The 144,179-nt window shown below is 35.3% G+C and overlaps 4 protein-coding genes, 1 long non-coding RNA gene, 1 other non-coding gene and 1 pseudogene across 18 annotated transcripts; 2 read left to right on the top strand and 5 right to left on the bottom strand.

The window, feature by feature from the left end:
• Nucleotides 1-1,134: 1,134 nt before the first annotated feature.
• Nucleotides 1,135-7,434, bottom strand: LOC108338896 (uncharacterized). 2 transcript variants are annotated; one of them, XR_001833080.2, is made up of 7 exons: nt 6,538-7,434; nt 5,671-5,816; nt 5,046-5,214; nt 4,303-4,401; nt 3,949-4,031; nt 3,197-3,541; nt 1,135-2,422 (listed from the first exon to the last, which is right to left on the bottom strand). XR_001833080.2 is itself a non-coding variant. In XM_017575962.2 (6 exons), exons 1-6 carry the CDS (start codon nt 6,862-6,864, stop codon nt 3,415-3,417), a joined length of 951 nt encoding a protein of 316 aa, XP_017431451.1. In that variant the 5' UTR covers nt 6,865-7,434; the 3' UTR covers nt 3,133-3,414. The 2 variants fall into 2 exon arrangements, 1 of the variants encoding a protein (XP_017431451.1); XM_017575962.2 differs by lacking the exon at nt 1,135-2,422 and having other exon boundaries at nt 3,133-3,541.
• A 12,835-nt stretch (nt 7,435-20,269) lies between these two features.
• LOC108339599 (acidic endochitinase) lies at nt 20,270-21,355 on the bottom strand. Its single transcript, NM_001329829.1, is given in 1 exon segment — nt 20,270-21,355. A coding segment is annotated over 1 exon segment (885 nt). The 5' UTR covers nt 21,333-21,355; the 3' UTR covers nt 20,270-20,447.
• An 11,924-nt stretch (nt 21,356-33,279) lies between these two features.
• Nucleotides 33,280-33,382, bottom strand: LOC128196838 (small nucleolar RNA R71). Its single transcript, XR_008249244.1, has one exon. It is a non-coding gene; the product is annotated as a small nucleolar RNA R71 (small nucleolar RNA).
• Nucleotides 33,383-44,604: 11,222 nt separating this feature from the next.
• On the top strand, nt 44,605-46,651 carry LOC128196603 (uncharacterized; annotated as a pseudogene).
• Nucleotides 46,652-48,745: 2,094 nt separating this feature from the next.
• Nucleotides 48,746-51,802, top strand: LOC128196547 (uncharacterized). 2 transcript variants are annotated; one of them, XR_008248969.1, is made up of 6 exons: nt 48,746-48,983; nt 49,143-49,274; nt 49,381-49,488; nt 49,623-49,824; nt 50,566-50,641; nt 51,388-51,802. It is a non-coding gene; the product is annotated as an uncharacterized LOC128196547 (long non-coding RNA). The 2 variants fall into 2 exon arrangements; XR_008248970.1 differs by having other exon boundaries at nt 48,747-48,983; nt 49,443-49,488.
• A 3,577-nt stretch (nt 51,803-55,379) lies between these two features.
• LOC108338905 (uncharacterized) lies at nt 55,380-60,003 on the bottom strand. Of its 2 annotated transcripts, XM_052878382.1 has the most exons (4): nt 57,862-60,003; nt 57,555-57,743; nt 56,559-57,073; nt 55,380-55,503 (listed from the first exon to the last, which is right to left on the bottom strand). In XM_052878382.1, the coding sequence occupies exons 1-3, from the start codon at nt 59,916-59,918 to the stop codon at nt 56,560-56,562; spliced, it is 2,760 nt and encodes a 919-aa protein (XP_052734342.1). In that variant the 5' UTR covers nt 59,919-60,003; the 3' UTR covers nt 55,380-55,503; nt 56,559. The 2 variants fall into 2 exon arrangements, with proteins under 2 accessions (XP_052734342.1, XP_017431463.1); XM_017575974.2 differs by lacking the exon at nt 55,380-55,503 and having other exon boundaries at nt 56,205-57,073.
• Nucleotides 60,004-77,636: 17,633 nt separating this feature from the next.
• Nucleotides 77,637-137,922, bottom strand: LOC108340207 (uncharacterized). Of its 10 annotated transcripts, XM_017577418.2 has the most exons (28): nt 137,540-137,922; nt 137,235-137,330; nt 136,967-137,148; nt 135,921-136,009; nt 135,742-135,848; nt 135,597-135,664; nt 135,406-135,475; nt 134,953-135,318; nt 130,600-130,679; nt 130,442-130,493; nt 122,128-122,281; nt 121,891-121,978; nt 113,950-114,052; nt 113,793-113,883; nt 112,859-112,956; nt 109,314-109,496; nt 105,227-105,478; nt 97,804-97,899; nt 97,603-97,697; nt 97,441-97,504; nt 97,269-97,356; nt 97,089-97,162; nt 89,413-89,649; nt 89,241-89,314; nt 87,471-87,577; nt 85,935-86,053; nt 84,622-84,699; nt 77,637-78,112 (listed from the first exon to the last, which is right to left on the bottom strand). In XM_017577418.2, exons 1-28 carry the CDS (start codon nt 137,729-137,731, stop codon nt 77,915-77,917), a joined length of 3,501 nt encoding a protein of 1,166 aa, XP_017432907.1. In that variant the 5' UTR covers nt 137,732-137,922; the 3' UTR covers nt 77,637-77,914. The 10 variants fall into 10 exon arrangements, with proteins under 10 accessions (XP_017432907.1, XP_017432906.1, XP_052734574.1 ...); XM_017577417.2 differs by having other exon boundaries at nt 135,742-136,009; XM_052878614.1 differs by lacking the exons at nt 136,967-137,148; nt 137,235-137,330; nt 137,540-137,922 and adding an exon at nt 136,366-136,563.
• Between the last annotated feature and the right edge of the window lie 6,257 nt (nt 137,923-144,179).

Genomic DNA, 144,179 nt, shown 5'->3' with positions numbered 1-144,179 from the left:
TCATTAGTCCAACCGAGATATATCAGCAATTAGTTGATAATAATAAATCATTACAACAAAAGCACGGATTAGCATAAAACACACGCGAAATGAGACTAAAAATGCTACTGGGTCGGCTGTTTGCATAAACAATCCATTCTCTCTTTTGGAATGAATTACTTTTGAAGGAGAATAGAGAGCGATGACTTGAAGGATTTTTTTTGTGCTCTTTTTTAAAAGATGAAAGAGAGGATTTGCTAGATTAATGTGAATTTCGTATCTGTTGCAAAGAAGAGATTTGAAAGTGATTATTGTGTTTTTACGCAATTGTTTTTGGTTTGTTTTCTTTTCACGTATCTATGATCACAACAATTTTTTATATGCACTGTTATTTTTCACATGTAGCAGAGAAATTCCTAAAGTATGCATGAAAGATTTCTGACTTCAAACATGACTATATAACTTTGAATTGTTGACCATACACAAGTGAGTCTTGAATTCATGCCTTCAATGCCCCTTTAAATAGTTGGTTGGTGTATTGGTGTATATCATTAGTTAAACAGTGGTGGTGAGGAGTTACATTTTGGTGTTTCCTCATAGATAGGTTGGTGTCACTCTGTGTTGTGGTGTTTACTCGAAACTTTGGAGATAGTTTGGTGTTTGCTCAAAGAAGATGATTTCCAGAATGTGTGTGGCAAGTGTGTGTATGATTCATGTTCGCGGTTGGCAAACATTGTTAAGAAGTGGAGTCAAGTTTAGTAACAGAGAAGGTACAAAAAGCTTGGCAAGCAAACTCAACAAGCTCGGCAATAAAGGTCAGTATGCTCGGAAAGCGAGCTCAGTTTTAGCTTGGAAGGCTTGGTTTCAAGAATCCATACTAGGAGTTAGCCAAATCAGCCTACGAGAAAGAGTTTATGACAACAACTTTGGCTATTCAACACTTGCTACCATACCTTATTATAAGGAAATTTAAAGTACACACGAACCAAAAAGTTTAAAACAACTCCTGCATTTGTGGATATTGAGTGGTAGCAAGCAAAATCGATTGGCCAAGTTGTTGGGATATAGTTTCGAAATTATCTATAAACCGGAAAAGGAAAATAAAGGAGTTGACGCTTTATCGAGGCAGGATGAAGAAGGAATAGAGCTACAGATTATGATTTATTTTCCAGTATGGGTGGATTGTCAAGCGATAATAGTTGAAGTTCATACAAACAAGAAATGGCAACAAGTTATAGAAGCGTTGCAGCAAGGATCAGATAAGTATCCTAAGTTCACATCTAAGCAAGGAGTGTTGCTCTATGGAAACAGATTGGTGGTGAATGAGGATTCCTCTTGGATTCCCCTACTACTCATAATTTCATTTGACCCCTCAAGGAGGACACTCAGGCATTTACCGTACATATAGACGAATAGCCTCAAATGTGTATTGGAAAGGTATGAAAAAAGTTGTACAAGACTATGTTCAGAGTTGTGGCACTTGTCAATGCCAGAAATACATCATTGCTGCACCGAGAGGTCTTTTGCAACCTCTTCCTATTCCGAAAAAGGTGTGGGAAGATATCTCCTTAGACTTTATCACAAGGCTGCCATGATCAAAAGGGTACGAGGCTATTCTGGTGATAGTTATAGATTGACTAAATATAGTCATATTGTTCCTCTGAAACACCCTTATACTGCAAAGAGCATTGCAGAAATATTTGTGAAAGAAGTGGTTCAGCTTCATGGTGTTCCTAGTTCAGTGGTGAGTGATCATGATCCTCTATTATTGAGCTTCTTTTGGAAAGAGTTTTTTCGATTACAAGGCACATTGTTAAAAATGAGCACGTCATATCATCAACAAACCGACCAACAAACGGAGGTAGTGAATAGGTGCTTAGAGACCTATTTGTGTTGCTTCATTACAGACCAACCAAAGGGATGGGTTCAATGGGCTGAATATTGGTATAACACCACTTATCATGAGTCCACAACCACAACCCCCTTTGAAGCTATGTATGCTTGCAAGCCCCCATTATGGTGAGATGGGTTCAAGGTGAAGTCAGAGTACAGGTTGTCCAAAGGGAATTGTTAGACAGAGATAAAGCACTTAGATAATAGAAGATCCACCTTGCTTGTGCCCAATATAGGATAAAAACCCAAGCAGATAAGCATCGTCAAGAACGCTGCTTCCAAGTGGGAGAATGGTTTTTCTTGAAATTGAAACCACACCGGCAGCCTTCAGTATTAGTCTGTATCAATTTGAAGTTGTCCGCTCGATATTATGGACCTTTCGATGTGCTAGAGCATGTAGGAATGGTGGCTTATCCATTGAAACTTCCTGCTACCTCTAAGATACCTTCAATGTTCCATGTGTCACTTCTTAAGAAAACGATTGGAGACTATAAGTCTTAAGTGGAATTGCCAGCAGATTTAGAAATAGTTGAGCCGCTAGCTGTTTTCGCTGCAACATCATGAAACAAGGAGAAAGAGTAAATCAATGGTTAATATAGTGGGCTGGAAAGTCTGCAGAAGATTCCACCTAGGAGGATGAAATTGTGCTTAGGAATCAATTTCCGAATCTCAGTTATGAGGACAAGCCTATTGTTGAAGGGAGAGACATAGTTGGTGCCCAACAAGTGTATGGGATGAAAGAGCCATTGGTCTATGAGGGGCATATGATACCTAAGGTATGGAAGGTTTATGTGCGCAAAAGAAAGAAGGGAAATGGGGAAGCTGAGGTAGCATGAGTAAGTGGAGAGGTTGTTAGAGGTGAGAGAGTAGTTTCTGTTACTTAGTCTGATGAGGCAAAAGGGGAGAGGCATTATGCGATTCTCTGAATTTCTGTTATAGGAGCTATGCTATAGGCAATTGGAGGTTTCCTCCTATTGTAGTTTTCTTTGCATTGCAAATAACTTACAAATCACAGTGCCCTCATTTTCTCTGTTCTTTTTTATCACTATATTGTTTGGTTTGTAACATAATTACTAGTTATTTAAATATACAATACAGTAATCATTTATAATATAGTAATTGATTTAAAAGATAATTAATTGAGTATGTCATATGCGGGAAAATATAACTATGGATATAGTCATACTAACTTCATTGACACCACAATTAGCAACAATCATTTGTAGACACGGAATGAAATAAAAAAAAAAAAAAAAGATAAAAAAAAAGAGTGCTGAAATAATCAATTTGGAGGACCTTAAAATGGAATTTTTCCTTGAGTTACCTGAGTACAAAGATTATGATTGGCTAAGTGATGTCACAAAGACAATAATGCTCTTTCTTTGAAATTGGATCCCATCTAATAATAAAAATGTAGGAAATGTAAGTTTGTTGTGGACTGTGTAGAATGAAATTATCTTCTTGAACCAAACTTGAAACCAAATCAAGTTTTGTTGCATAGAACGTGTGCACTTGTATTATTGGCAGTCATCACATGTAATTTCACTTTGGTTCAACAGGAGTTTGCGAAATGGCCACTGCTGATAATGATGGCCGCAGGAGAAGGTATAAACCAGGCCCTAAATATGGTATCAATGATATGGGAAGAAGCCAAGAACCTTTGTCAAACCTGCAAATTGGATTAGCGTTAAAATATGTGCTACATTGTCTTTTATTCCCTCCGTTCCACAATAACTAAAACATCATTGTGTCGACTCTAATCTCAACTAGGTTAACACTTCTCACACAGATTAAGAATAATAAGTGTAACACTTTTTAAAATAACTTAACTAGAATAGTCTCACTTTTTCAATAAATAAATTGCTCTGAATGGGAAAAAAAGCGTAATTAATTTGAGGATAAACTAGGAAGAGAAAGAATTAATACTTCATTGGAATGTGAGAGCATCAGTCAATTTGGAATTTTTTTTTTTACATGACTAAAACCGCAGTTATCATGGAACGGAGGAAATAAATAACTAGGACTAGGAACTGAATGTAAAAATTGAACAAAGAACTTATATGGCATGTAAATTACCATTTTCGTGCTGTCATGTCATTGTAAACCCAGAATGGTGCAAATGTGGAAAGTACAATAAAATCAATGGAGGTAATATGAATCTGCAATAAGAAAACTCAACCTTAGCTCCTAACATTTCCAATTTTATGAAAAATGGACAGTGTAAATTATGAACATGAAGTCTAAGAACTGCATTCTAATGTAGTCATGAACTTGGCCTAGTAGACCAGCAATGGTTGAATTTACATTAGCATTTCATTTAGCAAAGATCACGATAACAAGATTGAAAAAGTCTATGACATTTCTAATGCTTATATAATGAATACAATGAATAGTCATGCCAACTTGTTAAAATGCTTATTATGAACTTACAAATTTGCTTTCCCTGAAATACTGGTAAAATTCTGTCCACACATCTTGTCCAGCTAAACCAGCATAAATTATGATGGCTACCCCTGCAACAAGTGATATCTGATGTGCAAGTACGATAAGTTACATCCTTCAATAAAATAAATCAAAAAGAAGAGACTACTGAGATTATGCTATACATTTGTCCATAGGGCTATTCCCATGGATCTTTCATAATAGGGGCATGCTGACAAGCATGCCTAGGGAGAAAGTTTTTCAATGAGGATTAACACCTTTTGAAAACTATTCCAACCCATCATAGTTGTTCAGTTTCATCATGATCATATGCTGCTTTTATTGATAAGGTAAGTTTAAGAATGAAAAGAATGGGAAGAGGAATCCAAAAAGTAAAAAATAGATTAATTCCATCAAACATAAGAGTAAAAGCAGTTGAATATGAAAACCTTCCAAATATTTTTCTTTCACTGCACCAATGTATACAGCAGGTTGTGTGTTTGTTAATGACATACAACTATGATGTTTTTATATAAAACACTATGAGGCAACCTCTGCAATGGAATTTTTTAATCATTTTATAACTCAAATGTACACTGCATTTTAAGTGTTTCACCAAAGATAAACATGAGATTGCAAATGGGGTGTTTTTTCTTATGATCATGTAAAATCACCTAACTATGGAATCATTGTTCAGAATACTATAATTTCACTTGAACAACTTTGAAAGATGAGGTTGAGATGAGCATTACCAATGCAGTTACTTTTGATTCCAGAAAATTCAAGGGCCATGTTTTAAGCTGAGTTTCTTCAACAGGAGGTGCTGGCGGTTTCCAAAGTACAAAATAAGGAAGAAGTACATATGCACCTCCAAAACATGAAAGTATGAGGAAGGGCCATACAGGAATACTGTTTTTTGAGCTGTAGAACAACAAATGGAAGATATGAAATCAGCTTCAGGAATTGTCAAATAGGACATATACATAAGAAAACACAAAATTATTGTATTTATGCTGGCACAAGGGGGCCGGCAGGGCTTAATAAAATATGTATTTGCAAATTAATTCAATGTTTATGGTTCACAATTTTTGTAGTACGATTCAAGTAGGCAGCAATTTGTATCATCTATTGAATTAGGCTTAAAATTCGTGTTCAAGGTCAAAGGACACTGAATAGTATGATACATGAATGATTTAGTACTACGTGGTGCTTACTAATAGTAATCACATAATTAGTACAACGTCATACTCAATTCCTAGAACTATAAATTTTCATAACACAACTCAACTAAAAGGTAGAGGTTTATGAGTGGCTTGAAATCTGATAAAAGAAACATATTATTTATGTTGGACAAATATATAGATCAAAGGGAAGTACCTTCTTCCTGTAGGAAGCAAGAGCATGCTATATACCAATGGCCACAAGCCCATTATATACCACAATGATACTAACACTTCATTCATTCTGAAACCATCATCCCCTTTCAGATTCAGGAGCTTTTTCAGGAAATATGTATCCCTTGACTGAATGAAAGTAAAATCTCACAGGTTAAGACAAAAGGAAAGGAAAAAATAAAAGCATAGGAAGATAAAAACTGCAAAGGCTAATTTCTGTGATGAATCCAAGACCCTGGACCAATGGAGGGCATAAAGTATAATCACATACTCTTACATCAATATATGAGTCTCTCACTCAAATGCAGGGTCAATACATAAATTTAAGGCGGTAAAAGAATAAAAGTTTAATACAGTAATTATAATTTCAAAAAAATGATGAGGTGAAACTATCTACCATAAAGTGACTCTAGGTTCGCCATTGACTACTTTTGTGCTCTTATAAGAGGACCAAAGAGTATATTGAATCTTTAAAGATCTTACACAGTATATTGATTTCATATTTTAGTCCACGAGGGACTCTGACATTGTTGAATCTCTTTAGACCTGCCAATAGTTTCCCTCAGCTCAATGAGCCTTATTTTTGCAACGATTCTAGCAAAAATCATTTTGTGGATAATAACTATAATTCTGATTCTCAAATAATATTAGAAGGTTTTGTTGTTGTGGTGGAGATTATATTTCCTCTACAATTATTTTTTATTCTCAAATGAACTGATATAAACAAATCACAAGTAATACACATTCGAATATCCAATCGTATCCCATCCATACGAAAATCATGGTTCGAAAATACAGCATATATGATGATTAGCATATTTCAAATTGGAAAGAACAGTAAAGAACATACCGGGGTCTGGTTTGGGGAGAGAAAGAAGACATAGTAGATAAGTGCTGCCCACAGGAGAAAGAGCAAAAAGGAGGTTGTCCAGTCTCTCCCATCATTCCCACCAACTTCGCTCTCTTTCTTCAAGCTATGGCAGATTTGGACAGCACTCTTTTTCTGAAACGGAACCGACAGGGTTTTGATTCTTGCTCTCACACCAAGTGGTTTTGGCATTGGTGAAACTCTGAGAGGAGGAAAATTGTTGTGGGGCTGAAGTGAAGCTCTGAAACTTGTCTTCTTGGTGAGAGTGGGAAAGTTGGGAGAGAAATAAATGGGTTGAGCCAACAGCATGTTGTCTTATGGCTACGGCTAATCCGATGACCATGTATATTTTAGGAGAAATGCTACGTTAACACCAATGGCGTGGATATTAATTTTGTAATTGTTGGATGAAGTGGCACAAAACGACAAATTGTTGATGAAATTGTTGGTCTCTTTTTCTTCGTAATTGTTCGTTGATAGGATTTAGGTTGGTGGCTAGGATTTTTGTCTGCTGCGCGAAAAAGATGGAGTCTCTTGGGATTGTGGGTGGTGTGGTGCTCAGACCAGTGGTATAGAACGACGTTACGAGTGCTGCTTTGGGGCCCCTTTCGTGGTTTGGGTTTACGATGTCGGTGGCTTCGCTGTTTAAAAGCGTTTATTCGTTTATTCGTTTTAAACTTGTACTGTATGCCTATATAGCGAGTTATCGAAAGGCCAAGTTCATCCAAGTTAAGCTTTTGAAGCCCGTGTTCATTCAAGTTGAGCTCTCTCAAAGGTTGTATAATAGAGCTCTAGGCCAATCTCTTCATGATCGGCTTCCTCCGGGTTGACATTCTCCAAACTGACCTCCTTGTCTCCAAGGCTATATTCCTCCCGACCCAAGCTCTTTTGGTTGTCTACTCTACATTGATAGATTAAACACGGCCAACCAATCATAGCATGGTTGACCAATCACAAAATGACTTACCCGATCATAGTGATGTCAGATTAATAATGATAATAACAAATCGATTTCTTAATGGAAATAAAGTATGATTAGACTCTAATTAGGTCAATAAAATAAATAAAGATTCATCATAACTATTGTATATAAAGGTAGAAGGTATGACTTTGACATAATGTGCATTCATTTCTAACTGTCATTTGCATAAAATGTGTGTTATGTTAAAGTCATATATAAGACATTTATATATAGTAATTATGATGAGCTTTTATCTTTTTGTCAGCCTAATCACATCGTAGTCTATATTAAGATGTTGATTTCTTATTATCATTGTTAATCTGACCATGCTCTGATTGATCCGCCATGTTTGATTATGATTGTGCTAAGACTAGTTGACCATTATGCTTTAACCATATTGTAATCCTGCTCAGCCATGTTGTTCTAGCCATGCTATGATCAGTCCGTTATGAGAGCTCGTTGAAGGAGCTCTACCTTGTAAGACCCTAGGTGAAGGAGTTCGGCCTAAAAAGATCAATTGAAGGAGCTCATCCTGATGGAGGTCAGCCTATGTAGGCATTCAGTATAATCACCATTGCATTGAAAAATTATATCATAAATCTTTCTTTTATTCTTAGTTATTTTAAAAAATTTAGCTTTATGATTTGTTAGTGGTTTTTAAGTTAGAATTACGTTGAATATAATAACTTTGTTTTCATATTCTCAAAGCAATAAATATATATATATATATATATATATATATAGATAGATAGATAGATTTCTACTTAATTTCAATTTCATTTTACTCTCATTCTCTAGTGTTTTCTTCTTTCTTCTATACTTATCTATGCTACATTTTTCGGTTGTCCACCATTCCTTTCTTGTTCTTTGTAGGTAGCTTTCTAGATGGACTTCAATTTATGATGTGCTTTGTGATAACAATTATTACAGTTTGATTTAGGTGAAAATTGTTTAAATCCCTTAATAATAATTATTGAGTCAATGTCTTAGAAGAATATGAGTGTGGAATCTTCCATTGAACCTGAACAAGTACTTCTTACACCACTTTCATCAAGCTCAGCAGCCCAACCAAAAAGAGGGGCCGAGACTACCTCTTCAACCCAACATCCCAACACAACTTGTCTCATCCAGCCCAAAATTACCCAAAAGTCATTTACATTCAGTCCTTCTCCAATCTCTGACCCCTAAAGATGATGAACAAAGGAATGAAGAACTTCGCCTAGCCCTAAAGAAATCTTTAGAATAAGTATCCATAGTCAAACTCCTCGAACCGGGTAATGTTAAATTTTATGGACCCTAGTCCATTATCTCACCAATATGTGTAACTCACCCTCGATTGCACCTTCCTCCTTATTTCTTCAAGAAAATGTTCTTAGCAGTGATGAAGAGTATGAATCACTTCAAGAAGATAAAAAGAGTACTTGTTATGCTTGACAACATAGCAATAATATTGTTTATTATTGATAAAAGACCTCTAAAAATTGCAAAAATTGAAAGAATCAAGAATGTGGGCATCTAGTCCTGGCTAATCCTAGGAAGACCTTGGCTAATCCTAGGAAGACCTAGAATTCTGATGACGAGGTAATCTATAATGAGTCAAACACCTATCTCTTCTGGCAACAAGTTGTCTTCTCCTGGTCAGATGCGTCTAGACCAAATCATGCTTCATCTAGTAACAACTCGTCTGAACATCTTAGTGATAACACCACTCTTCTTGGAAAGTGCAGTCTCAAACCAAGTAGAACTCATCATTTTGATGATTCTAATGCTACCTTCATGGTAGATCTTAATGTTATTGGACAACATCTCTTCAACATATTACCAAAAAGGGTAAATGTATCCTCATATCTGCCTTAAATAATGACTTTCAATACCAATGTATCATTAGAAGAAGTTATGTGTCATGTAGTAGCACAATTATTTACAACCTTTGTGATGATTGCTCTATATGAAAAGTTATCCAAGGGTGAACCACCTGTTATACTTTGTCTTCCACCACCAGGCCTATCTACCATACCTGAGGAATCCTCTATGGAAGAAGCTCTTACTTCTTCAACTCCAAATACCTTCATCCTCACCCTTGAAAATGTTGGTTCAATCACTCAAACATCCTTTTCACCTCCACGAATCTCTATTCATACCAATATTGAATCTGTCCATAAAATTTCTAGCCCTCACATCAAGTCACAATCTCAACCTCTCAACAAAACCTAAATCCTCAACAAATAACTTCTTAGTCACAAACCTTGATCGCTCTTCAAGCTAACACCTCCTCAAGCCTTCCTACCGACTAATCCAACTCCTCAAGACATCCTTATCCAAGTTCATCAATTGATTACTGAAAACAATGTGTAACAAGAAGAAAAAATGGTTGCAATGTATCATGCAGATAGAAAAGAACAACAGGTCAACTTCTAAACACTCCTGACTACTACAAGCATGATAAAAATAAACAATAAATAAATAAATTAAAAAGAAGTACAAACAATCAAATGTGTATCTTAAAAACAATTTAGTATACCACTAAATGAAACCGTAGAAAGGAAAGTACCTTAGAGATCTAATTAGAGATCTAAGAAAACTTTTCTTACATAAAACTAGCCAAATTTTTGAGATATAATGAAAAACAAATTAATAAACAAAAAGATTTTTCAAATGAAAAAAAAATAAGAATAAGAGAATAAAGAAGCTAATTTTTTTTTTATATTACCTAGTAAAGGAAGGGTTTATACTATTAAACACTTAAATAGAGAGTTAAACATTCACATACGAAAAAAAAAATACTTGGACATGGTGAATTTTTATATACTCATCCCCACTCTTATACCCAATTGGAAAAAAAAAATTGGATATTACCCATACCTAGTAAATGTGAGGATTCCCGTTAAAACGAGGATAAGTTCGAACAATACTCATAGGTACATATTTATTTATCATGACTAACTGTAATGACTTAAAAAGAAAAAATATAAACTAATGACATTATTTTGGGTTAAAAGATTCCAAAAGAATAATAATGTTAACTTAAATATTAATATTATGGATATTGTTTTCTTAAAGTATACTCTTTCTCATAGGTAACTTAATAGTATATGTTTACTACATTGAAGACTAACTATTTAATGAAATTGATATGGGAAAATTTCACTTATTTCATAAGCACGTTTGTGATATGGAGATTAGTTTATGGAACAACAATAGTGCCAAGTTTTAAGAGAAATGAAAATATGAATGATAAATCATAGGATTTACTACCACATGTTATTTTGGATAAAATTAATTTTGAGTTCTTATAATTAAAAACTTAGAAAGATTCTTACAAAGATAAATCTCATCTTTTGTGAAAGTTTGAGTTCTTACCTAATACTACAATGTTTTACTACGAGAAGCGACTTAGGGTTTGGAAAACACAAAACAAACTTAAAAATCATGTTCTTTTATTTTTATTAATAAAACAATTTGTTAACTTGTATAATAATTTTACAATTAATATAATAAAAATATGTTGACACTAAAAAATAATTTAAGTTTTTTTTAGACCTAAAGCTAAAGCGAATGGTACTAAAGAAGTTTTGTCAGTCGTTATTGGGCCTTTAGCTGACCCTCATTAGGATTTTATAAATATAGGAGAGTAATAGTAGTATTACATCATAAACTGCATCTTTGTAAAATCATTAAGTAATGAATATGTATAGCCGTTGATCATAATGATATTAAAGCCCACCACAATGGTGTTTTCAAATTTCTTTTTTCAACCACATGATCTTCATCTAATAGAATTCTTTAATTTTTATTGGGGTCATTTGTTTACTGTTGTTTCATCTACACTTTCAAACATTTCATCCTGGTATCTCAAATTTTCCAAAAATAGTTTTAGAAACTACATTTTTCTTTGTTGAATTTTGAAATTTAATGAAGAATTTTTCAAAGACTTAACTGAATTTCGAAATATGATAAAAAATAAAAAAATAAAAAAAAATCATCTAATTTCAAAATTCAATGAAGAAAAAAAATATTTCGTTAAATTTTAAAATTCGATAAAACATAAAATGTGGGTATAAATTTTTTTGAATTATAGAGAGTAATTTTGGATTTTTAAAAATTTTTGGAAATACAGGAGGAAGATAATTGCTCCCTCTATCATTCCAAATACTCCTTGCACCTCCTTATTATTTTTTTAATTCCAAAAATATCTTACGATAATTTAACTTTTACATTCTACGTTAATTTAACTTTTACTAAAATCTAGCACTCAATATTGTTGAGAAAGACTTTCCCATTTCTGTTTATAATCAAATAACATCCAAGGTTGATTATGAGACTGCAGAACGAGAAAAAGTGGAAGGAAATCTTCCATGAATGGTATGAGAACACTGAAAGAAGAGAGAAAGTAGTGGCAATTGGGTTTGCTTTACCTTGGGATGAGAGTTTCTAGTGATGAGGGAGGTGCTCGTAATGGCCATTCTTTGACGCCTGGTGGTTCGTTTAAAGCTTTCAAATACATAGAAGATATTCTTCTCAAGGTGGCAGCTCATGTCCCAAATAGTGGTCCTTACGTGACATATATTGGTAAAGGTGGTTCTGGTAATTTTGTGAAGATGATTCACAGAATGGAACAGAGGTGAACATTCCTTCGTTGACGACACCCTTCATCCGGAATACCATGATTATCATGCGTTCTAACTTCATCCCTCTTCTCCTTTCTCTCTTTCTTTCTTCCTTCACCAAACCTGTAACATGCTTAAAAGAACAGGGGCAGAAAGGGGAATGCACAAATAAAATAAACACGGGGCAAGAGATGGCAGAGAATGCATGCAGCAAAACCGTTAGGAGAAGCACACGTCACAGGAAGAGAAATCAGTATTTGGAGAATTTCGTTTGACGGAGGACACATGTTTCTGGTATGAATCTTTCTCTCATCTTCTAGACTATCTGAACATTCCCTCTGCTATTCTCTGCTCACTCTAAAATAATTCTCTGCATCAGGTTGGATCATTATGCTTCCAAATCAGCCATCACCGACTCATTCCATTATTCTATTACTATTGCATTGTTGCTGTTTGGTTGTAATAGAATAGAAACTTCACTGTTATATATATACACTCTGCTATACAGTTTTACAATAAAAAGAATTACATACGTTTCATTGGTGCTTTCATTGCTCTTCATGGCTGAAGCTACACGGTTGAAGGATCTTCAAGCTGAAATAAAAAACCCAAGGTAGTGAGATTCAAAGGTTGTTGGACCGATTTGAGATGCGAGATCGTCAACAACGCGAATACAATACACAGAAAGAGGCGGAAAATCAGCATCGATTTGATCAAATACAAGCAACATTGGAACGCTTGTTGCTGGAAAAATCAACCCATCAACAGCATGAAGAGTCGACAACGAACGCTTCACCAGGCCCGTTGAATGTTGCGCTTCCTATGAGGAATATTTCTCTGGAGTTTCCTCACTTTGATGGAACGTCATCCGTGCTTAGTTGGATTTTCAAGGCGGAGAAATTTTTCAACTATCATAATACTCCGGATTTGGCTAGGGTGGAGATAGCGGCTATGCATTTTGAGGGTGAAGTGGTGCCATGGTTTCAGATGTTACAAAGGTTAGCTGCTGTGAAGACGTGGGTAGATTTAACCCGTGCTCTTGAGTCGCAATTTGGACCTTCGCCCTTCGATTGTCCAATGGCGGAACTATTCAAACTGCAACAAATAGGTTCGGTATCTGAATATTATTTGCAATTTATGTCTCTGGCAAATAGATCAGCAGGTTTAAGTGATGAGGTGCTGTTAAATTGTTTTTTGAGTGGGTTAAATGTTGATATCAAGCGAGATGTGATGGCCCTATCCCCAATTTCATTGTTGAGAGCGGTGGCTTTGGCAAAGCTATATGAAGATAAATACAACCCTACAACCAAACCATCTTTCCTTAAACCTATGGTTTCCACATCTGCCATGAAACCTCTGTTTCAACCTCTGCAACAAAATTCTCAGAATCAGAGAAGTCCTCTGAAAACAACCCTTCCACCTTTGTTACCCACTCCGAGTATTCCTCAACTAAAAAATAGCAATGTGAAGAGAATTAGCCCGGCGGAAATGCAATTGAGAAGAGATAAAGGCCTTTGTTATTTTTGTGATGAAAAATTCACTTTTAATCACAAATGTAGCAATAGACAACATCTTTTCTTGCAATTAGAAGAGGAGGATGTGACTGGGCATGGGCAAGATACTGTAAAGGATCCAGAAAAAGTGGATATTCCAAATCTTTCAGTGGAGGAGCATCATCTATCACTAAATGCTTTGAAACACTACAAAAAAGTAGGGCATTACCGAAGGCCAAAAGCCCTCGGAAAATGCCATAAGCCGTCGATAAAGGGTGTTTACCGAAGGCTTATCGACGACCAAAAATCCTTCGGTAAATCTCTTGTCGCTAAATATTACCGAGGGCTTTTGCCCTTCGGTAATTACCGAGGGCCAAAAGCCTTCGGTAATTACCGAGGGCCACTAACCTTCGGTAATTACCGTTCGAAGGGCGAAAGAAGGGAGTAAGCAGTGAGTGAACTCAATTGTAGCAGATTCCATTCTGAATTTTTACTTCAGTGCAGCAATGAAAGCAATGAAATCAGAAGTTACTGTCAAATTCCTAATTCTAACTAAACCAAACAAAGTTCCAAAGATGATATTCTCAACGCTGCATTGAATCGATTTTTCATTATCCAAACGCATAACAAATTCCCAATTCCCAATTCCCAAACCCCAAACTCATTCTCACGCCATGGATCCCAACCCTCGAACCTTTCCGACTCCGACCACTTCAACCTCGAGCAGCCGCGAGCCCCGGAGATCGTGGGCCAAATGCCGCACCTCGCCGACCTAGACATCATGGCCTCCATGGGCCGGGTCGTATCTCAGGTGGCCTAGGCCGGAACGGTCCTGAACCTGATCGGGGAGCTGCCCACGCACGAGGAAGTTGACAGCGCCAGGGCCAGGCTGGCGGAGATCGAGGCCCGCGGAGATGGAGATTCACGAGTGGCGGGCCCACCAGGCCAAGAAGGAGAAGGAGGGCTGGGAGCGGGCGGAGACGGAGAAGCGGATCTGGAAGTCGGTGCTGCAGTTGGACGAGATGCACGAGGCGTACGAGAAGCTTCTGAAGGACACAGAGAAGCGGTTGGTGAAAATGTACGAGTCTAAGGAAGATGGTGATGGCGATGTTGTTGGCGACGAAGTGAATGAAGAGGTTGTGGGAATTCTGCAAGAGGCCTATGGCAAGGGAATGGAACGCGTCAATCTTTCTGCACACCACCAACAACCACAACTCCGCGAGAGAACGGCTTGGGGTTTTCGTAGCGGTGGAGGAATTTCGGAAATTTGGCAGAGGAGAAGGGGAATTTCTGAAATTTGGCCAGAGGAGAGCAAGATTAGGGCTTGGTAACGTTGAAGGAGCAAAGGAAAAGGTTTTGGGCGACGAGAGCATTAGGGCCGGTGGGAAAATGAATTGCAGAGAGAGGGAACAATTTAAAATTTTTCGAAGACATTACCGAAGGCCTCTCAGCCGTCTGTAATTGAACTCAGGAATGACTTACCGAAGGCTCATAGGCCGTCGGTAAAAAGCCGCCGGAAATAAACGCATTTCTTGTAGTGAAAGGGGGAATCAGTGTGGGCACTATTCGATTTTTAGCTCACGTTAATCAACTTCCTGTGCAAGTCTTAATTGATGGTGGTAGTTCGGATAACTTTTTGCAGCCAAGGATTGCAAAATTTCTAAAACTTCCAGTAGAACCGGCTTCCTTATTTAAAGTGATGGTGGGGAATGGGAATTACATGACAGCTGAAGGAAAAATTGACCAACTTAAGGTGCAGGCACAGGGTCATTCCTTTATTTTGCCTGTTTTCTTACTACCAATCTCGGGTGCAGATTTAATTCTTGGAGCTAGTTGGTTAAAAACAATTGGTCCTCATATTGCAGATTATGATGCTTTACAATTGAAATTACTTCATGAGGACATGTTTATTACATTACAAGGAGACAAGGAATTGGTGCCAGCTCAAGCCCAATTAAATCACATCAGAAGAATGGTGCAGACTGATGCTATAGCAGAAATTTACAATCTGCAGTTATTGGATGAAAATCTCAACTCTAGTACCTTAATGGCAGCACAGACAGATATGGAACCTGAGTTAGCTCTTTTGTTGCAGACTTATGGTACAATTTTTGATACTCCTCATACATTACCTCCTCCCAGATCACATGATCATGCTATACCCTTGTTGGAAGGCTCTAATCCAGTGAAGGTTAAGCCTTATAGGTATCCTCACAGTCAAAAAGAAGAGATTGAAAAGCTGGTAGAAGGAATGCTTAAGGATGGTATTATACAGCATAGTAAAAGTCCTTTTTCTTCTCCTATTATTTTGGTCAAGAAGAAGGATGGCTCATGGAGAGTTTGTACAGACTATAGGGCTCTTAATGCTATAACGGTCAAAGACAGTTTTCCCATTCCAACAGTAGACGAACTGATAGATGAACTTTTTGGTGCTTGCTACTTCTCTAAGTTTGATCTTAGATCTGGATATCATCAGATATTATTGAGGCCAGAGGACCGACACAAGACAGCTTTTAGAACCCATCATGGCCATTATGAATGGCTAGTTATGCCATTTGGATTGACTAATGCGCCAGCTTCTCCTTATTTACTCACTACGCACCTGCACCCCCAATCTCACAGATGTCTCTTCCCATCTCCGTTTCACTTCCTCTCCATTGTTCTTCACGAGCTTCACTCCCATTTTCGTTCCTTATTTTTTTTTTCCTTTATTTTTTTCTTCCTCATTTTCCTTTTGGTTTCATTACTCAGTATTCACTGTATCATCACCATCAATAGATAAAAATGGCACCAATGCAGTCAGCAGAGATACTCCTGCAAACTAGCCCAGTCCACATATGTTGATTCTTGTGAGTGAAATTCATCAATCACTCCAAAAGCATCTTATTTTAAAAAACTATTATTCATCACGGAAATGCCTTGCAGGTCCACGTACACACTTTAAAAACACTGTCATGCAAAATTTTGAGTTTGTCAAATATCAGACACAAAACTTTGTTTGTAGCGTAAGAGAAACAAATATGAATTCATGAACTTCGAAGGTCGAAAAGGATTAAAAGAACCATAGTCAAAATGATAATACAAGTTAGTGTGGCACAATTGGAGCTGCTATCAACTAGAAAATGGGGCAAATGATTTTTGGAGTACAAGAAATAAGTACAAGTCTCAATCTTGCAGGTGTTTTCTTCCAAGGTTGTAAAAAGAATTGAAACAGACAAAAAATTGGCTTCACGAGGTTCCATAATGTTGGAGCTTAATTTATGTCATGGCCAAACTACGTAGGTAAACTAATTAGCGTGAAGAATAAAATTAATAGCAGAAGCACATGGGTGACGGGTTGTGATAAGAGGCCGTGGTCCCGTGACTAGTGTCTGGTGCACTCTTTCCATAATAAATTTGCCTTCGAGGAACGGACATTGACATCCCGGATGCTGAGATCCGTTTAACGGTTAATATTTTAAATTTTACTAGAGGGCAAAACAAGAATGAGGAGGTGTCAGGAGCAGTCTGTGGTGGTATAGAAAGCAACACTCATAGGTTATTAGTGAAAGAGGTTACGAAAGGGTAAAATTAAAAAATAATAACCAAAAAATAAAATTTTACTGAAGGGTAAAATAATAAAAAGGAGGTGGAGGGAGAAAGGTGTAGTGGTGGAGGGAGCAACACTCTGTTTAAAATGCCGTCCGAAAACCGAAAACGCTTGAAAATCACTTAACTGAACCGTTTTGTTTCATGCGTTGTTCAGGACATTAAATAATATAATCACAGTCATCACCTTTGATTTAATAAATTATAATACAATTGTACACTATATATGCAAATAAAATGAAATATAACTTTATGGAGTCAGTGTTAGCATCATATATAAAACCAAACAATTGTCCTTAATTAATAAATTAAAACTTATTCATACACTATTAACAATGCATAATGAATTTAATTTAAATTTGTTCAATAACAATATTAACAATGTTAAATAATTCAATGCATTCAGATACCAATTAATGAAAAATTATAGAGCTTCATTTGAAAAAATTATCAACTGTTGTGAAGGGTGTCAACAAAATCAAGTAACCAAAGCCACCAACTGCAAAAAAAGGACATAGATATATGGCTCAACATTATAGCCTCTCCGTAGGGGATCACTTGCAGAACAAAAGCATAACGTTCAAAACACACTAGAGGCAATTCCACTACTTTTACAATACGCATCCAGATACCCAATTATAAAAGACAATTTTATATTTATTTAACAGACAATACAAACATAAAATAATTATAAAAGTATAAATTTTTATATATTTTTAAAAAGTAAAAAAAAAATGTTAAATGAGAGTAAAAATTTTATTATATCAAAAGTATTTTTTTTTAAATAAAACACTATCAAATTTCACACAATTATTTAAATTTCTAAATCAAAACAACGAATTAAATAACCCTTCATATATTCATCACCTCAACACACTAAATCAAACTGTATTTGTAACCAACAACATACCTTTTTCTATGATATGGTTTAAGGCGCCAAACTCTTTGAAAAGTCTTCTCCAACTATCTTCTTCACTTTTAACTAGAAAAACAGGCGACACTGGTTACTAAGACACCTCCAACAACACTGCTTATCAGTCTAAATAAAATAAATGATACTTTTGAGACTCAAGTTTTTACATTCGTTGGATTACTAATGGAAGTTTGCAATCCATCCGTAAATCATATTTATTGCAGCCTATCACGTCATCATTTGATTGGAACGTATTTAGCGTAGTATTTAACTCTCTCTAGACTCAGTCATTTACATTTTCCACGTTGCCAGGCATCTAAACCCCTTAAAATTAAGGGGCACCATAGTCGTAGCCCTGATGGAAAGATATGAATGAGGATTTCTTTACCAGAATACGCAAATCTCACTCAGAGATAAATTTGAAAAATAATTATGAAAACAGGCAAGTTGTTGTGTAATCCCGACATAATTTTAATAATGAGATCAACTAGTTTGGTTTGAAACAATTTAACCAAGACTTAATTAGTACAGTTGAGGTAACGTATGATATGATTCGTTAAAGTCTAAAATAGTTTGATTAAGGTATGCAATATTTGGTCAAGGTTTGACATAGTCCACCAAGGTTTAAAATTGTTCGATTAAAGTCTGCCTTAGTTAAGGTTTGAAACAATTCATTTAAGATCTAATATACTTCAGTAAAGGTTTAAAATAGCTCGATCAAAACACAGTTGGATTAAGATTTGATACAATCTAAAAGTTTGTCATCAGTTTTTCATGTAAAATAAGTGTACCAGCAGGACCGGACGCCGTACGGAAAGACATCACCAGGTCACAATCGAGACCGAGCGTCCAAACTAGCGGACGTCCAAGGTTCCCCAGGTCACAATCGAGACCGAGCGTCCAAACTAGCGGACGTCCAAGACCGCTCGTCCAGGTCACAATCATAGACCGCACGTCCGTCCAAGGCCACCCCCCAGTCACAAGCAGGACCGAACGTCCACCCGTGCCGACCACCAAGACTGAACGTCCACCCGTGCCGAGCGTCAGGACCGAACGTCCACCCGTGTCGAGCACCAGGACCGACCGTCCGTGCCGAGCGCCAAGACCGACCGTCCACCCAGGTGCGCCAACAGGACCGAGCGTCTAGTATGACCGGCCAGCATAACCAGATGGCCGCCCTTCCAGGCTGGCATCCCTGGCCGACCATCCTTCCCAACCGACCCGCGCTTGGTTGACTACACGGTTAAACGTCAGTGACTCACTAAGGTGTGACTGGACCATTATCAAGCCCACTAGAGGCAAAAGGGCCGTTATCAGGCCCACTAAAGGTAAAAGCCCATTACAATCAGTATAAATAAAGGTCTCAGGTATGAGTTCTGGACCAACTTTTCCTTACGATGCATACATGCATCACAAACTGCTCTGTCATATTACTGACTTAAGCGTCAGAGTGCCTTTAGCAGGTACCCAACCCCCCGGCTTGGAGTATGGAGCAGCGCCAAGAGTAGGAGGACGACCGCCCGGCTTGGAGTGGGGAGCAGTGCTTGGTATACGAGGACGACCGTCCGCTAGCTGGAGAGAAAGTGTCCGCTCGGTCCGTAGTAGTTTCGCCGTTCGCCCGCCCATCCGTCTTCGACAAGTAAGTTTGTATTTTAACAGGATCCTCACGGAAAATGTGGAAACAATAAGTAAAAAAAAAATCATTCTATTTCTACGTGATAGTAGACATTTAGATCTTGTCTGAATTGTTTCATTGATCGAATTATTTCAGACCTTAGATCGAATGGTTTCAAATACTAAATTGTGTCAGACTTTTATCGAGTTATGCCAAACCTTGGTCGTACTGTTTTTAAACTTTGGTCGAATTATATCAAATCCTGACCGAGTTATATTAAGTTTTGGTCGAGCTATATCAAATTTTAGACCTTGGTTGAACTAGTCAACCTAGATCAACCTCACTGTTGAAGTTGTGTGGATGGTAACTGACTTCTTGAAGAAGTCTTCATGGAGACGAGAGACTTCCTGTTGAAGTGGTGACTGACTTTCACTTTTTAACTGTGTTTTTGTAATTTTTTAAAATTTGGATTTTCCTAATTTATGATTGAGAATGTCTGTATAGATAAAAAGAACTATGAATTAAGAAACTACTATATTTGAAGATAATCTATACTTTCTTTTACTGTGATGAGACATATTTTATATGATAAATAACACATAGCACTCTACATGTGTGTGTAGGAAGAAAAGAAATCCTACGGAAGGTGCTACTTATTCCAAAGACAGAAAACAGTATCTAAATATATGGATATGTAATGTCAACCTAAAACAAACTAAACACTTCCTATGATAGCACCACTATATCCGCTTTGACCGTCATTGAATCTGTCCCACAGCATGACTCCTCCATACTTGGAAGAACCCTTGATGGTAGGAAGAACCTGAGAAGTTAACACATCAGCAGGAATAAACCCACTTCCAGCAGCTGCTGTAGAAGCTGGCACTCCCAAAAACAACTGCTTCGCCTGGCTTGAGGTCCACTGGTTCCAAGAACTGATGAGGTCGTTGGTGTTGCCACTCGAATACTGGCAAGGAGGGTTGTTGTAGAATTGCACCCAAACAATGTCAAAGAGCCCAGTTTTGATGGCAGTATCCAAGTGAGCATCAGGGATCGGACACTGCGGTGCAGCAGTTAAGAGCAACTGTGAATTAAACCCTTTTAGGGCTCTTGCGAGATCATCCCAATGCTCACCGGTGCCTGATTCGATGTCGAAATCGACACCGTCTAAAATGGCGTCGCCCAGAGGACGGGAGCTCGACTGCCCGCCGAGAAAGTTGTTCCAGATGTAGTTGGCAACCTGTGTTGCGTCATCGGCGGAGCTGAGGGAGTAGCTGCCACTGGCGCCGCCTAGTGACAGGAGCACTTTGATGTCCTTGCTCTGGCACTCCTTGATCTGGTCGCTGAACACGTTGCAGTTGTTGATAGAGGGGTTGCAGTGGCCGGCAAGGTTCAGTTGCGGGGTCTGGCCGCCGCCGAACGTGAACAAGAATGCTATATTGACGTATTTGTAGTTGCCGGTGTTGCATGCGTCGGCCAGGGAGCCCTCGTTACCGTTTTGACCCCAGTAGACGGAAATTCCTCCGGCGTGGGAGGGTTTGAAGAAGGAAATGAACAACAGAGGAAGTAACAGGGCTGAAACTTGTTTGAGGCAAGCCATGTTAGGTTTCATGAGTGTGTTGTTTTGTTTGGTTGGTTCAAAGAATGTGAGGTGGGTATTTATAGGTGTTGGAAGGCATGTATGGAGTAAGGAAAATATTTTTTTAACAATTTTTTTTTTATAACTTTTTTACAATGTTTATTATGGTTCCTGATTCATCTGTTTTAAATATTTTTTTAAAAATAAATTTAAACCAATCAATAAAATAATAACAGGTGATATATTGTTAAAAAATTGTTATGAGAAGTGATTGATATATCATACATGAAGAAAAGTTTGCGGAGGAGGTAGCGTGTCTTGTGGGAAAGAAATTGTAACGTAAGATGTTATAACATCTTGCATACGTCTGCGGAAGGAAAAAGTGAGAAGAATGGAACTTTCAACATTCTCAACTTTGTGTTGGAAGTACACTCCTTTTCACAAACTTGTGGGTAGAGTTTAACGGGGTAATCAAACTCATTGAAAGCTAAAACTAGTATAGCCACGGTTATCACTACTCTATTAAAACAAAATTAAGCAAAATTATAGTGAAAAAAATGTATTTCATTACTTTAGTATAAGTTAAAATTAATTTATTTATAAGTTAATTTGTAAACAAGTTATGTATCATTTTTTAAATTTTTTAGTTTTAAATGATGGGTTAGATTATATTTATGGGAAAGTTTCTTTTATTTTCTTATGGAGAGATGCATGTCAACATTTTTTGAGTTCGAAGTTCGCTCGTTTTCAGAAACATATGGGTAGGATTTGAGAGGGAAAACCCTCATTAAAAGCTAAAACTAGTATAGCCACAATTATCACTGTATTCTTTTTGTAAAAAAGTTTGAAGCAAAATTGCAGAGAAAAACGATGTATTTGACTGTATAAGTTAAAATTAATTTATTTATAAGTTAATTTGTAAAAAGGTTATATATAATTTTTTTTTTGAACTTACGGGATAGATTATGGAGAAGTTTTATTTTTCATATTGTTGCTATGGAGAAATTCCTATGGAGAAGCATGGAACTTTCAACCTTCATTAAAACCTAAAACTAGTATTGCAACAATTATCACTATTTTTTTTTAGAAAAAGTTGAAGAAAAAATATAGAGGAAAAAATATATTTGACTTTAAAATTAATTAATTTATAAGTAAATTTATAAAAGTTGTATTATATGACTGATTGGTTAGTCACATATTAGACGGTATAATTCATACCATCTAGCGAGTTACTAGCAAACTATGTATTTATGATCGATCGGTCAGCTATAGACTAGACAATCAACCATTGCTCAGATCATCTAGCGAGCTACCAACGAACCTGACTGGCTACCAAGCAAATTGATCGGTCATGAATAAAATCAAATACATTAAACCTAATGTTGATAAACTTAAGAGTAAAATATGATTACACACAATTATGTCATAATTAGGTTAAAGTTAATCAAAAGCCCACCTCAAAACCTATAAATAGAGACTTGAGGTAAGGAGGTGGGTTACGTGCATTTACTACTACATAAATTGTTAACTACCAAACATTGAGCTGACTTTGACATTGGAGGGTCTTTTGTAGGTACCCTTTGAGTGGTTTGGACGAATGAGAGCTTACTTTTTGGCAATATTTGGACTTCAGACGACCTCACATCACTTGAACCGTTGACTTCGACCCCATACTCGAAACATTTTGGCGCTTTCTATGGGACCGAGTGATCAACAACTAAACCCTATGGTGACCACAAGGAACATGACGAGAAACTCAGTAGTAGAGGAGTCGGAGAATCAGCCCAACTAACTTGAAATGCTTAAAAACATGTAGTGATAAATGGAGAAGATGAAGTGCAGGTATGAGGAGGAGTTGACAATCCTCCGTGTTGAGAACATGACCATGCTTCAAGAGCAGAGTGCTAACATTCAGTGCCTCTTGCACCAACTCAGCCTACCTTGACCAGGCTGCAGAGGACCCGTGCAAGACCATCTATGAAGGCAACACGAGAGCTAACAGGGATAACCCGTTCATGGAGATAGTCAACACGGTTGGGCTACTTCCCTTCATGTCGAGAATAATGGAAACCTCATGTCCAATAGGTGGATTCCTCTGGCTTTTGAGAAGAATGATTATTCCACCGACCCCAACGAACATCTTAGAATGTTTGTGAACCAGATGGCGTTCACATTGAGTGATCTCATCTAGTGTAGAGCCTTTTTCATCTCTCTTAAAGGAGAAGCACTAGTATGGTTCAATTCACTACCCCAACTCCACCGACAGCTTCATGACCATCTGCTCACGACTTGGGGCTCAATTTGCCACCAGTTGGCCTCACCATCTTACATCCCTTGCCTTATGAATATCAGTCAGGATAAGGAGGAATCACTTCTTGCTTTCATGGAGTGGTGTAGGAGGATTGCAAGGCAGATAAAGAATCTCAGTCACAAGGTGGCCTTGCATCACATGATCATGGCCTTACGACCTGCACCATTCGTTGACAACCTTTGTATGAGGCCAGCGACAAACATGGATGAGTTAAAGGAGTGAGTCGCAAAGTTCATACGGGTTAAAGATATGTGATATTTTCGACGACAAATGAAGCAAGAGGCCTTAGTGAGAAAAGAAACTGAACGGGAAAGGAGGTGACTCTTCCCTAAGGAACTACCAAGGAGGCCATAGTTTCATGAATACACCCCACTCAACGTGCCTAGAGCTAAGATACATGAAGAAGCTCTGATTGTCGATTTGATACCCCCTCAAAGAAAGAGAGTCACCCCCAAGGTGCTAACGCTAAACATTGCTTATATCACAAAAATATAGGGGACACCACAAAGGAATATACCACCCTTCATGACAAAAATGAGGAGTTGATCTGACCAGGTCACCTCAAGAAGTACGTCAACAAAACTGGGTGAGAGGAAGGAAGCATGCATAACAGATGTAGCCTTGAGAGGAGTTAACATTGTACTTTAAGAACCAAGAGCAGAAGAAAGCCCTCCAAGCACCAAAGTAATAGAGGTTATCCGCTTTGAGGGCACATCAACACGATCTCGGGAGGGTTCGTAGGAGGCAGATCATCAACATCTACGAGGAAAAGACATATCTGAGCCCTCAAGACATTCCACCTCGTCGATCAAAAGTCGAGGACTATGTCACCCATCACTTTCACGAATGAGGATTTCAAGGATCTAGACCCAGATCAGGATGACCCCATCGTTATCATCATTGCGGAGATTGCCTAGTACGGGGTGAGCAAAGTGTTGATTCACCAAGGAAGCTTGGTCAACATCTTGTACTAGAAGACATTCTTAAAGATGGACCTATTTGAGGACCTCATTGTCCCATACAATGAGCAAATCATTAGGTTCTCAAGAGAAAAGGTGGACACCCGAGGCTATTCAGATCTCAAGATGAGGTTCAGAATTGGTCAGGACAACCAGGAGATCTGGGTGAGGTATCTCCTAGTGGAGGCTAACACTTCGTACAACGTATTGATCAGGCGACCCTTCCTTAACGCCTTTGGTTCCATAGTTTCCACACCACACTTGATGATGAAGTTCTCTTTTGATAAGGGAACAATTTGCAGGGTGGATGTAGATAAAAAATCGTGCGAGAGTGCTAAGCGGTAAGACTCAAGGTGACGCCATATATTCCACCGTGCAAGGCCAAACTATCCAAAATGGTCATGGTTAACTTGGATCCTCGTTCCAACACGGAGGACAAAATGGAGTCACAAGGCAAAGTTAAGTTGTTAAACCTAAGGAAACAAGACAACAAACAACCAATATAGGAAGCGACCTAAATTCAGAGCAGGAGTTGTTGTGAGCCTTGATAATCTAAGAATCTCTGGTTGTGTTTCCCATGCTCACACAAGACAAGGAAATATAAAAGCATGTATTGTTAAACGCATGTTTCTAAAATATCCAAAATGAGTGAAAGCATACAAATTATGAAGTCTTGAACCAAAATTCTTGAAGTGCATTATCAGTCAGGATGTTATCTTCATTGAAATAAAAATGGCTTCCAAGTCAAAAGTTTCATAATGTAACTCTAAGAATTGAAACAAGGGTGAAAAATGAAAACATTGAGGTAGAGTTTGGAAGAGTGTATGATTTTCTACATAATGATGCATTGGACAACAATGTAGAAGAAGATTTAAACAACAAGAATGAAGACAAATAACATTTTGTCGAGAAGAATGAAGATAAAGAAGATTGTGGTAGTTGCAATATTGCAAGTGGTAGAACAAGAATAACACTAAGAGGTTTGAAAGGCATAGAAATGCACAACTTATTACATCTCCTTAATAACTACTAGTAACATGTTAGATGAAGAAGCCTTGAATGTATTGTCAACTTTATCAAGGAGAGGACTTGATAGTTAGACAACATGGATGAATTCAGTTTGTACCTGGACTCTGGTTCATAGACTTGCGAGTACTAGACTACTCAATTGTAGATGGATTTTCAAACTTGTGAAAATTACATCAAACATAATAGAGCGTCCACATTCAATAGTGGCAAGCAAAAGATAATATTTAGCATTTTTTATGTACACAACCAACATAAAATATGGTGTTGCATACTTAAAAAAATATTGTAACTTTCTACACTTTCTACATTGGTCCTAACCTAATTGTAGAAAACCTACACTTTTAAAATCTCTTAAACAAAGTTAGTTTTGAAACCAATGTTATACACCTCTCAATATCAACTTTGTGTTGTGTTATTTTAGTACTGTGCATGTCAAATTAAAATAGCAATATCAATGCATACTATTAGTATTTAAACAAATTCTCTTATTTAACCTTTCTTTTTCTTAAATCTAGCGTTAAATATGTTTTTAGTCCTTAAATTTGGAAACAATATTGGAGTTCGTTCATGTCCCAAATTTTAATACATTTTGGTTTCTAAATTAAAAAAAAAATTAATGGATAAGTATTTTTAACCAATGTCGTCAACTTTTTTTTACTTTTTAAACGATGTTCTAGATGACATTTGAGTTGAAATATATCAAATGGTGTAACAACTCAAATGTCAACCTGAAATGTGGTTTAATATGTCAAAAAAAATTTATGCAACTGGTTTAAAATGATTATATTTATTTATTTTTAAAGTTTAAAGACTAAATTGTATCAAAGTTTGAAACTGAAACAAATTCCAATTTTGAATCCAAGTTTAAGAATTAAATGTATATTTAATCCTTAGCAAAATTTAAGTCCAACTCATCTTCACTAATCCAACTGAATAAAAGTGTATGTATTATAATTTGACTTTACCTCTTATCAATGTCCAATCTTCAATACATCTCCTTATAATGTTAAGGATATTGTACATTCATATCATAGATATCTAGTGTGAAAATTAAAGAGAGTTTGACACTAAGTGATAAGATATATCAAAATTTCAACTAAAGTAGAATTTAAATGATTTTTATATGATATTAAGATAATAAAATTTAAGTCTAATTCAATCTCTAAAATTTATTACCACTTATATATATATATATATATATATATATATATATATATATATATATATATAATATAAGATGATAATAATTATAATTTGGCATTATCATGTGCTTGAGGTAATCAATAACCTTTTTTTTGGACTTGGAGACTCGTGAAAGTATATATCAAATTAGTCATTCGATGTCACAAGGAAAACAAATTAAGATATTGATTCGGATAACTAAGAAATTGGTTGAGTAGAAAATCAGAGAACAAATTACTAAAGGAGGTAAATAGAATAGGAAAAGAACAAATGCGAGAATCTATTAGAATTGGCCATCTAAAGAGTTCTTTTGTTAGTTTTTTTTTTTTTTATCGTAAAGTATTTCTAAACAAATAAAAACTCATTTATCTGATATCTATATGTAAATTGTTTTGTTTAACTATGTATTATACACTTTTCATTTTGTAGGATCCTTCTATGCATATTTAAAATTTCATGTGACAGTTTTTTTTTTAACTTCAGCTAAAACGCACAAAAAAGTAAAATAAATGCAAAATAATATTTAATTTCTATTAGAATATATCGATTTGACTTAAAACAAAAGTGTATCAGGTCATGCTCAAAAGACGTAGTTACGAAAACCCATTAAAAGTTATTAGAAATATATTAATCTTCAGTAAAGTTAATAAGTATTTAACGTTAAAACATGATAACGTAAAATCGTGCATAAATAATCTACAAAATAAATTCCGTGTTTTATTTTAACTTCTTGCGCTATTTTTTTTTTTCAGTTTTTAAAGGCAAAAAAAATCCAATTTCACTTAGTTAATACAAATATGGAATGGTCCGAGTCAATAAACAATCTATATAAATTACAACTCTATGAAAGGAAAATATTTGCAAGAATTACTTTTTGTAAAATAAAATATGAAAATAATTTTAATTTTTTCTTATATTTTAATTGAATTTTATTTTTTTTAAATGACAATAATTAAGTTCAAAATTCAATCACAATATAAACCATTTATTAATAAATTTTAAATATAAAATAAACATTTACATTACAAATATTAAATGCTAGTTTGTTTTATTAAACTCCAATTTAATCAAACTTCGATCCGTTAGATTTTAGATTTTATATATATCAATAAGCATATAAACAAATATATATATATATATATATATATATATATATATATATATATATATAATATTTATATTGTTTATTATTTAAAAATAGGAAGAGGAAGATGGGTAATCATTCTTCTAGATTCTTCACATTGTTTGTATACGACAAAAACTAAATAGAACTAAAGAGGAAAATCTTATTGATTAGTTCTTAACCATTAGCAGAAGAGAAATCAATAAAATAATTGAAATCAATTTGTTCCCACAATGAATTATTAACTTTTAAAATACAATATACACCCGAGGCTAAAAGTAATTGAATTTTTAGTTAAATATATTTTTAATCTAAAAAATTAACACTTTGGTTTTAGTTTATATTAAAAGGTTATTCGTGTTTAGCCTTGAATATTGAGGAAAACAAAATCATATAGTGCGAAATAAGATTTTATACAAAATTAAAATATATTTAAATTTTAAAATTTTTATATATTTTATTTTGCTTAGTTCGAAGCAGATAAACTATCTGACTGGCCCAACTTTTCATTGAATTTTTTGATTCAAAGAATGATTCTAAAGTAGCAATTGGCTTATATGTGAAGAAACGTTGAAGACTGTGAAAGCCATCAATGTTGACATACGTATAACAAATTTAGGCGTAATATGCGGGAAATAGATTGCGTTTTGGCAGTGTCTAGTTTCGTGCCATTCGATAATTGTGAAACAACACAAACTCTAAAGACTTCTATGTTTGTTTATGTTTGTTGGTGTTCAACTCTTCTTTGGATAATCATCTAGTGAAGTCATTAAATACTTATCGGGATAAATTCTTTCTAACAAATGAGAAAAATATGCGAAAATACTTTATAGGTTAAAATTAGTTTATTCACAAATTAATTTATAAAATAATTTATATAGATTTTCTTACTTTTTATTAATTTTTACACAAATTAATTTAGTTTAATAGAATTTATTTATTTATTTTTTAACTTTTTCTTCTTAAAAGTCATTAAAAGAAAGTTCATTCAAACACATGCTAAAATCAATTTAACAACTATTTTATTAAGAGCATTTATTTCACGCGTCACTGTGAGGTTTTAATTTAATATTTGTAAATTTAAGACTATGGATTTTATAAAACTCATATTCTTATTAATGTTTTATTGAATGGTCAATATATATATATATATATATATATTTATTGGGTTTTTCCTTTTTCTCATTTTCTTTGACAATGATTTAGAGTGTTTGTATTTTTTTTCCCTTTTTATATTTGTGTTTGGTATATTGGAGAATTTTGGAATTTTAGGGTTTTTCTTTCATATTCATCCATGCTTCTTCCGTTGTTGTTGTTATTGTTTCTTTTGACCTATTTTATATCACTTGTGCATCTGACCTGTCTATATATATTTTTTCTCCAATGACAAAGATAATTTCTGTTAGTTTATTTGTAGCCATGATGGCTCTTCAACAATGACCTCTTTATCATCTCGAGGTAGAAAATGTATTCCTCAACAGAGATTTGCAAAAAGAGATTTATATGGAGCAACCTTTAGAATTTGTTTCTCAAGAGGAGTCTTTTGGATTGATATGCTGTCTTCGCAAGTCCTTATATGGCCTAAAACAATCTCAAGTCTGGTTTGGAAAATTTAGTAATGTTGTTCAACAATTTGGTATGACTCGATGTGAGGTAGATCATTCAGTCTTTTATCGTCACTTGGGTGTTGGATGTGTCTACTTGATAATATATGTTGATGACATCGTTCTTACAAGTAGTAACAGTCATGACATCTCTCAGATGAAACAACAATTTTGTAACTATTTTCAGACCAAAGATCTTGGCAAACTTGGATATTTCTTGGGTATTGAAGTGACACAATCTAATGATGGTATTATTATGTCTGAAAGGAAGTATGCATTGGATATTTTAAAGGAAATATGGTTGATGAATTCAAAATTTGTTAACACATTCATAGATCCTAATACTAAACTTCTACCAAAACAGGGGAGCCTATGTCACACCTTGTGGAGTAGTTGAAAAATTGAATTATTTTACAATTACTTATCTTAAAATTTCTTTTGTTGTGGTAAGCTGATTCTTTAATTCCATGTGTGGAAATCATTTTATTACTATTATCCACATATATTAAAGTACATTAAAGGATTTCTTAAAAAAATTATTATATGAGCTTTAAATCTGTTTATTGTGAAATTTATTTTAATTTATGCACTTTGTATTTATTATGTCTTAAGGAAAATTTATACCTTTTTACAAAACATTTACATGTTTTATAACATAACAATTGATTATATCATGGCATAACTTTACTTGAGGGTATTTGGAGGAGATGATTTGGGGGAGAGTGATTGAATGAATTTGAGGGGATTTGAGAGTAATTTTTTTGTTGTTTGTTTGAGTGGATTTGGAAGTAATCGATGGTGGATTTAGAAGTAAAGTTTGTGAGAATTGGTGTAGGATTTGATTGATATGACAGAATAAAAAAATTTGTTTAATGGGTAGAAATTTAAGATTATCAAAATGTCCCTAGTTATTAAAGTAATATAAAATGTTAATTGTTAATGTTATATTTAATTGTAAAAATGTTTATAAGAAAGTAAAAAATTAAAATTAATTATTAAAAATAATTTAAAAAACGTAAAAGAATTATAATTTAGTAAAATGATTTTATTTTTAAATTTAATATACCTCTGAAAGTTTAAGCATCTTCTCCTGTTTATCCAAATTTGGTTTTGTTAGACAATCAGTGATTGAAGAATTTATCCATAGAAGCCATGATGTTCATATTTCCAATGCTAGAGACCATGAAGTTGCTGTCATTATGGCTGCTTCTACTTGTGATGCTCACTTCTCTCCATGCACCATTATCTTCCTCACCCTCACTGCCACACACAGAAGCCAACGCTTTGTTGTAGTAAGTCGGTAAGAATCGCAGTAATAAGGTGCGAAAAGAAAAGCGGCAAGGCTCACAGTAGGAAAAATGAAGTGCTTGTACTGCTCGGCATTGCAGGGCCGTTGCGCGATGACAAACAGCGGGCGTTCGATCACGGAGTGCACGTCTTGCGAGTGCGTGATGGAGGAGCGGCAGCCGCATCCTCATCACGTGTTCCACATGCGCGCCCAAGACAACCCTCTGTGTTTGGTTACATCGGATCTCCCTCTTCCTCTCAATCAAAACGACGACGAGGACACTGATAGGTGAAAAGTTTACTTGTTTTTGTTGCTTATATTGTGGGGCTTTTGAGTAAGTTTTAGTGTTAATTCTCATGAAAAGTGTATAATTGTTGATATTAGTATAATTTTGATTGTTTAAATGTTTTTGATGCTTTTGTTGTTTATTTTGATGAAAAATAAGGATTGGATATCATAAAAGACTTGGACCAGGCTTAATGGATGATGTTTTGCCGAAAGTTTCGCGCCCGGGCGTGAGAAAAAGGACTCTGGGCGCGATTTTACCGAGAGGGTCGCGCCCGGGCGTGAGAAAAAGGGCGCCCGGGCGCGCATTTACAGAGAGTTTCGCGCCCGGGCGCGATATAAAAAGGGGCGCCTGGGCGCCACTTAGAAGAAAAGGGACGCTCGTCCAGCATGCAGAGGACGCTCGTCCAGCATGCAGCGACGCTCGGCATAGGACGCTCGTCCAGAGTGAGAACGCTCGTCCAGCGCTCGTCCAGAGTGAGAACGCTCGTCCAGCGCTCGTCCAACGTTCGTCCAGCTTGCAGAGGACGCTCGTCCAGCATGCAGAGGACGCTCGTCCAGCGCGAAGAAGGGGACGCTCGTCCAGAAGTTGGACGCTCGTCCAGGAAATTGGACGTTCGTCCAGAAATGAACCCGTGACTCAATTATTTTGTTAAAAGCTGATTCAGAGTTGGAAAAACCGGATCTGGAACGGGGAGAAGACCAGGGACGCTGCTGCAGCTGCTCCAAGGGGCTTCCATGGTGGAAATTCACCAATTTCCACCATCCAATCCATCATTTCTCTCTTCTATGTTGTATATGTGTAGCTAAAACTCCATTTCACTGGGGTTGAGAGTAAATTTCTGAACTCTTTGTAATTTCTCTATTAATGCATGATCTTGTATGAATTTTGTGTTCTATCCTTATTTTTCATGCTTTTGATGGAAATCTGAGCTATTTGAACGGTTAAATCATTGGAAAATGTATGAGACCACGGACCTAGGATAGAACTGCTAAAGGATTTCGAGTCCTAGACATAGGAGGGAATTTTTAGTCATCTGTGACATTGTGTTTAAGGCAAATCTGATAATTGAATTAGCTAAGGAATTAGCAATTTAGTTTGAATGATTAAGAACTGTCTCTGAGGAATCAGGACTGCATGCGCCTAGGATGTCGATGCTTAATTTTGAGAAATTGTGTTAGTAGAAAATTACCGGAGTGATGAACTTGAATTTCAACCCCAGTGAACTTTTAGTAGACTGTTTTTACCACTTTACTTTCATCTGCATGCTAAAATTCATCTGTGTTACTAAATTTCGTTTATTAATCGCTAAATTAGTAAACTTTAACAATTAGTGAAACATAACAAATCTCTTGGAAAACGATATTCGGACTTACTGATTTATTACTTGTACGATTCGGTACGCTTGCCGAGGTCTCAACAAGTTTTTGGCGCCGTTGCCGGGGATTTGTTTTTGTTTTCGTTGATTGTTTGTTGTTTATCTGGTTTAGTTGATTTTAGCTATCTGTTGTTTAAGTGTGTATTGTGATTATATTTGAATTCTTGTGCATATTTGTTATCATCTGTAGAGATTGTGTATTTTTGGATTGTTTCTTTTTGGTTTGTGTTTTGTATGAGAAGCAGAGAACAGGTTGAAAATCTACTTTTTGATCTGGAAATTGAAAGAACTGCTCGAAGGAACAACAGCAGAAGAAGGAGACAAAGTAGAGAATCCAGAGAAGCCTCTGCTATTTCTGAAGAAATTCTGGACTTTTCATCCGGGCAAGAAAAAGAAGAAATGGAAGATAATCGCACTGGAGAAGGTTCTGGGCAAGGAAGACGTACTCTTGCAGATTATAATACTTTCTCAGGACCTCTGCACTTCAACAGTATTGCAAGACCAGTGGTGAATGCTGCTAACATGGAGATGAAGCCAGCTCTTATTCATCTGGTGCAGAACAATCAATTTCATGGATTATCTCACGAGAATCCATACACTCACTTGGCTACTTTCATGGAGATCTGTAATACAGTGAGGATTCATCAGGTTCCAGATGAAGCAATCCGACTCAGCTTATTTCCATTCTCATTGGCTGGTAATGCAAAAATGTGGCTGAATTATTTTCCAGAGAATAGTCTGACAGTCTGGGATGATGTGGTTGCTAAATTTCTGAATAAGTTCTTCCCTCAGTCCAAAGTCAATAAGGGGAAGCAGGAGATCTCTTCTTTTCAACAAGATGCTGATGAAACTCTAGGTCAAGCATGGGATAGATTCAAAGGCCTATTGAGAAAAACCCCTACTCATGGATTTGATGAGCCTACAATGTTAAATCTGTTTCTTGGAGGGCTGAAATCTCAAACAAAGTTAATGTTAGATGCCTCAGCTGGAGGTAGTATCAGATGGAAGACACCTGAAGAAGCACATGATCTGATTGAAAATATGGCTGCAAATGATAATGAAGTTCAGAGTGAGAGAGCTCAATTTCAACAAAAAGGTGTTCTTCAACTTCAAACTCAAGATGCTTTACTAGCTCAGAACAAGATTATGACTCAGCAACTTGAGACATTAATGAAGAAGTTATCTCAGCTACCTAAAGAACTGCAGAATGTTTCTCAATTTCAACATCAGATGGTTCAGAGTTGTCAATTGTGCGGAGGAAATCATAATAATGGTCAATGTGCAGTGCAAAGCATGTCTCATGAAGAAGTGCACTATATGGGAAATCAAGGTCTTCAGACGAATTATGATCAACGTCAAAGTTTTAATCAAGGATGGAGACCTCATCCGAGTATGGGACAAGCTGCTCCTTTCAACAGACCACCTCCACAGAACTTTCAGCAACAACCTACTCTGACAGACAGAACTTCAAAACTGGAAGAAACTCTTCAGCAGTTTATGCAGGTATCAATTTCCAACCATAAAAGCACAGAAGCCTCACTTAGGAATTTGGAGATTCAGGTGGGTCAATTAGCTAAGAAGTTGGAAGAAAAACCAGAGAAAGACTTTGGGGCAAACACTGAAGTAAATCCAAAGGCAGACTGCAATGTTATTACTACAAGATCAGGAAGAATTCTGGAAGAAAGAGGGATTGAGAAAAAAGTGAGTGAAGAAAAAGATGAGATGAGTAAACAGGGAGATGAAGAAAAAGAGAGAGAAGGAGAGAAAAAGAAAGAACATGTGTATGAGAAACCTCTTCCATATCCAATGGTTGTCTGTAGAAAGGATAAGGAAAGACAGTTCCAGAGTTTTATTGATATTTTCAAGAAATTGGAAATCAAGATGCCTTTCTCAGAAGCACTGAAACAAATACCTGCTTATTCAAGATTCATGAAAGATTTGCTCACTAAGAAGAAGAAGAAGTATATTGAGGAAGAAACTATAGAAGTACAGGGCCAATGCAGTGCTATCATTCAGAAGTTGCTTCCTCCAAAGTTTAAAGATCCAGGTAGTTTTACAATTCCATGCACCATTGGTGAACTGGCTATTGGGAATGCGTTAATTGATCTTGGAGCCAGCATCAATCTTATGCCTCTGTCAATGTTTAAGAAGATTGGAGAATTAGAGTTGAAGCCCACACGCATGACTCTACAATTGGCAGACAGGTCGATCAAATATCCACAGGGAGTAGTAGAAGATGTTCTGGTAAAGGTAGATAAATTCTTATTTCCGGTGGATTTTGTTGTCATGGAAATGAAAGAAGATATAGAAATTCCTCTGATTCTGGGAAGGCCATTCATGAAGACTGCTCGAGTGTTGATTGATGTTGATAAGGGAAAGCTCAAAGTGAGAGTTGAGGATGAAGAAGTAAATTTCAATGTCTTTGAAGCAATGTCTCACCCAAATGATGAAGATACATGCTTTCAAATTGATGAACTTGAGGAAGTCTGCATGATTACACAGAAGAGGAAGCATATATCCTCACCTCTTAATCTGGATGTTTTAAAGGAGATTCCATCTGAGGAAGAAGAGAAAAGAGAACAGAAGTTGCACTTGAAGTTGCTACCTTCACTTCTGAATGATGTCAAACCCCTGGATCAACCACGGAGTGCTTCTTAGTGTCAAGCTAACGACGTTAAACAAGCGCTTACTGGGAGGCAACCCAGCTTTCTAACTCTATCTTTTTATGTTTTCAGTTCTTTTGGTTGTGTGGATTGAATCTGAATATGTCTGGTTGTGTGGATTGAATTATGTTTCTGCAATGATTTGATTGTGAATTGTGTGTTTGAAGTTTGAATTTGAATTTGGAATTTTGTCCATGATAACTGGCATGATTGTGAGATTGTTATTGCAGAATCTGAGTTTTAGAACTTGTGTTATGATTATATATGATTTATTCTTGAATCTGATTGATGGTGACCCAGAAGTTGAATATCTGAGTATACTGAGAAAGCTTTCAGAGCAAGTGAGAAGTTGTTATTGCTATGAATTTGGTTTTTGCATAATTCTTATTAACACCGATACATTCTGGTTTAGAAATGATAAAGGCAGTTGTTGTTTTTGAAATTAACTACTTGGCCAGATGACCACCCTTATGTGAATATTCATCCTTTGTTATCCTCTTTGAGCCTTATATATATTTTTGTGAACCCTCAGCTTCTTACAGAACAATCTACCTTATCCAACACTCTTGGAGAAGAGAACGAGAAACATATTTGTCAAGATGATAGGTAGAAATTAAGTTTGGGGGAAATCATAATCAGTTGAGTCTTAAACTGATGAAAAAATTGAAAAAAAAAAAGTATCAAAATTAGAGAAAAATTCAAAAAAATGTGTTATGTGATGAATGAAGAGGTAGTTGATGAATAAAGTTTCACTGTTGTTATGTTCTTGTTCTCCTCTTCTTTAGTGTTGTTTTGTTTCCCTGTAAAACCATGTTTCTTCTAGCCAAGCCAAGTTATAACCTGAGAAAGTCCTTTTGATTTAAATCAGAATGTTTGAAGTGTATATGAGATGACTTGCAAAAGTTGATGAAATAGTTGATGACAATTTGAGTATGAATTGGAGTTGTAAACACTTGCAGGTTGAGATAAACACAGATTGAGCATTGTGGTTGTATTCTTTTTCTGGTTGTCTTATCATTTTGGATTCAAGAACTTGTCAATATAGAAGTATAACATTTGATCTGAATATTTGGAGGTGTAGATACAATCCTTACTGTTGTGTCAGATATTATGTGATGGAATATTAACTGCTTTGTTGGGTTCGATTGTGTTGTTATTGTCTATTTTCATGAGGACACGAAAATATATAAGTTTGGGGGAGTTTGATAGGTGAAAAGTTTACTTGTTTTTGTTGCTTATATTGTGGGGCTTTTGAGTAAGTTTTAGTGTTAATTCTCATGAAAAGTGTATAATTGTTGATATTAGTATAATTTTGATTGTTTAAATGTTTTTGATGCTTTTGTTGTTTATTTTGATGAAAAATAAGGATTGGATATCATAAAAGACTTGGACCAGGCTTAATGGATGATGTTTTGCCGAAAGTTTCGCGCCCGGGCGTGAGAAAAAGGACTCTGGGCGCGATTTTACCGAGAGGGTCGCGCCCGGGCGTGAGAAAAAGGGCGCCCGGGCGCGCATTTACAGAGAGTTTCGCGCCCGGGCGCGATATAAAAAGGGGCGCCTGGGCGCCACTTAGAAGAAAAGGGACGCTCGTCCAGCATGCAGAGGACGCTCGTCCAGCATGCAGCGACGCTCGGCATAGGACGCTCGTCCAGAGTGAGAACGCTCGTCCAGCGCTCGTCCAGAGTGAGAACGCTCGTCCAGCGCTCGTCCAACGTTCGTCCAGCTTGCAGAGGACGCTCGTCCAGCATGCAGAGGACGCTCGTCCAGCGCGAAGAAGGGGACGCTCGTCCAGAAGTTGGACGCTCGTCCAGGAAATTGGACGTTCGTCCAGAAATGAACCCGTGACTCAATTATTTTGTTAAAAGCTGATTCAGAGTTGGAAAAACCGGATCTGGAACGGGGAGAAGACCAGGGACGCTGCTGCAGCTGCTCCAAGGGGCTTCCATGGTGGAAATTCACCAATTTCCACCATCCAATCCATCATTTCTCTCTTCTATGTTGTATATGTGTAGCTAAAACTCCATTTCACTGGGGTTGAGAGTAAATTTCTGAACTCTTTGTAATTTCTCTATTAATGCATGATCTTGTATGAATTTTGTGTTCTATCCTTATTTTTCATGCTTTTGATGGAAATCTGAGCTATTTGAACGGTTAAATCATTGGAAAATGTATGAGACCACGGACCTAGGATAGAACTGCTAAAGGATTTCGAGTCCTAGACATAGGAGGGAATTTTTAGTCATCTGTGACATTGTGTTTAAGGCAAATCTGATAATTGAATTAGCTAAGGAATTAGCAATTTAGTTTGAATGATTAAGAACTGTCTCTGAGGAATCAGGACTGCATGCGCCTAGGATGTCGATGCTTAATTTTGAGAAATTGTGTTAGTAGAAAATTACCGGAGTGATGAACTTGAATTTCAACCCCAGTGAACTTTTAGTAGACTGTTTTTACCACTTTACTTTCATCTGCATGCTAAAATTCATCTGTGTTACTAAATTTCGTTTATTAATCGCTAAATTAGTAAACTTTAACAATTAGTGAAACATAACAAATCTCTTGGGAAACGATATTCGGACTTACTGATTTATTACTTGTACGATTCGGTACGCTTGCCGAGGTCTCAACAGACACTTTCGAGCCCATGAGCTTCATCACTGCCTTCTCCATGTGGTCCCTAGAGCCCAACCCACTTTACCTTCAGTTCTCCCTCTCCTTCTCCGGCCACCTCGCCGAGTTTGGGAACTGAATGCACCACTCCTCTTGCCAAATGCACAAGCTGGGAATTGAATAACTATGGCTGGAACCGAATACACCAGTAATGCAAGCTGAAGGAGAGCCGAATACGAATTTCTAGAACCGAATGCACCAGCCTTCAATATTCCTTGTTGAAGTGGAACCGAATACTCGTCCTGCGGAACCAAATACAGCTTGTTTTGGTGGGCTTTTTTCATCTGCAAACATGGTATGAATAAGCAAACATGTCATTTACGCTGAAATCACTGCAAATCTCCTCACTTCAACGAAGATCACTTCTCTCCGCTATCTCGCAAATCCGTCTAAATCCATCGTCTTATATCACCTCAAGCGATTTATTCGCAAATCAATCGTCGCACTTTCTCTTAAAATGTGTTATACCCTCAAGTGAACAGAGCGTAAGTGTCGTCTTAACTTTCCATCAATTATTTTTATGTCATAATTGATTATTATAAATGAGATGATGGATGATTTTAAGAATATTGATTTTGAGCAGGACTATAAATATTTAAAATAATATTATAATTAAAACTAAAAACAAATCTTGGCAACACAAAATGAATTTGTTCTGTTAAGATATCATTAGATATTTTCAGTTACAATATTAGTTAGGGTTTTTATCAGTGTTGAAGCTTTGAGGTAAGATATTTCTTTTAGACAGTGTCGTTTGGGGTCGGCAATGTAAAAGAAAAAAAAGAGAAAAATAATGAGTTTTAAATTTAGAGGATTAAGCACAGTTAGCATATCAGTAAAGTGTCAAGTGTCAGTTGAATTAACAATACGGTTTTTGCACCAAACTAGGCATATTTGCCTATAATATTACCAAAATGGGCAAATTCAACCAAAATTACGAAAATGGGGAAGTCGTGGGGGGCCCAAACGACTTCAATTGAAGAAGTCGTGCCCCCCTGCACGACTTCACACTGTTCATATGTACAGTGTTGAAGTCGTGCACCCCAAAAACGACTTCTGATGACCGTAATCGATTACAATGTAATGGTAATCGATTACAGAGTGTTGAAATTGTGACCACCCTGCACGACTTCAAATAAGTATGCCAAAAACACACTGGTAATCGATTACAACACTTCTGTAATCGATTACCAGGTTGTATTTGGTGCAAGATTCATTCTGGTAAGCGATTACAAGGTTGTTGTAATCGATTACCAGTGTGTTTTTGGTTGGTTTTTGAAATTTTGTATTGTAATTGTGGTGCATATTTTGAAGTTTATTAAGTGTATTGATATGAATTTGTGTAAGCACGCATTGTTGTTGATTACATTGTGATGTATTGTTTTGTATAGGAAGAGTATATGATTTTATGTAATAGAAATAAGAGAAAATCATAAGATGAAATGAGAAATGAAATTTGTAGTATTTTATTGAATTAAAAGTGCATTACATAAGGAACAAGCTAAAATTAAAAGAAAAAGACAATACAAATTGAAAGGCATCTAGGAAGATGATCCACCATGTGGACCAAAATGACGACGCAGATACTCAATGTCGTGCTCCACATGCTCAACTCGAGCATCAATAGTATCGAAGCGGTCACCCATGTTCAGCTCCAATTGTTCAAATCTTGCATTCATGCTTTCATTGAGTGTATTGAAGCTGTCCCCAACAAATGTTCGGAGATCGTTTATCCCCCTCATGACATCATCAAATCTACTAGTTTGTTGTTGACGAACTGGTGGTAGTTGTAGTTGAGGAGGTGGTTGATTTTGAGGTTGAGGTGGAGGAGGAGAATTTCTGTGCACCCATCTGTTGTCAGCATTTTGGGTCAATCCAAATGATTGTATGACTCCTCGTGATATTGTCCAATGCCTAGTAGGTGGGACAGATATTTCATCCTCCAATGGAACTTCAAAATGTTCCAGGATGCGGGTGACCAAAGTTGGATATGGTAAAGGAGCACCTAGCCTCAAAGCCTTCTTCATCCTATGTCGGATGAGATGGGTCCAGTTTATCTGCTTTGCCGTCATTATAATCCACATTATCAGAAGATCTTCCTCGGTTGCCTGTGCAAAGTTAGAAACACGTGGAAACAAAACACGACATATAGTATAATGTAATACTCTAGCCTCAGCTGTCATATTCCCTGCTAGAATTCTACTGGTAGGGGGATTGTGTGGCAAACAAATTAATTATCTGGCTACGTCTATATTGTATTCATTGGCCCAATCCTCAAATAATTTCCCCTCAAAGGGCAACCCAACAGAGGGAAGATCGGCTATAAAAGCAAAAATGTTGGGTTTGATAATAATTTGGACATTGTTCACCTCAGTTTTCATTGTTCCATTTTCAGAAAATTTGAGGTTACTATAAAACACACGTACCAAATCAGGATAATATGGAGCAAAATCGCAGCAAAATTCATCCAATCCTAAATTTTTGAGCATGCCAAAAAATTCAAAACTATGGCTCTCAAAATAATCGTCATCTAGATATTTTGGCTCAATGATTTGACGATCTTTATATAGGGAGAAATACCTTTGGGCTAGTGCAGGAGTTGAAAATTGAAGATTTTGGTGTTCAACAGTGGGTGACGGTGGTGGTGAAGGTGACGGTGAGTTTTCTACCGGTGAAGGTTGATGGCGGCAACGTCCCCCCACTTGTAGAAGATGACCCCCTTACTCTTTGCCTTTTTGAAGATTCCGCCATTTCAAAATCCAATCGGTGCAAATTGAACAAAATTGAAAGGGGAGTGAAAATATGGTGTTTTGAAGTGAAAATGGTGGAAGAGAAGATGATTTTGGACCTTGGAGAGGATGGAAGACGCTGGGAGCCGCTGCTGCTGGAGTGGGAGTGGTGTGGGTTCGTGAGGAGAGAGAAAAAGTTGAATTTATAGACTAGGGTTGGGCTGGTAATCGATTACGGGTTTTCTGTAATTGATTACCATAGCCCACTGGTAATCGATTACAGAAACCCTATAATCGATTACCAGCCTATTTGGTTATGTATTACAACAACTCCTGTACAGCCCTTACAGTAAGTTTCTGGTAATCGATTACCAAAACGCTGTAATCGATTACCAGTCAGTCTAGTAATGCACAGTACAAATTATCCTGTAAGTCCTTAAAGTGGTTATCTGGTAATCGATTACAGAAAGCCTGTAATTGATTACCAGCCTCCAGGGTAATGGATTACACCAATTTTTGACCCCTTACATTAAATTACTGGTAATCGATTACAGGGTTTTCGTAATCGATTACTCGTGTTTGGAGGAACAAATTTTGATTTATTGTTTGCTTTAGAATTGATTGAATGCATTATCTATTAAAATTGATTTCTATATAAAGTTGAATGCAATAATAACATCAGAGGATAACAGTTTATGATGATATAAATGTTATTCATTAATTAAAAATTATAAACAAATTACATATTTATAAATAAAGAAGGCAAGCAGTCTATCTATGTCCTCTAGTCCCACACGATGGTCTTCGTCGTTGTCGTTGGCCTCGCCTTTGTGATTGTTGTTGTAGTGTGGGACTCTGCGTGTGTTGGTCTTCATTCGTGGGATGACTTTCATTGCACTGTTGAAGGTTTTGAAAATCATATGTCGGTCGATACACGTTATGTGAGGATGAAGCGTGTGGGTATGAAGATGGTGGAGTCATTGTCGAGGTTCCAAAATAATTGGAAGGACCTCCACTAAACGATGTTGATGGTGGAAAGGCGAAATAAGAGGTCTCAACCCCAGGATATGTTGATGTCGGTGGGATGTTTTGTTGAAACCTTGAATTTGGAGGTGGATGTTGATAGTTGACATGGTCAGAGGTAGACCTTTGTGGATCATGATATGAAGAAGATGCACGGTATTGAGATGCCGGGTGGAACTGTTCGTCGTGGTCCATGTCATACTGCCAAACACAATGTGTGATGTGAAGAACACAAGATATTAACACTTTCATAATTTATATGGAGGGAATATTGTAGTACCTCTTCGTCGGTTGAATCTTCTATTATACCAATATAGCGGATGGTATGAGTTATATACCACTGCATATACTCCGATTCATCAAGCAAGTGACCATTTTTCTGGAAAGGAATCCCGTTGAACACACGATTATGCTGGTCATTCCACAATGCAATCCACTGGTGATGGTGTTCATGCCAATTCCAATCAGCGCGTCCTCTCATATCTTGTTTATGTTCCTCATCTAGATTCATCGGTGGATGGGATACATTTTGTCGAAATCCAAATTGTCGCATGACACGGTCTGATTGTTGGTATTCTACAACAGAGAAACATATAAGAGGCACAACTGCCCGACATGTCGGGGGCACTTGTACTTGAATGAGTTGAGAAATTTCACCACGTTTGTACGATGTCCATACCAACTGCAGTATTGAAGTTTTTGGTTTAAGTATTACTAATTAAGCCATCAAATGTTAACAAAATTTATAACACAATATTAAGAGCACAGTTGAAAAATACCTATCTAGGTGATAGGTCGTCTATTTTCTGACGAAATTGTTTGACAGTTGTAGTGTCCTGGAATATTGACTGTTTTGTGCGACACCATCTTTTCGCAAGTGGAAAAACTGCACCAGAAGATATGTCGTGTTCTGTGACATCAAGTAATTCTGGTGAAAGACATGTTATTCTTTCCCATGCCCAACATTGTAACAAGATCATGCACCCTCCGATATTCTCTTGGTCAGCCCTAGTCCCATGATCAAGGGCACGATACAAGTAGGAAAGCGTGGTAGATCCCCAGCTATACTGTGAAACGTTCTGCAGGTCCGCCAATAGGGGAAGATACATCAAATGCACCATGCTTGCAGATGTATCTGGCATCATGACACTGCCAATTATGATCAACATATACGCTCTAGCGTATTGTTCAATAACCTGTTCGGTTGCATCATGAGGCAATTGGCGAAAAGTGTTATTCAACCATGACAACTTGATTCTGTTGCCCCTTACACAATTCTCAGGAGGAACATCTCCTAGTAGTTGATGACAAAAAACTGTTAGTGGACCACTACTGATGCTAGTCACCACATGTCCTTCAATAGGAAGCCCTAATTGTAAAGCAACGTCTTCCAATGTAATCGTACTTTCACCAAGAGGCAAGTGGAAAGTATGAGTCTCGACTCTCCACCTCTCAACAAAAGCAGTGACTAGCTGGTGATTTATCTCCATACTTGATGCTTGCAAAATATGGATAAACCCTGCTGCCTGTAGAATATTCTTTATTCTTTCATCAATTTCGTGGACATGCTTTGTTATCCAAATTGCATGTCTTCGAGGGCAAATGACTCGTTCATTGCCTTCCCAAATAGAATTCACGATGTGTTTATCTTGTAGACGTAGAAGGGACATATCAACGGGAAGTTGACGGGCAGAAGCCATATTAAATTTTGTGGGTGAAAGTGGGTTATTAAAGCAATGAGAAAGGAGAAGTACTTTGGGTATTGGAACTCACAATTGAAATGGGTAGACAAGTGGGATATGAAAGCAAAGACAATGGTTAAGGGGTTTGGCTATTGGAACTCAGAACACGGTGGGAGAAATGAAATGCACCCTCCACCAATTTAAGATCAAGCATTGATGCCCAAGAATCTTCAAAGTCACGTGAATGAGGACATGGAAATGACAATTCATATAAGTTGTAATGAGTGCTCTTCAAAGAATCTTCAAACCTGCAAAAAAAAGAGAGGCATGTGATTGAATAGTAGTAGCATTGAAGGTAAAATCTGCACTAAATGTAGGCATGCAAATGAATAGGAACATGAATAGGAAAGTTGAATAGCAAAGTTGAAGACCAAAGTTGAATAGCATTATTGGTGGTCAGAGGCAAATGTGGACAATGCATGTGTACAATCCCTTGTCACGTACCACATAATATTGATGCATCCATAAATACCATTTAAAAATTTCTAATGAATATTATTAAATGTATGTAATCAATTTTTATGAATTATAAAAATATTATCCAATATTTAAGCATTTTATTAGAGTTTAGAAAAAAAATTTCAAATTGTAAAAATTATATAAATAGGATTTTTAAAAATAAAAATCAAAAAAGGGAAGTTGTGGGGGAGGGGGGGCACGACTTCAATAGGTGAAGTCGTGTATCCCCCACAAGACTTCAACAATTGAAGTCGTGTAGGGGGTACACGACTTCACCTATTGAAGTCGTGCCCCCCCCCCCCCAACTTCCCTTTTTTGATTTTTTTTTAAATTCTATTTGTATAATTTATGTATTTTAAATTTTAATTATTTATAAACTATATTATTATTATAAATATAAATTCTACGTTATTTATTTGTTAACAACAATTAAACAAATTATTTTCTCAATAAGTACTTAAAAAACGAGTGGAGAAAAGCTTATATGAGAGGACACTGCAAATCACTTTATACGGAATGAAATAAATGTAATACTATACGTAGCTTATAATTGCATTGGAAGTCTATATATATATATATATATATATATATATATATATATATATATATATATATATATATATATATATATATATATATATATATATATATGACAGTGCTATAGTCACAGTGCTATATTCACAGTGCTATATTATTGTTTAGTACTTCCTATTTTAGACCGTAACACCCACTATATTCATGAACGTTTATACGCTCTATAAGAACTCCATCTTCACATCCAAACTGCACGTCCAAGAGCTCTCCTACTACTCCAATCTTACAAACTCTTCCCAACATTTATTCAAATATGGCATCAGGGAACTTACCAGCATCTTCATCATCGCAGTTGATCGATGAACAACCTTTAATATTGGATAACGTTGATGACTTCAGCATCGATGATGAATTAGACAACATACTCGAAGATGACAACAACGACGACGACCACATCACACAATCATCTGCACATCTCGTTCCAGAGTTGAATCAAGGTATGCAGTTCCAGTCAAAGGAGGAAACTATTCTTGCAATCAAACATTATCACATAACCAACGGTTACAAATACACCGTCGTTGAGTCCAAACCCAACATTTATGTTATTCGTTGTCTGGAATATCACAACGGTTGTCAATGGCGTCTGAGGGCAGCTTATAGCAAAGTCCGTAAATATTGGGAAATCAAAAATATAGACGGACAACATTCGTGTTTCTCAACAATACTATCTCAAGATCATACAAATCTTGATAGTACTCACATTGTCGCAATCATATCAAATTCAATCTGGACAAACCCATCCATTCCAATCAAGAGTTTGATTGCAGATTTAAGGGTCGATTCGAATATTCTGTGTCATACAGAAAAGCTTGGATCGCTAAACAGAAGGCTCTTGCTATGGAGTTTGGAGACTGGGAGGACTCTTATAACCACATGCCGAGGTGGTTGCATGCCGTCAAGGAAGCAAACCCAGGTACAATTTTACAATGCACTGGTTCTCCGGTGCATATTGATGGACAAACCGACAATAATTGCTATATTATGGAAAGAGTTTTCTGGTCTTTCGGTCCTTGCATAGAAGGATTCAAATACTGTAAACCCATTCTCCAAGTTGATGGTACATTTCTAACGGGTAAATATCATGGAACTTTGCTCACCGCCATAGGTCAAGATGGCAATAGAAATCTTTTCCCATTGGCCTTTGCCATTGTAGAAGGTGAGACAAAGGAGTCCTTGATATGGTTCTTTCAACTACTTCGAGAACATGTTTGCCATCAACAAAATATTTGCATCATCACTGACAGAGGAAAGGGTATACTATCCGCCTTAAGATCAGAAGAAGTTGGTTGAGAACAAGATGGTTTGAACTCTGTGTATTGCATACGTCATCTAGCATCCAACTTCAACAACAAATTCAAAAATCACGACCTCAAAAAACAATTCATCAATTTAGGTACTACTACAAACATTCTTCAAACACTTATACTTTTATAATTTTGTTAACATTATTCTTTAATTTATTTATTTATTACATCATTACAGCTTACGAGGTCAAGCAACCAACTGTCACGGCAAAACTTGCTGCATTGAGAAACCAATACCCACAACAAATTGAATGGATAGATAAAATCCCATTACAAAAATGGTCTCAAGCTTTTGATGGAGGGAGAAGATATGGACATATGACAACTAATCTTGCTGAGTGCACCAACTCCATTTTAAAGGGAGCACGTTCATTACCAATATGTGCTCTCATCAGAACAACATTTGAGAGGACACAATCATGGTTTGTTGAACGCGGATTAAAGGCGAACTGTATGCTACAAGCAAGACACCAATATCCTGAACAAATCGCCGACATCATTAGGAAAAATCAACAACAATTCGCATTTTGTCATGTTCATCGCTACAACCGTGAAAATTCTGAATTTGTTGTTCAGGAAATTTCAACACCTCACCACTACCGCCATGTTCCACTTTCCTACAAGGTGAGCCTAAATGAATGGTGGTGTGATTGTGGACACTTCCAGGCTACTCGTATCCCATGTCATCATGTCATTGTTGTTTGTGCATTTTCGCATATCCCACTAACCCAAGTAATCGATCCAGTGTACAGCCTTAACAACATTTTCAAGGCATACGAAGTACAATTTCACCCAATCCAAAATCAAGATTATTGGTCTGTGTATACAGGTCCAAACTTCATACCAGATCCTAAAATGCGACGCAAGGCATCCGAAAGACCATCTACAAATAGGCTTCATAATGAAATGGATCAATTCAATCCAGATAAGCCAAAAAAATGCTCTTACTACCGCAATGAAGGTCATCATAGGGGAAATTGTCCTTTTCGTCATTAGTTATTTCTTAATCTTACCCAATTGTAATCAAATTGATGACTGATATATTACTATTAATATTTCTTATTAATATTTATTTTCTCTTTTCCTATAACACAACCAATACATAACATATGTAAAATGCAAAATCATTTTCATAAACCAATCAAAAACACACTGGTAATCGATTACACAAACCCTGTAATCGATTACCAGAGTGCTTCTTGCTACACAACCAACCTGGTAATCGATTACCGAAATGTCGTAATCGATTACCAGTACGTTTTCTGCCTACACATTTCCAGTCCTACAGGGGGTCACGATTTCAACACTCTGTAATCGATTACCAAATCAATGTAATCGATTACAGGACCCAGAAGTCGTTTTTGGGGTGCACGACTTCAACACTTTAGCTATGCATAGTGTGAAGTCGTGCAGGGGGGCACGACTTCTTCCTTTGAAGTCGTTTTGGCCCCCCACGACTTCACTTTGGGTCAAATTTTGCCTATTTTGGTAATAAAGAGGGCATATTTTCCTACTTTGGTGCAAAAACCTAACAATACAGGTAAGGAGATATTACTATATCGTATTTTTATTTGAGTATGTATTGTCTTGTGATTTTCTTTTGATCTTTTTGAAATTGTTGTTATCATATTATTATCTTTGGGTGTTAAAACAAGATCTAGTGAGGAATATGGAGATTTCATGTTTTATATGTGTTTAGAGTTTACGTGGTTTTGATGAGTTTGGTGTAAGGGAAATTAACTGAAATTGCTTTAATTGAGTATGTAGTGTACAAAGTAGACTTGAATTTGATTTCTCCCCTAAAAACTACTTGTTCTACCTGAAGTTAACCTTTTTGTCTAATGGTCAGAAAAGTTATAAATAGACAAGCTTAAAGAGAAGATAAAAAAAGATAATATAGTGAACTTGTGAGCGCTCAAACAAACTTGTTGTACTAGTATATCCTCTAAAGCAAAATTTTCTAAGAAAAAAATCTTAGTAATATCTCATATTTCTTTGTATTGTTTCTATCATCTCTTTGAGAGTTATCAATCTGTTTTTTTCATAACATTGTTTGTGTTGTACATTCTGAAGAAAATTAAAACAATTGGTGTTTAGGTCAATTGAGTTAAAGTGTCTAAATGTGTTGTATAGGGTTAAACCAGAATTTTAGAATACTTGTAAACCCGGAGTGGTTAAACTCGGAATAGTCGTGTTGACTAGATGAACTAGGAGCGGTTAAAGAAGAATTGGACGTAACTCAGGTTGAGTCAATCAGTATAAAAATTGTGTCTTATTGTTTTACTTTTTCTCAAACTTTTTCTTAAAACCTCTTAAACACCATCATTTGAATTTTGTCTATAAATCTTTTAAAAACTTATCAAATGTAATTTGCGAAAAGTTTTAAAAATACTATTCTCCATATCTAATGTTTTCTTGTGTTTTTCAAGCCTTATACTAAATATCAAAAAAGATTTCTATCATATATACTCTTGACTCCCTTCAAGAGTATTTTGGCCATCTTTAACTATCAATGAAGATGTGTAACCTTATCAATTTTATGACATCTCAGAAAAAAAAAATGGAAACATTTCAAAAAATACAAATGAAAAGAAATTACCACAACAAAATCACTTATTAATGTGTGCAATCTTTAAAGCACTTAGAAAGGTGTGATGATCGCTGAAAACATATGTATAACACTTTTTTCATTGCTTGTAAAAGTTCTTTTTCCAATACACGTTTTCTTCTTTTTTAGAGATCTTAAAATCGAATTTGCAAAACAAAAATTGACGTATTTAATTGATTATATTATATGGTAATGGATGTTTTCTAACTGGATTTAAAAAACAAATAGCTATAACGTCTCTCGAAAATAATCAGTTATTTGACCATTCAATAAATTAACACCACACTCACACTACAAAAATAACATAATTTAGTAAGGGTTTTTTTCTGGGGGTTAAAACCCCTAATAATTTATGGCTGTTTTATTTAAAAATCACAAAAACTTAACTTTTTTTTTTACAGATTATTAAACAAAACAACAGTTAAATTGCTTTTAAAAATTTTTTAAAACATATTTTTGGTGATTCTTTAATAGAACCCAATAACCAAACCCTAATTTTCACTTTTCATCGTCTTCGCGCCTCACATTTCATTTTTAATCTTCGCGTCTTCTCTTCTCCTTTTTTCCTTCTCCACGCCGCACTTTTTCTTCTCTTTCTCCACGTCGCGCCTCTCAATTTCTCTTTCCTTCCTCACTTTTCCTTTTTCACCTCTCCATGTCGCGTTTTGCTTCTCTAGCGGCGTGAGGCCATGACTGTAGTACGATTTCGATGCGATGAAGGTTAGTGATGGAGGTTTTGCTTTTGTCTGTTTACGAATTGGATTCTAATTTTGCAAGTTTATGCGCAAGAAAAATGTGATTTGCGAGAGTTTTGCGGTGCTGGTTCACTGCTGGTGCGATTTCAATTTGATTTGGGGTTTCTTTTGTTCGTGAATGCAGGTAGCTGGCTCGTGAATGCAGGTAGCTGGCTCGTGAAGAAGATGCAGACAGTGAGGTGTTGATGGTTGCACGAATCTAGCTCGTGGTCTGATTTGGGGCTTTTCTGATTTAGTACAAATAGATAAATATAATGTAAGTAATGAATTTTAGGATTAAATGTCGTAGAAGTACAGTATACTGGAAATTTATTGGGGTAGGTTTTGAATGTTAATGTTGATTTGTTTTAATATGAACTTAGAGATGTTGTTGTGGTTGTCTTTGCCAACAAGCAAGATCTTCCTAATACAATGAATGCTGCAGAAACAACCGAAGAGCTTGGTCTTCATTCACTCTGTCAACGTCACTGGTATGTATGGTCCTTATGTAAAGTTTCCATTGATGATCTTGACGATTTGAATTTTCTTGCATATATATATATATATGAGAGGAACATTCGTTGATTAGTCTTTAACTTCAGTGCTATATTTTATTTGACCAAAGAGATTTGAATGTGAGCAAACCCTTCTCATTCAATGGCTTGATTCATGGAAAAGAAATTCTGAGTCAGCTTCGTGAACTAATAAAGTTGGAGCTGGACTTGTTTCATGGAGAAGTAGATGCTGCTGAACCACAAAAGCAATTTGAAAATTTGTCTACAGGTTTTGAACGTGACATAGAGACTAATATGTTTCCTTCATATGAGGTAAACCTTACATTTCATTTGTTCTTATCCATTCCCTCATCTGATTACATTTGAAAATTTCTCTACTGGTTTTAAAGGTTGATTGGTGAATTTCGTTGAAAATGTCATTAAAGTAACTTATTTTATAATAATTATGAATAAGTAAAAGCATTCGTGTTATTTTTGTAGGGGTTGTTTGGTTCTGTGGTTGATAAGAAGTAGCAGAAGATTCAATAGTGCATAAGATTATTACCATGGAATAATTTAACATGAAAAAGTAAATGGCATACCACTTTAGACATTGAAGAAATCATTGATTGATGACAGAGATTGGTCTCTAAAACTAATAATTGAAAGAGATGAAAGGACTAAAGTATCCTGGTATGAAAGTTAATCTAAAGGGAGTAGTCATTGGTGTTTTATGTTATGTATTTAAGTCGACTTTATATTTAATTAAACATATTATTTATTGATTGTAACTAGTACATATTTTAAAAAAGCATTTTTTTAATATTATTACAAGAAGACAAAGACAAACATCATGTGTCAATTCTTAGTTTATCCACTTCCATTTTTTTGGGTGTTATACTATTATATTCTTCTTTTTACTTTTCTACTTTGTTACATAAGCTACTTTGCTTATGTAACATAAATTTTCTACTTTACTTAAATTACTAGTACTGTGAGCATAATAACTAGATTATTTTTATCATTCTATTTCAGATAAACAAATAATGATCTGTGCCAAATGTTGTATTGCAGATAAACAAACCTTATCGCCCATTGGCATCAGGGGATTATTCTTTTGGAACTGGTCTCATTCTCATGTTTGATTCTGGTATTATATCTAACATCATGACTCCTATCTCATTGCATTATGTTTGATTCAAGGAACCAATTAGTTTCTCCATTATTTTATTCCTCGTTTATCATTTTAATCTCCTTTACAGAATAAAAAAAATGGAAGTGGATTAACTTAGAAAAATCATATATATATATATATATATATATATATATATATATATATATATATATATATATATATTCTAATCTATTTTCTTACATAAGCTTACTATTTCACTAAGTGAGGAGTTAAAGCAGTAGGACGGGATGGTAATCCTAAAATAATTTTTTATTACTAATGATATTGCTATGTTATTTTATTGAATATGCAAGTGAGCTAACAGGGCCTCAAATGTTCTGTTTACCATTTTTTGTAAATTTTAGTTGGTTCATTTATCTTTGAATGTCATTCAATCATTTTAAGCATGTTCTCTTACCTCCTGAAATGAGGTTTAATGTGATGGAAATGATCTTTTTTATTTAATTGTGAATTTATTATTTTAGCCCTTTTCTACTTGAACACAATAGAAACAACCACTACCTAGGCTTTGTACACAATTCCAGTGCAACGTACTCTGTTTCACAGTTTCAGTTGTGACAAGTTTAAAAATCTATTTTGCTACAAAAACGTCTTTGATTGCTTTTAACAATGGAAAAAGTTCTAGTTAAATCGTTAATAACTTGTGTATGTTATCTTATATTTTAGATTTGTCTACTTAACAATTTTTCTTGTTTTCTTAGGGATGAGACATTTGAAATTCTTGGAGAAAAATTGCTTTCATGTTAATAAAAGCTCCATGGTTATCACTTTTGGTTGATTTTGAGGACGAAGAAGTAGATATTGGCTCCATGCATGTATCAGAAAAGTATGCACTTTTACTTTGTTCTGAATACTTAAAGATTTGAGGTGCAACTTTTGTCGCAAATGAATTAAATGGAGCTGAGCAGTTTTGGTGGTGTAGTTCAAGTATAAAGCAACATTTTGAATGTGTTGTTTTATGGCTAGAACGAGAATTGCAGTAGATATTGGATTCTGTGTATTTGGCGTAGGTTTTGTATTGAAATTAATAATTGTTAAGAACATATCTTATTTTTAATTTTTATTTGAACAATGTTATTTCTTATTGAATAATTGATTGGGTTGAATTGAACAGTGTTTAATTATTTTATATAATAATATTTAATTTTAATTTCAAATTATTTCATTTGTATCTTTCATTGTTAAATTATTTTTTAATGATAATTAAATCATTTCAATTATATAAAAAAAATAAAATTATTTGTGCTTTTAAAAAGTAACATAGGAAGTACCGGCGGTTCTATACCAGTAAATATTAGTTGTTTTGAGAACCCCGATAATTACCGGCGGTTTTGCAAAAAACCCCTGGTAATTGCCGGCGGTTTTAAAAACCCCCGAAAATAGTAGCGGTTTTCTTAGAAAACCGCCGCTAATTATTACCGACGCTGGTTTTACCGAGGGTTTTTTAAACCGCGGGAAATGTATTTAGGGAAGGTTAAAACCCCCGGAAATGTAAAAAAAAACCTCCGATAAAATTAAACATTTTTGTAGTGTCATAATTAAATGTTGAAACCTGATTTGAAGAATTACTAATCGATTACTTAACTGCAATTAAAAGAGCATAAAAATGTTTCCACAAATAATTGGTTATATCTTAACATAATTATATTGTTCTTTACCTCTAAGAACAGATTATGTAATCGATTAAAAACGTTGATTTTCATTTTTCACTTATTTTAAATTTTCAGAAAGACTTTAGCTCATTTTGAACCAATTTTAAGTGTTGTGTGTTATGATCCAAAGTTTCAACAAGTACTTTGTGTGAACAAAAATACAAAACAAAGAAAACTAAGATTTACTCTTGAATCTTCATCAACATATTGAAACATCATCAAAATATTTTTTTTTCTTCGAAGCTGCAGGTTTCTTCTTAAATATCATTAAGAAGACCTATTCTAACAATTATGTTAAGGACTTTTTTCTTCAAAGAAAAAAGGGGAAAAAAAATGCAATCCTTGATAATGACTAGAGATGTTTGAGATGAAACTCCATAGTTTGAAGTGAATGGCTATTCAAATATTGACCCTAACTGCATTTCTTTGAGATGTGAGCATAGAGCTCATTTGAAATAGTTTGTCAAGTTACTTCTGGTTTTTAATTATTTTTTTTAATTAGTTGTATAGTTTTGGGAAAATAGTCAGTTAAGTATAATAAGTATCGACATATTTTTTTTAGTATAATAAGAAAAAAAAATAGTCTTTGTACAAAAGCTTTAATTTTTTAATTTTATTTAAACTCTGATAATGATTGAGGTAATTAAAGACATATTTTTTTCTTTACTAATTTGTTCGGTATGTTTATTAGAGGAAGAAATTAATGTCATCTTAAAGAAACCTTTTACCCTTTACTTTTTTCTTTATAGATTTAAAATCCTTAGTGCTTCTTCAAGATTAATTGCAAATTAATGTTAATACTTTATTTAAAAAATGCACATGATAATTACTAAAGACCAAATGCATGCTCAAATATATTAACTATTAGCATAATTAAAGTTGATGTATTATGATTGTAGTTTTTCTCTTATTGTACTAAAAACAAAAATGCATCAATACTTGTTCCACTGAACTCACTTTTTACCTAAATTTTCAAAATTTTATATTTATTTATATGTTCATACAAAAAGAAAAAATTGTTTGCATGAGGAAAAGATAAATGACTTAGTTTATATCATGTATAACTTGAAGCTCAAAAATAGACAAATTAAAATTCTCTCGTTTGATAATATTAAGTCTAATGATGAATAGTTAGTTGAAGATGGAGATAATGTTGAGATGGAACAAATTCAAGGTGAAGGCGATGATGGAAATGTTGACATAATTGTACCAAGTTCAATTGATATAACTCTAGATGCATTTGATCTTGGTAATGTAGTTTTTTCTGTCAATATTTGATGATGCACACTTATAAGAAGAAGAGCTTGATGGTGATGAAGATGATGATAATCTTGGAGATGATATCATTAGGGGATTGGAGTCACTTTTAGTTATTTGATTATTATGGATTTAAGAATTTATGTTTTGTGATGGCATGAACTTTTTGTATTTGGTGTAATTTGAACTTATATAATAATTATGTGTGTTGAACTTAATTGTTTTAGAATTACGAAACTATTGCTTACTGTTTTGATTAATTGGTATTTAAATTTTGAATTAGTACAGTATTATATTTAATTTTGTATATGATACAGCCACGTACAAGTCTGAGTATACAAAGTTTCTGTAAATCTATGTAAATTCACGAATTTGATAATCATATGGATAAATATGGTTAACTTTGTTTTGTATGTGGTTAAGAGTAAGATTATCTATAAATATAGATATATGGTCAATATGAACCACTTTTAAGGCACAAGTACCAACTATTAGACATTTTAATAACTTCATTACACTCTTAACCATTTGTGAGACAAAGTTAACTAGCATCGGACATTTCAACAACCACATATACTAATAATCACATGTCAATAGCACAAAATACATGTTTATTTACTCTTAACTAACCACTTGTGAGACAAAATTATCATATTTACACATGTAATTACTCATGTTCATTAATGCATATAGAGACAATAACTAATACACTCTAACGGTATATGTATCTATATTTTCCCATAACCGTGATAATTAAAAAAAGGAAAATTTGAGGAACCTGATCCGAGTGAGGTACAACTAGAGTTCTGATCTGTGATTCTCTCCTTCTATAACTCTAATATAAATCATCTTCAAAGAGGGATTCTTAAATGTTCAGTAACATTTAACCTGATTATTTTATCATACAAAAACATAGAACAGGTTGAACGATTACCATAAGACATGAATCTCCCAATACAATGTGGAAAAGTTAATTTATTTTGCCCAACATAATCATAATTAGTCAATTTACTCATGATAAGGGGAAGAGACAGTTGCAAAAGAAACTTCTTTAATCTCTGAAAGGAAGATTAGGACAAGGGATGCTGTCTAAAAGGAGAAAGAATATGCAGAGGAATACATTGACACAGACTATGCAAATACACTTCAAGATTTGTATATTCGTGGGTGGAAACTTGGTGACCAGGAGGAGTAAGAAACAGAAGATAGCTGTGAAACCAAGTGTTGTGGTGACATTTCAGGCTATAGCCTGACGGATTTGTGAACTATTATAGATGAAGGTTCTTCCCAATTTTAAATTACGCAGCTTCTATGAAGCTTCTTTTCAATAATAAATCTATCATTATCACTGCCAATAATCCAATCTAGTTTGACAGAACAAAGAGCATAGATATTAACCATCACATTACTAAGAAGTTGATAAGTGGCTGTATAGCAACAATATATACCCGTTATGGTCTTAACTGGCAAGCATAGTATTAACCAAGGGATTTCTAAGATCTTTCCAACTAGCTAGGTATGATATATCTATTCCCCACACCACACATGATGGAGGAGTGTAGAATCACATGAACTTTTTTCCTTGCTGGATTATTTCAGTTTTATTTATAAAAGAATTCCCTAAAATTTAGTTTCCATTTTCAACTATAATTAATAGTATACTTGTAATCATTATCAACATGCGCTTATGATAAAGAATTGAAACCAAAAATGAAAGGCTCATCAAAAAGAAAATTCCAGAAATTATATACACCATCAGGCCCATTCATTAGTAGCTAACGAATACACAATTCACCTATCTATGCCAAAATGATTACCTGAAGGGAATCGGGGATCAGGAAACCCAATTGCATTGAATATTCAAATAAGATAGAAAGAACACCAGACTTCTTTCAGCCTCAATATAACCTGAAGGAAAGCCAGCAATTGCAAACATGAAGCAAAACCAATGAAGCAGTAAACTGAAAATGGAATATGAACAACCCAACAAATTTGTGGCTAAACATGCAATCTACACAAACCAGTTATTGACTTATTGGACATATTGTTGTTGGTTGATCAATATTCAAAAGCATAGTAAATCTTTATAGGCAAAGAATAGAAAACAGGCTTATATTTTTATTGTCAAAGAATGTCAATAGAGGACACAATCAAAGGAACATAAATGCTATCTGCTTACAACTTTTCTGAAAATAAAAATATTTTCTCATTGCTAGGGTGTAAAGGTCACTAGCTTTCAAATTTTTATTCCAACTCCATTTAGAAGAAAAAGTTGCAACATGTGATTTCATCAGCAACAGTCTGAATCTAACAGACTATAATAACAGAAACATGTAATTTGTATTTCTAACAAAAAAAAAACAGATAATTATAGCACAAAATAAGCTTCACCCACATAGCAAGGCATTCACTGAGAAGAAATTATCTACCCAAGTCGAAGCTAAAAAAAGCCAAAGCATTAAGAATTCAGAAATCTCTCTTGTCAAGATAAACAATCAATGCACTTATTTATATACACGGAGGTGAGAAACAGTATTTTCACCAGATAAAGACAGACAAAGCGGAATCAACTCACTCTGATGTCAACTTGAGAATGAACAATGAGAAAAAAAGCTTAAGAGAGTGATTTATCATTCACCTCATTCATGTATATATATGTAGAAGTTCTTACATCAGATCAGAGGTTAATCACTAAACAAAGGCACCTAGTGATAGGCAGATACAATAAAAAAAAGCCTTTTTTATCGGTGGGATTTACAGACGAATTGACATATTCTAACAATAAGAAAATCGTAATGATGTGAATATGTTGATTGTTAGGTACAAGAACACAGAAGGCAAATTTAACCCCAACTTCGGCCATTTACATTCCATCCTTTGTTGTTTAACGCAGACGATGCTGCTATTCTGTTCTGCCGATTAGCATATACAGTTTCTCTATGGAAAAAGCTTGGTTTACTCACATCAAAGATCATCCTTGAACAATGCCTTAGAAACTGAGCCACATGGTTTCCTTCCATCAGCCCGATCACGGTCATCATCAGAACCCCTTGCCCTTGAGTTTGAATGTTTATTTACTGTCATTGGGGTCTCACATACAGTGCCATAGTTTGCCTTTTCTCGTTCCTTCCTTTTTCGCACCCTTTGAAGATCTGTCTTGGGTTTCACGCTCTTCCGAGTTGGCGCCCTCACTCTTCGTAAAACAGGCATCGAACTAGTAAAAGATGAAAACCTGAGAGCTCTCTCTCTCTTCTCTTTAGCTTCGATTAGTTTCTTATCACGGTCATCTACAATCCTTTGCAATCTTCCACTGACATCATTTTCAAATACCACATCTCTGTACGCTTTTCCGTTAAAGGATTTGTTGCTGTCCTCACTGTTGAGTAAACTATCTGGTTCTTCATCTTCCTCGGCAAACAACAGCAGGTCCATTTCGTAGTATATTTTCTGAACCACATCTTCAAGAGTGCCTGAATACCTGCATTTTGGGTATTTTACTTTCATAAACCAACAATCTTTCAATATTTCATGCAATGTGAATTTAATTTATTTCCATGAAAAAAGATAAATGAAAAGAAACTCATAACAAGTGTTTCTTATTTCAGGTTTGGAGTTTGAACAAATATGGTGGGGATAAGAAAGGCATTTGCAACAACTCAGAAAAGGTAGTGTTATTTCCATACAGAAACTTTAGAGAAACCATTTTCAAATCCATCTCTTCTTTTTTTGTTAAATTTTCAACTCCATCTCTGGCACTAAGCATATTGGCAAGCAAGCATAAAAGAGTAACATATAAGCACATTTGCAGCAAATAAAAATAAATTGAGTTATTGTTCATATTCTAAATAGAAGCCATTAACTCTAAAAATTCAATAACTTGTGCAAAAGCACTTTATTTTCAAAAGAAATATCGATCAACATCAATCTAAAACATCTCATTTTCGTGTATAAACTTGTACCTGTTTTTTATTATCTTTGTCACATAATTTTCAAGAGTCCAATCACCGAAGAATACTCCCATGTGACACTGAATGAGCTCTAAAAGCAGGCATATTTGTTTTACAAACTTCTGTTTGCAGGAATCTTCAACTTCATTTCCTACCTCTGATTGTAAAATCTCCATTCGAAATAAAATCTGCAGTTCATATCTAATGTTCACTAAGGAAAAAACAAAAATCACGGAACATATGTTTCTAAAATTACAGCTGATTAGAACAATAAAAAAATTGCATCAGATAAATAAAGGGAAACTTAATTGAAGGATACTGAGCAGTAAATTGCATCACATATGTTTCTTCATGTTTCTGGCTTTTATGCTCAGCAGCTATCTCCTTGGGCTCCCTTAATAGAAGTTTAATCAGCTCAGATGCAATCATTCCATCACAAGTATTTTGATCTTTCAAAGGAGACTGACTCTGAGAAACAGTTTCTTTATCAACCTTCTGACGTAGCCACTTTATACAAGAATTTACCAGTCCCTCTGCCAAAGCCCCCATGTCTCCAAATTTTAATTCAATTCCGCATTTGATCCTGTCAGCAAGATTACTTAAAAATGTTTCTGACCTAAAGTCTAACTCCGCATCCTCCTGTATTCTCAAAGCCTCGGACTCGGAGTTAATTTCAGCTGATGCAAATGAGGACATTGGTGGTTCATCATTTTGAGTCAAGTCATCCAATTTACTGCCACTCAGTTCAGCTACTATTGGATTTGGCTTGAGCTTTTCTAACAAAGCTGGATCCAAACAACCAGATTTCTTCATCTGCTTCATCCAGCATTTCAAAAATTTTAACTTCTTACACTTGCTACCTTCTTTGGCACAATAAACATCAAGTAAATCAGTATCTAATTGTTCGATAGCTGACTTAAAAAATGAGCTCCACGTGAAGTCCTGCAGTGCACTAAAATCTATCCATTTCTTACTCTTCTTATCTCGAGAACTCGACAGTTCCTCATTGAATTTAGAATCAGGTTTGCAAACATCATGATCCAACATCTTAACATATTGTCCAACATTTGCTTCACCAAAACCACTAGCCCCATGTGAATTCTCTAACACAGACAAAATGCCAGCAAGCACAGTAAAAGGTTTCAGAATACCTGTACATGACTCACCCTTGTCATTGGAAAGAACTACCAACGCCCAACAATCTTCTTTATACAGAAAACTCAACAGCAATTCCCACACCGGCACCTGTTTTTGTCGCCACTCACAACCAAACTCAGTGGCAACAAGCTCAAGAACCCTATCAACAAAAGATTCATCCAAACCCACCTTCTCTTTCTTCTTCATTCCCCTGGAATCCTCTCGCACTAGAACCGAATCAGACAGCCAGTCATCTGTCTCAACAAAGGCATCACACTTCTGCACAACCTTAACCTCCAATTTCACACCTCCACCCGAACACAGCTTCCAAAACATCTCCCTTTTGTCACCCCCTCCACCTGGCAAATTCCAAACACCCTTCACATTAACAAACTCAAGATCACAACAATTGTACTCAATGGGACTTCCATTCACATCCAAGATCAAAAGCCTCAACTGCCCACCAACACTAACATCCCTAGAAGCACATCTCAACGAAACTCCAATCATGGGATAAACCAGGCCAAACTGAACAAGAGCCGAACCAAGAAGAAGCAAATCAAGAGAGCAAAATCCCCACCCGAGCCTCCCAACCGAAGTCCGAAGCAAAGAAGACACTTCCCTAGCCTCATCCTTAGGGTTTGCCTCAACATTTTCACCATCAACACTAATCCAAGTACAGTGAATGCTCCTGGCAGTGAACGAGCGAGCTACATTGGCCAAGAAGGAAGAGACTGTATCAAAAAATGAGGTAGAATCCGCAAGAATGCTGGAATCGATGTTCAGGAAAGATGCAATAGAAGTGAATGAAACAAAAGAAGGGGAGAAAAGGAGAATCAAATTGGGAGGGACGGCTTGGGGGGAAGGGTGGTCCCAGGAGTGGTCGTGCAGGAGTTGGGAGAGAGATTGAGCGAGGTGATGGGCATTGGCGGTGGAGAGAGGGTGGTGGAGGGTGGAAGGGAGGGTGGAGAGGGTGTGGGAGAGGTGCGGAAGGACGGAGGAAGGGAGGTCGAAGGAGAGGGAAGGATTGGGGAAAAAAGGTTGGAGCTTGGAGAATGAGAGAAGAGGAGAGAGGGAAGAGAAGAAGAGTTTGAAAGCAAAAAGGGAAGAGGAAAGAGGAGGAAAAGAATTTAGGGTTTCCAGGAACGAAACCAATCGTCTTGTCTGGTGGGGATCGCCGAGGCTCAAAACGTCGATGAGAAGTACGATGCGGTGGGTGTCTGAGTAAAGGCGCTTCATTGGATCTGCGTCAGTGAGATAGAACACTAGTAATCTGGTTCAGCTTCTCCAACATCACTTCCTAATAGGTTTTTCACACAAGGTATAATAGATTTACTTTGTATTTTGTTTACTAATGTGCTTTGTAAATTAAATATATAGAGGAAAGTATATTTTCTTTTGTCAGTTTTGTCCAACTTGTAAATTAGGACATATCCTATTAACTTTTTTTTTAATATATCAGTTTCATAATCTTCATTTTAAATTTCTTTTTAATGTTGTTTGTTTTTAAGATATTATTTTGATTTTTTTAAAAAATTATTTTTTAATTGGAGTAGGTAAATACATGTCTGTACTAACTATATTTGTTTCTGGAGTTGTTACTCTTATTAGAATAAAATTATTTTCAGAAAATGTTATAAACAATTTATAGGATTGTAGTTTTATTTATTTGATTAAATTTATTTGACATATATCTAAATCTAAATTTATATGTTTGAATATAGTTATAACTGTCTAGAAGAGTGTGAAGACAGGGATGGCTGATGATGGGTATCAAGTTAAATGTTCGTAATTTTAATTGTGACTTTTTATTCATGTTTATGCTATTCAGTTTTATGTTTTATTTATTGATTTTGAGTAATATAAGAATTATTTTTGTTTTAATTATTTATCTGGATTTAAGTTGATATTATAATGTATTCATTGTATCCAAAATAAGACATTATAATTTATTTTAAATAATTATAACAATACAATTTAATGCTTACTAATTCAATAATTAAAGAAATCAATTTAAAAAAATGTGATAAAAAAAACAAAAACAACACAATATCACATGAAAGAGGGAGAAAAGTTAGGTTAGTTTAGCAGGATTTGTATTTGGAAGGAAATTTAGATTTGGAGGGAAATTGTGTGGCGGGAAAAACGGAGACGGTCAACTTGTCTTTTTCTTCTTTGTCAGCATGTTGACTTTAAGCAGTTATTACTCTGGATTACTTGGAGAGAGATTTGTTGTTGTAAACAATTTAGATTTTAATTATATTCAATTCTGTTCATTTATTTAACTTAAATTCTAGTCTTTTAAAAGGTGTTACTTTCCAACCATTTTAATTTTTGTAAAAGGAGAGCAATGTCTCCCTGCTTTTGTGTTGTTATTTAATTTTATTTAGCTAAAATTTAATTGTTCTAATCAGTTTATTGTTTTATATATTAATTTTAAATTTTATATATTTTGTAATACACCCTTTTATAAATTATTTGCATTTATGTTCTCTTTTTTAGATTTAAAATACTGTTCAAAAAACTTAAATTTAAGATTACAAAAATTATAATTTTTATGCATAAAGAGAAATAATGGAATTTGAGATAATAATAAAGTTCAAAGTTGTAAAAAAAAACCCATGTAAAGATTGAGAAAATATTAGATCTTTAAAAAAGGTAAGATATAAGAAAATAAATAAAATAATTTATCTTATAATACGTGCACTGTTCACTTTCTTTTTGTAATAAAATTATTTTATTATTATAACAATAAAAATAAACATAAATAATTTTTAAATTTTGTTGTGATAGATTTTATTTATTCTGTAGATTTTTATATTATAGATAGTTAGTTTAGTTTAAGAAATAGTTAGATTAAAAAAATGTCAAATAAAAAATTATTAAATTTTAAAAAATAATAATTTAAAAGGTACAATTAATAAAATAATTATTTTAATTTTAAAAAAGTTATTATTTAAAGAATAAAATTGAAAACAAAAAAAATGTACACTAAAAAGAAAATTCATCTTTGTATAATGATATAGATTAAAAATATTGAAAAGTAAGTTGTTTACATGAAATATTATATTTTATATTTTTTTTATTTATAATAAAGGTTTAAATCTTCGGATTATCTTAGAAAATCTCAAGTGATCTTCGTTTTTTCAACTGTCTCAATTGGGTCTATATATTTGTAAAATGTTTTAATTTTGTTCAAATATTTGAAAAATTAAGCCAATTAAACCATGTTCGTTAAGTTTCCACATACGATATTAAAATGTGATAACAGTGAATATGTTGAGGTGAATATTTTATTATGTGAAAATAATTAAATTATCACATGGAATTTAGTAAATTAAAAAAAATTATGGAAGCAACATTTATAAAACCCTAGAAGTTTCATTCCTCCTCACCCACAGAGCATCTCATCCTCCATTAACTTCATCAGCCATCATCATGATCAACCTCTCTTTGCCAATCAGCATCGTAAAAATCCCAAAATGGTGAACCTTAAATTGTTCCTGTTTTGTTCACCATTGCTCCTCTGTGTATCACCGTAAAAGCCCCAATATGTAGATATTTCAAAGGTCAATTGGAATCAGAGACAAGATGACATCTAACAGGGCAAGATAGTTTCAAATCAGTGTATCCCATCCAACTCTGGCGCAAATCTGGGACTCAAACGGGACGGATTTTGTTTGGTTGTAGCGGCCAGTGATGGATTCAACAACTACAATTTGAAGCCCAGCATCAATGGTTTCGACCTGCAGAAATTTGTGAAATTCTTCATAACTATCAAATGTTCAAATCACTTCAGAACCTCATAACAGGCCACCAAGTATGGTTACTGCATGTTACTTATATATTAATTTGCACCAGTATATACTTTTGATTTATGGATTAGATGAATTGCCCAAGAAGCTTTCACAAACTGATTTTCCTTGACCTATTTGGTTCAACTTGGTGTTCATGAACATTTTGGCCTGAATTAATCATATCTTTCAAGGTACTGAACAATGTGTTTCAAAATGGAAGTATTCTCCTTCTTGAGTTCATTTAACTGAATTTAATTATTTTTAAAACTGTACGAAGTTTTTAATTTTCTCTATTTGAACTTAAGGTATTCATGTTCCAATAGATCCTTTATTTCAGTTCAAGGAATAAGGGCACGTTATTCAATAAAAAGAAAAAAATTCGTGAAGCTGGGTAGCAAAGAAACACCTTATGTACTTATTACAGGACTTAGGATGTTATTATTAATATTTTGTTGTGCTTCTCAATCCAAGTAAAGCAATTAATGCTATTTTTTTCTATTATTTTCAACTATTTCCTCTACTGTTCCTTCAATCCAAGTAAAGAAATCAGTAGCGACGCAGAAGCGATTCAGTGTCCCCATCTCGCGCAAATCATGTTTTCTCCTTGACGGTTCTTAATTTGTAAACCCAAAAAATCAACACAGTTCATCCCAAAATCAGAAACACAAACCCTATAATCGCGCAGCCCCAATTCGCGCCTTTACCTTCCCTAAATCGTGAACTCCAATGCCTTCCACCTGCATCAGAAAACATAAACCACGAAGAACCCACAAAACCCCATTCGTAAAAATCTCAAATTGCAACCCAGAACAATGTGCATTCTCCTTACACCTCTTCGAACTATCTTCATTCATCGTCATCACAAAGATGTCATCACAAAGCTCGCCTAGACAGTAGCTGTGAAGGAGAAGGAGCGAACCTTATTCTCATAATAAATTTTGCCACGTCAAAAACTCTTAATTTAAGAAAAAATTTCACATAATAAAACACTTTTACATCAGCGTGGACCAAGTCATCGCATTTTAACGTCGTATGTGGAAACTTAACGAACATGGTTTAATTGGCTTAATTTTGTAACTATTTGGGCCATTGAGACATTTTACAAATAGATGGACCCAATTGAGACAGTTGAAAAAACGAGGACTCACTTGAGATTCCGCAACAAATGTGGGAACGATTTGAGGATTTAAACCTATAATAAAAGTATTTGAATTGTAAATTATAAGATAATAAGTTCAAATATAATTAATAAATAATGATGTTTGTATCTGTTTGATCTCTACAAATTGGTATAAATAGTCTCCTTATTTTTATATATACAACTAAGTTGTAGGTTAGAAAGGTGAGTGACAAAGATTTTGACACAAATCATTTTGACAATCTTCATTATAATTATAATAATAGGAATGAATTCTTGGAAAAATTTCCTTCATACCAAGGTCTATGAAGAGATTCTGTTAAGGGATGTAAAATTACACAAGTTGAAGATAATAAATAATCAGATCAAACATTATTTTTAAAGACATAAAATATTATAAATGTTAATGTATAGTTTTATTATGTTTGTTTTGCAATATCTAATTATTAATTGAGATTTATTAGCATGATCTTAAGAGGAATATATGTGGTAATTAAATATATATTCGTGTACAAATCCTGTAGATATTGATGTAATGAATAAGATAATTATATTTTGCATATTATTATGTCTTTATGAAAAGAAATATAAGTGATCAAATAAACCAAAACACACTGAACCAATAAAGTCATCAACATATGATTTGAATTAAAATTATTATAGAAAAGCAATGAGGACAGGATAGAGTAGAAATGAATGACAGATCAATACTCTCACAGGATAAAATAGCATATATGAGAATTTAAATTATTTCAAAATAATTGAACATTGTAACTGATAAGATTATCTCTCACAAAATGAATATGAAACTAATTTAACATAACAAAGGGTGTTAGGCTTATGCTATTGCAGTCCAATTACTTAGTGCTAATGTAACCAACTATGTAAGACAACAATTATGTAAGACAACAAACATATTGTTGAACAAATGTAAGATAAGTCAAAATGAGAAAATATTGTGTTTCTGTTGAAATGGGATGAGGATAGCCGTCTGAAGAGTTATTGTCTCTGCCGAATGTCCTCCTTGCTCCTTAGCTCCAGATAACTGATCGGTGTAGGGGGTGACCTGCAAAATACCTTCCAACGCTCAAGTCAGAATTTTTTTCTGTAGGACTTTTGTAATTTAATAGTGAGTCAAAGTAAAATTTACCTCGAAATTAAACCCTTATTAATAGAGTTTAAAAGAATATGACCAATTAATTTACCTCTTAATGACCATTAATGCAAACCTTAACCGCTTGACTGTAGTCGTTGTGACATTAATTGCGCCTTAACTCTGCTCAACAGTTGTCGGAACCCAGCGGTCATGAGATGCTTTCCTGGCATGTCAACCGATCGATCCTTTCTAACTATCTTGTCACCTTACCCGATCGGTAAGTTATAAGCTCATAGTAACATAGGGTTCTTGGGTTGTGACAGCTCATCAATCGTCACGTCCCTTTAGTATCTGTAAAATAGCGGGAAGAGCGGAAGTCGAAGAGTCACGACGAAAAAATGGGCGGTAAAAGGTGAAAACGTAACGTCATGACGCTTGAACCGTCAGATCTTTTCCCTTTGAACACCCCATATGAGTTTGGTGAACCGCCTTTACCATCTATAAATAGTGATAGGGTAATCCCATTTTTTCACTTTTACCCTCGAGCTCTTCATCAACCGCACAATTTCCCTACCGTTTCCTCTTTCAAGAGCTTCAAACTTAGTCTTCCAAGTAAGCATGTCTTCTCAACCTATTTCTTCTGACTCGGCCGGAGGAGAAGGCGAGGGGTATGCTGACGACAGAGTTGCTACATCTTCGTCCACCACCTTGGGTGCCATCGACGAAAGAAATTCCCCTGTCGACGATTAGGCCGGGCCATCGGGCAATGAGGATTCCTCATGCATTCTAGTAGACAACGACGTTGAATAAGTGGGTATCAACGTGGACTTCACCGGTGCTTAGGACGGAAGACCCAAAAAATGGCCCATCGTTGTCGGTTGTTATTGGGCTCCCCATGAGGTAAAGCAAATCGGTTCCTCCTTCCACTCTGGCCCTCCCATCAAAGAGCTGATCAAAGGACTTGGCCTAGTGAAGGCGGCCAAGGATGCAAACTACTTTAAAATAGTCATCTGCCGGATGTCCGAGCGGGCATGTCACGGTCGGGAGGGATATGCTTCAGACTTCTTTTATGCCTACTCCACCTTGTTCAAGGACCTAAAAGTCCTTATCCCATTCTCTGAGTTTCAGATGGGCGTTCTACGAGAGCTTAATGTGGCTGCTACCCAACTGCACCCGAACGGTTAGGCCTTCATGCGTGCATTCTCGGCTGTCTGCGCGGCTCTTGCCCTTCGTCCAACTCCTGGCGCCTTCCTCTACTTCTTTCGCAATGCCACACCCGAACAAGCCTTGACTTTCCCTTAATTCCATACCGGAGAGACAACTTTTTACGTTGTTCAACACCTCCTATAAGGATTTTAAAGGGAACTTTGTCAAGGTGGTCATTTTGGAGGCCGGTTGTCCAAGCTTTTATTTCTTGGACGACCATCCCAAATTTTCCTTCTATTGGACTGATCATCCTAAGAAGGTTGTCTCTTGGCCCAAATCTAAAATGACGCTTGAGGAGTTAAACCTAATCCACCAATTGAGCGAGCTGCCCCTCAAGTCCTCCTCCCGTAGGCTTATAGGATTTTTGGGCAATAAAAATCTTCACTCGATGGTTTTTAATAAGATACTTCACTGTTTTTTCTGAACAATCGTTTGTAACTTTTCTGAACAATCGTTTGTAACTTATCTGAACAAACGCATGATGGCCCGCAAGCGACAAAGTTGAAAAATCCGGTGAGGGCTCTTCCCGTGTGGCTGTTATTAAACCGACTATGCAAACTCAGTCGGCCCAATCGGCACCAACTCAACCTCCACCAGCCAATCTTGAGGTCCAAACCGTCGCTTCCACTCGACCGACCATTGTTGCTGTTAAGAAGGTGGTTGAGACCATTCACATCTCTTCTGATCCAACTCAGAAGAAGAAAAAGAATAAAAGGAAGGTTGATCGGGAGCTTTCAGTTTCCTCCAAATGCAACAAGAGGGCCTTTCCCGACCCTCTTCTTTCTGGGTCGCTCGACCCTAGGCTATGGGTGGCCAAGCGCATCCACTTCAACCTTTTCGCTGAAGAAGAGGGCTTTGTGAAGGGAATGACTAAAGAAGGCAGCTGGTGAAGAAGACAACTGCCTCGATCGAGCTTCTAGTGCTTCAAGAAAAGTATGATGAAGCAGTGAAGTCAAACAAGGAACTGACCCTTCGGTTGGCTGAAGTTGAGAAGATGGCGGAGGATGACAAGAACAAGGCCAATAATCTACTTGCCGAGTCCCGCTCCTCCTATTGTAAACTACAGCGCTCCAATGACGACCTGAAGCTTGACCTGCTGTGCTCTACTGAAAAAAGCAAGGAGCTGGCAATCGAGAGGACAATCTTCTGGACGAGCAGAGGTTATCAATGAGCACGTCCTTGGTTTCGAGAAGGCTCTCTCCCAGTGTAACCTACTCTACTAGGTTTCACTTGATGATTCCCGCCTCAACGTTATGAAGATCATAGTTAATGGGGAACTTGTTCCCATACCTGTCCCCGAAACCCCAACTCCGACCGTTGAAGCTGCTTAGCCCCCTCCAATCATTGAAGTTATCGCAAAAATCGATGGGGCTAATGCTTAGTGTAGTTCAATCTTTTCCTTGTATTAGGGCTTGTTCATGAGTCTGTATCTTTTGTACTGAACTATTTTTGATAAGTACACAAGTTTTGGGGATGACTTTTCCTGTCGGGGTGCTCCAACCAATAAGCTCAATTCTTTAGGTTTTCAACCACCCTAAAAGGACACTCCCAATTTGCAGCCAACTTTCCATCTGTTCGATTGCACCGAGCGTCCCTAGTCTTTTGATTGTTCACCTGCAGATCTTCGATTTGCCTCTTGAGCGTTCGTTCCCCCAATTCTACCACCTATTAGCTTGGCTTGTTCCTCCTCCAACTCACTCCCAACGGAAGTAACTTAGTTCTCTTTTCACTCGAGACCGAATGGTCTCGTTTCTCCCAGCGGTTCTATCCGATCATTAGTATTGGCCCTTGGATCTAAGTCCGCCATTGCTACCTCCGACTGTTAACCTTTCGTCGCGAGGTTGAGGGTTTAACCTTTAGACCCGCAACATAACACTCCCGAACGACTCTTTGATCCGCCCGAACCTTGCAAATGGTCCCATTGTTAGAAGGAAACTTAAGGGTGAGATGAGGCATCAAGACGATTGCCCCAAAAGCATTTATGCATGGCTTGCCTATGAGCACATTATAAGGAGTGCTAGCTTCTACCAGCAAAAACCTGGTCTTCAACTCCTTAGCACCCCGCTCAGTCCCTAGGCACATTCTCAAATCGACGTAGCCTCAAGTATCTACTCTTTCTCTAACAAATCCTACAATCTACTGATTGTAGGGCACGACCAAGTCCTCCGATAAATCCATTTATTGGAAAGTTTTCCAGTATAGGATATTGACTGAACTACCATGATCGATCTGAACTTTGCCAACAATGTATCGAGCTATATCAGCGGCGATCATCATAGGATCGTCCTGCTCGGGATCGGGGGCATGAAAATCCCCATCTGTGAAGGTAATCGATGGCATCGAGCATTTCTTTATGTCCACCCTATGCACACTTTTCAGCTCCCTTAGACTCTCTTTCTTGTAGACGTCGACGACCCTCCTTTAGCAAAGCCCAACGATCGATCAGGACTTCGACTTGTGCTACGACGACGGTCTGAATGACAATCATCCCTGCGATCAAACCGTTCGGATCTCCCTCTCCTCAGCGGAATTCTTTCCACCCGTTCGCTCCTCACAAACCTCCTCAAATGCCTCGCCCTCAACAATTCTTCAACCTTGTCTCTTAGAGTGGTGCATTCTTTAGTGGTGTGTCTCATGTTCTGATGGTATAGGTAATGTTTAGTACCGTCTGCGTTCTTGAGCGTCAGTTTTTTCTTCAAAGGAGGGAGGAGATATGCGCTTAAGGCTTCCTGCAAAATTCTTGCCCTCGACGTATTCAACTGGGTATACCGTTCAAATCTGGGCTCTTTCGATCCATCTTTGAACTTTTTCCCCTTTTTCCATTCGCCTTGAACGAATGTCTTCCTGCCATCTTTCTTCTCTTGGCCTGAGGATGAAGTATTCTCTTCGTGTTGTCTCTTTTGGACAATTCACATCTTCTCAATGTGAATGAATTTAGCCACCCTATCTTGCAATTCATCCATTATCATGGGAGGTCGTGCGAACAGGTTGTCCGTAAAAGAACAGGGTCTTAAAGCAGTAGACAAGGTACTCATTATGAATTTCTTGCCCACATCCTTCACTTGTCGTGCAATCCAATTAGATCGATCCATAAAATCCCTCGGGCCTTCGCCCTTCTCGTGCTTGATTTTTGTCAGTTCCATGTATGTAAGATTTTGCGTCTTATTGGAGGCAAATTGTCGCTCAAACAGGTGTCTCAAGGTCGCAAAACTGTCAATGGTCCTAGGCCGAAGAAAGAAAAACCATGTCAAAGCTTCTCCTTTAACCGACAGGGAAAAAACCCTACACCACACATTCTCATTAGGTGAGTAGATAGCCATGGCATTAGCAAATGACCTCAGGTGCTCCTCTGAGTCCCCTGACCCATCATATTTTTCGAGAGTTGGGAGTGCCCTATCCGACATTTGCTCTTCCATGATCGTGGCTATGAAGGGGTAAAGCGCCCTAGCCCGAGCGGCATGAATCGATCGGACAAGACTCCTCCGGGAACTGTTTTCCTCCTTATCAATGTCTTGATCAGTATTCTATCAGTCTTAGGGAATTCCACTAAGGACGGGGTCTAGGCCCATGCGGACGATTGCTAATTCGACTAGGCCCCTTGCGCCGCATCACGTTCCGCTCTCAAAGTTTCAATTTCAGCCTGCATGGCTTCCATCCTCCTCTCAATCTCCTACATAAATGCTATCGGGTCCTAAGCAATCCTTATGGTCTCGTTAGGGTGTCTTCAAAAATCCTCGGCCCCACGTTGAGTGCAAAATCTTTCTGTTGAAATGGGACGAGGATAGCTGCCTGAAGAGTTGTTGTCTCTACCGAACGTCCTCCTTGCTCCTTGCTCTAGATAACCGATCGGTGTAGGGGGGTGACCTGCAGAATACACTCCAACGCTCAAGTCAGAATTTTTCTCTGTAGGTCTTTTGTAATTCAATAGTGAGTTAAAGTAAACTTTACCTCAAAATTAAACCCTTATTTATAGAGTTTAAAAGAATCTGACCAATTAATTTATGTCTTAATGATCATTAATGCAAACCTTAATCGCTTGACAGTAGCCATTGTGACATTAATTACGCCTTAACTTTGCTCAACGGTTGTCGGGACCAAACGGTCATGAGATGCTTTCCTGACATGTCAACCGCTCGGTCTTTTCCAACTATCTTATCACCTTACTCGATCGGTAAGTTATAAGTCCATAGTAACATATTGGATGACAGCTAGATATTATATGGATAATAAACATATATCCCTTCAATTATATGACAAGCAATTTAGAAAATCTTTGTCTAACAAATAAGAACATGTGGATGTGTAATAGGATCACCACATGGAGAACAAGTAATGATAAATTATATTTATATATATATATATATTAAATAATTTTTTATTGAATTTAATGATAAATTATGTATAATATAGGATTACTTGATGTTGATTGAAACATGTTGGTAGAAAGATGGACTCTTTGTATCATGGTATTCGAAATAAAAGGATTTATAATACAATTACATATAACCAACTTGATCTTTAAAGTAAACACATGTCATTGTTTAAAGTTGTTCAACAGTAAGAAATCATAATAATAAAACTTCTGAAAAACAAAACAAACAAAAAGAGAATATCCTTTTAATATTGATTGTGCATCAACCAATTTTGTTTGATACATTGTTTGTTTTTTTTTTTCACTTTGATAGATCATCATTCTAGATTTATATCGATATACTTGTTTGTTAAGTGAAAAGATAGAATTGTCAAATGTAATAAAAATTTTACTTTCTCTAATTGAATTATAATTTGATAAACACCTCAAAATGGAAAAATGGTTAGAAGTTACAATGAAACAAAATTCATTTGATTAAAAGTATTTCTTCATTACCATGACATTGTTCATAAAAAATTAAGTGTAAGTACAAAATATCATGGTAGATTAAAGAAAATACAAACATGTAGCAAGAACACTAAGACTTCAAGGAAACCTTTCCATTTATTTGTTGGGTGAATATGCATTCTAGGTTATTTGTTTAATTTAACATTATTCCCCATCTTAATTAATGTAAAGTTTAATATTTTATCGAGTAAATTCATTAGTAGCACAATGAATTCAAAGTCCTTCTTTTTATGTGAGGCTTCTAGTAATTAGGTGAAAGACTTCAGAGTTGACCTCCACCTTCCATACCGTAATGAATTCCTCTTTAGTTACATAAGTTCTTTTGGGTACCTATGCAAATATTCCACCTACACCTACTCCATCTTCACTATACTTCTTTCCTAATGAAGGTGAAAATCAGTTTCCGACACATCATGCTAACATATGTTCGTTGAGTAAGCGAATCATAACAATGATACTCTTTTGTATGTGTCCCATAATGCAAAAACACACATTTAACTACACATAGGTTTAACTTGGAGGAAGACGTACAAAGGCCACACAGTCTAAAACTTTGGAGGCAGCAGCGAGTGAAAGGAGATTGAATAATAACCACTTAAGACTTCAAGAGAAGTCTTAAAACCAAGAACTCTAAACGACATACGATTCATAAGATAAATAGCAGTTTCAATAGCCTTTTTCCAATATTTAGACAACATATGTGCCCCAATCAACAATGTCTCTAATGTTTCTAAAATACGGCGATTTTTTCATTCTGCTACACCATTTTATTATAGAGTATTAGGACAAGTGATCTCATGCATGATTCCATGGGTAGTAAGAGAATTATGAAAAATTCATGATTAACATATTCGTGTTTGTTGTCAGAATGATTAACACGAACAAAATGAGTTGAATTGTGTTTGGGTTATTTTGTGGAAAAGTTTAAATATGCCATAAACCTCACTTTTATGTTTAAGAAATGTGTGCATAATCTATAAATGTCACAAACCAACGATAACAAGGATGATGGTCCCCAAACATTAGTATCTATAAAAAAGGAATATCAATTTTATTCAATTGTGTAGGAAAATATAAACAATGACTCTTTGCAAGAATACAAGTGTCACATGTCAAATTATTTAAATTTGTACTAGTAAATAACTTAGGAAGAACTTGTTTCATATAATAAAAGGATGGATGTCCCACACGTGCATGCTAAACCTAGATCTTGTCTTCTTTATTGTTGCTAGAATTTCCCACAATATTCACCCTACCACTACTACAAAAATGAGCTTCGACGTTCGTTATTTTTTATTCTTGACACTAGTCAAAGCCTTAACGTCATACTAGGAGATGTTAATTTAACGTCAGACATTAGGAACATACATCAATATGATGTTTGTTGTGTACAACAAACAAATGTCAATTAATGTCCCTCGTAGTACAAATAGACGTTAATTTTCGTTGGACGAGAGGGACCTACTGTTGAGAGAAAGTTTCTGAAAGTGGGAAGGAAGAAAATTGACATCTATTATGGCATTAACAGACATCAATTGACGTCGGACCACAAGGTAACAAACATCAATTGACGTCTATTATTGTCATAACAAACATCAATTTCAGGTTTTTTGAAAAAAAAAATTCAGGTTTTACAATTTTACCAAATCTAAAAAGCAGAAAACCAACACAAATTGCACATTTGATGTTTATAGGAAAAAAATTACAATTGTATACAATGAAATAATTAAAACTAAAGCAATGAAAAATAAAAAGTAAATTAATGTATGTCTTCAAGAAAAAAATGGTTGTTATGGTGGGTATTGAAGTAACGAGAAACACTAGAAGGGGGTTGAATACTGTTTTTGGAAATCTTTTTCGATGTTGATATTTGACAACCTTTGGTAAAGCTTGGATGATCCTCATGAGTCACAAAATCCCTGACGTGTAAGACATTGTTCTAAGAGAAGCGGTTATAGATTGATTATTTAGTTATTCTTCTGTAGTGTCCAGGAGAAGAGACTTTTAAGGGAATGTGCGTCTAATGATGAATGTGTGTGTTAACTATTTGTTTTGCAAGTATATGCTACGATTGTAGATAGAATACTTGCAGAGTGAAGACGCTAAGCATACTTATTTTATACTAGTTCACTCAACTAAGCTACATCCAGTTCTTCTCTAAGAGTATTGAGAGCTAAAAACGATTTTGTTAATAGCATGAGGAATTGATACATCTTTATCTTTAGATGATTATACCAAGAGAAAGTCTCGAGGTTTCTTTGCACGTGTCTTGGTGATGTTGATTTGTTATTTATTTTGTGTAATAAGATTTTTCGGAAATCAGGATGTATTTATTGTTGATGTGGAGTATCAAAATTTGCCTCCATTTTCTTCAAATTGTAAAATCATTAGTCATGGTCTATCTTATCGTAGACAGTTACAACATTATACCAATGTTATTTCTGGTGGACAAAAAACAATTGACACAAAAATACAACAACATTATCATCCTAAGGTGATTGATGCATAAGATGAGACTAAGGACTCTTTAGCCTAAGGTAAAGTCTGCGGTGGAACTTGTGGTGGAGTCTTGTATGGTGCACCCTATTGTGGTACAACTTGTAGTCATAGCCTAAGCTAGTGGTGGTTAATCATGATAATAATTGTGTTGTGAATGAATATTCTCTTGTTAAGAATCTTGGTGGTGGTGTTCCTGGGAATTTTGATTCCTTGTCTGATATGCATTCTTTGGAGGATGTCACTCTAATTGTCAATAGTTTGCATGATTTACAACAAATAGATTCAACTTATAGTAGTTCAATGATAACTCATACTCCTTTGACGTCTAAGGAGGCTAGTTTTATGGAGGAGTTAAAACTATCTTATAAATGAGCTAATTTGTTTGATGAGAAGAAAGATTTTAATACTAAAGAGGATTCAAATTACAAGAAAATATGGTAGTAGTAGGTAAAAAAATTAATACTAAGTGTTTTTAAAACAAAAACTTTTAAAAATTAAAGATCTTTTTAAATATGAGAAGATTAATTAATGATAATTTTTTTTAATATGTTATGTGTTTTTCCCTATATATGAAATTCAAAATATGAATATATTTCATTAAGAAAATCATGATTTTTTTTCATAAAAAGTTTTTTTTATATATGCGATGCAATTTGATAGGTTTGATATCATCTTCCATGATTTTTTTAATAAAATTTTCATGACAACTATGTCTAGCATTAATTTATTTGGAAGAGATAATCCTTAACTCCTTACCGAATCTCTTTTTTCCTTTTTTTTTCTTTCTTCTTATGTTATCTTTTAGAAGAATCATCCAAAATATTTATTTTTTTAATATATATAATGATATTTTAATTAACATATATTGTTAATTAATATTTTTTAATATATATATTTTTATTTTGTTTTGTTTTTGTCTTATTATTTATTTTTATTATTATTTACTTATATAATTTCTTGAAATTTTTCGATTTATTTTTCAATGATCAAACTACTTCTAGATAAAATATAAAATATGTTTTTATATGAATTTAATCACATGAATAAAAGTACAAGATTATATACTATAGTTATTTAAATATTAGGGATGTTACATTGAACAGCCAATACATTATCTTTTGAATATAAGAAACGATTTCTCTAACATTTAGCAAATATTCAAAGAAACAAAATATTATGAATAAACATGAAGTTGCTCTTATTGAATATTATCTTACAAATATCTCAAGCACGATTCTTGGGCAACATCCAAAAGGAAGTGGAACGTTCCTTTCCTACCCATGAACGTATGTCTATGTCTAAGACAATAAAGCCAAATCAATATTAAAGGATTTATGATCACTTTATCAGACATAACGAGATATAATTGCAAAATACAACACTAACTAAGCACCTATCATATTCTTGAAGGCTATATATTGACAAAAGATTTACAGAGCTCAACACTGAAAATCTTATGATAAACCATACAATATAAATATAGTTCTAAACTTAAGTGTGAATTATTCTTAATGGAAAGTATGAAACTTTTATATTCTTCATTCCATAAAGTTACCCATTTTATTTATATATTCTCTCTCTTAGAGTTATTTTTATTACCTTTCATTATATGTGTTTATATGCCACGAGTGATAGTTGAAAAATAATCAAGTTCTCAATTTCAGAAATGATATTTGAAAAGGATAACTAAAAATGGTTTATGTATTTTTTTTTCTAATCAAGTATTTGATTTGTAGAACTCCTGAATATTTTTCTAAAAGAAAATATATGTAATCCAAGAAATTAGGGTAAACTAATATAAATGACTGTGCTGCTATCATTGTTAGAAAATACTATTTATAAAAAAAGAGGCTCTAGTTATAATCAATCCGCTTTCAAAAGCTACTTCATAGAGGTCATTCACTTTCATGTGTTTTTAAGCTTTAACTATTCAAAAGAGATAAGCTTCACGGACAAAGTACAATTGTTTATATAGGTCTATGAGGGTGTGTTCACTTGAGAGAATTTGATAGAGAAGAAAATGATGAATTTGAGAGTAAATTATGTGTTGTTATTTTGAAGAGATTTGAGGATGATTGAGAGTGAATTTAGAAGTAAAATTTGTGAAAATTTGTGTAATATTAAACTGATATGATAGATTAAAAATTGTTTTAATGGATAGAAATAAAAATTATCAAATTACCTTCTATAAAGATTTTATTATTCACAATTGTTTGTGTAGATAGATTATTAATTTATTTTGTATTCACTTTGAAGTATTTAAAAGGAAAGAAAGAAACGAATCTGTAAAATTAATGGTTAATTCCATCTTTGTTATTTAGCAGAGATTTGAGAGAATTTATATTAATTTAAAAATCCAATTTTGTCTATGTAAAACTATACCTTCTCATATCTATCTTAAAAGATGAATACTATGGATTCCATTCCAATAAAAAGGAATCAATTCCAACTAAACTGAAAAATTCATTTATTAATTTTATTAATAATAATATAATAAAATAGTAATATTAATAATAATAATAAAAAAGTTACGTACCATGCTTCTTTATTTTTTTCATAGAAATTTTGATTCATATTATTAGTACAATTTAATCTTTTAATTATGCATTTAAATTCAATAATCTTTTACAAAAATTTTAAACTTAGTTTTATTCAGAAGATTTATTACTTCTTTATGAAAAATTGAAATTGAAATTAAAATTACAAAACAAAAATGAAAATTTTATTAAATATATTTTATTAAACTTGGTTATTTATCTAAAATATATTGTATTAGTTATTTATTAATTTTTTCATTACAACTATTTCAAATAATTTGTCAAAAAATATATTACTCTTAAATATTATTTTATATTATTTTTACCATTAAAGAACATTTTGGTAACTTTTATTTTCTATCAATTAAAACAATTTTATCATATCAGTCAAATCCTATACTAACTTTCACAAACTTTCACAAACTTTCACAAACTTTCACAAACTTTCACAAACTTTCACAAACTTTCAATCTAAATTCATTCTATTCACATCCAAATCCCTTAAAAAAACATTTGATTTACTTTCGAATCTTCACAAATCCATCTACTCTTAACTTTCACAAATTTTTATTCCAAATTCAATCTCACTCACCTCCAAATCTCTTAAAAAAACAGACTTAATTTATTTTCAAATTCTCACAAATCTATATACTTTTTTTCTCTTAAATCTATCCTCTAAGTGAACACATTCTTATGCTGTGTTCATTTCAACCTAAATTTCTGTTCACAAGAAATAGCACGTACGAATTAAAACGTGAACACAAACTAAAAAAAGGTATGTCTTCTTGTATATCTTTTACGTCACCACCATTGGTCCTTCCTTTTATCCTTTTGCCTTCATCCCTCTGATCGTGTCTTTTCTATATAAGCATTCTTGATCCACAATAATGACTTTTACATTGTACAACCTAGAAGCAACTTTCGGATTCTAAAATCACAAAGTTCCTTTTAAGAAAAAAAAAACAATCAAATTGTGTAATCCAAAAATGAAAAAATAAACTTACAAATTGTATAATATAAAAGTCTAAAATAACTTTTAGATTGTAAAATTCAAAAATCTTTTATGAACAAAATAAAAGTCAAATGTATTTTTTTAATTACACCATCTAGAAATTTCTTTCATATAAAAAAGGAGTCAATGTTGTGTAATCTACAAAATGCTTTTAACTTATAAATTATACAATCCAAGTCATTTTCGCACTGTAAAATTTGAAAAAACTTTTAAACCAAAATAACAAAGTAGGAATTTTCATATTTACATGGTACAAGAAAGAATGCCCCATAAGGTAAGCAGTGGGAGATGATTGAACATGAAAAAAGAGGGACAAAGAGTTTCAAGATGTCATGTATTTGACTGTGCCTTTGCACTTACCTTTCTTCTGTCTGTACGCTGGCATGCATTTGCAATATCACGGATAAAAAGGGTATAAGAGCAACAGAAACATAAAATACACTAATGGCAAGATAAACATTCATTACAGATAGAATGCTATTATGAATAAGATCTTTAAAATTCTATAAGGGTTTTAAATGAATAAAATTAGATGGATATTTATAAATTTTGTCGAATTATAATAAATTAAATTAAAAAACTGATCATTTACTAAAAATTCAATTTAATCTATCTATTAACAATTTTTTTGATGAAGAAACATTCAATTCATCTACAAAAATACCTTTTATAACAAAAAAAAATTAGAAAAAATATTTGGTAAAACAAACTAAAACGTATATTTTGAATAGTACGTAATTATCAATTTTCTTAACAGATGCACTAATAAAAGTCTTGGACATTTAGAAAATAATTATTTTATGCTCAAAATCATGATTTATATGCTTCGGTATTGATAATTTTTTTCATAAATTACATACAAAGTTGAGAGAATTTTATAAAAAAGGTCTAGACAGTTGGCTGGCCATTACAAATACCAAAAATATGTATTAAAAAAGATCCTATTAAAGCAATCTCTCCTACAAAATTATAATACAGACAGAGAGTGCCTCAAATAAATTCTTCTCTACAAGATTGGTTAGTTCGGCTCCCATAGCCCATCATTTCCACCATTGCCATTTTCAAGCTCCTTCACAAATTGTTCTTCAATTTCTCAAACTTCTCAGCTATTGCATCCTGTTGTTTATCTCTGTATAATTCAACCAACGACTGTAACGCACTACATATCATTACTCTTTTTCTGTCTGCATTGCCCTTATCTTGAGCATCAATCATGCCCTCACCGGACGAGCATAATCCCTTGAACCAATCTTCAAGAATCAAGGCTTTCTATTACACAGATGAAGCAGAAGGAAAATTGATTAGTCAAATTTCCATCAAAGATTATTAAAGAAGACAGGATCATATAATCTGCAAGAAATTACGACATTTAAAAAGAAAACTGAAATTGTACATACACAAGGATAGGTGACAAAAACGTAGGCATTACCTTTAGTCCAGAAAACAAATATATAAAAGATGATTATTAGGATGTACTACTTCAAAAGATCAAATGATAATAAAGCAGAGAGACAACCTTCTAGTACAAGGTACGTAGTAAACATTGCGATATAATATGATCTGTATTACTATGTTATATACAAAATGTTGTATTACTGTGTACGAATTTATATGCAAGTGAGAGTGAGAAAAACTAACAACATAATCAAACATGAGGATTTAAGATTAACTTTTCCATCAATGATGTTATTCCATACCTCACGAGACTATTTGGCCCATCTATTTGAAGTTTCTCTCAAATATTTTATGAAAAAAGTGTGTATTAAATGAGAGAAACACAATCCTAAGACTCAATAACAAAACCAAAGTGACTTCTGTGTTAAGAAGTACAAAAAGCTACCAAACTTAAACTTTAATTTTCTAATTTTCACTTTTAAAATAGATTTGAGGACCCAAAACTGTTAGCTACCTTAAAAATCATGCTATTTGGTGACTAACAAGAAATTAGACGCAACACAATTGACAAAAATATTGCCCAATGAAGAGATGTTCCGTATGATAATTCTCCAACAGCTATAATTTTCATAGCTGAGAGAAGCCATGGAATTATATGATTTTGATTGAAGTACATGAATATACTAAAACTAGGTATAGAATTAATCTTCCTTGTGTAGAAAATATACACACCGGATAATGTATTTATAATATTGAGAATGTAGGCTAAGTCCAAATACAAATGAATATGTAAAAATAACATAATTAACTTAGGGATTATGTTTCCTAATTAACATAAAACGTAACATATGTAACACTCCCTCTCAAGTTAGTGCATATAAATCATATGTATCAAGCTTGTTACAAATATAATCAATTCTTGGTCCCCATAAAGATTAAGTGAAAATATTTGCTAACTGATCATTTGATTTGATGAATTCAGTTTTGATGTTTCCACATACAATTTTTTCTCAAAGGAAATGACCGTCAATTTAAAAAAAATAGGGAAAAAGAGGGTAAGTCTAAAAAATTGTCTACTGAGGCTATACGAAAGCCAACGATAAAAAAATGAATTCTAAACTAAGGTACAGGTTCAAATTCCATACAGAATATAGATGATATTATCTAGAATGATAGAAAAAAAGAAAAGACTTTCGAAAGATTTTATCCAATTGAAATTTTCAAAATAAATGCAGTAAGCTTAAGAATTCTATAATTGAATTTGAATAAGTAAGTAAACAATTAAAGAGGATTGATTGAATAGTACCAAAAAAAGGGAGTACTAACTTCCATTTCTTATTTCTTTTTGAATTAACCGATCAACTTGCTTTCTTATCGAACATTTCTTTTTGATTTAAAAACTTTTTCGGAAAAAAAAATTGGCTTTTGATATGCGAATAAATCCTACTACTTCTGGTCCTGAAATTTCTTCGATTGAAAAAAAAAAATCTGGGACATATTGACCAAATAATCGGTCCGATACTAGATGTAGCCTTTCCCCCGGGGCAGATGCCTAATATTTACAATGCCCTGGTAGTTACGGGTCGAGATACTATTGGTCAATAAATTAATGTGACTTGTGAAGTACAGCAATTATTAGGAAATAATCGAGTTAGAGTTGTAGCTATGAGTGCTGTAGCTATGAGTGCTACAGATGGTCTAAAGAGAGGAATGGAAGTTATTGACACAGGAACTCCCCTAAGTGTTCCAGTAGGCGGAGCAACTCTAGGATGAATTTTCGACATGCTTGGAGAGCCGATTGATAATTTAGGTCCTGTAGATACTCGTACAACATCTCCCATTCATAGATCTGCGCCTCCCTTTATACAATTAGATACAAAATTATCTATTTTTGAAACAGGAATAAAAGTAGTAGATCTTTTAGCTCCTTATCGTCGTGGAGGAAAAATAGGACTTTTCGGTGGAGCTGGAGTGGGTAAAACAGTACTTATTATGGAATTGATCAATAACATTGCCAAAGCTCACGGAGGTGTATCTGTATTTGGCGGAGTAGGTGAGCGTACTCACGAGGGAAATGATCTTTATATGGAAATGAAAGAGATTAGAATTGATATGAAGATAAACCTGGAAGGTCAAAACTCATGGGTAATTGACTCAGGTGCTTTTGATCACATTTCTGGTAATACCTCTTGTTCTCATTTATCTCCTTTCGAAAAAAACCTCATTTCATAACCCTTGCAAATGGATCTAAAACTTCCTCCAAAGAAGTCGGTCATGTTTCCTTGTCTCCCTCCCTCAATCTCAACTTTGTTCTTTTTGTCCCTAATTGTCCTTTTAATTTAATTTCCCTAAGCCAATTGACCAAAATGTTAAATTGTTTAATAACCTTTGATCACAAATCTTTTGTTATATAGGAACGTGGTTCGGGGAGATAGATTGGAGAAGGATATGAAACTGGCGGATTATACCATTTTGGATCTCATCCAAGGGTGTCCTGTGTTGCTGCTCCTAATCCTAAACTGCTACATGATCGACTTGGACATCCTCATTTGTCCAAACTAAAAAAGATTTGTCCTAAACTTAATGGTCTTCAGACCTTAGAATGTAAGTCATGTCAATTAGGAAAACATGTTAGATCTTTCTTTCCTAAAAGGTCTCAATCAATATGTAATTCTAGTTTTTCCATCATCCATTCTGATATATGGGGACCTAGTTGTATCTCCTCCTTTGGTTTTAGATATTTTGTTACTTTCATTGATGAATATTCAAGATGTACTTGGTTTATCTTATGAAAAATCGTTCTGAATTGTTAGTCATCTTTACATCTTTTTGAATGAAATCAAGAATCAATTTGGTCAAGTAATCAAAATATTAAGAAGTGATAATGCAAAAGAGTATTTCTCATCCTACTTTTCTGCCATCTTGAGTTCCCATGGTATCTTACATCAATCTACTTGTCCTCATACACCAAGCAAAATGGTATAGCAAAACGAAAAAATAGACACTTGGTTGAAACTGCTCGTACTCTTTTGCTTGGTGCCCATATTCCTGTCCATCACTGGAAGATGTCATCTTAACTACATGTTATCTTATTAATAGGATGCCCTCCTCCTCTTTTGATAATAAAACCCTTTCTCCATTCTGTTTTCTAATGATCCTCTCTTTCATACATCTCCCCAAGTGTTTGGCTGTGTATGTTTTGTTCATGACATGTCTCCAGGTCTAGACAAACTCTCGCTCGTGCTCTCAAATGTGTCTTCTTAGGCTATTCTCGACTTCGAAAAGGATATCAGTGTTACTCTCCTGAAACTAAGAAGCATTACATGTTTGCCAATGTCACATTCTTTGAACAAACTCCTTACTTCTCTCAATCTGTTCAGGATGTTTCTGTCCTCCAACAGGTTCTTCCTATTCCATTAGCTGAGTCAAATAGTTCCACTGTCTCTATCATTCCAAGTCTTGATCACAATCCTCCTGAACCCATTTCTCCATATACTAAGATCATGCCACACAGGGCCCCAATGGATAGTCCATCTCCCCAACACAATGGTGAATCTCCTACTTCAGATTCTTCTCCCTCATCACCTCCTCCCACGCCTCCTGGTGCAAATGATTCAACATGGCCTATTGCTCTCAGAAAAGGTACTCGTTCGACTCGAAACCCTCATCCCATTTATAATTTTCTTAGCTATCATCGATTGTCACCCTCCTATTTTTCTCTTTTATCCTCAATGTCTTCTATTGTTATATCCAAGAATGTGAAAGAAGCACTTGATCATCCTAGATGGCGACAAGCTATGATTGCAGAAATGTAGGCTCTTGACCACAGTAATACTTGGGAGTTGGTGCCCCTTCCCCCAGGAAAAAAGGTGATTGGTTGTCGATGGGTGTATGCAGTTAAAGTCATCCCTGATGGTGAAATTGATCAGCTCAAAGCCCAACTTATTGCAAAAGGTTACACTCAGGTTTATGGTCTTGATTATTGTGACACTTTCTCTCCTGTAGTCAAGATGACTACTATTCGCCTCTTCTTTGCCATGGCAACCATTCGTCACTGGCCACTTCATCAATTGAATATCAAGAATGTCTTCCTACATAGTGATCTTGAGGAAGAAGTATATATGGAGCAACCTCCTGGTTTTGTTGCTTAAGGGGAAGTCTAATGTGGTATGCAAACTGCATTGATCTTTGTATGGCCTCAAGCAATATCCACGTGCTTGGTTTGGAAAGTTTAGCTCCATTGTTCAAAAATTTGGGCTAAAACGCAGTGAAGCAGATTATTCGGCTTTTTACTGTCATTCTTCTCTTGGGAAATGTGTTTACTTATAGTATATGTTGATGATATTGTCATTACAGGAAATGATGTTGTTGGAATATGTCAACTGAAAGAGTACTTGTGTAAACATTTTCAAATCAAGGATCTTGGAAGTCTCAAATACTTCTTAGGCATTGAAGTAGCGCAATTAAAAGATGAAGTTGTAATCTCCCAAAGGAACTATGCTCTTGATATATTACAAGAAACAAGGATGATTGATGGCAGACCAGTAGACAGTCCCATGGACCCAAACCAGAAATTAAAGACAAAAGAAGTGAATTATTCTCCGATTCAGAGAGGTATAGGAGACTAGTTGGAAAACTGATTTTTCTCACTATTACAAGGCCAGATCTATCCTTTGCAATTAGAGTGGTTAGTCAGTTCATGCAGGCTCCATGTGTTGACCATTGGAATGCTCCCACTTGCATCTAAGGTATGTCCAAAAGGCTCTCGGGCAAATATTGTTATATGAAGATAAAGGAAGCATTCAAGTCTCTGGGTATTGTGATGCAGATTGGGCAGGTTCATCTATTGATAGACAGTCTACTACAAGATATTGTGTTTTTCTAGGAGGAAACATTATTTCATGTAAAAGTAAGAAACAAAATGTAGTAGTTCGATCAACCGCTGAAGCCGAGTATAGGGCAATGGCATCACTAACATGTAAACTTATATGTATGAAACAATTCCCTCAAGAGCTTAAATTTTGTGACATTCATACTATGAAGATGTATTACGACAATCAAGCTGCTCTCCACATTGCATCAAATCGAATGTTTCACAAGAGGACTAAACATATAGAAATTGATTGTCATTTTGTTCGTGAAAAGTTATTGACTAAAGAAATATGTACTGAGTTTATTGGGTCAAACAATCAACTCGCAGATGTATTGACCAAGTCATTAAGGGATCCTCGAATTGAGTTTATTTGTTACAAGCTTGGTACATACAATTTGTATGCTCCAGCTTGAGGGAGAGTGTTAGGATATTTATCCTATTTTATTATCATTATATTGTGTCAAGGGTTACCCTATTTATCATGATTATATTGTGTCAAGAGTTACTCTATTTATCATGATTATATTATGTCTAGGGTTATCCTATTTATCATGATTATATTGTGTCTAGGGTTACCCTATTTTCCATGTACTCTTGTATCAATTTATTCTTATAAATAAAAGATTATGAGAGGGATTAATCAAGCTCTCTAGAATTATTTTAGAGTTTAATTTTTAAGTAACAAAAAGTATAAAGCATCGAGGTAGTCAAACTTGAGTCCAAATAAACTTGTGAAACAATTTATAAATTTGACTATTATACTACAAAAAGTTTAATTAATGTACAATAAATTTATTTTAACATAAGGTACACCAGCCCCAAGTCATAAGAGACAAATACATCGATTAACGACTACGCAAAGTTATGACAGAGACAATTTGCCCAAAAAGATCTATTAACATAGTCAGTAATCCAATTCACTATGATAGGTGAAAGTACATAAACTTAGAGACTTCCTTATGAAGAACTGGATAGTTGACTCATATTATCATGCCATTTCTGGGTGTCAACTAGCAAATATACAAACTTCTTAACGAAAAATTTTCAAGATCTCTCCTAAAAGATGGCAGGTACTTTTCCATACTTTTGCAAAGGAACTTACCTGTTTCTATTTTTCTTTGTTGAGATACGTTTCCCTACAATTAGTTTGTTTTATTTTTTGCAATTGTAATAGCATGAACTTTCATAGCTTATACTATGAAGAAATTAACGAGACACAAAGCACATATTTGTAATCAGCCTGTACACAAGCAATTGAGAAATTATTAATCTTCTTCTCATATTTCAAGTATAGGCTGCCCTATCACATTTTCATCACAAATCTCCAAAACCATTTATAGGAAGAAGCTGTTCTAGCTGCATGTTAGACTTTTTGGTTGTGAATATATGAAGAGACAGAGTTATATACTTCAAACTGTTATCATTTATTGCTCTTGGGCAATAGCTAGTGAAAATATAATTCCCTCTGCATATGCTTAGCTATATACTTTCATCATGATAAAATACATACCATCACAAGAAAATCTTTCAGTCGTTGATCGTTTGAACTTGAGATAAAGCTTAGAACGTGTAACATTGTCAAGGTAAGCTGCATCCAAAACATGGGTAGTTCAGTTAAGTAATGACAGCAGCAGCACAGCAAGAAAGCAATTTCAGAACTCCCTAATTCAATAACTATGTTAAAATAATAAGAATACCTCGTAACTTCATTCAAATTTTAAACTTTAAATATAGTAGTATTCTAGTTTTGGAATCGGGATATTAGTCTGATATAGTAATATCTCATCTCTTGTGAAATTATAATAACTTGATTACAGAAATAGGGTATTCAAAATGTTGAACTATAACTAAAATAATAATTCACCCGATCTAAACTGACCATAAAAAATTATTTGGACAAATTAAATTGAACTATTTGGGTTCAGTGAGCTAAAATTAAAGGTTAGAATTAAACTATTTTTGTGGTTAAACTAAACTAATTTTTAAAACAAAACTAAAAAAAAAAAATTAATGTTTTAAGGAGATTTGTTAAAGTTTAAAATTACTTAAAAATAATAATACAACACTTAAGTTATCAAGAAATTTAAAATTTATACTTTATTTGATACCTATTATATGTCTAATCGCTTAGGAAGTGTTGCAAGAAATTAAGCATAATTGTTGAAATATACTTAAATATAAAATAAAAAGTCAACTTTGTGGAGGGAATTAGTAAGGTTTAATCTTGAACCGACGAAGAGATAAAGAGTTGAAGGTTGAAGCAAAGTCATGTTTGCAACAATGAAATTGCTAATTTTGGAAAGAGATTTTAACACACACGTTAGTTCACTGAACTAAAGTCTTACATTAGTTCAGTTAGTGAACTACACTGGTAAGAAAAAAAATCAGTGTATTATTTCAATTATTAATAATTTAGTGCAAATATGTTATTGTCAAGATCGTAGTTTTAAATTATGTGAACATCTGTTAGGTTCCTAGGTAGAGGACCCCAATAAAACTACTGTAAAACACCAAAGCTCACTGAAAAGATATGGTATTATTGATTCTAGGCACCCATAATAGCCAGAATGCCTCCATGGGACAAAGTTCCCTTCACACAGGATGGTAATGATCCTGTCAACAATTTTCTAAACATCCAATAACATTCCCCTGCCTACAAAGACCCCCAACTGTATAAAGAAAGATTCACTCAACCTAACAACCGAACTAACAACTAACATTGTAATCTATTTCCACCTATCATACACATTATATCCTATCAACATCCCTGAATACTAAGTATCAATGATGTTGTAAAGATCACTAGTAAGCTTGCAAGATCACCTGCTTTTTTAATGAAACCCGGTACTTGAAATTTGATGGCCCAGAAATTTGGTCCTCATCCATATTCTCCAGTAGATGCTCAACAGATTCCACAATCTTTGAGAATGATTGGCCATAATCTGCAAAAACCAGAAAACAAGTTATATTCAGATGAAGCTATTAACGGAAATGAAGAAAAGTTATTTGTACAAACCAATTTACAGCAAAATAAAGTAAAAAGGTAAATGAAAATAAAGGAAAATACAATGTGGCAAAGCAAATCTATTAACTTTTGGACTGATAAATGGTTAAATGAGCCAGTAATTGATAGACAGGTTCCATTACTTCAAAAAGCTATGGTTTCATATTTCATAAGTTATACACCATAGTAGAGAATTCTCCTGGTTGAACGTCCAACTTCTCACATTTCACCATAGTATACACCCTGTGCCCATCTCCTAGATGCACCCCAATCAATTTTCTTTTGTCCACTTTCAGAGCCAGAGCAGCCACTACATGAGGAGAGATGAAATTGTGACTAGCCTCACTATCAATCAACACTCCCAGGGTTACTCCATTTAGACGACCCTCTATGCACAAAGTTGAAGGGCTATTCCAACCACCCCACAACACTTCAACCTCTGCGAACAGCCCCATAGAACCACACTCCAAGGTACGGTCATCTTCCTCTTCTCACATCTCACTCGCGATAACCTCCCCCGCTTCATTTACTGTTTCTTCGTCAGCTAACACCACCATTCGCAGTTGCCACTCCATGCATCATTGTAAACGGTGGTATTTTTCACCGCATCTAAAACAAAGCCCCTGAGCTTTCCCGTTCATCAATTCGGAGTAAGGCAAATGCTTCGTGCCATGATTCCAGTCCACAGTCAGAAAATGAATACTAGAAACACGGCTACTTTGTTGTATCATAGAGCATGACTAGTGAGGGTTTGCACTCCCTACCGATAAGGGTTTAGTTTGTGTGCCCTGTGTTGGGCCTAATCTAGCTCCTAATCTCACTAAATTTGGCCCTTGACCCGACTCGGATCCAAACTTCTCTCCCTGACCCGTACCCCAATCTCAATTGCTTTTCCTACTTTGTACTCCTCCTCCATGCTAAAATCCCTCTCCTTGCAATTATGCTTCCACATCTCAAGCCAAACGCATGGCTTGAAGACAATTCACAGGGTTGAAGGTGCGAACCCTCCGCCGAATCTCCAATCTCAAATCCTCCAATAAAACAGCCCAGATATTGCTCCTTTGGTAAACGAGATACTTGAGACGAGATGTACTAATAGTTTGTATTTTGTTACAAAATGTTTATCTTTATTCAGTGCTCTTCTTTCCATATACACATGGATTTCGTAAAAGGTTCACGAAATTTTGTATTTCTTGATAATGAATTACATTTCTTGTCATTGTCAATAGCACCTACACAAGCTTTACAAGCCTTTCAGATGCTGATTGGGCATCTGAAGTTGATAATGGGAAGAACACTTCAGCATCATGTATATTTTTGGTCTAAACCAATATCATTATAAGAAAAACAATTACCTAGCACTGACACTGGCACAGCCAATGCTGCTGCAGCTTGTATCCTTATTTTAAAATTTGATGAATCACGTAGTAGTTGCAGAAGAATACCAAACACAACTGGAGACCTGAAAAATGGCAGCATGAGGCACTGTTCAGTAGTTTACATTTCAGTGTTACAGAAATAAAAAGTTGAACAATATATCTTCATGAAGAGTGCCTGTGCAAAGCAGGACTACCAAAAACAGGGCAACGAATATCATTCATCTAATGAAACTGAAACACATTCAACTACAGTACCTATTTCTTAATACGACACTAAGGAAAATACTAGAAATATAATGCCTTATATACTTCAGAAACAACCAATCTACATTTTGTTCCAATTTATGAAAGGAAATGTTTCATCCTGATATTAAATAAAAGAATAGCACAAAATATTCAAGTTATTGGACATTAAAAATATGAATCCAACTGAAGACAGTTCCATAAACTTTAAGTCGTGTGTGAAATACTTGTGCAAATTAATTTGCCTATTTGGACAATTATACCCTTAATACTCTGCCTTAAAATGGAGGGTATATTTCTTGCACCAAGCTTGTTACAAATAAGTTCACACAAGATCCCTTAAAAGATTTATGACGACATGTCGGTTGGTCAATGTAGCTAGCAAAGTCACTAGTGATTTCCCCTAACCATTTTTTTCTCACAAAATGACTCTTTATCTATATATATTTATATCTCTCATTTAAGATGGGATTGGATGCAACATGAAGAGTGACTTCATTGTCACTATTAAAGCTTCATGGCTTGAAAATCTTTACAATAAGGACAGGTTAATGTTATGCAAATAAACTAGCAAACTGAGGTTAGAACACTAGTTGTGGTGAGATACTATTAGATTTTAACTCCAAAAATTAAATAGTAAGAACTCAAATGAAAAATAAAACTTTTTTGAGTACTTAATAGACCACAAAGATTTAACATGGACTAAGTTGAAAATTCTTAAATTTATCAAGGACTTGAAACTTTGTTTTTATAAGTTCATGAAGATATTAAAAAAAAAAAAGAAACAAAGAACTGATAGGGGGACCAAACCAAAACCCATGAACAAAGAAAAAGGCAGTTAGTTATAAAGCATCCATCAGCTAACTTTCCCTATACATTGGAAGAAGACATCTATTATGAAAGAAGTCCAAATTTGTAAAAGTTGGCACAGTATTTAATCCCTTCAAAGGATGACAGACCTAAACTGGTAAACTTATCTGCACAATGATTCCATCACTGGCTCGATATCTTTATCACTATAGAGGATTGGTCCACCAATTAGGGTTGTAGTATTTTTTAGTTAAATCTTGATCTATTACAGTTTACCTAGTTGATTTATCTTTTGCTTAATGAAGCCCTCATTTCAAATTACTATCTAATAAGGATAATTTTAGAGAAGATCCCTTTAATAGGGATCTCTTTATTTTTATTTATTAATTAGGATTATTTAGGAATATCTTTTGTTATTTAATCAATTAGGATAATTGTTGGGGACCTATACCATTTTAAAGGGCGGACCATGAGAATCAATTTCAGAAAAACTATTAGATTAGGAGGGGCCAGTCACGAAGGACTACTTTGGTTTTGACATTCACAATTCATCGTCAAAATGAGTCTTTCAAGCGTAGGTCTGATACAAATTGTTTCCTATAAGCTATCAATTGCATGCAATAACTAGGAGAAGAATACAGATATGTAATGTATGTGATAAACATAAGAAGCATGTGCTTCATTTTAACGTACCAATTCATATCTTGTAGCCTTAATGTCTCATTGAGGAATAGGTTTCCAAGAGCATGACAAACATTCCACTGGACCTAGTAAGAGAGATTCCATCTTCAAGAGGGATAGAGTGCATTGATACCAAGAAACCAAAATACTCAGATAATAACCAAACAATATAAGATTATGGTACCTTAACGTTCCCCGTAGTTATGCAAGAAATAAATGATTGAACTATTCTCTCAAGCCTATTCAAATCCTGCAAACAATCCGATGCACAATGTTGTTGACACACCATTAGATTTTTAGTGTTGAGAAATGCTTCATTCAAATGGTTATGATGGTCCAATGGTGTGTCCTGAAATTTTGATGCTGAACATTTTAAGATTCTCGAAATATACCCAAGAGCCCTAACAGCATTAGATTTAACCTGGTAATGGAAAAAAGAAAACATAAATAAGCGAGAGACATGTGCAAATCAGAGGAAAATAATCAATATATATAAAATGATTTGCTAGTTAGATATTTAAGTTAACTTGATTTACGGTAATTAGGCAATCCTTAATTATGTGAACTAGAAATTCTAAAATTTATAAAATTATATAGCAAATAATAATTAGACAACTACTTTCCGCATAACCCACCTTACACAATATTATACTTTGTTGTTTACATGTTACTCAATCCAGGAAACTTCCTAACAAAGTGCATTTCTTTTCGCACATCCATACCTTCTTACTGCACCTCCATAGGTGTGGAAATAGTCCTAATTATCCATGGGTTGGAAACATTCCAGATTGCATAATCCTCCAAATTGTGCAATCCGAAAATCTATTCAGCATTATGCAATCTAGAAATCTGTTCCAGATGATGCAATCCAAAACTCAATGTATTTCGTATTGCACAATCTGAAAATGTATTAATCTGTGATACATTTTTAGATCCAGAAATATATTCTAGATTACAAATCCAAAATGTATTATAGATTGTACAATTTGGAATATGTATCCCAACTGTGTATTTTGAAAATATATTTCAGATTGTAAAATCCAAAATACATTTAGGAATTATAGAATATAAAAATGCATTCTGGATTACGTGTAAGTATACATACTATAGCTAACTACAGTTTACTTGTATAGTTTCCAGTTACATTGTACAGATGTGGGTTTACTTATAATTGACAATTTCTTTTTCTTTTTGTAATTGTGCAGTTGTCAGTTTCTATAATAGTTAGTAGTAGACTGACTACATCTATGATTCTAGATGTGTTACAACAATAAAACATTCAGGTCATGTTTAATTCTCTCTCTTTTCTCCATTCAATTTCTCTAAGATGGTAGTATCTAGAGCTTTTTCTGCACAGATCTCGATCCTTCAAGTTCGTCACTGATTTCTTTCTTGCTCAAGTTGAGATTGCTTCCACTTCCGTTTCTTGTATTTTGTATCAGTGCATTGTTGGAATTCATCAATGTTCTCAGTTCGTGCCTTTGCTTGGTGATGCCTTATCAGTTTAGCTTAAATTGAGCTTTCAATCGGTCAATTGTTCAAGTTTTGGCTTGTGATTAGTTCAGATATATTAATTGAAGGCTTTATTAAAAAATAAATTTGTGTTTGTTGTAAAGTTTAACACAATAACACAATTGCAAGCAAAGGTCTTTAAGAATTGAAAATAAGGAGAAACTTTAAAGAGAATAGTATAATTTAATTGAAACTTAGGTATCTTTCTAAAAACATGTTTACTAAGAGGCTGGCAGAAGTCTATTAATAAGGTAGACAGCAGTGGTCAAACATGGTTTGTCCAAATTATCTAATTTCTTGTGAGTCATGTCAATTAGAGAAACATGGTCGTAGTTTCCTCATAGGGTCTCATAACGTGTGTCCCCTTTTGTGTTCTGACAAAACATGGTTTGTCCAAATTATCTAATTTCTTGTGAGTCATGTCAATTAGAGAAACATGGTGGTAGTTCGTTTCCTATAGGGTCTCATAACGTGTTTTGTCCTCTTTTGTGTTCTAACATATTACCAGCCGTGTTAAGTCTAATTTAGGATTTCAATATTTTGTTACACATTGATGATAATTCAAGATGTACTTAGATACTTTAATGAAAAATAATTCTGAGATGTTTTTCATATTTCAATCCTTTTACAATGAAGTTAAAAATTAATTTGGGATTTCTATTTGAGTAGTTGAGATATTGTTAGTTATAGTATCTTATGTTAGTTACAATATTATTCTTCATTATTGTTAAGAAGTGGACTTAAAGTCTAACTCAACCCTACAAAACCAGTTTGTAAAGTGAGGTTTGCACCCACTTATATACTCCAAATTAGTCTTATCTCTAGTCGATGTGGGACCTCCAACACCCCCCACCCCTCACACCGAGCTATATACATCTCGAGCGTGAGATTGGACATTAATGGGTGGTCCAATAGCGACCCGATAACGGGTGGAACAATCTACCCAACAAACAACAAATATCGCTAGGTTAGGCTCTAATCATAACTCTGATACCCTATGGTATATCCATGCTTTTGTTAGTGAGAGCCTTGCAGACACTGTTGAACATTGATGCTGCCTTCTTCGGTCATTGCCTGCTTCTTCAGCTAAAACTCCACCTTCTCTTGATCACTCATCCCCGGCCTAACACCCTCACATTTGTTTGAACTCGCTCCTGATCCGCCACCCATGTTCTTTCTTATCCTCTCTAGAAAAGCCTGATTTGTGCAGGTGGAGGAGGAAGGCTGAGCGTTTGGAGGGAATGTAGGGCCAAGAATCACTCTGTTCATTACATCATGGGTATTCATCTCCTCGTAGTTCTTGGTAGACATATGCTCACCAAGTGAATCATCCTTGTTGAATATAGTGAAAAACTATATTTGGATTAATCTCCCTTGTGTTAAATACACACATAGGGTTTTCTATTTATAATAGAAGAAATATGGGCTAAGCCCAAAATACAAATGAGAAATAATAACAAACTAACTAAAAGATAAAAGATATAATATATCTAACACTCCCCCTCAAGCTGGAGCATACAAATTGTATGAACTAAGCTTGGAATAGATGAACTCAGTGTTGAACTAGATGATTTGTCTTCAAGAGTGTGAGGCAAACATAGATGGACTAACAGCAGCTTGTGAAACTTCAACTTCAAAAGTGGATGAAGGAGAGCAGTGGTGGACAATGACAAACTGCAAGGACTGATTCCCAATCAATGATGGATGAGTGATGGGATCAACAGTAGTAGCTGAAAGCTAAGAGCTACAAAACTGCAGGGACTACACTAAATCCTCATCAATGATGGATGGGTGACGGGATCAACAGTAGTAGCTGAAATCTACAAAACTGCAGGGACTACACCCATATTTATGTGACTTGCAGTGTCTTGGAAACGTACTCCCCCTTAGTGTGAACGGCGGAAATGTGAAATATCATAGTTGCTGGACCACTAAAACAAAACAAAATATTAAGCTACAATGCTGAAACAAAGGCATCAAAGATCCAAAGACATGTTGGAGGTCCAAAATTCTTTGTTGGACAACTCCCAAGTGGTGATACTTAGCAGTGTATCACAAGAAGATCGGGCTAAACTCTAGCCCAAGAAGAACTGACGCAGTTGCGTCTGTCTAAGGCAGTAGCGATTGCAGCGGCGGTTGACTGCACCGGTGCCGACTACGGCAAATCTAGTGAGAAAGGAAGAAGATGGAGATTCTGTGAAGACCAAAGAAGATGGAAGCTATGGTTGCTATGGAGGGTCAGAACAGAGAGAAGAAGCTCCGGCGAGACGACCGGCAGCAGTGCGGTTTGATGTCGACGCTGAGAAGATGACGCGTGATGAACATGTGTCCGAGATCTACCGGAGAGAGGAGGCGCGTGACAACGCATGCGGACGAGATAGAGACGATGACCACCGGGGTTAGATCGCGCTTGAAGAGACGATCCAGTTCCACTGGTTACCGGTCGGAACTGTGACGGTGGCCAGCGACAAGGCGGCGCGTGGCAACACACGCACCCGAGACCAGCTGAAGACAGGCGACGCGTGGAGGCGCGTGAAGATGAGTCTGGTCTTGACTCCGGCGGGGTTGGCCGTCGCTCGAGGAGACGCTTCAGATCCGCTGGTCACCGGTCGAAACTGTGACGGCGGCAGGCGGCGGCGGATAGCGGCGATGGTCGACGGCAGAGGCGAATGGCTGCACTGGTGCTGACTGTGGCACAAATTTAAGAAGAAGAGAAAGGGCTGCCCACTGAAATTTTAGGGGTTGCCGGCGGCCATGGCGGCCAGAGAGACCCTGGAAGAAGATCAGAGAACCTGCTCTGATACCATGTTGAATATAGTGAAAAACTATATTTGGATTAATCTCCCTTGTGTTAAATACACACATAGGGTTTTCTATTTATAATAGAAGAAATATGGGCTAAGCCCAAAATACAAAATGAGAAATAATAACAAACTAACTAAAAGATAAAAAATATAATATATATAACAATCCTCTTTATCAGGGCTAGATGGTCGTCATGATTTTCTTCCACTTACTTCTTTGCTAACACTTTCTATAGGCTTGAAAAGAGCTCCCAGAGAAGAAGTGTCCACAACTTCATATTTAGCATCTTGATCCATAGGTTCCACTACCTGAGCAACAGCCTGTTGTGCTTGAAGTGCTTCTTATTGAACTATAGCCGCACTTTCTGCCTGTTGCACCATCACTACCTAAGCAAGTGTTTGGGGTCCTTTAGGAGTAGTTGCTTGGACTTGAGTCTTGTTAGCACTTGAAGCAAAGGTTAGATCTCTCGGTTTTTTGGTTTGTTGTCTTGGCCGTAAACTGAGTGAATTCATATTTTCCAAATGGCTCCTCTCTTGATCTAGAGTCACAAGTCAATTGTATTTCAGCCCTATCCAATATACCTTTAGTTCCAGAAGGAATTACCTGCTAACCCATAAACAAACTTTTCTAAAAGACTATGATATATCAAAATATGGAGAATAGGCTTAAGTGCTTTCTTCCCTATCTTCAGGTGACCTAAGATAGAATATAGGGTACCAAGATCTTTCTCATTTCTTCCAACCTCATTTACTGCCTGCTCCCTCTCTGAGCCTGTCATAATTGTGTCCACATCCACAACTGTATATGCATCTGGACATGTCAAACGGCTAGCCAACTTCTCAATTAAAGATACCCAACCTATTGATGACAATTCTTCAAACTTTGAGAAAAAATAAGGATAATCTATCAGATTTGGGTTCTCCTGATTCCTTAAGATTAAGGAATGCAAGAATTGAAAAACCATCAAGGAGAAACCAATAAAAGGAACCGTGGAGTAGTAATGTCCTAGGACCCTAAGTCTTACCTGATCATATGGTCCTAGTGTTATCATACATGACCTAGTCTGCACTATACATTTATCTTCATAAAGGTTCAGCCTCCAAAGGTCAATATAGGAGATAAGAGGAAACCAATGATGGGCCTTCAGACTATAGAATCTAGCATACCCTGGGATATAACCAAATGTTGTGTTAGGAGATGGTCTTATCAAGATGTTGAATATGAAGTTGTGGACACTCCTTCTCTAAGAGCTACTTTCAAGGCTATAGAGTATGTTAGCAAAGAAGTAAGTGAACTAAGAAAGCTGGTGGAAGAAAATCAAGAGGACCATCAAGCCCTGAAGCAGAGGGTGGTGTAGCTGGATGAATAACTTGGTGAGCATATGGCCAACAAGAACTATGGGGAGATGAATACCCAAGATGTAATGAACAAAGCAATTCTTGGTCCCACACTCCCTCCAAAGGCTCAACCTTCCTCCTCCACCAACACAGATCAAGCTTTTTTGGAGACGATAAGAAAGAATAGGGGTGACGGATCAGGAGCGAGTTCAAACAAATCTGCAGGTGTTAGGCCAGGGATAAGTGATCAAGAGAAGGTGAAGTTTTGGCTGAAGAAGCAAGCAATGACTGAAGGAAAGGCAACATCAATGTTCAACAGTGTCTACAAGGCTCTCACTGACAAAGGCCTGGATATACCACAGGGGCTGACTATATCCATGCTCACCTCTCTTCAACGGAGGTCAAGGTTTCTAAGGATGATGGCAAATAAATGATTACCCTTGGTGTTGGACATTTTGCTTACTAGTTTTGGTTTACTTAAGTAGTTTATAACTTGCTTATTTGGAGTTTTGTTTAATCCAACTTGTTGCTAACTATGTGGTTATCTTTCTATTGTGAGTTGAACCGTTACTTGTGGTGGACCATATTATCTCGCTAGGGTTATAAATGCCTTGTTCCATTAAAAAAAATGTTACAAAGTGGACTTAAACCTAACTCAATCCCACAAAACCAGCTTGTAAGGTGAGGTTTTCACCTAATTATATACTCTGAATTGGCTTTATCTCTAGTCAATGTGACTTCTAACACATTCCTCCTCATGTCGAGGTATATACATCTTGAGCGTGAGATTGGACATTAATGGGTGATCCAATAGCGGCCCGATTGCGGATGGAACAATATGCCCAACAAACAACAAATTTCCCTAGGATAGGCTATAACCATAGCTCTAATACTATGTTAAGAAGTGGACTTAAGCCTAACTCAACTCCACAAGACCGACTTGTAAGGTGAGGTTTGCACCCACTTATATACTCTAAATTAGTCTTATCTCTAGTCGATATGGGACTTCCAACAATTATTCTTCATTATAAATATATTACCCTATAAGTATTTTCCACACCAGTTCCATTAGTTAGTAAATATCATAGGAGAAGGACCCCACTAGTCAATATAAACAAACAAGACTACAATTGAAAACAGTTTGAGATACGAAGAAGGAATTTTGTGAACTTTGCAAATACAACATCCTTTACGAACAAAAACAACTTTATTAGAAAAAGAATAATAAACTAATGGAAAATGAGTTTCATAACAATGGCATTAGGATGCCCTTGTCTAGCATGATAAATAGATTGAATACTATTGTTATTGATAATATTGATTACAGAAATAAGAAAAAAAACATTTTGAAAGAGAAGGTTGAAGTTGCCAGGTGGAAAAAGCGGAGACAATATGGCCCAACATTTCATTGAACAAGCAATTCATCAATAGCTGATATATGACAGAATTCATTAATAGATGAAGAGCTTAAGAAAGGAACTTGCTAAAGTGGACTATAACCATGCCCACTGCATTTGATCTTCTTCCCAAGAAAATATATGATGGATTAATTTTGCCATTTTTGTGATCTGTTTCACTGAGAAAACGAAGAGGAATAGATGGGTTTACAACAAAATGTTGAAAGTGATGCAACTTGACCCATGATTCTATTTGTTCATGCCAAAACAAGAAGCTGGAATCATCAAGAAAAGGAAACAAAAATAATGATTCTACCAGATGCAGACACGCATGAGTTTGAACTGGCATAGTCCAAGTTATGGTAGGTGGAGTAGGAGGATTATTTTTTCAAGCCATTGATCACTAAGCTCCTGATAACCATATTAATTAGAGTTCTAGAGAGACAAGGAAAGAGAAACAGAAAAGTAAACTTGTTGAGATGAAAGGCTACACACAGAATGAAAAGGATTTCCTTCATATATGGAGAAAGAAAAGAAAAATAGACGTAAAAGAAAAGTTGATAAAATTGCTAAAACAAAAATCATAACCAACTTAATACAACACTCAATGGTAAATAGGCAATTTTTGGATTTATATTATCGTACAAATTAGGCAATCATTTTCTCCATAATTATTCATATAATAAAACATTATGTTTGAGTACATTGAAACACGAATTCAGTGATGTCTCTAGTTACTCTCCTCAAAATGACATTTTTTCAACAGAATATTCAAATTTAAGGAAATACATAACACAAATAAAAGTTACCTTGTCTCCATCCTTAGTAAGATGCAAAGCACATTCAGTCAACAATACAATCAACTGGGGATTGGAGATTGAACCTACAAAACAAAGTAGAGAAATAAAGAGATTACAAAGAGGACATTGAAATTTTGTCTTGACACCAATAGGTTGACCATTCAATCATGGACATCAAATCAAACTCACCCATCTGCTGTCCAAATGGGGGGATTCTATCAGAGTGACAAATAGCATCACATATGTTTGCCAATGCCCATGAAGCTGTTATCCTAACCTGCTTTATGGAAAACAGCAAATACCAATTAATTACAAAAAGTATATAGGAAACTGTAGAGCCAGAAACTGAAGCAGAACTTACAGAGATTAGTGCATCTCGAGTGTTGATCTCAACAGCATGGATAAATTTCTCAAGTACCTCTGCACTACAGATATTATTGAACACTTTTAGACTTTCTCTAGTGAATCAGATATATGTTTCAAAAAGAAATCATAATATTCACAGTACAAGTTATAGTATAACCTCTGACACACTTGTGGAAAACATGAAATGATACCAACGGCACGACAAGCAGAAGATCTCACTGACGGCACACTATCACGTACAGCTGCATGTACCTACAAAATTTTAGAAAGTTAGTAAATTCATTACAGCAGCATGGTAATCTATTCATTACAATACTGCAGTTAGATAGCCTAGAACATGATTTCTGTAGATACTTACTAAAGAAGACAATATAAAGTCCTGTTTCTCCTTAGTGAAACACATGAACACAGAAGAAGTCATGCCCGCAAAACATGTAATTGACGCAGCTCTCACCTTTAAGGAAAAAGCAGAAAGAGGTATACTGTTAGGAAACCAGAAAAAAAAAATATAAATATTTGAAAAACACAAGCACAAAATTGTATATATGTATATTGAGAAAACTTCTACAATTTCCAGTCTATGGCTCGTCATAGAAAATACTCTGTCCACCCTAAGGCTCTATATAACTTTTCATTCATTCTGTGAAAATATATTTCTCTTCATAAAAAAAATACAAGATAAACAAAGAATGTCAGCAAGAGGGTAAGTGTTAGGAATCAACGATATTTTTGCAGAAAACAAAGAAAAGTAAATCTGAACTTCTCTAATAATTTCTCTGGATTAATCCAGTTACAAAACTCAATTCTGTGACAACCCGCCCTCCTCCCTCTCCTCCTAAACTTTATAGGGATTTTAACTGCTATCAACTCTTAGCTGTAAAAACCACCTGAGGACAGTATTCTTAGTTACTGTTTTGAAACCTCCTCCTACAACAAACCTGCAATGCTATCTTATTGTCACCATGCTATATTTGCTTTTGTCTATCAATACTGCCCTCTTCAGAATTAACCTTGTAAGGTTAAAATCAAGAAATCGATTTTGAATAGAAGATAAATCTTCCCTTCCAGCGCACTAACATCTGTTATACTGGTGCAGCATCTTAAGTGATCTTATGTCTTCCCTGAATGTAAGCTAGAATGAACACTTTTGTAGTTCCTTGCAATTCTAGAGGTAGAAAAACTTCTACCCCTGATGGCCTTCGTATGTTGAGATACATGGCACACCAGATGAATCCGAGCTTGCTGTGATAGTTCTAATTAGAAAGACACTTCGCCAATTTGCTTAAGAACCAAATATGGTCCATAGTAATGTTCTGAGAGTTTGAGATGATGCTTATTGGACTTAGAACCTTTTCCATGTGGCGAAATTTTCAGACGCACACAGTCACTTAGATTGATATTGGAAGTGTGAAAAAATGTGTCGGCAGTAAGCAATAATTATCGAATTACTTTACTTGATCTCAAAAAGAAACAATACATTGGTATGAAGGGAATAAATCACATTGAAATAAGGAAATAAATCTCTTGATACGAAGGAAATAAATCTCCAGACATTATTAAGACTCTAAATCTTGAGCAAATCTACCAAATAATCTCCTAATTCCAAATTTGTACAGTAAATGTGCAGTATTTACATCCATAGTTCAACACCCCATCTTAAGTTGAATAAATGCCTCCATTTCTAGCTTGGTTATGAGATTATTGAAGGATGAGGTACTGAGTCCTGTTATTGGCACATCAGCTACCTGTTGCTTGGACGGAATGTATGACAGGCATATTAAAGCTTCTTGTATTCTTTCCTGAATGAAGTGTCTATCTATTTTTATATATTTTGTATTGTCATACTGAATGGGATTAAGCTGATAAAAAACCATACCGAATGGGATTATGTGCAATGTCTATTGTTGACTTATTATCACAGTAGGGCTTCATGGGTCCCTCCAAATTAATCTTCAAGTCATCTAAGATCATTTTTAGCCATAGTAACTTGCATAGCCCTTGTGCCACGGACCTGAAACTTTTAGGTGCTGAGTCTTGGGGACGAATCTCTAACTGTTCCAGTATTTTCTGGTTGCAGTTTAGTAGCATCAAAGATATTATCAGTTTTAGTTTCTAATTCTGCCCCAAAAATTAAATTGCTCAGCCGTAGGCTCCTTTCTGAAGGCTTCAATTGGAGCATATGATAGAACAATGGGTTAAACCAACTCATCACAATCTTCTAAAAGAACTTCTTGGTAGTCGACAATGGAGAAAAAAAAATAGTTTTAATGAAGGTGACATCAATGGAGATAAACAACTTTTTAGATGAAGGGATATAACACTGTGACCTTTATCAGTTGCTGAATAACTAAGAATGACACATCTAACGGTCTGGGAATCAAGTTTGTCTCTATTTTGGTTGTGGATATATATGAAACATGAGCACCCAGATATTCTAGGAATGAGACCATTTGATATATTGATGGCATACACCCTAACCATGGCCAAACACTTTCAAGAAGAGTTAAAGTCATCTGTGAAAGTGGACCTAGACTCTATCTCTTGGGCTATCTTGGGCCATCATGAAGCTTTTAGAGTAAGAATAATTTTGGGTCTTGTATTTTGGGCCAAGTGGTCTTGGATTTATTTGGGTTTTGGATTATGGGCCTAGAAGTGTAGGATTTATTTTGCACCTTGTATTTTGCGCCAAGTAGAATAGGGTTTTGACCACTCAAGTCAACAAAGGGCCAAGGCCCAATGTTGACCAAAGTGGGACATGATTTTGGACTTGTTGACCGAGGGGTCAAAGTTTCATCAAACTTGGTGGACAATGAGGGGTGGGCCATCCATGCCATGTGTCACCCTCCCTTTGGAGAGTTTTTCCTCCTAGTTAGTGGCCACATGTTACTCTAGGAATGGAGAGGATTCTCCATAAGTAGTGGCCACATGTCCCCCTCTCATTAGAGGGGATTTTTGTCACTTGTCCTTCTCTTAATGGAGAGGATTTTCTCCTTGCTCTCCAAGCTAACGAGGGTGGTTCTTTTAGGTTTAAATTTCTGCCCATTTTGAGACACTTTAGCCTATAAATAGATGTGTGTCTCCTTCATGTAATTACCTTTCATTTAGAGTAAAGTTATGTTCATTTTTGTGCCATACTACTCTTATTAGGTGCTATGCCAGAGCAACCCCAATGACCTTCTCTAGCCACTTTCCTCCAAGAGTTGGCCTAACCTCTTTTAGAGCATCACTAAACACCACCTCCATCATCCATAAACATCACAAAACTGTGAGCTTAGCTCCCTTGTCCATCAAAGCTTCTGCACCATATCATCCTTCACCCACCTCCATGGGTTTTCTTCTAGTTTTAGCCCAACCTAGCTATGAGGATTGACTTCATATATGAACATGAGAGAAAAAAGGTTTAGGGTTTCAAGAGGACTTTTTTTCTCTACCATATGTCAGGGAAGTCTATTTACCATAAAAGCAGTAGGTAGGACAGCTTCTCCCCAATAATCTTTTGGAACTTTGCCTTGAAAGATAAATGCTTAGGTGGGACAGCTTCTCCCCAATAATCTTTTGGAACTTTGCCTTGAAAGATAAATGCTCAGGTGGTGTTAAGCAAGTTCAATCCTCATCCCCAAGTCCTTTTCTACTAAAACACACAAAGATGGGGAAAACGTTATAGAGAAATTCAGATCATACGTTAGTTTTTCTATGGAGATAAGACTTAATGAAAGTTTATGGACATATAGAACAATTTTAAGAATAGGTTTGGAAGATAAATAAATATATGCATATCCTACAACTATAACAAAAGAGCCATTGCCAATAATAGTTTCCCTATTGCTAGGAGATGTTGTATAAGAAATACATAATTGAGGCGAGAATGTCATATATGTAGCTCCTGAATCCACAATCCAAGAGTTAGCACTATGTGAGACACTCATACAAGAAACGTCACCTAAGAGAGCAAGAGAGTACAATTGAGAGGGTTTCTCTAGTGTTCTAGTTGGCTCTTCAATCTTTCTATCTTTATAATACTGAATCCTCCCTCTGATGATTTTGGATTAGAAATCACAGAGATGCAATTCAGCAATTGGCTGTCTAATGGGTGATTTTACAAAGAGAAGGCAACAATAATGGATTTTACAACAAAATTGTAAAAGTTAAGGCTACACCCTCTTGAAGATAAAATGGCAATAAAGGTTATTAAGAGGTGAATTTTAAGCCTAACTTAACCTTACAAAACAAGCTTGTAAGATGAGATTTGCACCCACTTATATACTATAAATTAATCTTATCATTAGTTAATGTGAGACTTCCAACACACCCCCCTCACGCTGAGGCATATACATCTTGTGCATTGAACTAGACATTAATATGTGGTCCGGTAGCAGCTTGTTAGCGGACGGAACTATATGGCCAACAAACACATGTAAGGTGAGGTTTAATCCATGACTCTCATATCATGTTAAGAAGTGGACTTTAAACCTAACTCAACCTTAAAAAACCAACTTGTAAGGTGAGGCTTGCACCCATTTATATATTCTAAACTGACCTTATCACAAGTCAATGTGGAACTTCTAACAAAGGTTGTAAGTAGTTGTGAGTAGTAAAAACAAAGACTAGGGCTTTAGAAAAAACCTAAAGCTCTAATACTCATAATAAGTGGATTTATTCCTACCTCAACCTCACAAAACCAGCTTACGAGGTGAGGATTTCACCTCATTTATATATTATAATTCAATCTTATTCTTCATTGACTGAAATCTCCAAAACATCCTTTTGCACCAAATAATAAAGATCTCAACTGTGAAATTAGATATTTATGGATAGTTTAATAGGAGACCAATGATGGTGGCATAATAGAGCAAATCTATCAAATAATCTCCTAATCCAAATCCTTTAATTTTGGGAAGTTATTTCCTTTATCCAGCTATAGGGATTTGATTTCTTAGAATAAGTTCTCTATATTTCCTAAAATAACCAACAAACTCAAGTACTTTTGTTAACAAGTGGATTTTCAACCTAACTCAATCTTATAAAACCAGTTTGTAAGGTGAGGCTTGCACCCACTTATATATTTTGAATTGACCTCTCTAGTCGATGTGGGACTAAACATTAACCGTGTTCCGATAGTGACTCGATTACATGTGGAACAATAGACCCAACAAACAACAAATTTCGCTAAGATATGTTTGTCTCATGGTTTTGATGTCATGTTAAGAATAAGCCCTATCTCTAGTAAATGTGAGACTTCCAACACATCCTCTCTCACGTCAAGGCATATATAACTCATGCGTGAGACTAAACATTAATGGGTGGTTCGATAAAGGCCTAGTAGAGAATGGAACAATAGACCCAACAAACAACAAATTTTGCTAGGATAGACTCTAACTCATGGCTCTTGTACCACGTTAAGAAGAGGGTTTCAACCCTAACTCAACATTACCAAATCGACTTGTAAAGTGAGATTTGCACCCACATATACATTGTTATTGGTCTTATTTGTAGTCAACATGGGACTTCCAATGCACAGCTCTCACACCAAGACATATATATCTCGTGCGTGGGACTAGACTTTAATGGGTGGTCTAATTACGATCCAATAGCAGGTAAAACAATAGATCCAACAAACAACAAATTTCGCTATAGACTCCAACTCATAGCTTTAATACCACATTAAGAATTGATCTTATCTCTAGTCGATGTGAGACTTCCAACATGTCTAAAGACATCATTATTGAAGGCTTAATTAGGTTTCAAGTCTCCTTCAATTGAGTCCCTAATGTTAGATTTTTTTGTTAACTTAGTGATGTGATAGTTAACTGGGTGATGCAGCAATTGTCTTGCCCCGTCATTAGTTTTTGAACAAATGTAAATTCATAATTTTATAATTCACCAAAAAATTATCCAACCACGCCTTTCTCAGCACAAAACCAATAAAGAAGTTTCCAGAAAGGTTAGGGGTCTTCAACGACGTCATCATACGGGTCAATCATGAGGAAACCCGTACATGAACAATGCAAATCTCTCTAACATCCAAAACCACCAAAACGTTATTTCATTCCCCACTTTACGAAGAGAAAAACCATGTGAATGAAATAAAATTGAGCTTCATGCTATTGCAAAAACCAGAGGTAGGAATGGAACTCGAAAGTTGGTTATACAAAAGCACCTAAAGTTTCAGCATGGTTTTCATGGTGGGAGGAAGAAGCCCAATGAAAGTGTTATCCTGCGATGAGGTGCACCAAAAAGGAAAAGTTCGCAATAGTAAAAATAGGGTTCCATGAACACAGTTGGAGTCCAATCAAAGATACTACAAATTTTACCGCATTTCTACGAAGCCAAGTGTTCTTCCAGTTATCCTATGGTCGAAGAGGTCTAGGAAACCAAAGCCGTTGAAGAAATAAAATTATAAAATTATAAAATTGTAAAACTATAAAACTAGGAAACTAGGAAATTGGGAAACTGGACAATGGTAAAACTGTGAAATTATAAGATTATGAAATTACAAAATCATAAAATTACATGTGGCAAAAACTAAACAAGGTGAGGGGTAAGATAAAATACGCATCACCCACTTAATAACCACATCACTCATTTCACAGCCACATCACCTAGTTAATTGAAAATTTTTAAATTATTAAGGACTAAACAGACCACAAAATTTAATAGGGATTCAATTGAAAGTTCTCAAATCTAGCAAGGACTTAAAACTTAATTAAGCCTTATTGAAATATAGAAGAAATATATTATTATTTCTAAATTTGAGATGGTATTAAAGTCATTTCAACCAGTCTTAATGACGTTCATTGGGACTTTTATGCCACAATTATCATGCTCCTGTAAGACCACACCCATAAATATGTTATTGGCCTCTTGTTAGACAACCCATAAATATCCAATCTCATGGTTTAGATATTCATTCCTCGGAATGAGGAATTGTGTTGGAAATTTCATATCACCCAAGAATAAGGTCAGGTTATAATATATATATATATGTAGAGTGTAATCCTTATCATGCAAGTTGGTTTTGTGAAGATGAATAGGTCATAAACCCACTTATTAAGTCTTTGACCATGTCTATCAACCCTAAATGCAACCTTCATTATTGCACCCCCTTGAACATATTGCAGCCTTCATTACTGTGCCACCTTGATCATTATTGCAGCCTTTATTGGTGCATAATCCACCTATAAGGCTGAGATCGTGAATTATTGAATGGAAAAGGGGACATATCCCAACCTGCTAGAGAATTGAAGAATGTCCAGCCCACAAGTGTGTGCTCTCTGACATATTCTGGTAAGTTTTCATTTTCTCTCAGTCTTAATGCTTTATATACACCTTTTTCTCACTATTAAAGACTAGACTATGGAGCCACTGACCTCTGGGACTGTTGGTTACATATCTGAATAGATAAGAATTATGAACGTGGTATCTTTAGTAAAGTAGCAGATGTGTAGCAAGGAAGACAATTAATTTTGTGCTTGGTTAATAGAAATTTAAAGGTTAGTCTATCTCTAATAGGTCCAGAACTAAGGTCTATTTTTGCTGATAAACTATACCAGTGGTATGCTTCTCTCTACTTTTATTCTGCTTTTTTGTTTCTGTTAAGCAATAGCTGACTTTGTATGTAGCCAATTTGTGCATGAAACTACTAATACGATCTCATTCTGTTAAGCTAATTTAAAAAATGAAAAGATTCAACATATATGAACAACTGATTCAAGTTAGCACACATGACTCGATTATTTAGTATAAAAAATACAAAACTATGACATGATATAAAAAAATCTCACCATTGCTGAAGAGTGACACAAGATAAGAGGCATATGCTTCTCAATTGCCTCACACCATTGCTGAATTCCAGAATCACAAGCTTCAAAGTTTACTATAATATCATTTTTTCCCTCCACATCATACGACGGAGCGGATGATACTTTCTTCGTCCTAATGCAATCATATGCAAAAGGAATATCCATTAATTTATCATCTGAAAGATCTTCTGTTCCTTGAAATCCAGATATTGCCCGAAGAGCCTCATCTAGAACCTTAAAATATCAAAAATAAATTCTAAAATTAATAGATGCAAGAAATCATATCCCAAAAATGACATCACTAGCCAATTCAAGTGAATAATATTTAAAATAAAAAGGTCAAAAAGTTTAGATAGTTCCTTAGATGCTTTTTCTGTTCTCTAATCAGAATTAGATTTTTACCTAATTGTATAACAAAGGTCTGTATTAAAGGTGACCATAGCTCATCAAGGCAAAACATCAATCCAAATTGGCGAAGGGCACCAAAACACAAAAGGAATTGCATCAAAGTTTTTTCAAAATAAAATATATATGAAATTCGATACAAGAAATAGTAATAGTGTTAACAAAATATCCTAAACTCAATAAAAAATAAAAAGTATACAAAAAAATATTGGAAGCAATTTCGTGCTCACAACAATGAATGAGAAACACATCAAAATGAGAAACTTTGAATTTGGGTAAACAAGACACTCATTTTAATTTGAAATGGAACAAACAACATTGGAAAGAGAAATTTATTAGTGTTCAAAGAGTTGCATCTATGTGTTGAATATTAATAATGTTGAGATATTTTAGAATGTTTAAGATTTTATTTTGACAAGATATTTTAGGAAGTTCCAGATTTTATTCCTATTGGTTTTAATTTTGTATGTTGGTTGTATCTTGGTTTTGTTTCTAGTATATCAATCCTACAATCTCAGGGATAATTTTCCTAGAATAAGATGTGCTTGTTTCATAAATTATCCAATCAATGTATAGGCACATATTTGTACATATACATACATACATACATACATATATATATATATATATATGAGATGTATGTAATGAGACTATATGAGAGAGAAATTATTTTCTTCTAAACTTGAGAAAAAAAATGGTAAAAAGAAGGAAATTTGACACTTTGTGCCAATGAAAGAAATATAAAAGTGCTACTACGAGACACATGTGACACAAATATAATGGTATTAATAAAGCTTTTTAAACTCAAAACAAAAGAGATAAAAATAAAATTATATATAAAATCACATCAAAAGCATGTTTGTGCCCACAGCCAAATAAGAGACACGTCAAATTTGAGAGAATTACATTTTAGGTGAAAAGGACAAACCTATCTTACTTTCAAACGGAAAGAAATGTCCATTAATGTACATAGGATAGATACCACTAACACATATAAATATTTTTACTATGTTAATTCAATGCTTAATGACCTTAGTGCTCTTTAGAATAGTGGAATTTGTGAGCTCGTCCCTTTACCATATGGGAAATTCGTTGTTAGTTGTAGGTGGGTCTTTTCTATCAAAGTTGGTCTTGATGGTACTATTGATCATCTCAAAGCTTGCCTTGTGGCTAAAGGCTACACACAAATTTTTAGTTTGGATTATGGTGATACTTTTCCTCAAGTGGCAAAGATGGCTTCTACTCGCTTATTTATAGCCATGGTTGTTCTTCAACAATGAACTCTTTACCAACTAGATGCCATAAAAGCTTATCTTGACGGAGATTTATAAGAAGAAATTTATATGGAGTAACCTCCAGACTTTGTTGCTCAAGGAGAGTCTTTTAATTGGTATATTGTCTCTACAAATCTTTATATGACTTGAAACAATCTCCTAAGGCTTAGTTTGGAAAATTTAGCAATGTTGTTCAGCAGTTTCGAATGACTTGTAATGAGGCATGTCATTCAGTAATTTATCGTCACTCAAGTACAGAGTGTATCTATTTGATAGTATATGTTGATGATATTGATCCTACAAGCAGTGATCCCCATGCCATCTCCTAGATGAAATAACACCTTTTTCACCACTTGTAGACCAAAGATCTTGACAAACTCAGATATTTATTGGGGATTAAGGTAGCACAATCCAACAACGGTTTTGTTATATCTCAAAGGAAGTGTGCATTGGATATTTTGGAGAAAAATGCGTTAATGAACTCAAAATTTGTTGACACACCATGGATCCCAATACCAAAATCCTACCTATTCAAGGGGAGCCTTTCTTAGATCCTCAAAAGTACATACGATTAGTTGAAAAATTAAACTATCTTACTATTACTCATCCAGACATTTCCTTCACAATTAGTGTGATGAACCAATTTCTCAATTCCTCATGTACAAATCATTATATTAAAGTACATTAAAGAATCTCTTCGAAAAGATTTGTTATATGGTCACAATAACCATACTAAAGTTGTTTGTTAATTAGATGTTGACTAAACAAGATTTTCAAATAGAAAATCTACTTCTGAATATTGCGTTTCGAGTGAAGGTAACTTTATTTCTTGGAAGAGCAAGAAACAAAGTATGGCAAGATCTAGTGCAAAAGCATAATATAGAGCTATAGCTTCAGCAAACTTGGAATTTGAAGATGTCACTAACATGATATTTATATTTGACAATCAATTTGGTTGCTCTTCAAATTAGTTCTAATCATGTATTTCATGAAAGGGCCAAGCATATTGAGGTTGACTATCATTTTATTCGAGAAAAAATTGTATTTGGACACATTAAGATTGAATTTTTTTAAGTAATCAATTAGCAAAAATTTTCACAAGTCTTCATGGAAACCTAGAATTGAATATATTTATAACAAGTTTGGTACATATGATTTGTATGGGACAGCTTGAGGGGGAGTGTTAGATATTAAGATATTATTAGTTATAATATCTTGTTACTTATAATGTTATGTGTATTTTCTAAGTGTACTTTCCTGTATTATTCTTCATTGGAAATAAATTACCCTATATGTATTTTGTACACAAAGGGAATTAATCCTATACCTAGACTTGAAAGGATTAATTTGAAAGAAAGAAGATTCTTATTTTTGTTAATTGATTTGAATCGGTACATCAACTCCTAATATAAAGAACTCAAATCCTAAAGTAATAATTACAAGAGATCTCTAGAATCTTCTAACAACTTCTAGTAATACATTTAATATCCTACCAACAACGCTTAATATTGCATTTAATATCCAACAAACAACACCTAGTTTTCACTATTTTCACAAACGTAAACTCAATTAACATTCTTACCATTATTTCCACCCAGCTGCCTCAACTATTATACCCACTATGAAAATATTAGCCCTGCTTGTAAAAGTTACCATACCATAGCCAAATTAGATGACATTGTTTCCAAAAATCAGTTGCACCTTACTAAGTCGGTCTACATCTATTGACTATATTTAGGAGAGTGAGGGAGTAGATTGGCCTCTTTTATTTTCTTATGTGCAACACCAAAAAGGTTATTCCTAGGTCAACTACGTGAATTTTTTTGGTCCAACACTTTATCCCTTGTTTTGTGCTGCTCCATAAGCACTTTTAAAATCAAACAATGAACAATTTAATGTTGTCTAGTCCATTATTTTTAGGTAAATCAAACAGACCAACAGAACAATAGAACGAATACAACAGATCATAGAACGAACACAAGGTTTGTTTGTTTAAATTTCTTCATAAGCCCTTATACAAGAATAATATAAGAAGAAAAAAATGAAATCTATTTCCTAATAAACAAAAAATAGTTTATGCATAAGTGAAAAGTCTAAACTTGGATAAGTTAAATAAGAGAGCTTCTACTAGTTAGTTTATGCATAAGCTACTTGTAGCTTATAAAAAACTTCATTCATTTTTACTTAATTTCTTTTCGCAGAAGTGTTTATGGAGAAACTTATTCAAACAAACCCTACATCTTTATGGTAGAAAGGAAAGCAAAGATACCAATTAACTTCAATGCATACAACACACATTTTCAAACTCGAATTGTCTATTCATTATACACCAATTAATCTAAAAGAAATGAGATTAAGACACTAGTTCAGAAGAAAAACAAAGTTGCTACCTTAATAGCAGCGATAGTAACTTTTTCATTAATAAATGTAGTAGGGCTACCAACAAGTTCACTTGATTGCCTGGAAGGGGTTTCAAAACTCATAGTGCTAATGAGGTGATACACAATAGCAGAAATTTGTTCCCAACACGCAGTCACTATGTTAGGATAATTGTGGAATGCAGCTTTAAGTCCCTGTAGAAAGTTAATCTGAATATATCAATAAACTAGCATAGATACATGCAACAAATTATTATGTAAACATCAATAGAAAAATACATGTCCATCAATAACCACTGCTTTAAAACATCTATTTAACTATCCATGACAAAATAACAAAGGCAAGATACAATTTATCTTTCAAGATCAAGCATATTCAAGCTAACACCAATACTTCACTTAATTTTCATTTTGCATTAAGTCATCAAATTTCAGTAAACTTTTGGCAGAAAAAAAAACTACTACACAAAGCTGACAACAGTAACAATATTTTAATACAATCACAAACTATATGTTGGAGCACATGATACCATTTTATTACCTCAGTATTTGTTTGTATAGTTGTTGTAGTATGATAAATTTATTTCCTCATTTCACTTTTGTACAGATTTTTTTCAAAAGAATTTCATTCTATTAGTTCTGGTTATTCCTATAATTCAGACCAGTATAGCCAAAAAATGGATGTTAAATTTCTTACTGGCTGCTGTTTTTTACCCATTATGTGGAGATTTTCGCAAGGTAGGCTAAGCCAATAATTTTCATGTAGTCATAGAGGAAATAGTAGATGTGAATTTACTACAAGTTTTATCAGTCAATTTATGCACGGTACAGACGTAATGCACCTATATGCCACTAAACGATAATGGAACAGTGATTTTATAGAAAAGAACAGAATACATGAGGTTTTACACCAATGCTAACTGTGATAATGGAATTGTATTGAATGAAATGGTTCTCTTACTTGTTACATCCCTTCTCCTTAATCCTATACTTATAGGATTAAGGGAGTGGTACACACCTCACAGACACTCACATACAGCACACTCACAACTCACATCTAAATACAAATACAATAATTCTAACACTCCCCCTCAAGCTAGAGCATACATATAGTATGTACTAAGCTTGGAATAGATGAACTCGGTGTTGAACTAGATGATTTGTCTTCAAGAGTGTGAGGCAAACATAGATGGACAACAGCAGCTTGTGAAACTTCAACTTCAAAAGTGGATGAAGGAAAGCATTGGTGGCCAATGACAAACTGCAAGGACTGATTCTCCAATCAATGATGGATGAGTGACGGGATCAACAGTGGTAGCTGAAAGCTAAGAGCTACAAAACTGCAGGGACTACACTAAATCCTCATCAATGATGGCTGGGTGACGGGATCAACAGTAGTAGCTGAAATCTACAAAACTGCAGGGACTACACCCATATACATGTGACTTACAGTGTCTTGGAAACGTACTCCCCCTTAGTGTGAACGGCGGAAATGTGGAATATCACAGTTGCTGGACCACTAAAACAAAACACAAGATTAAGCTACAATGCTGAAACAGAGGCATCAAAGATCCAAATTGAAGGTCCAAAATTCTTTGCTGGACAATTCCCAAGTGGTGATACGTAGCAGTGTATCACAAGAAGATCGGGCTAACTCTAGCACCGAACAACGGCTGTGCCAAACAGCAGCAAATAGTGCAAGAAGATCGGGCTAACTCTAGCACCGAACAGCGGCAAACTGTGCTAACTCTAGCACCAAACAGCAGCAAACAGTGCTAACTCTAGCACCGAAAAGTGGCAAACAGTGCCGAACAGCGGCAAACTTCGCTTGGACAACGGCAAAACGGTGCCGCACAGCAGAAACGGCGCAGGACAGTGGAAACGGCACCTGGACAGCGGCAGACGGCGCGGACAGAGGCAAACAGTGGCTGGACAGCGGAAAACGGTGCCCGGACAGCAGCAACCGGCGCCTGGACAACGGAGAAACGGCGCCAGACAGCAGAAATGGCGCGGGACAGCGGAAACGACGCGGGACAGCGGCAAATGGCGCCTAGACAGTGGCAAACGGCGCGGGACAGCGGCAAATGGCGCCTAGACAGTGGCAAACGGCGCGGGACAGCAGCAAATGGCGCCTGGACATCAACGGTGGAGACGAAGATGGCAGCAATGGCTGCTCTGAGGGTCGGAACAAAGAGAGGGAGCTCCGACGACGGTTATGGAGGTGTCGCGGTGAAACTCCGGCAGCGGGAAGGCGGCGCGTGCAGAACACGCGGCCGAGACTGGCAGAGAAGAAGCGGCGCGTGACAGCTGGTGCGGAGGTTTCGGTCGCCGGCACCGGTGGGGTTGGTCGTCGCGTGAAGAGGCGAACCAGATCCAGTGGTCGCTGGTCGGAACGGTGACGGTGGCCGGCGACAAGGCGGCGCGTGGCTATACGCGTCCGAGATCTGCCGGAAAGAGGAGGCGCGTGGAGGCGCGTTCAGAGGAATCTGGTGTTGTCTCCGGCGGGGTTGGCCGTCGCTCGAGGAGACGCTCCAGATCCGATGGTCACCGGTCGAAACGGTGACGGCGGCCGGCGGCGGACTTGCCGGAAAGAAGAGCTCCATGGCGCGTTCGGAGGATTCTGGTCCTGTCTCCGGCAGGGGTGGCCGTCGCTCAAGGAGACGGTCCAGATCCGCTGGTCACCCGTCGAAACCGTGACGGTGACCGGCGGCGGCGGCGGCAGCGACGGCGGCGACGGAGTCAGCAGCGATGGCAGCGGAAAGTGGCGGCGACAGCAGTGGCACACTTGGTCTGGACGGATGCACAGAGAAGAAGAGAAAATGGAATTTGAGGAGCTGTCACCGGAAACTGTAGAGGCTGCCGAAAATTGTAGGGGCTGCCGGCGGCCATGACGGCCGGCCGCCGGCAGACAGCAGAGACCCTAGAGGTAGATCAGATAACCTGCTCTGATACCATGTGATAATGGAATTGTATTGAATGAAATGGTTCTCTTACTTGTTACATCCCTTCTCCTTAATCCTATACTTATAGGATTAAGGGAGTGGTACACACCTCACAGACACTCACATACAGCACACTCACAACTCACATCTAAATACAAATACAATAATTCTAACACTAACTATAACTTTCACCCTCAAATCCCCTCTCCCATGAGAAGATTGCATTTTCATGTCATCATGTAAATCCGTTATCGGACATCCACTGAAATCCCTACATGCGAACATGACAGTTACTCGTAAATTCCCTCCTCACTACAATCCATCCTCACAAATCAACTCATGCGAACAGGTCCTTAGAGTTTTTTAGTTCTTTGGTAGGATGTTTGCATTGTATTTTTGTGCATAGGTTTGGTTCAGCCCCCATGTTTTTTTTTTTTTTTTTTTAATAAATTTTTCATGTGATAACAAATGATTAGTGTGCTTTAGATGTCAGCATTGCCAAGATGCCAATAAAAAGCTCAACAAAAATCATATTCCAGGAACCATATACATCATCATCCCCATTTATAGGTGCAAACAAATAAACAGTTAACCAATGTACACCAAAAAGATTACCTGCAGGGCTTCAAGGCAAATGGTTAGGCAACTCGATTGTGTCGAATATTCAAATAAGGTAGAAAGAACACCAGACTTCTTTTCAGTCTCAATCTGACCTGAAGGAAAGCCAACAAATGAAAAAATAAGGCCAAACCAATAAAGCAGTAACCTGAAAAAGAAATGTGCAAAATCCAACCAGTAATGTCTTGTGCCTAAACATGAATTCACGTAAATCAATCCTGTCAATCAGTTGGTGACTTATTGTCTCACACAGGTTCAACTCCCTAAGATTCTACCAACTCTAGACTGTAAACCATGCACTTGGCACAAAATAAATATTATTTTTATTAGAAAATGATTACATCCTTTTTCAGGCCTTCCAATGAATAAGTAGGATTAATCATCCTTAGTCTAACTTAATTTGGCACACAAAATGAGAATTTATTTTTGAAACTAAATGCAGGTCCTGCGCTGTCAGTCAGGAATGCAGTTCAAGTTTTAACTTAATCTAAATGGACAAGAAGCAATCCCAAGGGAATTAGATAAAGACTTATCATAATTGTTTTTGTTCTCATTAGTGAAGCGATTCAGACAAGTACTTATCAGACAGAAGAAAAAAAAGTTACAGGGCCAACTTACTAAGTATCTCTGGCCAGGCCCTATTTAAAAGCCTATTCAGCTAAAAAGATAGCTTTAGGTCATCAAGAAAATAACTATGTAAATACAAATAATAATAACAATAATTTTATTATTACCATTGTATTATTATTTTTTTCATTTTGAGAGTTTGGAATTAAATATTTGTTAGTACTATTGAGTGAACGTAGATAAAATAAAATCAGCGTTTAGAACCATGAATTATGAAAAAATAGATGTTAAAGTTTTAGACTTTCATTAATTTTAAGTAATAACTTATAGGTGTGCTTTCATTATCAATAATAGCAGAAGTCACCTGAAGAAACCTCGTCACAGAGCAGATTCCTTATTTGAGCAGAAGATGGCGAGGTACACAAAGCTAACGTCAAGCAACCAATAGCAGCAGCCTGCCAACAAAAGTCAATGTTAGGGAAGGACAAAATAAACTTTGGACAATTAATCGGACAACTAACCAGCAGACCACTTCGTTCACTTTTCAACCAAAATCCTTCTTCAATCCTTGTCCTAATAGATGTAACAACAAGTGGCAACAAATTTGGTGGCATTCTTGAATATCTGTCAAAACAATGATTTCAGTAGACATACTTATTTTACATTAGGAAGCAGAGAAGGAAATAAAACACCTAATCTGCATTAAAGAATCAAGAAGCATAAATGGGGTTAGTGCAATTTACGCAATTAAATATTTAGCCTACAGTCCAATTGATAAATATCATTATCTTGAATTAATTGTTTTATTCTATCTACAAGAAACACAAATACTCACACGCCTATGTATCCCCATTTCTATTATACAAAAATAATACAATTTTAAAAATACTTGAGAAAGTAGGTGATTTTCTAAGAATGGCTTTGAAAGGATTTTGTGGAGAAATAAAAGGATTTGTTAGTGTGAGAGAACCATGTCCACATATGAATAATTTAATGTTTGCTCTGGTTACTTCTGAGCAAAGAGATTATACTAGATTAAACTATTATTTTTATATAAAGAATTTGTGTGGTTCCTAATTAGTAATTTTATCAAATATAATGAAAATGTTTCTTTCAACGACAAAATAGTCTAATTAAAAAATAGCACCAAAAGCAGCTATAAAAAAATGTATCCTCGTTATAAATTTCTTCCAACATTTTCTCAACTTTACACTACAACTTAGGACAAGAATGACTGTGTTTTATGCACACTATAAACCGTAGTTATTAATCTTAAATAGAATCACGTTGAAGCCAACTCTAGGAGAAGAGATGGAATCAGAAGGTTTTACTAGAAATATGATCTAAAGTATAGGAATCAATTATCCATGGGCTTTGACCTACCTTGCTTTAGGAGATGCAAGGTTTTGACAAACCACATTGGTTGGGAGCTTGTGCCTGATTGCTGGGCTGTAATCACAAATATTCCTGGCATTCACTCGAAAACTGTGGTTTTACCCTTTCAAGTTTGGAGACATTGGCTGTCTTATCTGTGAAGCCATGTATATAGAAGTAGTTTTCTTTAGCGTAATCCCTCCTTTACAAAAAGTGCATTGAGGACATTTGCAACCATTTTGTACTCTATTTCCACTAGCTCCTCTTAGCTAGTAGATACTGTGACAGATGATTCAATAGTTTTGGGTGACCTAGAAGTTGAGAAAAGGCAAATAATTCTTGTGACAGATGATTCACCATAATAATAGGAAACTACAGTTCAACCCAAGCAGACCAAGACAAATAATTTTTCCCATTGAGGTTCTTTGAAGTAGTTGTGGGTGGCCTAGAAATTGAGTGAACAGGTCCAGATATAACTGCAAACAAAAAATAGAGAGAACCAATGTACAACAGAGAGAACATGAGTAAAAGTGGAACTTTTAATGTGTTTGAATTCAAACTCCAAACAGTTGGAAAGGCAGAAAAGGAGGTTGGAATTAGGAGAAGAGAGGCCGATGAGATCGATAGAGGCAACATGTTATCATTGTGGTGCATGGACTGCACCCACCTAGGTTGGTGGCACAAAGATGTTGTGCTGGCATGACCAGTGGTTTCATTTATTGCTTTGAGGGCTACTTCATATCAGTATCGAAATTCGATGGCAGATGATGATGGTGACTATAGGGTTTTGCATCACTTGATAAGACAACTAGGTGCTCAATGGAAAGAACAAGGTAGACTATGGCAGTCACTGGTGAACTGATCTGGCATTGACAAAGTGAGATTGACCCTCTCTGATACCCAACAATGATAGGTTTTTCGGAATTTTGTATTTTCACTAAGAAAGGATTGCATTTCTCTTAAGTTTCAATAGAGATGAGGTGAAACATAGAGAGATTAGAAGAAATAAGGGAGAAATATTGTAGAAAAGTAGTAGTCAGACCCATTAACCACTTCATTCCCCCTTCCCATTTTTTTCCTAGAAAACAAATCCAATTGAATTTGTTGCCTTTGTTTCCACTCCTTCTCCTATCAAACAAGCCATAAGAATGAATTTGAAGATGCTACAAAGTTGGGCATCAATCTTCTTCCTCGGATTCCATTCCTTTTCTTCCTTTATACTTTCTAGTTCATATTCTTCTAATTTTTTATTTAATGTCTTCTTTTCTGTTAATTTTAACAAAATCTAACATTTTTTACTAGATTATTACATTCGTAAATGCTCATAGATTGAGGACCATTTTCTATAAGTTGTGGCTTATTTATCTATAATAAATTTCATTAAGGTTTTGTTTTGTTTTGAGTATTCATGCGTAGTATAATAATTATTCAGTTCTCTTACCATAAAAAATGCTTCTGATAGCGATGGTAATTTTTCTCTTCCTAAGATTTGTATTTTCGGAATTTTGTATTTTCACTAAGAAAGGATTGCATTTCTCTTAAGTTTCAATAGAGATGAGGTGAAACATAGAGAGATTAGAAGAAATAAGGGAGAAATATTGTAGAAAAGTAGTAGTCAGACCCATTAACTACTTCATTCCCCCTTCCCATTTTTTTCCTAGAAAACAAATCCAATTGAATTTGTTGCCTTTGTTTCCACTCCTTCTCCTATCAAACAAGCCATAAGAATGAATTTGAAGATGCTACAAAGTTGGGCATCAATCTTCTTCCTCGGATTCCATTCCTTTTCTTCCTTTATACTTTCTAGTTCATATTCTTCTAATTTTTTATTTAATGTCTTCTTTTCTGTTAATTTTAACAAAATCTAACATTTTTTACTAGATTATTACATTCGTAAATGCTCATAGATTGAGGACCATTTTCTATAAGTTGTGGCTTATTTATCTATAATAAATTTCATTAAGGTTTTGTTTTGTTTTGAGTATTCATGCGTAGTATAATAATTATTCAGTTCTCTTACCATAAAAAATGCTTCTGATAGCGATGGTAATTTTTCTCTTCCTAAGATTTGTATTTTCGGAATTTTGTATTTTCACTAAGAAAGGATTGCATTTCTCTTAAGTTTCAATAGAGATGAGGTGAAACATAGAGAGATTAGAAGAAATAAGGGAGAAATATTGTAGAAAAGTAGTAGTCAGACCCATTAACCACTTCATTCCCCCTTCCCATTTTTTTCCTAGAAAACAAATCCAATTGAATTTGTTGCCTTTGTTTCCACTCCTTCTCCTATCAAACAAGCCATAAGAATGAATTTGAAGATGCTACAAAGTTGGGCATCAATCTTCTTCCTCGGATTCCATTCCTTTTCTTCCTTTATACTTTCTAGTTCATATTCTTCTAATTTTTTATTTAATGTCTTCTTTTCTGTTAATTTTAACAAAATCTAACATTTTTTACTAGATTATTACATTCGTAAATGCTCATAGATTGAGGACCATTTTCTATAAGTTGTGGCTTATTTATCTATAATAAATTTCATTAAGGTTTTGTTTTGTTTTGAGTATTCATGCGTAGTATAATAATTATTCAGTTCTCTTACCATAAAAAATGCTTCTGATAGCGATGGTAATTTTTCTCTTCCTAAGATTTGTATTTTCGGAATTTTGTATTTTCACTAAGAAAGGATTGCATTTCTCTTAAGTTTCAATAGAGATGAGGTGAAACATAGAGAGATTAGAAGAAATAAGGGAGAAATATTGTAGAAAAGTAGTAGTCAGACCCATTAACTACTTCATTCCCCCTTCCCATTTTTTTCCTAGAAAACAAATCCAATTGAATTTGTTGCCTTTGTTTCCACTCCTTCTCCTATCAAACAAGCCATAAGAATGAATTTGAAGATGCTACAAAGTTGGGCATCAATCTTCTTCCTCGGATTCCATTCCTTTTCTTCCTTTATACTTTCTAGTTCATATTCTTCTAATTTTTTATTTAATGTCTTCTTTTCTGTTAATTTTAACAAAATCTAACATTTTTTACTAGATTATTACATTCGTAAATGCTCATAGATTGAGGACCATTTTCTATAAGTTGTGGCTTATTTATCTATAATAAATTTCATTAAGGTTTTGTTTTGTTTTGAGTATTCATGCGTAGTATAATAATTATTCAGTTCTCTTACCATAAAAAATGCTTCTGATAGCGATGGTAATTTTTCTCTTCCTAAGATTTGTATCCAGATTGGGTCGTACTCATGATTCAGGCCACAGAGAAATTTAAAGATTATTCCTCTTTCCATAGCTCCAACACGTGCGGCAGTATATGTTTTACACATCTTTATTTGTTAAGAAGTAGACTTTAAGCCTAACTCAACCCCATAACACCGGCTTGTAAGATGAGGTTTGTACCCACTTATATACTATGAATTGTCGCTATCTCTAGTTGATGTAGGACTTCCAACATTATTGTTTGGTATTGATCCAATTCAATCCAAAGTCCATTCAGGATTCCGTGTTATTCTGATACGGAAAACAAGCCTGATTTTGTATTAAATATTTTGCTTTCAATGTCATAGCATGCAGCAAAATCCTTTTTTTAATAAAAAAGTTCTTTGTAAATCATCCCATAACTCTTTGGCAAAAGAGTGAAACATATAATTTTGACTTATCTAAGGAATCATGGAATGTCACATCAAAGTCATAATTAGTGAATCTTTATTGTCCCAAATTGAAAAATTAGTGTCGTCTAGTCCTACACCTCCTCCATCTATGTGATCTAGTCTTGAACATCCCTTGAGAATCCTTCGAATGTATAGGCTCCATTGTAAGAAATTCTAACCATCCAACCCATAGGCACCCACCATAATTGGAAGATCATTAGGACCCAAAGAAATAATTTTTATATTAGACATCCCATGGAATGCAATCAGGTGTCTCTGGTGACCCTATCCCACACGATAACGACATGTGGGCTACACCAGGAAAAAGGAGCAGAAATCAAAACTCATCTACTCAAATCTGGGCCAAATGGACGTCACCGACCCGTGAAACGGACTCAAGACAACCCTTTCTGTGATGACGACAGTGAGTGGATCGCACTGGTGATGGTGGTGGCGCGTGTCGACGTCTTTCCCAGAACGATTTCTGGCATTGTGTTTGTCGGAGTTGGACACATATTTCTACCTTATCAATGACCCCAATGGCTATGACGGCAGCCGCAATGGCCGAACAGCAGCGGCAGTTGCTACTGTTGCAACTGAAACGGAGCTCCCAATATCAAGATTTCTAATACCATCTTGAAAAGAGAATGATTTTTATTATTATCATTCAGGTATATTACATTCTCCTTGCACTTATTTGTAACAATCTAATCTTTCAAGAAAAGGAGATAAGGAAAAAATATACCGAAAAATAAACTAGAAGATTCTATAGATATTTTTTCTAATTAGGAAGATTTTTCTCTAATTACAACAATTACTTAATCAATGGGTCCAAAGTTGCTTCCCAAGGAGTTGGACAAGTCTCCTTTGCTTCTTCCTTGACTCAATATTTTTCTTCTTGTCCCATTTGTCCTTTTAACCTCATTTCTCTAACTCATTTAACTATGTGATTAAATTGTTCACTAATCTTTAATGCCAATTCTTTAGTTATATGTTGGAGAAGGGCACAAGTCAATTGATTCGTGAGACAAAAAAAACTAAAGGACTCTATTGTCTTCAAACCAAATATTTTATGCCCTCTTTTGCATCGCCTCCTCCAAAATTTTGCATGGTCACTAAGTCATCTACGCTTACCAAAATTTAAAAAATGGTAACTAATCTCAAAAAAACCCCAGGGTAACAGTGTGAAACATGCCAACTAAGTAAACAAGTTAGATCTTCCTTTGTATGGAGACTTGTTGCAAGATATAACTTTCCCTTGTGCATAATTCATTTTGAAAATTGGGGCCAAGCCAAGTAACCATTTTTATTTTCGATATTGTCACATTTATTGTTGAATATTCTCGTTGAACTTGGGCTTTTTTAACGAAAAGATTGATCTAAATTATTGTCTATCTAGGCCTTACTTAACAAAACAAAAAATTAGTTTAGCCAAGTTATCAGCATTTTTAGGAGTGATAATGCCAAAGAATACTTTTCTTTTAGCTTTTCTACTATTTTAAGTTCACATGGCATTTTACAAAAATCAACATGTTCTCATACACCTTAGCAAAATGGTATAACAAAGAAAAAAGATTGACACTTTGTTTAGACTACTTTGTACCTTATTTCTTGATACAGATGTGTCTATTCACCACCGAGGTGACATTCTTATGCCTTGCTTCCACATAAACAGGATTTTCTCTTCCTCCCTCTGACAATAACATTTCCTTTCTATCCTAGTTTCTAATAAACCTGTTTCATGTATCTCCCCATGCTTTGTAGTGTATATGTTTTATTCATGACATGTTCCCTATAGACTAGTTATCTACAAGAGCTCTCAAATGTATCTTCCTAACATATTCTCGTCTAAAAAATTGGTATCACTACTATTGTCCTTGGTTTTTTGCTTTGTAAATTTAAAATCCTCAGTGATTCCTTTAAGGATAATTGCATATTAACGTTAATTTTTTCTTTAATAAACTCACGTGATAATTACTAAAGACCAAACATAAATTATTTTATGGAGTTCAACCAAATTCACAAAAATAAAATTTTTGTACAAGGGTGTAAATTTTTTTTCTTGTTGTACTAAAACAAAATATGTCAATAATTGTTTTACTAAACCAACTATTTATCCATATAAAAATGTGTCACCAATATAATTATTAAAAGTTACTCATTTAAAATTTAAAAAGTAATTAACAATAAAACATTTATTAACATAATCGATTAAGAGTTTATGTAATTGATTATGTTAATAAACATTTTATTATTGTTTACATATAATTGGTTTGGCAAAGAGAAGATTTATGATTATTTTATATACTTTAATAGCCAATCTTCTTGTTTCATGGTAGAAAGTCTATCACCCATTATTTGTTTCATTTTTAACACTTTCTTTGCTTACTTGTCTCTGCAAATAGTAAATTGTCAAATCCAGACTCACTATGAAGCAAGACTAGTTACCAAAAGGTATGGTGACATTTCCTTAGTATAACCAAGATTCCCATAGTTAGACTTTTCTTTGTCATTGCTACTATTTGCCATTGGCTCTCCATCAGTTGGATATCAAGAATGTATTTCTTCATGGAGATCTAGAAAAGAAAATCTACACAAAGCAACCTCTTAGGTTTCTTGTCCAAGGGGACCGTGGGTTAGTGTATAAAGTGTCCTGGTTTGGAAATCATCCAAATAGTACAAACTTTTGGGCTAAAACATAGTGAAGTTGATCATTTGATTTGTATACTAAATTGTGTATGTTGAAAATATAATCATCAAAGGTAATGACGTCATTACAATTTCCCATTAAAAAAAACATTTATGCAATCACTTTCAAACCAATGATCTTACTTAACTACTTTTGAAGTATTGACATAGCTCAATGAAATGAATGTATTTTAAATCCTCAAAAAATATGCCTTAGACATCCTACAAGAAATAGGTAAGATTGATGGTAGACATGTGCATGGTCCAATGGACCAAAACCAAAAATTAATAGTAGAAGAAATTGATTTCGATTAAGTCCAGAAGAGGACCTTCAATTCAGTTTATATGTTTCAAGTTTCGTACATACAATCTATTTACTCAAGCTCAAGCATGTGTCAGAATTGTGCAACTAGTTAACTTATGCATAGTTTCCTATCTGCTCTATACAGTAGGATTAATCATTGCTTTTCTAAACATTAGATGGAGGAACTCCTATATATGAATGTATGAGCTAAGAGATGAAACAAACTCTTAAGTTTTTCCATAATTCTATCTCAAGTCCCCCTTTACTATTATCTAAAAAGATCTTTTTTGGCTCCGATCATGAAAGTATAAGAGAACCAATAACCAAAACCAAAAGAATATTTTACATATTTATGAGTAAAAGAAAAACAACGAAAAACGTACCATTTCAATTATAACTAAATTGAACAAATAGAATAATATGAGAAGCAAAGAAACATACGGTGTAGATGATATCAAAAGCTTGATAATCCTGAATAACAAAGCCAGCAATTTAGTATGAGCTTCATGCTCTATTAGGTAAAGAAGACCTACACATCAATGGAAAAGAGACAACAAGTGTAAAATTAAGTAAAATATGTAAATAAATAATGAAGAGACAAGAAAAAAATCAAAAGCATAAAACAGATGTCTGTAAGCCACAATATATTCAATAAGATACAGCAAATGTTATAGATACCTCTATGAAGTTCCAGTAAAATCTTGCCAAGGGAGCTAGAAAGTGCCATAAAAGATCCAAATTTGTTAGACTCCTTATATTCAGCTACTTGTAGGAAAATCGAAGACAGACCATCCATCATGGTCACTAGCGTGGTTGCAGATGCCATACGTGCCTGAGTGACACAAACAACCTTTTCTTAGCCAGGAAATCAAGAACACAATAAAACCAACACCCTTGTTCATGCGAGGTGAGGGGGATAATTGAGCATTATCTAAAGAGTAAAGTTAATTAGCTGCATGCATATGAAAGGAGATGCATCTGGAAGTTGAAAAATAAACAAAACTGCACACTACATAAAACATGCCAAAGGAAAGTTTGTTAGAATAGAGTTGAATTAATGCCAATAAACTGCAATAGCTACCGGAGAAGGGAATTCCAGTATCATGCCAAAATTCAAGTAAAAGATAGAGGTAAAATTCTCATCCAATATCAATACTAGGAAAGCTCAATCCAAATCCAACTTTCTTGGCACTCTTATGGAAGTAGCCATACTATTCTGATTATTAGATATTGTTAGAGATATGATTAGATAACATTAAATAGGGAGATATGATATCATTTGATAGGAAAATATCTTTAGAAATATTTGGCTTTACTAGATATTGATTAGAGATATCAAAATGGGTTTCAACCTTTGAGCCAACCCGACTCACCGCAAGTTCAAACCAGGTTGGGTTGGAAACGTTTTACATGGTTTAAATGTGGATCAAATTGGACCCGGCTCACTTAATTCCTAGGTTAAATACGTTTAAGCCAAGTTGAAGGTGAGTTGATCCACAACCCAAATATAAAATCCCTTTATTAGTTTTTCACCATTTTTTACAAGTTTTTTATTACAATTATTTACTACTTCTAATATCTAATATGACAATTTGATCATTTCAAATACTAGAATGTTGTTAAATAATGATTGAATAGTTTGAATGTTTAATTTATTTGTTTGTCAAGTTATGTAGCTTGAAACTTTAATTTTCATTTACTATCTTTATGATAATATTAGGTAAAATAGGCAAACATTTTGATTCTAATCTTATATAATGACTCTAGAGAGTCTGCTCTGATTGTACGATCATTAATATATAAAATAAATTGAAAAAACAAAACATTCTTAAGTGAATCAACCCACCAACCTATGGTGGGTCGAGCCGAGTTACAAAAATTTATGGCTCACCAGAAAGAGAGTCGGCTTGAGCTTACTCATTTTTAGCTCAACCTGTGCTAAGTCAACCTGTGTGAACTGGGTTGGCTCACTTTGACACTGCTATTAGTGATCTTGTTCATTACCATTGTGGCAATCTTTGGAACCCAATATATTGGGAACCCTCAATTTTCAAAACTTGCACAAGGTTTTGGAAATTGTTGAAAGTATCTTTGCAAATGACATTTAGCATTGGATGAATTAACGAATGAAGAACAAGAAAAGGAGCAAGATCATATTTTAAGAACAATTAATAGAAGCATGACAAACAAAAATGCTCTTGCAATCATAAATAGTTTCTTTTTTTCCTTGTTTCATATTTCTTCGACTTGTGATAAGAATATATTTTCAAATTAGGTTCATATAGTAAAATACATAAATGGGCATTTAAAGTACAAAAGGGTATGGAGTTTTAAAGTCAAGCAACATTAGAAGCCCAATTTGGAAGCTCTAATTCTTAGGCAAAACAAGGAGAATATGGCAAGGAACACATGCCTTAAGTTGGCAGGGAATGCATGAATCAAGGTATGGAAGCCATGAAGGAATTTCAACCAACAAGAAGGTTACCCTGGATTTGGATTTCTAAGTTCAGATTTTAAAGTTTCTCCCTCTTTTATATTTGAATCTTGGAAGCCTTTGGGAGGGACATTAGCAATTGATTTGAGACATGTCTAGGTCTCATGTAGGACAGTTTTTGGACAAATAAGGATACAAATAGCCTACACTACTTCCTGTATTTTTACTTTGGATGATATATGAAATTTGTGAGCATTTGAGACCCTTGGGTAAGAGTGATCTTGAGTTTTGAATATTATCTTCTTCTCTTAGGAGTCATGCAGCAATTCTCCATGGAGCTAATCATCAACATGAAGAACTCTTCATCTTCAAGTGGCGGTCTCCTTCTTCCATCCTCCTAAGTCTTCTCCACTTGATCTTTCTTTTCTAGTCCTTATTTTATTCCCACGTTCTTCGGTATTCAACTTTGTACCACCAATAACTTCTTTGTGTTCTTTGTTTCTTGTTCCTTCTTTGTGTTCCTTGTTTCTTGTTCCTTCTTTGTGTTCCTTGTTACTCGTTCCCCTTTTCGTGTGCTTCATCATAATCTTCTCTAAGATGTTAACATTGACACATAAATCTTTGGGATTAAATTCGTTTTCAATGGAAGGCATCTTTGGGTTCTTAAATCGATATTAAAATTATTAAGATAAATTTGTTTCTAAATACTTAAGTTAACTCATAAGAGGAACCTTATTAATGTCTATGACCTTGTCCACATGATAACATCAGTTAAACAGGCACACCATGAAACAACATCCTTTATCACTAATGATCAACTTGTTGAAAAACTAAGGTGTTTTCAGAAATTGATTTCCTAGAACAAATCAAGAAGCCAGACAAATTTTATACGATTATGATCCTTGGTTTGATGAACGAGAATTTTAATCATATTAGGGATCAAATCTTAACTGTACAACAAGTTCCAAAGAAGAAATGTTCAACAACATGGCTTCTTCATGTTCTAGCTCTTAAGGGTAGAAACTTTCAAGAATCCACTAAATCTGTAGTTATGATTTTGGTATAGGTAATTGGAAGTTGTGGAATTAGAGGAAGACGCGGTAGTAGAAGATATCCTAAGTGTAAATATTGTAAGAGAAAGGTCATATCCAAGAAACTTCCAACTCACTCCATGACTTCCCTGACGTAAAAACTATTGTCTTCAAATCTAAGGTTGTGGAACCAAAGGTTTCTAATAAGTAATATCAAACATATTTCAAGTTCAAATTTGGTAGCCAAGCACAATCATCTACACCTCCCATTATTACCAACTTGCATTTCATAATTTGTAGGAAGCCAATGTTCATGGAAAATTGACACAAGTTCTTTTGATATATTTCTAGTAATACCTTTCTGTTTTAGTCGTTCTCCTTTCCTAAAAAGTCTCATCACAAAATCCTAGCCAATGAATCTATAGTTGACTCTCAAAGAATTGGCCAAGCTTCACTTTTCTCATTTCTTTAAGTCAACTAACAAATCATTGAACTGTTCAATAACCATTGATGTCTATTCTTTTGTGTTGTAATTTGAGATAATATTTTTAGAATCTTCCTAATTACAGGAAATAGATATATAATCTTTTATTTTATTTTACTTTCCTACTTTCCCTATTTCTCTTTTTAGGAGAATTAGATTATTACAAATAGAGAGTATCAGAATGTATTTTTTAATGATTGAGAATAATAAATCAGTCTTATTTTCAACTTGGTATCATAGCTTGTTTGATCCACTTCCGCTGTCTTTGCTATCCGTCGGCGACCGGCCGCCATGGGCGCCGGCAGCCCCTAAAAGTCTCTTCTTTAACATGTGTTTTTAGTGGGCTCAATTGCCCTAGTCAAGTTCTGCCTTAGAATTCTGACCTTTTTTCCAGTATTACCAAATACAGTGTTTGTTTGAGTATGATTAGAATGGGATTCGAACCCATTCGCTTTCGGACCAGTAGCTGTGCTTTAGATCTGTTGATGCCCAATCAATTTTGGCTCCTTTTGGCATTCTTATTGACTGCCAGTTGAATCAATGAGACCGAAAGTCTCTTCTTCGAAGAACCCAAGAAAGGCCACTGCCTTCGCTGCTAACTGCGCTGTGCACCACCGCTCTCCACCACCGGTCACCATCCGTCGTCAGCCTCCGTATGTCGCCGGCTACCGTCTGCCGCCGGTCACCATTGCAGTTTTGATCGGTAAATAGCGGATCTGGATCGTCTCTTCGAATGCGACCTAACCCTGGTGGTCGCCGTCTCTGTCTCGTCCTAACGCACCGTCACGCGCCTCCTCTCTTTGGTAGATCTTGGGCGCGTACTGTTCACGTGTTGCCCTTCCCTGGTCAGAAGATCACCGTGCCACTAGCTTTCTGTTCGCCTCACTCAAATGATCTTCTTTTGACCCTTTGACTTCTTCTCAAGTTCACACCATCCTCTTCCACTTTCGTCATCCTCCAGCTTTGCCGTAGGGGGTATCGCCTCACGTTTCATGACCAGAACCTTTCCTGCTCCACCACTAGGTTTCTCCCTTTCTCACTAAATTCGTTTCTGTTTCTCGAGCAACAGTGCTTCGTCTCCGCTGTTGATGTCATTGATGTGCCAGCTCCTAGTACTACTTCTCCCGCTTCCATCATATTCTTCTCCATTGAGAAGGGCTCTTTGCCTTCACCAATGTGAAGGGTTTTCTGCCACACCCAATGGGTTTCTTCTTCCGTTTGTTTCACTGATATACAATGGCGGTCCTTCTTCCCGTCATCTCCACCGCTTGTGCCACCAAATGCATCAGCACCTGTGGCCAAGCCTGTCTTCACCATCATTTTGTTCAGAATCTTGAGGACCACAAACGTCCACTCATGACACCCCTGCGTCAGTTCTGTCTGTCATGTGAAAGGATCCTTGCACCGCCAATGCCTTGTTGTAACAGCTCACTGAGAGTTGTTCTATGAGACCACCCGCTGATTTGACTCGTTCGATGTTAGGGGTTTCAGATTTGTCCCCAAGTACGGATCGGTTCTCATCCGTTCTTTCACCTTCACGTCATTGACGTGTGTTCAATCGTGAGGGGAAGAAAAGGTTCAGTCGTTGTAGGGTAGTGTAGACCCTACAGGTTTTTTGTTGTTTTAGCCGTTGTAGGGTGGTTAAGTCCCTACAGGATTGTTGTTGTTAGCCACTACAGGGAAGTTCAGTTCCTACAGGTTTGTTGTTGTTCAGGGCAGTTAAAGTCCCTGAAGGTTTGTTGCTATTGAGGGCAGTTAAGTCCCTGAAGGTTTGTTGTTGTTCAGGGCAGTTAAGTCCCTGAAGGTTTGTTGTTGTTCAGGACAGTTAAGTCCTTGAAGGTTCGTTGTTGTTAGGGTAGTTAAGTCCCTAAAGGTTCGTTGTTGTTAGGGCACTTAAGTCCCTAAAGCTTCATTACTGTTAGCCTTTGAAGGCCTCCCACATGTTACTCATGGAAATCAAGTTCTTGAAGCTTTGTTGTTGTTCCCCACTATTGATGACAATCTAGTCCCTGCAGTTTGTTGTGATTCACCACTACAAGCCTTCATCCATTCTTGCAGTTTGCTGCTGCAAGTCATCATCCATTGTTAATGGAAAATCTCTTTTGTCCATTGTTGTCCAAGTTGAAGTTTCATGGTGCAAGTTCACGGTTGTCCATTGTTGTCCATTATTCTCCATATGATGCTGAGGAGTCTCTTGGGCTACATTTGTTTGTGTGTGCAATTTGGTTTATTGACATTATCTCTGATTGGGTTTGTCTATTCCAAGCTTGGTTCATACAATCTTGTATGATCCAGCTTGAGGGGGAGTGTTGTAATTTGAGATAATATCTTTAGAATATTCCTAATTAGAGGAAATAGATATATAATCTTTTATTTTATTTTACTTTCCTAGTTTCCCTATTTCTCTTTTTAGGAGAATTAGATTATTACAAATACAGAGTATCAGAAATTATTTTTTAACGATTGAGAATAATAAATCAGTCTTATTTTCAACTTTTTGTTATACAAGAACATGGTAAGGGTTGACTAATTGACTAAGGGCGTGAATCCAAAGGCCTATACTACATGGGAACTAGCTCATTTGGGTTTTGTTTTGCATCTGTATCTCCAAAACATTTACATGATATGTCTGAGTTTAGATTGACTCCCACAAGTTACTCTCCTAAAACCAAGAGATACTTTATGTTTGCTAGTGTCACTTTTGTTTAACCAACTCCTTTTTTCCCTCCTTCGATAAAAGGATATGTGGTTTCTCCAAGATATTCTACCTATGTCATAATTGAGTCTTTTGTTCCACCTCCTCCTAACACCCAACATAGGAACCAAATGACTAGTCCAACGCTCCAAGGTGAATCCTCTCCATTAGGTTCTACTCAATCATCACTCAATACCACGACACCTAATAATGATGACTCATGTTAGCCCATTTTATCTGAAATGTACTCATTCAACTCATAATCAACATCCTACATACAATTCTCTCAACTATCGTAGGTTGTCTCCTTATTTTTCTTTTATTCCTTTTGTACCTTCTATTACTATTCCTAAAAATGTGACAAAAGCACTTGATGAACCTAGAGAGAGACAAGCATTGATTTCTAAAATGCAAGTTCTTGAAACAAAGAGTACATGGAAATTAGTTCTTCTTCCATTTGGGACAGTTGTTTGTCATTGGGTCTATGGCATTAAAGTTGGACCCAATGGTGAAATTGATCACCTGAAAGCTTCAATAGATGGTTGAACGATACACTCATATGAATAGCCCCAATTATGGTGATACTTTCTCTCTAGTGACATAAATAACTATGGTATGTCTTTTTCTTGCCATGGCGGTCACTCATCATTAGTCACTTTATCAATTGGACATTAGAAATGCTTTTCTTTAAGACAATCTAGAGAAAAGAATCTACATAGAGCAACCCCTAGGTTTGTCGCTTTAAGGGAATCTGACTTTGTAAATTATGTTGCTCTCTTTGTAGTATCCCTAAAAAAGGTGTTCTTAATAATGTATGTTGATGATATAATTATTACACTATAAGAGCACTAATGCAATCATCTTCAAACGAAGAATCCTAAAAGTGCCATATATTTTGGGTGTTATAGTAACATAATCAAAGAAAGTAGTAATTTCTCACAAGGAAATATGCTTCAGATATCCTAAAAGAGATAGGTAAGATTGACCATAAACTAGTAGATAGTCCTACGAATCCAAATCAAAAACTAGATGCAAATCATGGTGAAGTTTTCCCTCATTCAGAAAGACATAGAAGATTGGTTAAAAAATTTATTCATCTTACTATTACAAGACTGAATTTGCCTTTCACAGTTGGTATGAGACAATTTGTACAGACTCCTCGTATTGATCATTGGAATGTTGTCATTCATATCCTAAGATACATAAAAAAGACTCCATGACAAGCTCTACTTTATTAAGATATAGGTAATACCAAAGCGTTATGTTGATGGAGAAAGTTCTCCTACGGAAAGATGATCTACTATAGGATATTATGTTTTCATTGGAGAAAATATTATTCCTTTGAGAATTAAGAAACAAAATGTGGTTATCTGATCAACTATTGAAGTTGAATATAGGGCAATGACATCACTCACTTGTGAGTCTATGTGGGTAAAACAGTTCCTCAAAGAATTAGAATTTTGTGAGATTCAACAAATAAAGAAGTATTGTGATAATTGAGCAGCTTTTCACATTGCTTCTAATTTCTACTCCATCAGAGGACCAAACACACAGGATGAAGTTACAATGAGCAAGTAGAACATCACAAAGTTTGATGAGCAAATAAAACATCACAAAGTTAGTGATGAGCAAAGGAGGGACAGACGCTCCTTGAAAGTGGATTTTAAGTTTAATTCAACCTTACAAAATCCGTTTAGAAAGTGAGGTTTGTATTCATTTATATACTATAACTTGGGCATATCTTTAATTAAAAAAAGATCTCTAACAGACACTATAAGGTCTACACAACAACCATTGTTTCAAAATTGCAACAAAATTAAGGCCCAAGATCACCAAAGTTTATAGAAGAGCGAAGCTGAGTGCAGTTGTAAAGCAAGAAAATGAGAACCGGGGCACCTAAGTGAAATTAAAGGGAACAAAAGTGTAAATAGTAGACGAGCTGGGAAAATGTTGAAGAGCAGTGAATGTACTGAGAGAAAATAAGCAACGAAGGGTGTATTTGTTGGGAGTGGAGAATTGGTGAAGTTGTGAGAGATTTGACCTCATAGAAGCATAGAACTGCTTCATCTTTCTTCTTCAACACCTCAAACAATCTAAATAGTTGGGTTTTCATTTCGCTCTTGTCTCTGATTTTCAATCCTTATAAGTTGGTAATGAACAGGGCACCCAATTTTATCTTCTAATTCCAAGTTCTAATTAAAATAACTACAACTAACAAGCCAGAATAACATCATATAGGACATGTGTGCACTAAAATATTATGTCAAAATACGTGACCACTAAAATTCAAATAGAAATTTAGAACAGGACATCTATACACACAGGAATCAAGGTCATTGTCATTTTACCTTCAAACAAGGATCAAACAGCAAGCATGTCATTAAAGTTGCATCATGCATCCTATGAAAATACAAATTTAAAAAAAAAAAGTTAGAAAACAACATCAAATGGAGAAAAATATTAGAGTTTGATTGCATTGACAAAAGGAGAAATGGTCAGGCCATACCTTGCTTGTAGTGCATCACTGGTTGGCAAAAGCAAGGACCATTGCATGGATAAAGATTTAGAATCAGCTTGACAAAGATCCTTCCCATCCCAACATATAAAAGAATAATAAGAAAAAGAACAATCAATCACCACAAAGTTAGCAAAGCTTATATGTCATAGATGATGTCATCCAAGCAAGTTAAACAATAAAGACAAAAAATTATATATTTATCTTTTCCTTTTGAGTTATTGGAGCAAGAAAGGGTAGCCAAAACTCAAAATTTGGAATAGGTTTTTCTTCCTATTGAAAATGTCTGGAAAATTAATGAACAAGAAATTGGTTCTCTGGCCTTTGAAAATGTAAAAGGAAACAATTACATTGTGCTCTCGAAAGTGATTCTAATTTTTTACATTAAATAATGGAAGTGATTCGAACAAGACATTGGAGGAAGTCACCAGAGACGATCTCAAATAAAATACTTGAACTATGTAAGAACAGAAGAATTATTTTATTGATAACTATCACACAAGTTACATTCTGATCCTCTCTATTTGTAATAATCAAAACCTTTAAAATAAGGAAATAAAAATATACCAAAATGAATAGAAAGATTCCAAAGATATGTTTTCTAATTAATAAGGAGATATTGAGAAATTTCTATTCTAAAAGCTACTACTAAAAACAAACAATATTCATAAAATCTTGGTTTTTATCCATGCCAAATGGAATTTTGTGATCAACATAGCCAACCTCACCAGGTGCGAAAAGGCTTGTTGAATTGGTTTCTAACCAGTGTTATCAATATCGGATACCGAAAATATCGAAGAGCCCAAAAGTCTTTTATAAAGTTATAATGGAAATCATATCGGGTTATGACGAAAACATTGCTGCCAAAAGAAATATAATATATGTATTTAAAAACAAGTACAGAAATACAATTATAATGCAAAATAGGTATATTATGTGTGTTGAAATGTAATGTTCTTTATTATTATTAATATTTATGTAGGGGAATTTTCTATTAGGTTTTTTAGGAGATTCCTGACCTTTTGGTATTCTAAACTACTGTCTCCTATAAATGCAGTAGTATATTGTATCAGAAGTTTAAGTGAAAATAAACCTTTTTAGCCATTCTCAACTCTTTAAGTATGGGATGTTTTTGAAATGCCTTGGCCATTGGCCATTATTATTGCTAGAAAATAGGTATATTTTCAGAAAATATAGAAATGGAGAAGAAACAAAAAATTAAAAATGCAGGTGGTATTTGACAAAATAATTTGAAAAAAAAAAACAATCTTGTAATCTGCTGCATTGGCGGCGGTGGTGACAGTAAACAGCAAGGCAAAGGGCAGTGTGGCTAAAGAAGGAGAGGGGTGTTCAAGGTATTAGGTTGAATGTTTTTATTAGGCCTGGCCCAATTTTTTTAACTGTATCAGTAGGGCTTTAAACCCAACAAAAGACAAAACTAACACAGCAGCCTCCAATTAGGGTTTCTTCTCCGATTTCCTGTCCATGCTACTCCCTTCCTTACTTCTACATGCTGCTGCCCCACCTTTTCCACCATACCCGTTCCACTTCCACCTAACGTTATACAAAAGCGGCTGCCATGGGCCACCACGAGAAACCTGATTCACCACCACCTAGTTGTGGAGGCAGGTTGCAAAACTGCCATCAGTTTCCGCCATGGCACTGCATAACCGAGTTTAAATAACACTGTTTCTAACACCACAATGGAATTCTACACCATTTACATAAACTGAGCTTCTAGCATTTCGTTTTTTTACATCAAGTAATGTTGACATATATTAGCGCAGGTGAATAATATTGCCACAAGAATTCGTACTTCAAACAGTAATGACCTATATTATACATCAGTAAGTTCAATATGAAAAACAAAGACATACAAATCTACCATGCTAAGTGGAACACTACAATCTTGGGATGATTACAATATTAATAATGTTATTGTGCTAGGCTTTTACTAGTTGAACTACACTTGAACTAGATAAGATCATTAGTTCCTTTGATGATCAGATACATCATTTGAACTAACATATCTATGTCCAAAAAACACAGAGAAAAACACAGAGATACAAATACTTACAGACACTTCCAGAATTCATATTCGAAAGTATATATATACATACATACATATATATATATATATATACACACATATAGACACACATGTAGGTCAAGTCACACTCAAATTGTGATGTCTAGGTTGTTACGCTCTTAAGTAGAAAGAGTAGCATCTTGACTATCAACTAGGGATGACAAAAAAATTTGTATCTATAGATATCTGCAAGTAAAATCTATGACAAATATCAAATGGGTACTTTTAATGGATATCTGCGGGTAATGGATACAAGTATTTAAACAACAGCTTTTTGATGGTGCAGGTACAGGTATCATGGTATCCAAACTACAAGTACCCGTTACTTACTAATAATTATTAGTGAATTTTATGTGAATACTTTTTTAAAAATTTAAGTGATCAAAATAAAATCATTAGTGAAAAATATATGAATCATGGAAGAATCGTTTAAAATTTGACTCCATATATTTCTATTTTTTATTTAGACCTATGAGATTGGAGTTATTACATAAAAGATTAATTTTTTAAAGTTACATCTTCATACAAGTCCTTCAAATTTATGTAGAAGACACTGTCGTTGACAAGGAAATCTACCACAAATTAGTTGGCAAACTCATTTGTCTCACACTAGACCTGATGTTACATTTGCATTTAAAGTTACATCTTCATACAACTCATTCAAATTTATGTAGAAGACACTGTCGTTGACAAGGAAATCTACCACAAATTAGTTGGCAAACTCATTTGTCTCACACTAGACCTGATGTTACATTTGCATTGAGTCTAGTTAGCCAGTTCATGCATCAACCGAAGGAGATTCACTTATGACTGCATTAAGAATGGTGCAATATCTAAAAGAGACTTTGGGCAAGGGAATTTTGTTCAAACGAAATGGAAATGTAAATCTAGTAGTAGTATATGCAGATGCTAACTATCTTTTGTCAATTGTGGATCAAAGATCAACTACTAGATACGGTACTTTCCTTGGTGGGAATCTTGTAACTTACATGAATAAAAAACAAAATACAATAAGATCCCGTGTTTGGGCAGAGTTCAAGGCAATGACAAAAGGGATATGTGAACTACTATGGCTGAAAATCATCTTTGAAGACTTAAGAATAAAGCAAGATGAACTAATGAGACTTCACTATAATAACAAATTTGTTAATAGCATAGTCCATAATCCAGTGCAACATGATAGAACCAAACACAATTAAAATTGATCGACATTTTATTAAAGAAAAATTAACAAAGGGGTTGAATAGCAACAACTTTAAAATCATTGTTTCCAAAATGGGATGGAAAATACATATTTACCAACTTGAGGGGAGTATCAGCAATCATATTTTATTACTTCCATGTTTAGCAGATTATAATTAAAGTGTATAATAGAAATATCCCTGAATCATAGGGATCTGATTATATTCCTGAATCATAGGGATCTAATTACGTTAAATGTTGCTATTATATTTCCTAAATTAGTTTTCCAATCTTGTATATATATCTAATGTGTTCATAGCAATAAAACCATTCTATTATACCCTAATATTTGATATGGCATCAAAGTCATTTAAAACCCAACCTAGTCAAGTTCATAAGGATTGTTGTAATCTCAAACTCGAGATGTTCATTCATTGACGTGATAGGTGTGTTAGAGATCTCACATCAACTATGCATAACGTTGAATTATAATATATCAATAGAGTTCAATCCTCACCTTATAAATCAATTTTGTGAAGTTTTGAAATCAATTTTGTGAAATTGAGTTAGGCATAAACCTTTTTACTAATATGAACCAAGTTTCAGTACCATCTCAAATATAAAATGATTTACTTCTTTGAATACATCATATGTGTGTGTGTGTATACAAGATTGGAAAACTAATTTAAGAAATAAAATAACAGCAGTTAAGAAATACAAAAATAGAAGAATTTTTTACAAAGGTGGTTAATTAGAGATATGGTTGATTATATTTGTAACAAATTGACCATAGTTACCATCTAAAATCCAAATTAAGATGGATGTTAAGAATTAATTGTACATAAACATATATATCTCTACACTAAACTGATCTAAGGTTTTCAAAATTATCCAACAAAGCCATAGCAACAACAATCAAATAATGGAGAAGTTGATAACAAAAAGGTAAAGTTAATGGTTCTAATTTCTTCGAAAAATACATCTTAACCAACTTGTTTCTCATTCTAGACTTTTCACAATTAAATTTCAAGCAAGACTCAATTTAAAGTTATGAGACAGTTTTGCAAATTTACCTGTATGCAAGTTATGGCAGCTACTCTAACCCTTGAGTTCTGCACTCTGCCACTATCATTAGCTGATACATCTCCATCACTAAACTCTGAATCTGAAGACGTAACATTAATAGTAGAAGACTCACTATCTGACATGTATTGGGAATGCCTAACACTACAGTGCTTCACATTCAAACAGTCCCTTTTGCGCAAGTGTGGAGGCCTATATGTACCATGATCTGATTTTTTTAGTAGTTCCCTGCTTGCCTTGGGACTCATAGTACTAAGCTCCTTCTCCTTGTGACCAACAAGCAAATAAGTTCCTGGTGTTCTACCTGAAAGGCCATAAACTAAGAACATTCGCAGAACAGCAACAAAAACTGACACCTAGAGGAAAAGTAAAACAAGTCACAATGATTAGGGGTATAACATTTCTTTACTCTTTGTATTAAAATAAAAAAGTCTTAAACTTACATGATCCGAAACTGCACATTTTGGATCAATGAGGATAAGATGTAGACAGCACAGAAAAGATTCATAAAACCTACAGAAAAGATGCATGTGACTTGCAGCAAAGTATAAAAATAATGACATATGGCTAAAGTATGAACCATGCATGAGTTTCATCATTGAATTCTAATAAGTTCCTCCAACATACAGATTACCTGGACATAGCACTATCTTCCACAACAGGGGGCTTTAATGCCAAGACGTCCATTGTTTTCCTGAACACCTGTTTCAAAAGAGACTAGTTCAAAAAAATCCTACAACTAATAGTTTTACAAAAAGAAATGCAGAATTATCATAAACCTCAAGAATTGATCTCCAAATGTCAACAGGGAAGGATGACCCAGCTCTTGAGATTGCTTCACTGAGCATCTCAAAAGCCACTGTCTGTAATTCACTGGAACTTCTTTCTGTGGAAAATCTCATATTAATACCAGTAGATTTTTCTTTACAAATTGAATGAGGCATCCAAAATGGCACACCATGAGAGCAATCGATAACATCAAGTAAAAATTTAACCAGTATAATATCTTCAGATTGCAACCATCTTCGATGAGATATAATAATAAATCTGGAGAGGGAGCAGATTTTGAAGAGTCAATTAAAAGTATCATTTACTAAAGAAAAAAAGTTGGGAGTACTAACAGTAAAAGCAGCAAAATAAAGAAACATTTTAATAGTATAAACTCAAATTTTGGAGCAACACCATTTAGCTCTTTCAAGCAATAGAGGTCAACATATGTTATTGAGTAAACAGTATTTTCTCATTCATATTTAAAAACATAAAATGACAGACCGCATTAAAATACATACACCACAGGAACTTGGAAAATTGCAAACTACAGAAGCATATTCATAGGATTTGAAATATATGATGAATTGCCATATTATCACTTTGAGAAAATCTTCAAGAAAATAAAATCCTACAAAAAGTTCTAGAGAATAGCACAAGGCGCCTCCAAACCCTTAAGGTGTAGAGCTAATCCCCTTTCAAGGATGGTACCCTGCCCACAAGGTGGTCGCAGTAGGAGATTTGAACCCTATACTAAAAAGCAAAGTCTGGGCACTAAAGAGCTTAGGTTGTCAGCATACCCAGGGCCACAACTAGCAATTAATAAATAATAATATACTATTAGGATACATAAAAGAAATAAAGCACAATAGCCACAATCCACAATTTATCTACTAGAATGGAGAAAACAAAAATTACTACTATCATTTTAAATAACGGAATACATAATTCAACATTACTGACGAGAAAAAGAAAAGTCACTTCTCTTATATTTATCATATATAATAGAAAAGCAACAAGGTATCAGAGAAAAATAATAAAATACATAAAGTCAAGATTTTCAAATAGGTAAGGTAGAAATTAGAGAAGAGTCTGTATTAATCAAAAGTATGTTGTGTCTACTATGCTTTTCAAGTAAAAGCATTACTGCAGCCTAATAGTTCCAAAAGTGACGTATGTAAAGTGCCTACGAAAGATTACATCATGCATCAATTGTTTTTCAGAGAATGAAAAAACCTGACAGCCTGTAAGCACTCAATGGCAGGAATTATTGTAGTAGCACTGCAAATTCCACTTATATCGCCAATAGCAGCAACGTTTCTAAGAAAAAGATTCAGCATCTTCCCGAAACAATTAAGGACACTACTATAAGAGGAGAAATTTAAATCGAACGAGACACATCGGCATATATCATGAATCTGCAATAAGAACACAGGCAACAATATCACTTATAAGAAAATGTCACCAATGTACAAGTTTATACAAGGCCTAAGAAAACACATACCAGTCGTGATGTCTGTGCATAAATACGAGTACAATCTTCTTCATCTGAAGAAGTTGCAGCAACCAATTCCATCATAAACAAAATGTCGGACAAAACCTTGGAGAAAAGAAATTAAACAACAAATCAGGTGTACATTTATAACAAGTGAGAAGAGAGTGCATAATTTAAAGCATGTTTGCAAAGCCGAAAAAGCACTTCCATAATATAGAAAAACGAGAAAGCTATAACTACTTTCCGTCATCAGTTTCCGAACACGCTCTAAAACCTCGCAAGCATTTACGTAAAGGAGAAAACGAAGAAGATACCTCGTGAGAGGGAAGTTCAACCGCAGCGGACACCAAAGCGTTTGAGTGTGAGAGAATGAGATTGTCAAGCAATTGCACGTTGGAATTGCGAGGAGGAATCGTTAGGGTTTCATCCCTCAGTGTCAAAAATGCAGTTCTCCATGACCTAACCAACGACGTCGGTGCCGCTCCGTCAAATCCCTTACCGGCCATGGAAGAAATGACGATCAGGGAATAGCGTTTTCAAGTTTTTACTCATTCATCACTTCTGACTTAGGTGGAAATTGATTCAATGAACACCCGAGACTATTGTGAATAATAGACTCCAATGGCAGTGCAAAGGGGCAAAATTCAGTAATAGCAAAGTCTTGCCTGCTTCCACAATTGGCCCCTGGTTTGATCAAGATTTGGTATAGAAATTTTTTATTTGTTACATATATATATATATATATATATATATATATATATATATATATATATATATATATATATATATATTGAAAAGAAACTAAAAGGTAAATATTTACATAGATTAAGAAAATAATTGTTCCTATTTTAAATATAACTAAATTATAAATGTTTAGAAAGTCTAATTTGATATTTATTACACCATAACACCAATATAATATATAATAATCATATATTTAATTGTTTTATTTTTATACAAGGTTTAAACCCTTTAGTTGTTCCTTTTTTTTGTGGATTTTTTTCATTTTGATTCTTATTTTTTTGGAATCCTCAATTAATCTTTAAAGGTGCTAATTTGAATCTATTGAACCTCTACCGTTAAATTTACTTAACGGGGTTTAGTTTTTGCACAGGTGGAAGGTTGATGTGTCAATTTTTTAAAACGTGGCATGCTGAGAGTTGAAACGTGGAATTTGGCAACTTGTTAAATTTTAATAAAATGGATTTCTGAAATGGGATTTAGGATTGGATGAACTTAAATATGGGATTTCATTCGTGTTTCATTTGTGAGAGGAATGTGGTTCTGAATTTTGTGCAAGCACGTGAATTTTCCAAACCCTATTTGGTTAATTAGAGTTTGTTATTGTTGAAGATTGGCAAGCACGTGAAGTTTCAAAATAGGGAATTGCGAAAGCAGAAGACGTAACAATGTCGATGGGTCATTCGTGTTCATCTTCCACTTGCAATGAGTGTCGAAGAAAGCATTTGTGGTTTGTGAGCTCTCATGGAGATGGAGGGTGGAACAGGAATGAGGCTTCGCTGATCTGCCATTGTGGAGAGAAGTTTGTGTTGAGGACTGCGAAAACCAGTGTGAATCAAGGCAAACAATTATGGGGTTGCCCTAGGTATAAGGTTGGAAGTGAAAATGGTGGATGCAACTACTTCATATGGTGTTGGGGAATTGAAGAAAGTGTTAATTGTGAGGTGTTGGAAGCAAATGATGAGAGGTTGCTGAAGAGTTTTGAAAATGAAAGTGATAAGAAGATAGTTGGTGTGCAGAAAGTTGTGATGGGTCTTCAAAGGTGGATGAAATTTTTGGTTGGGGTTGTTAGTGTTCTATGTGTAATGAACATCATTATATTTGCAATGTTGATGGGAATGGCTTGATAATTTATCTGTAGGTGTAATGTAGGCCTGTTTTGGTATTAGTTGTAAGCTTGATAATGTTAATGCAGTTCTGTTTAATGTAGATGTTGTAATGTATTTATGTTTTTTGCTATGAAGATGTATCACTTTCAGATGTTTAATGAAAATTTGGAAAAAATAAGTTCAATTGAAAATTTGGTTTCAATTTTATGTCAGCAGTTGTCCTATATATAGCATAAAATGTGCATAGAACCTGTAAAACAGTGCTCAATAAAGGCTCCATCAACAGTTGAGAACACATAACTACAAACATACACAATACACGAGTAAAATAATACTGCTATCTTGGGACCTGGATAAACAACTGAAAGAGGATACTTTGGTCTATTACAATAAAGAAACTACTTGCAATAAAGAAACTGTCAATGTCAAATTGAAGAAGTTGTATATTAATACCAAAAAGTAGTCATCAATTGTTCTTACAAATACCAATAAATAGGATACTTTGGGCAATTACATACTGAAACATAAAGCATTGTTTATAAAACATGTCTGAAGCGGTTCTTCTCCATATAACATTGGGCAATTACATACTAAAACATAAAGCATTGTTTATTACATTTGCTACTAATAAAACATATATGTTCTTCAAGTCTGAAGTGGTTCTTCTCCATGTGGTTGACCCTCAGGCAATGAATTGGGTTGTTGCTCCTCTTCCTGCACTTGGTTTCTCTTCGGGCAGTTTTTTTGTTGTGACCATCTCTTCAGTAATCCTCCTTTTGACATTCTAGTGCTACTTTTCTTCAACTCTCATTGCTTTAACCTCCTTTTCTTCTTAAGACGACCAGGCATCTTTCCTTTTTATGGAGGCATGTTAGTGAACCTTGATCTGGACCAAAACCTTCAATGAAGATGTATGTCATACAACGACTATGTAAAATAATCATAAACTAAAAGATAAGTAAAAGATATGCAAACTGAAGGTGTCAAACCTTGGAGGAATAGCCATCAAGTGTCGAAAAGCATCTTGGTTCACCTCTTGGATACTTCTCATCTCGTTCTCCCATTTTTGTGGATGAGTTGTTGTAGCTGCCCTCCACATAAGCTTCTTAAGATTCTTTCCAGGGAATTTCTTCCTGAAGTTGGCATATAAATGCCTTACACAAAATATGTGTGCAACTCTAAGAACAACATCTTGTACATCTTGTAACAAACCCTGTAAATGAGTCATAAAAAAGTTAGCTGATATTGATTTAAAGTCATTTCTATAAGATAAAAGAGAATAAATATAGTAGAGATTACCTTCTGTTGATCTGATATCAATGTAAGTGAAGAACACACCTCAGGTCCACCTAGGTCTTCAATGAGTAGCTCCATAAACCATGTCCAAGTCTCCTTGTTCTCAACCTCTACAATGGCATACGTGAGTGACAACACTTAGTCGTTTACATCTCGACCCACAACAGTTAATAGCTCACCATGATGTCTGCCTTCCAAAAAGGCTCCATCAAGGCCAATGATGGACCTGCATGAGAGAAAACTATCTTTGCATGCCTGTAGGCATGCGTAACCCCTCTTGAATATTGGTTTTTCATCATATGGCTCAACTTTCACCTTGATTGTGGACCATGGGTTTCTTGCTAATAGCTCATGAGCATAATCATAAATTCTATTATATTGCTTACTGAAGGACCCTTCTACTTCATCTGATGCATAGGCTTTGGCCCTGTAAGCCATATTCTTAGATATTGCTATGTTCCATTTCCTACTAATTTTTTCTCTAATATCAACTTCTTTTACATTAGGATTCTTTCTGATTGTTTTTTCCAATTTTCTACTTAGTCATTTTGCATTGAATAGCCGCAACTTGTGTTCCCTACAGTATGTATGCTTGTCATCCTCAGTCCTCAGTTACCATGATTTTACTACATCCATGAAACCAAAATATGCCACCCACGGACATTCTCCTTTTGATCCCAAACATTTAACCCTTATTCTTTCTCTATCATTTTTAACAAGTTTTAAAATTTTCTCATTCTCTACTACATAACTTTTGATGGCATCCAAGATGTCTTATTTATGCACAAAATATGTTCCCACTTCCTAGTTGAAATCAAGCATTTTTTTTGGCATACTAAATGTAGAAAAATTCCCATACCCTTCTTCATCTTCACTTTCTTCATCACTTATGTCAGGAGAAGTTAAGTCCTCAGATTGTCATTCATCATTGAACAAACTAGAATCACTAATCTCATCTTCTTCCATATCTGATTTAGACCCAAGTAAAAAAGGTTCAACCTCAACCTCCACATTACCAGAACTTTCACTGAATCCACACTACACATTTATGTTTACTAACTCATCCTCACTATTCATCTCACCATCATCACCATCACGTGATGTACTCCAATCACGGACTTCTACTTCTATATCCTCCAAGTCTTCTACTTCTATTGTGTAAGCCTCACCATCCTGTGCTTCTATCCTCTCAGCCTCAACATGACATTCCTCAACCTCTATCCTCTCACCCTCAACTTCATCTGTGTCTGTCCTCTCAGGCTCAACATGATATTCCTCAACCTCTATCCTCTCACCTTAAACTTCATCTTCATCTGCTTCTGTCCTCTCAGCCTCAGCATGACATTCCTCAACCTCTATCGTCTCACCCTGAACTTCATCTTCATCTGCTTTTGTCCTCTCAGCCTCAACATGACATTCCTCAACCTCTATCCTCTCACCCTCAACTTCACCTTCATCTGCTTCTATCCTCTCAGCCTCACCATCAACTTCCACAACCTCTATCCTCTCACCCTCAACTTTATCTGCTTTTGTCATCTCACCCTGACCAACAACAACTTCTATCCTCTCACCATCAATATGTACCCCCTCATTGACCTCAGGTGCAACTTCGTCAACATTGTATTCAATCATGTGAATCACATCAGGTTGAGACACAGTGTGCACAACATATAAATGAACTCGTCCATTTAACTAAGCTAAAGTGACCATATGCATGACACCTACGTCATCACACAAGGCTTCTAGCCTATCATCTAATACAGGACCACATCCAACAGAAAACCACAAGTCCTTAAATCCATTGTACCCAAGACTTTTGACTACACTCACTACAACAAAATAACTCCATAAGTCAGGATCAAAATACATTGTATCACTTTCCCCTTCATACTTTAGGCAACCGTCATTGACGAACTTTCCCCCATGGTGAATAACAACCTCTATATCGCCCATCACACACAACACAATCAAGAATGTTCTACACCTAGAAATAACCCTAAAACGACAAAAAACACCGCTTATTAAAGTGATAATGACAAAACAAACGAACTGTAACTATGGGGGACCACAAGCGCAATATGCAAACATCACATTTTTAGACAACCATAACCCCACATTCAAAAAAACATCCCCAAATAACAACAAAAAGCACCAAATATTAAATTCATATTTATCTATAGTAGAGATACTAACCTTCCACCAAATTCCACTCGAATCACTTCACGCACACGTAGAACGACTTCGCGATTCACGTCAAAATTCTAATCACGAAGCTCGAAAGCCCTAATGAAGTCTTTATCTTCTCCACTAAGGACTTCGCATTGAACGACTTCAAATTTCACTCTCCTCTCAGATTTCTAATCCCAAATTGAATCCCAAATTCTATTTCATTGAACCCTAAATCCCATTTCAGAATTTCCTAATATTATATTATTACATTTTACCAAATTCCACGCATAATGACTTAAACCATGCCACGTTTCAACTCTCAGCATGCCACGCTTTAAAAAATTGACACATCAACCTCCCACATGTGCAAAAAGTTAACCCTATTAAATAAATTTAACGGCAGAGGTTCAATTGATTCAAATTATCACTTTTAAAAACTCAATTGGGGATTCCAAAAAAAAAGAATCAAAATGAAAAAACCCACAAAAATAGCAACAACTAGAGGGTTTAAACCTTTATATAATAAACAATGAAAAAATAAACAATAATATATACGCATTGGGTGTGATCTTTGTACGTTTGTGGACTCTTTCTTTTTGGATCTCAATAATTTCTTTTTTGATATTCCGATTTATATAATTTGATTATTTTTAAATTTTACAATCTAAAATTCATTTTAAAAAATTATACATTTTGAATTATATCTCATCTGCAATATATTTAAATAAATAATATATTTCGATTAATCTTAAATTATTTATCCAAACATAGAACGGATGGTTTTGTTCTTTCTGTTCCTTTTTCATTAATGTATTATTGATGCTAATTTTTTTAATTGAGAAAATAAAGTAAAATGTTATATGCTGCAATCGTGTCGTGAGAAATTATGTTTGGGGGATGATGTAGACAATTTGAGTATTCATGCGGAAGAAACATGGTGAGTGAAGTGGGTGATTGTGATTTGTGATGAATTCACACAAGTTGTCATTCGCCTTTGTAAGAGGATTTGCCCTAAAAATCTCAACAAAAATGTAACCAGCTTAGAAATCGGGTTGTTTTTGGACTTGCCATTGGGATTAGTGTGGGTGGTGAGGCTAAATACCGTGAGAGTGCAGTAGTGATATGTGAGATTAAAACAGCATAGTGATATGTGAGATTAAAACAGCATAGTGAGAGTGATTTCCAATTCTTGATTTCATGATTGAATGAATTATTTGACTTGTTTCTGCTGGTTTTTGAAAATTGTCACTGCACATATTCCAGAATTAAATCTTCTGCAGCACGTTATCTTTCATTGAGATTTAAGTCCAATTTGTGAAATTCAGTTTTGCCTTAATTGGTGTCTAAAGTTGTAGTCAATTTTTTTTGAAGTTAATCTTTACCATCCAATTAAGCTTGTGCAGTTACTGTTTTGGGTGAATTTCATATGGTCAAATGATTTTATTTGGTTCAAGTTTGTTAAGCTGGTTTAAACTTGTCAAAGCTGACCAAAATCATATTGCATCACGTCATCTTTCATTCATTGATTTGATCAGATTGGTCCACTGATTTTGGTTAATTTAGAACATTGTTTTGATCAGTTTGGATTAAGTCCTGAATCACATCCATTTTTGAATCTGGTTGTCTCTCAGTTCCAGTT

Source organism: Vigna angularis, chromosome 5 (genome assembly GCF_016808095.1).
Source record: "Vigna angularis cultivar LongXiaoDou No.4 chromosome 5, ASM1680809v1, whole genome shotgun sequence".
NCBI lineage: Eukaryota > Viridiplantae > Streptophyta > Magnoliopsida > Fabales > Fabaceae > Vigna > Vigna angularis.
Note: the sequence above shows the minus strand (reverse complement) of the source record. Positions and strands in the feature narration are given on the sequence as shown.

What these genes read in the sequence shown, in the direction of transcription:
- LOC108338896 (XM_017575962.2), bottom strand. Translation starts at nt 6,864, where the DNA reads ATGCTGTTGGCTCAACCCATTTATTTCTCTCCCAACTTTCCCACTCTC. An exon ending in TTGCTTCCTACAGGAAGAAG is followed by an intron (nt 5,215 to 5,670) that starts GTACTTCCCTTT and finishes GTTGTTCTACAG; the next exon opens with CTCAAAAAACAGTATTCCTG. An exon ending in ATTTCAGGGAAAGCAAATTT is followed by an intron (nt 4,032 to 4,302) that starts GTAAGTTCATAA and finishes TTCTTATTGCAG; the next exon opens with ATTCATATTACCTCCATTGA.
- LOC108338905 (XM_052878382.1), bottom strand. Translation starts at nt 59,918, where the DNA reads ATGAAGCGCCTTTACTCAGACACCCACCGCATCGTACTTCTCATCGAC. An exon ending in GTGATGCAATTTACTGCTCA is followed by an intron (nt 57,744 to 57,861) that starts GTATCCTTCAAT and finishes AGTGAACATTAG; the next exon opens with ATATGAACTGCAGATTTTAT. An exon ending in ACAAAGATAATAAAAAACAG is followed by an intron (nt 57,074 to 57,554) that starts GTACAAGTTTAT and finishes CCCAAAATGCAG; the next exon opens with GTATTCAGGCACTCTTGAAG.
- LOC108340207 (XM_017577417.2), bottom strand. Translation starts at nt 137,731, where the DNA reads ATGGCCGGTAAGGGATTTGACGGAGCGGCACCGACGTCGTTGGTTAGG. An exon ending in AATGTGCAGTTTCGGATCAT is followed by an intron (nt 135,319 to 135,405) that starts GTAAGTTTAAGA and finishes CTTTTCCTCTAG; the next exon opens with GTGTCAGTTTTTGTTGCTGT. An exon ending in GGGTTTCATTAAAAAAGCAG is followed by an intron (nt 84,700 to 85,934) that starts GTGATCTTGCAA and finishes TTTTGGATGCAG; the next exon opens with CTTACCTTGACAATGTTACA.